Source organism: Antechinus flavipes, chromosome 1 (assembly GCF_016432865.1).
Source record: "Antechinus flavipes isolate AdamAnt ecotype Samford, QLD, Australia chromosome 1, AdamAnt_v2, whole genome shotgun sequence".
Taxonomy (NCBI): Eukaryota; Metazoa; Chordata; class Mammalia; order Dasyuromorphia; family Dasyuridae; genus Antechinus; species Antechinus flavipes.
In genome coordinates this window covers 663450614-663592980 of record NC_067398.1, presented here as the reverse complement: position 1 = coordinate 663592980, position 142367 = coordinate 663450614, and the positions used below count along the sequence as shown (strand labels likewise).

Below are 142367 nucleotides of genomic sequence, written 5' to 3'. Positions count from 1 at the left end.
AAGGAGAGTTATAAGACTCAGGGAGATGGAAGGGTTTTTTAAGGATGGGCATGTTTGTAGACAGCAGGGAAAGATCCAGTAGATAGGGAAGAATTGAAAATTTAAGAGAGAGAGAATGATTATATGTGTCTGTATGGAGGGGCAATCTGCTGGAGAGAACTGGATTAGATATCATGGAGGGCACACAAAGTGGGGTTTGCCTTGGTGAGGAGGAGAGTTACCTCTCTTAGAGATGGAATAAAGGAGCAGAGAATAAGATGAGGCTGAAAGATTAAGAATCTCAATGTGAATGGCTTCTACTATTTTTTATTGAAGCTTTTTATTTATAAAGCATATCATGGATAATTTAAAATTTTCTTTTCTTTTCTTTTTCTTTCTATCTTTCTTTCTTTGCTGAGGTAATTGGGGTTAAGTGACTTGCCCCAGGTCACACAGCTAGGAAGTGTTAAGTGTCTGAGATCACATTTGAACTCAGGTTCTCCTGACTTCAGGGCTGGTGATCCATGCACTGCCACCTAGCGGTGCTTCTACTTTTTTTTTTTTTAAAAACAAATTATTTTTATTATCAATTCTACATTTTCGCCCTCTCTTCACCCTTTCCTCTACACATTGAGAAGGCAAGAAATATGACACCCATTATAAATATGCAGTCATTTAAAGATCTCCATATTAGCCATAAACTGAAAAAAATCAAGAAAAATTAAGGGAAAATACTTCAAGATTGAAGCATATTATTTTTACTTTTTTTCTTTCTCATGATTTTTCCCTTTCGATTTGATTCTTTGTCCATAGCATTACTAATGTTTAATACGCTTGTACATGTATAACCTATATCAGATTGCTTGTCATTTTGAGGCAGGAGGGAGAAAAAATTTTGGAACCAAATTCTTACAAAAATGAATGTTGAAAACTATCTTTGCATGTAATTGGAAAAAATAAAATTTTAAAAATATTTCCATCTGCAACATGAGACCATCAATTTTCTATCTGGAGATGCATAATATTTCAAATCAGGAGTTCTTTCGAGTTGTGGTGGCTCATTTTAATGATTAGAGTTACAAAGTCTTTCACAATTGATCATCTTTACACTTGCTGAAATTATGTAGATTGTTTTGTTGGTTCTACTCAATTTTACATCATTTCATATAGGTCTTCCCCATTTTTCTGAAACCATTCATTTCATTTCTTACAACACAATAGTATTCCATCACATTCATATTTCATGTCTTGTTTAGTGATTCCTCAATTGATGAGAATCCCCTCAGATTCCAATTCTTTGCCAACACAAAAAAGTTGCTATTGTTCACATGGATTTTTTCCCTTTCTTTGATTTCTTGAGGAAAATACCTAGTATGGTATTGCTGAGTTAAAGGATATGCACTGTTTTATAGCCCTTTGGACTTAGTTTCAAACTGTTCTTCAAAATGGTTGGACCAGTTCACTTCTTCGCCAACAGTGTATTTATTAGTGTCTATTTTCTACATTCCCCCCAGCATGTGTCATTTTCCTTTTCTGTCATCTTAATCTGAGGATGAAGTAGTACCTCAGAGATTTTTTAAATTTGCATTTCTCTATTAGTGAGTTAGAAGTATTTTAAAAACATGGATATTTCATATCCTTTGACCAATTACCATTTGGAGAACAGCTCCTATTTTTTTGTAAACATGGATGTTTCCCAGTTTTCTATTTTTATTCTAATTTCAGTTTGTTTTTTATGAAAACTTTTAAGTTTTATATAATCAAAATGATTTATTTTACCTTGTGTGAACCTCTCTCTTTCTTGATCATGAACTCTTTCTCTATCCAAAAATTTGACAGTTTCTTCCATGATCTAATTTGCTTATGATATCAACCTTTATGTTTATGCCTACTTTTGCTAGACTGCTTTCCAGTTTTCCCAGGAATTTTTGTCAAATAGTGAGTCTTTATTTTCTCAGTAAACTATGAAGAGAGGTGCTCAACTGTGAGTAGGAGTGGGAGTATGGGAAGCTTGAGAAAAGAAAAGGTTTAGAACAGCTGTTGAGAGAGCTGGCTAGAAAGTCAATTATGGAAGAGTACAAGGTTTTATTTCTGTATTCTCCATTTACTTCCATTGATCTGCTTCTTTCAGGTATCTTTTAAGCTGTCATTTTAATGAAATAACATGTGGCTAAATGATAGTACATTTTGATGGACTACATCCTAGTTGAATGGATAGACTCAAAGAGTAACCAATAGGCTGATGTGAACTTGTAAGATAGCCTCCAGTAGAGGTACAAGGATCTGTGCCTAATCTTCTGCTTTTCAATGTTTTTGTTTGTTTGTTTGTTTTCCCCCAGTGACTTGGATAAAAGGATAGATGGTGTGGTTATCAGTTCTGCAGATGACACAAAGTGAGAAGGGAGAGCAAACATATTGGACAGCAGAGTCATTTTCCAAAGTGATCTAGGAGGACTAGAAGGACGGACTGAATCTATAACAATCATAGAATTTAGTACCAAAAGGTCCTTTAGAGAAATGAGTAATGGGAATCCCCCAATGCTTTTCAGACAAGAAAATTAAGGTCCCAGAGAGAAGAAAGGACACCTGTAAGATTATACAGGCAATAAGGAGCAAAGCACCACAAATCTGAAAAAATAAAATACTATTTTAAAAGAAATTTTTATGAAAGTTTTGTATATAAGATTTATAAGCAGCCCCCAAATGGAGGTCTTCCAGGGGATGCTAAATATAATATAGGGGATTAGCGGAAATGGCTTTCATGCCCTTATACTTTGAGAGCTTGATCCAGACTGCTTTCTGTAGTGCGCTGACATGGACCCCTCCTGATGCCGAGTTCTGATTGAGCTGGCCCATTCCACTTTGGGACAGTTTTCATCCCTGTTGTTTTTCTTTACTTATAATCCCAAATTTCCCATGCAAATTCTTTCCATCTACTCTTAATTCTGCCCTCCGAAGCCAAACACCAAGTCTAATTCCTTTTCCAGCTGACTTTTTCACAGCTCTCAAGTGTCTCCTACTCCTCACCCCCCATCCTGAGCCTTCTCTTCAGACTAAACTTCTTCAGAAACATGAATAAGTCCTGCCCTGAATAGTCGGTCTTTTCATCTTCTGGATGTTCTCCTTAAAACACGCTTTAGCTGTGCTATTGTTATTTCTAAAAATATGCCGCCCAGACTAGGCGGTACCATGGATAGGGACTCAGAAAAACCTACATTCAAATCCAACCTCGGAGGCTTACTAGCTCTGTGAGCATCGCCAAATCGCTCCGCCTCCCCAAGCCTCAGTGTTCTCATATGTAAAATGGGGATAATAATAACAGCCCCTACCTCACGGAATTGTGAGGATCAAATGGAATTATTTATTATCTTTCCCTGTCATGTTAGCTAAACTGAGGGGTGTGAAGAGGTATCTCCCCTCTTAACCCTAAGCATTTCTTTTGGGTGAGACAGGCCACCCTTGACCAGGGCAGGAATGGATGGTCAGCGCGCATTTATTAAGCACCCACTGGTCAGGTTCTGCGTTAGGGCAAAACTCGGTCCCTGCTCGCAAGGAGCCCCGTTCTAACAGAGAACCAGCTGGGAAACAACTGCGTGAGAACGGGGTGCAGGCAGGATAACGAAGCTGGGCGATCTCTGGGGGAAGGCACTAAGATTAAGGAGACTGGAAAAGAATCGTTTCTTTTGGTAGGAGGTGCGAGTTTAGCTGAGACTCGGAGGAATGCAGGGAGGCACGAGGGACTGCAGGCTTGAGGGAGGACGCCAGCGCTCGGGGGGTGGAGGCTGGTGCAGGAGCACGCAGGAGAACGAGCAAGCGGAGGACACGACAGGAAAGGGAGAGCAGGAGGGGTGGGGCAGGCCGTGAAGGCTTGCAAAGGAGCCACTGGGCATTCAGGGAGCCATTGGGGTGTGGGTGGAGAGAGATCCTGCCCAATCCTGGGCTTCCAAGTAGTGCTCCCCGGAGGGCTTAGGGAAAGCGCCCTTCGCCCAGGTCAGGGTAGGACTGCCCACTGCAGCGGCCGGAGAATGGAGGAGAACCGGAAGGGCCGGGCCTCAGTCTGAGGAGGGGCGAGGCCCGCTCTTCTCCGCCCAGTCCCCAGGTTGCACCAGGAAGCACTTCCCGCCTCGCCGCTCTCGGGTTCCCGCCCCGCCCCGCGCCTGCGCCCTGCGCGCCGCTGGCCTCCGAGTTGGCCCGGACTAGATCTCCACGTGCAGCAGCCGAGAGAGGGGACGCGCTCCTCCCCACGTGATCGCGCACGGCGCTCCCGCCTCTTAGTCCTTTTAAAATTTTAAACACTCTTCCAGCCTCCTCGGCCTGGGTGCTCCGAGAGTAGAAGCGAGAATATCCCCCGGGAGCGGGGGAAGCAGCGGGAAGTGAATAAAGCCACAGCAAGAAGGAGGCAGGGTTCTCTGGGCAAGTCATTCGCCTTCTCTGGGGCTCAGTTTCCCCATCTGTCCAAGGCTGGTGGTTGGAGACTTTTCCCTCCGAGGGGCCCGGGTGGGAAAGGAACATTTACTAGGCACCTACCGTGTGCTTGAAAACATGATTTCCTTTGATCCCTACGTTCCCATTACCCCATTTTACAGATGAGGAAGCTGAGGCCGACCTTGTGACTTGACCCACGTTGCACAGCAGTTGGGCAGCTACTCTTCCCCTTCCCAGCAGGCCATGGCCGCCCCGGTGCCTTTGGTCTGCAGCCAGACGGTGAGCAGGTGAGAGCGGGGGTCCTGGGCCGGGTCGGGATCCCGGGGCCCAGAGCTGACCCCCAAGCGCCACCCCCAGCCCCCCCCCCCACCCCACTTGATGTCTCCGCAGGGTGAGCTCTGTGCTGAACCGGGACGTGAAGCAGTTTGGAAAGAAGCATCTGTTTGACGAGCAGGACGAGACATGTTGGAATTCTGACCAGGTGACGGGGAGGGGCGGGCGGCCATCCCTCCGGGGCCCCAGCGATGGGACCCGTAGAGAACCCCCTTAGAGCCCAGCTGCAAGATTTCAGGGCTGGGTGGCCGATGCTGCCTCGTCTGTACCATGTACACTTGACCCGGACCACCCTCCGACCCAGGGCACTCCCGGCAGGGGGCCTTCCAGCTCGATGGTCCGCTGTAGCCACGGGGTGCAGTGGGGTACTGCACGGGGGGCTGCACAGTTCTCCGGAACCTGGAGGAGGGCTGGCTTTTCACTGAAGACTGAGGCCCAGCCCCTCCCTGTGCCCACTGCCCTCCAGGTAGGTGCTAAGCATTTTCTTTGGCTATCGCACCGCAGGGCGCCTCCCAGTGGGTGATGCTGGAATTCCCCCAGTCCGTTCGCGTGTCTCAAGTGCAGATCCAATTCCAGGGTGGGTTTGCAAGTCGCCAAGGTCGCTTGGAAGGTGAGGAGGGGTGGAGGGAGGACGTGGTCTGGCCTTGGCTCCCTCCTGTAGGACTCTAGTGCAGAATCTGTGCTACTGAGCCCTTCTCTTTTCCCTTCTTTAAAAACAGGTGGCAGGAAGAGTGAGTCTCTGGAGAAGATTGGGGATTTTTACCCCCAGGACAACAACTCCCTGCAAATATCCTCTCTGCTCTGTGGCAGGGGTGGGGCTGGCCCAGCTTGTGGTTAGGTAGGCAGGTAAAAGCGCAGGGAGGTGTTGGAGGCCTCCGGGGCAGTTGGGGAAAAAAGGCGAGTATCAGTATGAGCTGAGGAAGCCCCCTGGCAGTGACCTTGTCATGACAGGGACTCTGGGTGGGGCCCCCAGGTCTGTCCTGTTAACCTTGACAGCTGGTGAATTACAGCTTCCCTGTGGCAGATGTCACACTGGACAAGCTCAAGGTAACTTTTGAAAACAGCACTGACTTTTTTGGCCGGATCATCATCTACCACCTACGGATCCTTGGGGAGAAGCTGTGAGCGGCCCGGCCAGCTTCCTACACCTGCAGGACTCCCTGGAGGAGGCCACTGGAAGGACAGCAGAAGCTACACCTGCCTCTGGACCAGGTGGCCAGCAAGTAGAAAGAGTTATGATTTGGGTGAACCAGCGTGGCCCCTACCCCCTCTTCTCCCTCCAAGAACCTGGGAAGAGAATCCCAGAAAGAAAGAGCCTCAGAGCTTCAATTCCAGGAAGCCAGCCTTGATTGGAAAACAACTGACATGCTAATAGCATTGTAGAAACAGCTTTGAAGGACTTCAGAATTCTGGTCACTGCAGCGTTTGGCTGAGATGCTGAAGTACATGTGAGAAGTTCAGGATGCAAAATAAGCATTCTTTGGACTACAAGTTGTAGGAATTTGTTTTGCCTGATTGTGCACATTTGTTCCAAACATCTTTTTTTCTAAGTGGTAAAAACTTATTCATTTAAAAAGGAAAAGAAAAGCCCCCACACTCCTATCTTGGGATCACCAGGTTGCTTAAATGGCCCCACCTGTCTCACCCTCAGCCCCGTGTCATCTACATGTAATGGGAAGCAGCCTCCCTCATTCTGGAACAAGAGAGTCAGCCCCAGGCCTTCTCGGCGAGGCCCCTCAGATCTAAGAACGGCAGCCATTTCTCCTCTCTTCCAGGCTACGGTTGCCCTATTTCCTTATAGCCAAACTTCCCTGGGTGTCAGCTGTAAGAGATGGGGAGGAACAGCCAGTGTTGACCCTGCTTGTGGGGTAGCAGCTGGTTTTATTGGTTCATGTTCCCATTCCATGGGCTTGGGGAAGCAGGGAGGGACTCCCAAGATGGCTGGTGTTGGGGCAGCAGAGGAGTCGTCATGGCTGGGGAGCTACAGGGTCCTACCAGGACAAGTCATTAGCCAGGAGCATAGTCCCTCCCACGGTCCTGGGAAGGAGAAGAGCTGCCTTGTTTCTGTTGGGGGGTCTGCCTCGTGTTGCACTGGAGTTCTTGGACACGGAGTTCTTGGGTGTGGTTCCCCCTCCCCCCCCCCAGAGATTTGTAGGTGGCTAGGGGAAGATCCATAGCCTTCAGCCATGGGAAGAGGGAGATCTCCTGGACCTGCTCTTCCTGGCCATAGGGATTGAAGAACTGGCTTCTAAGTGAGCTGACCTTCCTGAGCACCAGATGGAAGGCACAGGACCAAAGCCCAGTGGCCTAGACCTCTTTCACTCTGTCTCTGGAAGCAGCTTGTTCTGAAAAAGCTTAAGGATATGGTTCTCCATCACCTGTTGGACTGAAGGCCAGAAAGAAGGGAGTGAGAGAAAATAATTCAGGATCTGTAACCCGCTCTGCCCTACCAGCACAAAGAGGCAATAGTGGGGAATGCCAGGAGCTTGGAATGGCACACCAGACTTTGTGTCCTGGCAGTGACGCAAGCCAGTAGGACACTACCACTCTGAGGTTCAGTTTCTGCATCTGTACAACGAGAATGATAAGTAAATGGTTCGTTGGGTAGGAAGGAGATGGGAACCAGAGTCCTCACGACCCCAGGTTTCCTGGAACCAAAGCTTGGTTTGTTTGAAACAGATCTTTCTGATGGATTTGATGCAGATGGGGAGAAAAGGTTTGTCCCTCCAAGGTGGGGCTGGAACTAGATGAAGCCTTGGTGGGGAGCCTTGGCAGTGGCTAGAACATCTGGGGGAAGTGGGGCAGGGCGGATACTGACAGCTGATAAAAACTTTAGTTTCTTGAGAATTTTAGGGCTTGGGAAGGGCTCTCTTTAGGGCAACCCTGTGGGATTGGGTTAATGCAGGTAACAGGATCCCCATTTTACACAAGTAAAGAAAAAATGAAGTTCAGAATTAGGAAGCAATGCAGAATCGAGGAGAAGGCAGTTGACTTGAGGTCCCAGAGCCTGTAAGGGTAGGACTGGAACCCTATTTATCCTGATTTTGAGGCCAATGTTTTCTCCCCACAGGCATCCTAGTTAGGGCAGGGTCCAGGGTCTGGTATCAGAGATTCATATCAGCATCTAGAGAGACCCAGAGGCTGCTGCTATGTTATGTTCCTTCAAAAAGTGGGCATACTATTCCCATTGCATTGTTATTTCCAGATCCTTTGAAGTTCTTATGTCTAGGGCGTGTGTGTGTGTGTGTGTGTGTGTGTGTGTGTGTGTGTGTGTAGAGTGAGATAGGGGGAAGAAGGGGGAATAAGTATTTTTTGGTGCCTAATATATGCCAGGCATTAATTTTAAAAATATCTCATTTGATCTTCATTAAAACCATGACATAGATTATTATTTCCATTTTACGGTCAAGAAAACTGAGACAAACAGAGGTTAAATTGTTGGAGACAAAGGTCCAGTGGAGTTCAGGTACTTGTGAGGGGCTGCACACTTAGCTTATGTGTGAGGCAGGTCAAAGCCAGGTTATCTTGCCTCCAACCACAACACTACACATTGCCTCTTACTAGCTCTGTGACTGGGGAAGCAGACTGCCCAAATCTCTGTGAAACAGGAACAACACTAGTAGTATTTGTCTCACCGGCTGGTTGTGAGGAAAGCGCTCTGCAGAACTAAAAGTTTTTTGGGGGGAATTTTTATTTTGGGGATTTGGGATTGTTATTCTCTTCTTACCACTGTTCTCCCCAGGCGCTAGAGGCTATATATGGGGGCAGATCAAGATGGGGTTACTGTTCCCAACAAACTTTTGTATATGGTTTGTTTTTACTTCTTTATGTAAGTAAAGTGCTCATACTCAGCAGAATGTGATCTCCTTGAGGGCAGGGGCTTTTGTTTATGTCTCTATCCCTAGCTAGGCACATAGTGGGTACTGAATAAATAAATGCTTGCTGAATTAGAGTCTGTTTGGGGTGGGGTGAACCCCAAATCTAACACCTCTTCTGAAGGTGAAGGCTTCCTCTTACACACTGCATAAGTCCCTTCCTCTGAAATGTACATACCCTTCTTGTGTCCCAAGGCCACAGCGAGGTCCATAGGGGTGTAGCCTGAATCCGCTTCTGTTGTTAGGTCAGCCCCTCTAGCTGAAAACCAAGGCAGAAAAGAGGGGAAAAGCTCAGTTCTTGTTTGATGGGGGATTGAGGGGGACTACAGACATATCCTCCTCTTCCCATTATGGCTTTCCTAGCTTATTAGAATATAAGCTCTTGGAAGGCAGAGACCATCTCTTCTTTCCCCAATGCACAGCTAGCTGTCTGGTACATTCTAAGCACTTAAAAGCTTTTTTGGAATCAATATGGATGTGCCCTGGGATTCTGAAGTCTTTCACAAAGTTCCTGTTAATATGCCCCTGGTTCCTCCCTAGGGATAAGCTTCTCAAAAGCTAAGAGAAGCTGCCCCAAAAATTCATCTAACTGTTATTGTTGGCTAAATTGAAACAGAAACAGCAGCCACTAATTCTATACATAAGGATCCCTACAGGCCACATATTGACTTAAGTTTAAAAATGTAATATCTGTTTTTTATTGTATTTTTGTTGATTTTGTTAAATATTTCCCAATTACATTTTAATCTGGTTTGGACCTCACTTGGGAATGTTACGGGCTGCAAGTCTGACATCTGTTGTGAGCCTAGCAAACATGCCTATGAAGGAAGCCCAGTGGACAATGGAGAATTGATGGGAAGTCTTCTACTAATCCAGTAAGAGGAGAAAAGGGGGAAAGAGTTAAAGTGTGGATTAATAGCCCCTCTCCCCCAAGCCCCATGCCCTGATGGGGGGAGAGAGGGGAAAGGGCCCAACAACCTACCCAGCAGAGCTTCCACACACTTCACGTGGTTACCCCTCACAGCGTAGAGCAGCGGAGTCCCACCATTCTGGAGGATGGAGAGGCAGGGGTGAGGATGGCTATCCTTGGGGAAGGGCCTCCCTTACTGCCTGGCTAGGGCAGGACCCAGTCTGAATATCCTCAGGGGCAGGTAGACACCGGGTGTGCCCTCCCAGAGCCCCTCGGCTTCCTGGACACTTCCTCCTCCTCGGGAGGATCTCAAACCCTGCTGGTGCTGAAATATCACCAAGGCCCGGGACTCTTCCGGCCCCCCTGGCAGGCTGGAGAAGCCTATGAACCCCTCAGAATAAAATGCAGGAGTTATAAAGGAGACATTCTATTGAAATAAAGTTTTCAAGATATAAAAAAAGTTCACACACCCTGGGTTAAGAAGTGAAAGATGCTTCTTCTGTAAAGAAGCCTTTACAAGGACTGCTTGCCATCTGGGGGAGGGGGTGGAGGGAGGGAGGGGAAAAATCGAAACAGAAGTGAGTGCAAGGGATAATGATTCTGTCAATAAAAAGTTAAAAAAAAAAAAAAAAAAGCCTTTACAGATGGAGAAAGTGAGGTTGTAGCGGCAGAGCCAGGATTAGAATCCAGGTCTCCTCCCTCCCAATCTGGCAGCTTGTCCCTACCACACACAGAGCTGAGCTTTGGCCAAAGAAGCCTCCCTGGCTCCCCACGCCAGCCAGGCACTCAGCAGGCCCTGGGGCCTGCAACCTCCCTGGCAAGAAGGGAGGGACAGGCCCAGAGTCACCCCTGCCAGGGGCTGAGGGGGCCCTCACTGGGTCTGTAAGGGACCAAGGACACCCCTGCCAGCACTGAGGGTCAGCCTCCTGAGCGGCCCAGGAGTGATACATGGAAGCCAAGATCGCCTATGGGACCAGAGGGTCGGAAGGGACAGAGACGGGGGTCAGGGACCCGGGGTCACCAAGGTGAGAAACGCCAAAGTCAGGACTCGGACTTGCGGCTCCACAGCCACTCCCACACTGCTGGGTCTCTGGGCTCTGGCGGCGGCCCAGCCTCCTCCGGTCCGTTTCACCCCAGGGACCCGAGGGGGGCTGCAGAGGGTCCTCACCCAGTCATAGCTGTTGATGTCCACATCCCGCTCCAGAAGCATGACCACGATGTCCGTGTAGCCGCCCGTGCTGGCCAGCGACAGGGCGCTCTCCCGTTCCTTGGCCAGGACGTGAGGATCAGCACCCTGTGGGGCCAGAAGGGGTGAGCCCAGCCGGGGCCAGAGAGTGACCGAGACCCGTGCTGCCCAAGCTGGGCCGAGGCCTCTCATCAGAACCCTCTGGAAAAGACTCAGAGTCACTCTCTCACCTCTGAAGGCAAGGGGAGGACCTCCCCTCCCTCTGCAGGACAGGCAAACTCTGAGACAAAGTCCAGACTCCTCAATGTGGCCTCTGTTGGCCCTTAAGTGATGGTTAAGGAATGAGGCTTGTGATGGCCCAGAAGGCAGTGACTGAGCAGAAAAACCGTCAGTTCTGAACTCCTGTCCAATGCAAGGGGACTGGGAATAGGGAGAGGGTGGGCTACAGCTTGGTGCCTATAGGAAGGGGAGGAAGAAGAGATGGAGAGAGAGACACAAAGAGGAAAGAGACATAGAGATAGAGGAGAAACAGAGAGACAGAGACAGGAGAGAAAGGGGAGAAACAGAGAGAGAGAGAGACGGGAGAAACAGAAATATAGGGAGGAGACAGATGGGGGAAGAGACAAAGACAGAGAGAGAGACAGAAACAAAGGGGAGAGAGAGAGAAGAGAAAGAGAGATGATGAGGGAGAGACAAGAAGCAGAAAGGAGAGGAAGAGAGAGAGGAGAGACAGACAGACAGACACACACACACAAAGAGAAGAGAGAGAGGGAGAGAGACAGAGAGAGACAGAGACAGGAGAGAAACAGAGAGAGACAGAGACAGAGACACAGAGAGAGAGACACAGGGGAGAAACAGAGAAATGGGGAGGAGACAGAGATGGGGGAAGAGAGAGACAGAGACAGAGAAAGGAGACAGAGGAAGAGAGACAAAGATGGGGGGAGAGACAAAGACAGAGAGACAGAAACAAAGGAGAGAGAGAGAGGAGAGAAAGAGAGATGAGGGAGAGACAAGAAGCAGAAAGGGGGGAGAGAGGGAGAGAGAGAGAGAGAGAGAGAGGAGGGAGGAGAGACAGACACACACACACACAGACACAGAGAAAAGAGAAAAGAGAGAGGAGAGAGGAGAGAGACAGAGACAGAGAAGAGAAAGAGAAGGTGCTTCTTGTTTGGCAATCATGGCCCAGACTTCCCCAGGTATCAGCTCGTCATAGTATCACAGAACCCTCAGTTATACAAATGTCTAGGGTCCAGAGCAAAGGGAACCACCCAGTGCCCTGTGTCCTGACCAGACCCCATCCGGAAGGTCATTTGCACATCACAAGATTTAGAACTGAAAGTCACTGAATCTAGCATGTCCTCCCAGGCAAGAAGAAATCTTTCTTTGCGGTTCCCCTAACAGATGAACAGCCTATCCTGCTGACCTGCCTCCGGAGAAGGGGTCCTCCACACCTTCTGGAGAGCTAAATTAATTGTTGGGTGAGTCCAAACATTGACTTGGAGGTCTGCTCCATCACTTCTACCCTATTCTCAGCTCTGACCTTGCTCATCCTCCTTCTCTATAACATCCTTTCTAGTGGGTAGAGACCGCAATCATGTCCCTTCTAAGAAATCTTTTCTGCAGAATTAATATTCTCCACATGGTCTGAAGTTCTGTGCCCTCTTCTGAAGGTTCTTTCCACATAATGTAATAACCAAAAAAGATCAGACTGGGGGTTGGGCGACTCCAAATGAATTGAACACAGTATTTCAGAGGAGGTCTGACCAGGCAGGCAATAGTAGGACCATCCCTCCCTCTGGACACCAGGCAGCTATTTTATTTCTGTGTATGTCCTAAGATTACATTAGCTTCTTGTTGCCCAGCCACACAACTGATTTACATCAAGCTTGTCTTCAGCTAAGATCATCCCCACAGGTGGTGTCAAAGTAGATAGAGTTTGGGGGTCAAGAAGACCTGACTTCAAAACCTGCTTCAGATACTTACTAGCTGTGTGACCCTGGGCAAGACAATTAACCTGTCAGCCCCCGTTTCCTCACATAAGCGTGATATAAATCAAATGTACGGCTTGGCAATAATAATAGCAACTACCTCATGGTTTTGTTGTAAGAATTCAATGAGTTAACATACATAAAGGCTTTGGCAAATCTGAAAGCACCATATAAATGATAGCTATTGTTAACGAATTGTTAAATGAATCACATCTTTTCCATCCTCTGCTTGAACAATGGATTTTCCTTAGCTGAGTGGGTGACTGTGAGATAAACTCCTCCCTGCCCCCCAAGACCTTGGTACCCAGTAGCCTCTTACCCACTCTAGCAGGAAGCGCACAGTCTCGATCTCTCCAAAAGCAGATGCCCAGATCAGGGGGGTGAAGCCACGCTCATCGGGCTTGTTCACCAGGTTATCGCCTGGGAGGATGGGAAGAGTTGGCTATGCTTTCAGCTGAGCTAGCCCTGGCCCCTGCCAGCTTTACAGGGTGCAAGTAGGCATAGCATCAACAGGGCAGGGAGGCTGGGGAAATGGGGCACAGGTGTGTTTGTTTGTGTGTGAATCCTGTTCTGAAGGGGGTCTTCATGGTGCTCCAGGTGACTGTCTGGACTCTGAGCTTTGGCCCTGCCTATGAGGACGGGCGGCATAACCAAGACAATAGAGGAATGAGGATGTTACCTGGGGGCCAAGGTGAGGTACAAAAAACAAGTGGCTGGAAACTGGAAGACCTAGATTCTGGACCAAGGGATTCAATCAATTCACTACAGGGCCTCTCTGCACCTTTGCTTCTGGATTTGGAAAATGAGGGGATAGAGGGACTTCTTGGGAGAGGTTTGTGTTCACAGGTCCTGCTGGCTCTGGCCCTCCAGGCTCTCATCAATCAGGGCACAGGAGATGGTCTTCAAACAAAGCCAAGCTACTTGGGCCAGGCCTGAGCCCTTCACTCTCTTCTGCTCCCACTCTGTCCGTTATTGGCCCATTCTGGTCTCTGATAACGTAGGCTGGGCTCGGGACTCTTAGAACCAGGTCCCTGAGGTCTCGGGATGGCAGCCAGGGAGAGGATTGCAAGGGTCAGGCAGGAGCCACATACCTTTCAGAAGGTATTCTTTTAGCTGAGTCAGTTCTCCCTGAGCAGCGAGCTGGTGGATGGACAGAGCTGTTGTTTACAGAGGAGAGACAGAAAGAGGCACGGTTTATAAAGGAGTGGGAAGGAAATATCTTTATGGGGAGGAGGGGGAGGACAACTTTGGAAATTTCAAAGATAATAAAGACAGGAGAAAGTCCCTGAGCCTGGGAGTCAAGATAACGGCTTTCCGCTCTGCTGTGTGACCCTAAATACATCCCCTCCCCTGTCTGGAGCTGTTCTTCATCTTTGGAGTTCAGAGGTTTGACTAGATGGGCTCTAAGGTTTTCCCAGTTTTGACATTCTCTATTCTACATTCTAAGGATCCTTCTGGCTGAGAATTCTAGGGCCGAGTCTGACTCCCAGCAGAAGGGCCTCTCCTTGTCCAAACCTTTGGCCCCCAGGAGGTATACTCACAGTCCAAGGTGGCAGGCAGGGCTGAAATCTCATTTCCCCTCTGCCTGTTGGTCAGGGTGGTAGAGTGCTTCAAGGAGCTGCCAGCTGGGATAGAAAAAGGAGAGGTCAGGAGGGAACTGTTAGCCTTCTCTATCATGGGAGAAGGAAAGAAAATTTAGATGTCTAAAGATTGAGGTAAAGAACACTGGCCCAGCAGACAAATGGCCTCGGTTTGGGTGTCAACTCTGCTTTTTGCTAAGTGGGTCTGTCTATCAACAAGTATTTATTAAGCACTTGTGAGCCAAACATGGGATGCAAAGAAAGGCAAAAACACTCCCAGTTCTCAAGGAGTGTCTGATCTAATGAAGGAGATAACATGTAGATTCTAGGGAAATATAAAAGGGAAAGAGAAAGGTACAATCACTAAATGCCAGTGCTTACCACCACTGGGCTGTATCATCTCTTTGGAGAGCAACCCCAGATGTACACAGAAGGTAATCCAAAGAGGAAAGCATCAGCAGCAAGGGGTTAAGTTCTGTGACTTTGGGCAAGTCGGGGAACTCCAGTGAACCTCAGTTTCCCCATCCATAAAATGGGGACCAATAACAAATGCATCACATTTGTGGCCCCTCGTGTGTGAGTGAAGGGGGCCAGTTTTGGTAAGGGGGTCCTCCTCTCCCAGACCTGATCTCCCTAGAGAGGACTTACTGTGGGGTGCAGCGAGGACACCGTCCAGCTCGGGACTCCCGGAGTCTGGGATACAGGGGTACAGGCGCAGCAGCACGGTGTCAGAACCATCGGAGCTGTCCTGGGTGGGGTCTTCAGGCTGAGAGCCAAAGGCAGGGAGTGTGGGGGCCTCCTGGAGCTGGCCAGGGTCCCCAGGACCTAGGCTGGCCACGGCCCCTTCTGGCTCCATGGAGGGCACTTCTAGGGAGTCCAGATGAAATCAAGCAATTAGGGGGCCCTTACCCCTGTGGCGCCCCTCCCCCTCCTTACCACTTCCTCCTCAAACCGGAGGATGCTCCCAATTCCTAGGCCTCTTTCTTTAAGAAACTTTAGTCCTTTCTAGTCCTGGCTCGATGAGTGACCTTGATTAAGTCCCTTCCCCTCTCTGATCTCAGTTTCCCCTATCTGCCAAATGACGCCCAACGCAGAAAAAATACAGGGTCAAGCAAACCCTTTGAGCCCGGACGGATGCAATGACATGGGCCTGCATTTTGTTCTGGGGGCCTGGGGGAGAGCCCACCTTCTCGGACCCCCGCCTTTCCCCCGGGACTGGACGCCCCCTGCACCCTGGGCCGGCCGAAGACCGCCGCGCCCGGGGACTAGGTGCGCGGTGCTCTGCCCACGAGGCAGCCGGGGCTGACCAGCTTCTCCCCACGTCTCCTGCTTTGGAGCCGGGATCCTCCTCCTCCCGACCCTAGCCCTGGACTTCCCGAGCCCGAACCGAAAGTTAACTTTACCAAACTGCAGCGCTCCGCCCCCTCGCCCCCTTCCCCTAACCCGGCGGGGGGCCTCCCACAATGCACCTGAGAGCAGCGGGGGCGGGGGGCGCCCCTCCCCCGCCTGGGAGCAGCTGCGCAGAGCGCAGGGAAGGGAGAGGAGCGCTGGCCCTTTAAGAACTCAGCTTCGGGCCCCCGGAGACTAACCCGAGCGAGAGGAGGAGGGCCGGGCGGAGCCCGGACGCAAGGAGGCTAGGTCGGAGAGCTTCCAGTGCGCCTGCGCACCACTCGCCCCTCCCGTAGGAACCAATCGACTGGGGGGCTGGGCGGGGCCTCCTAGGCTGCGGGATTTAAAGGGACGGTGAGGGTCATTTCTCATCACCCTCCTGAGGCCCGAGTTTGTCTTGTTTCAGGCTATCGCGGGGACCTGGGGCAGGCCCGTGGGCGTTGGAGTGGGGAACTGGGAGACTGTCCACAAAGTGGGAGGTGGGCTTGTAGAGCCCCTCTCCCTTCCCTCCAGACCAGGAGTCCCCTGTCCCGGTTGTTCCTCTCGGGGAGTGGCCTTCCCCGCTAAGGCTTAGAAGAGAGTCCTTCTAGTCCTTCGCCTAGTCCCGGGCCGAAGTCACAGCCGGGGACTGGTGCTCCCCGCAGCCCAGGATTGGGGCTAGAGGGCAGGGGGAAGGTTGGAGTGTATTAGGGAGCCAGACCGGAAGCGGAACTGGAGCGGCGCGGCTACGAGTTTCGGCCGGGACGGTCGAGGAGCTGCACCTCTCCCCGGCCTCCCGAGACTTCCCGTCGCCACCAACCGCCAATAACTGCCACAAACCGCCGGCTCCGCGGAAGCGCCATGGAGGAGGCGGAGATGCAGCTCAAGGGGAAGAAAGGTGGCGGCGGGGCGGGGACTGGGGGCCGGGGAGGGAGGTGAAAAATCGAAACTGGCTGCAGACGCCGCTGTGTGACCCTGGGCAAGTGTCTCCCCCTCTCTGGGTCGGAGGGTGCCTTAAACGGTCCGGGGTCCTCACCCCGCAGCCGTGAACTTGGATGGGGAAAATACTTATTTTCGCTAAACTTTGACTTTCATATGCATTTTACGCAAGGCGCTTTAAAATGTGTCTCTGAGAAGTCCATGGATTTCCCATGGCCGGCCCCCAAAGGGTTCCAAACACAAGCAAGGTGGGGAACCCCCGCACCCCAAGGTGCTCTTTCTGTTGCCAGATCCTGGAGGCCTCTTGAAACTTCCTGGAGGATCACCTCTTCTTCAGTTGTCCCCCATTTTTCTAGAAGGGATCTTAGCGGTCATCTAGCTCTATGCGCTTATTTTACAAATAAGGAAACTGAGGCCTAGAGAGAAGAGGATCAGTCGACCTAAGTTGTATCAGAGCAAGTGCAATTATAGTTACTCCTCTTATCAATCAGTTGCTCCGAGAAGAAGGTTGAATTAGATAGGAGTTTAAAGTCCCTTTTAGGCACAAAATGTATGATTTTATGACCCTTAGATATTTCCAACCTCAACTCTCCCCCAAACCAGATTTTTCTATCAAAGACTTATTTGCAATGGGAATGGAATAACTATCAAGCTTCTACTGTGTGTCAGGCATTAAAAATAGTAGCTGGCTTGAGCTTCAGAACAACTGTTTGAAGTTGTTGAATGTTGAACATTTTACAGTTCAGGTAACTGAGGCAGACAGATTGATTAGCCCAGAGTCACATAGCTCATGTCCAAATCTGATCTGGGTTCTTCCTGATCCCAAACCCAGCCCACTAGCCACCTCATCACAGGCCTCCAAGACATCTATTCCATTTCTTCCCTAATTTTTCCCCATGGTCTTTCTTTTTTGAGAGCAGTCCCCACTCCCAAGCACACTCATGAACTAAATCTCTCCACAGGCATTTCCCTTCCCCTTCTTCCAGCAAAACCCTAAGGGATTCAGGTCCTAATGTTTATTTAGAAAGATAGGTTTGGTAGGACTTAATAGGAGTAATCAAGTACTTATGTTGTCAGCTTTTCAGATGGGTATATCTTCTCAGAAAAAAATAGCTCCTTTCTGGCTTCCTGAAATCCTGTGGTTTTTTGGGTTGGTATGTTTCGGTTTTTTAGGCTTCAGGAATATAACATGGCCAGAGGCTTTATGTTCAGGACTGGGTTGAGCTGTTCTGGACAATTGTAATAAACATCTGAGTGACCAAGACCAGAAAGTTATATGCCAAGGGATCAATTGAACAAAATATATTTGATCACCAGTTATTTTTAGTCTGTATTGCTGAGGGAAGATTCAGATATTTTCCTCCATTGAGGATGCATAAGTTGCTCCTGTAGCTCTTAACTTTTAGAATTCTGATAGCTTACCTGCTCTAGAGCTGGTCTTGGGTGGGTGGTTGATATATTTGGGAAAGTAGAAGAATTGGTGGGGATAATTTTCATTATTTAGGGATCTTTTGATTGCATCTTAACCATAGTCACTGGTTTTGGGTTCAGTTACAGACAAATTCACAGAGAGTGTTTACGTCCTGGCCAACGAACCATCTGTGGCACTGTATCGACTTCAGGAACATGTGAGGCGCTCCTTGCCGGAGTTAGCCCAACATAAGGTGAGCTTAGAGTGAATGGTTGGTACAGTCCTTGTCCAGAGGAGGAGTTTTTCTTGAGCTTAAGAATCAGTTACGTTTGTCAACTTGGGATCATTGAAAGGACCTAAGGACATTTTAACTTTGAAGAGATTCTGTCACTGTCATCAGAGTATTAAAAGAGCTATGATAGGAAAAGATAATCATTTTATATCACTTCAGAGGATGTAACTAGGATCACGTGAATAGTGTGTACAAGGAGGCAGATTTCAGTTTCAGGAGCAACTTAATAATCAAAAATGTCCCCCAGTGTTATAGGCTGTCCTGGGAAATAGTGAGCACTCCTATCATAAGTTGTTTAAACAAAGAGGAAGGAGATGTTGTAAAGGGGTTCATAGTCCTTTTTTTTTATAATAACTTTTTGTTTTTTAAAATATGTGCAAAGATAGTTTTTAATATTAACCTTTGCAAAACCTTGTGGTCCATGTTTTTCTCCCTCTCCCCCTGTCCCTTCTAGTAAATAATCCAAAATAGGTTAAACATATATATATATATATATGTATGTATAAATAACCTATATAATAGATTAAACAAAAGTATATTTCCGTATTTATCATGCTGCATAAGAAAAATCAGATCAAAAGGGGAAAAGTGAGGGAAAAAAAACAAGCAAGCAACAACAAAAAAGGTGAAAATACTAGTTATGATCCATATTCAGTCCCCATAGTCCTCCCTGTGAATGCAAAGGACTCCCTTCATCATAAATCTATTTGAATTGGCCTGAATCACAGGGCCATGAAAAGAACTGAGTCCATCATAGTTGATCATCACATAATTTTGTTGTTGCTATAATGTTCTATTGGTTCTACTCAATTCATTTAGCATCAGTTCATGTAAGTCTCTCCAGGCCTTTCTGAAATCATTCTTCTGATAATTTCTTATAGAACAATAATATTCCATTACATCCATATATCATAACTTATTGAGCCATTCCCCAACTGATGAGCATCCACTCAAGTTTCTAGTTCCTTGCTACTACGGAAAGGGCTTCCACAAGTATTTTTGCACATGTGAGTCTTTTTCCCTTTTTTATGATCTCTTTGGGATATACACCCAGTAAAGACTTTGCTGGATCAAAAGACATGCAGTTTGATAGCCCTTTGAGAATAGTTCCACATAGTTCTCCAGAATGGTTGGATCAGTTCACAACTCCAACAGTGTGTTAATATCCCAGTTTTCCCATATCCCCTCCAACATTTATCCTATCTTTTCCTGTCAGCCAATCTGAGAGGTGTGAAGTGTTATCTCAGAATTGTCATAATTTACATTTCTCTAGTTAAGAATGATTTAGAACATTTTTTCATATGAGTATAAATGGTTTTAATTTCTTCATCTGAAAATTGTTTGTATCCTTTGATCATTTTTCAATTGAAGAATGACTTGTATTCTTACAAATTTAGAAATGAGGCCTTTATCAGAAATTTTTTCCCAGTTTTCTGCTTCCCTTCTAATCCTCACTACTGCTTTTAAATTTAATATAATCTGTATTATCCATTTTGCATTTCACAATGTTCTCTACTTCTTTGGCTATAAATTCTTCTCTACAGATCTGAGAAGTAAACTGTCCCTTGTTCTCCTAATTTGCTTATAGTATCACCCTTTATTTTTAAACCAAACTCATTTCGACCTTATTTTGGTGTAGGGTATTGGATGTTGGTCAGTGCCTATTTTCTGCCATACTATTTTCTTATTTTGAGAGGTTCGTATTTCAAGTAAGGTGTAGGCTACATGACTGAAATTTTTTAAAAACAAATCATCTTTTGTTTACATTACCTTGGCTTCTCAAAATCTCTCTTTCCCCTCCTCAAACAACCAGCATTTATAATAGGGAAGGTAGTTTAGTCAAAATAAATACTTTAGTTGAGTCTGCCTATATATGCAGTGTTCATACCCATCATCCTTCTCTCTGTGAAGATGATTTCGAAGGTACTCTATAATTCCAAATTTCTGTGCTATCATGATGTAGGGGAAAGAGCAATACATTTGGAAAGTTAAGCTTGAGGCCAGTTTTGAAACCTTCAGCTTCTCAATGGGCAAATCAGTTTATTTTTCTGTAACTCAGTTTCCCTATCTCTAAAAATCAAGATAATCCTTTTCACAAATGCTTTAAAAATTTTGAAAGTGTATATATCAATATTGGTCACTGTTAACTGACTCTTCTGGATTCTGGGACTGATGCAAACCAAGCTAAGACTCTACCTGCCACCTTTATGGAGCTAACACTTGAGTACTGGGTTGCTTTCCTACAAAAATAGCATGTTCACTGTAGCAGATCTAAAATTATATTATAAAGCAGCAGTTACTAAAACCATCTGGTATTGGCTAAGAAATAGACTAGTTGATCAATAGAATAGGTTAGGTTCAAAGGACAAAACAGCCAATAACTTTAATAATATAGTGTTTGACAAACCCAAAGACACCAGTTTCTGGGATAAGAATGCATTATTTGACAAAAATTGCTGGGAAAATTGGAAATCAGTACGGCAGAAACTAGGCATTGACCCACACTTAACACCGTACACCAAGATAAGGTCAAAATGGGTTCATGACCTAGGCATAACGAATGAGATTATAAATAAATTGGAAGAGGATAGGATAGGATAGTTTACTTCGCAGACCTGTGGAAGAGGGAGGAATTTATGACCAAAGAAGAACTAGAGATCACTATTGACCACAAAATAGAAAATTTTGATTATATCAAATTGAAAAGTTTTTGTACAAACAAAACAAATGCAGACAAGATTAGAAGGGAAACAATAAACTGGAAAAACATTTTTACAATCAAAGGTTCTGATAAGGGCCTCATTTCCAAAATATATAGAGAATTGACTCTAATCTATAAGAAATCAAACCATTCTCCAATTGATAAATGGTCAAAGGATATGAACAGACAATTCTCAGACGAAGAAATTGAAACTATTTATAGACATATGAAAATATGCTCCAAATCATTATTAATCAGAGAAATGCAAATTAAGACAACTCTGTGATACCACTACACACCTGTCAGATTGGCTAGAGTGACAGGGAAAGATAATGTGGAATGTTGGAGGGGATATGGGAAAACTGGGACACTGATACATTGTTGGTGGAATTGTGAACACATCCAGCCATTCTGGAGAGCAATTTGGAACTATGCTCAAAAAGTTATCAAACTGTGCATACCCTTTGATCCAGCAGTGTTTCTACTGGGCTTATACCCCAAAGAGATACTAAAGAAGGGAAAGGGACCTGTATGTGCCAAAATGTTTGTGGCAGCCTTGTTTGTAGTGGCTAGAAGCTGGAAAATGAAAGGATGCCCATCAATTGGAGAATGGTTGAGTAAATTGTGGTATATGAACGTTATGGAATATTATTGTTCTGTAAGAAATGACCAGCAGGATGAATACAGAGAGGACTGGCGAGACTTACATGAACTGATGCTAAGTGAAATGAGCAGAACCAGGAGATCAATTATATACCTCAACAACGATACTTGTTTGAGGATGTATTCTGATGGAAGTGGATCTCTTCAATAAAGAGAGCTTTAATTGATCAAAGATGGACAGAAGCAGCTACACCCCAAGAAAGAACACTGGGAAATGAATATAAACTGCTTGCATTTTTGTTTTTCTTCCCGGGTTATTTATACCTTCTGAATTCAATTCTCCCTGTGCAACAAGAAAACTGTTTGGTTCTGCACACATATATTGTATCTAGGATATACTGTAACCTATTCAACATGTAAAGGACTGTTTGCCATCTGGGGGAGGGGGTGGAGGGAGGGAGGGGAAAAATCGGAACAGAAGTGAATGCAAGGGATAATGCTGTAAAAAATTACCCTGGCATGCGTTCTATCAATAAAAAGTTATTTAAAAAAGAAAAATAGCATGTTCCCTTTTACATGATATTTCAAATACAGAAGAGTTACAAAACATGCTGTGAAAATTTTAAGGAGAGAAAAATTGTTTCTGATCAGAGAAGGAAAGCTTCAAGAAAGAGGTAGCATTTGAGCTGAGTTTTATTTGAGGAAGGAAGAATTCCAGGGTGTGGCAGTGTTGGGAGAAGAGGCAGCAAAGTAGTGTGGTTTGTTTCTTAGAGGACAGAGTGGAGAAGAAAAATGAAAGGGCTAGAAAGTTAAGTTATAACCTAAATCTCTGGGGGTGGTGAGTAGGAAAGTTTGCATTTTTTTCCCATAGGTACAGGAAAGAGCCACTTTGGGGCATTGCAAATAGGGGACTGTCATGGTAGAGTAAATTAACTAGACATTGGGTGAAGGATAGATTCAAAGCAGGGAGATTGGTTGCGGCTTGCCAATTATAATGGTTAGTGTAGGAACCTGGGGGCAGAAATTTTGAATGGCCTTGGAAAGACAGATACCTGCTGTTTGGACGTAGTCTTTTGCATGTTGTCTGTCTCATTAGATTACAATCTTCTTAAAGAAAAGGCTCAGTTTTTACCATTTTTGTGTGCTTAGCACATTCCTGGCATACCCTTTAATACTTGTTTTATTGCCTGGCAACAGCTTTAGTGGTAATCAGTAATAGAGCTTCAAGTTACTATTAATAGAAAATTTACCTGCTTCTCCAGATGTGAATATCTGGTTGTCCATACAAATCAGTTTAATAGTAAACCCATAAGACTGGTATGATTGAAATTCTCATGTGTTTCTGTCCCATGGACCAGGACTCAGCTGCTGAGATATCTAACATCTACACAAAACATAATTCTGGAAGAAAATAGTACTCTTGGAAAATGTAAATGTTTTTAAAGTTTTGTCAGCAGGATTGGACTCATGGGGTTTTACAACTAGCATACTAGTTCATTTAAAATTTTACCTTGTTCCTTTCTCTCCTGCTTGAGAATTTATTTCTTGTGTAAACATGAAAGATATTCTATTTTCAAACATGCTTTTTTCCTCATTGCCCCCAAATCTTGAAATCTCTTATTGTTGTTTTTATTCCTCTCTCAAGGGTCCCATTAATAAATACAAATACTAATCTTATAGAATCAAAGCATGTTGGTACTTAAAGAGATCTTAAGATATAGAACACAAAATACCAGCATCGAATTCTGAATAATGAGAAGTGATATTTACATAGCTAGAGCTTTGTATATGCTCTCATGAAAACTCTGTGAAATAGATACCATTTGGTATTGTCACTATTCTTATAAATGAAGGAACTGAAGCATAGAGAATTATTTACCTAAGGTGTCAAAAGTTGGGATTGAAATTTGGTTCTGTGGGGGAAACTAGACCCAGTGTTCTGTTCTCTGTCTACTTCCCTACTTCTCAGGTTCATGAACTCTCCCTGATGGCCCTTCCCTTCCCCTTGTAAAATTTCTCCATAAGTATTTCTAAGTCTCAAGATGACTATTTCAGGTATTCAGGTGATTTATTTCCATGAAAACAATAGACTGCATAATTGAACAGACATCTTAAGTAACCAGAGTCTCTCTGCTCAGCAGAATACTTTAATGCAGATCTTGATACACCAATTCCCTCTTCCTCCCCTCAACTTGTCATTACTGATTTTTGATCAGTGGTTCTGTCAAGGTGCAGAGAGCTTTAGGATAGGGATAGGAATCCCCTGCATGACTAGAAGCAGGCAAGAAAAATTTTAACAGCATGAGTCTTGGGACCTTTGATGACTCTTTAAATACAAATGTTTCTAGTAATTAAAATTAAGGAAAATATGCAGAAGCCTAATATTGGTAAGTAGGGAAGGAGCAGCCAATCTTCAGTCACCAGGTACCACCAAGTACAACCTCAGAAAGTTGGTGTGATAAATAGAAACACTCTGTGTGATAGGTACAGGATGTAGGACAGGATCATAATCTGAGCCTTTTACTGAATATCACCTATATAAAAGAGGCAGTGTAGTACAATGGGCACAATATTACAATTTGCCATAAGAGGACTTAGGCAAATTTTGATTGATTAGTTAGTTTCCTCCTCTCTAAAATGGGATTAGGTTCAGTGCCTTAAAAGATCCAACTAAAATCTCTGATCTTAAGTGACTTGTTAAGGGTTAAATGACTTGCCCAGAGTCACACAGCATGGAAGTGTTAATGTCTGAAACCATATTTGAACTCAGGTCCTCCTGACTTCAGGGCTGGTGTTAGTTATATCCACTGCGCCACCTAACTGCCCCAAATCTCTGATCTTCTAAAAAGAGAAGAAAAGGAGATAAACAGTAACTGTAAACTTAAGATTCAGTAGTAGTAAGTAGGGTCCTAAACCCTGACCCATTATTAGGCCACTTTTCTGATGTTCAGAAAGAAGAGATTATTAATGTCTTGTTGTACCCTGTTTTGGATAGACCATATTTGGACGATAGGAAGTCTGGTGGGGGGGAGACCAACATATGACATCATCCCAGGTGAAAATCTTTTGAAATGGTTAATGCTGAGTAGGAGAAACAGTCAAATTTGACATGGCTTGGGCAGTATCTTGTAGGTAGGCAAGAGTGGGGAGAAACTTGAGGCCAGGATAGGGACTGGGAAGTGGGGTCAGCAAACTTTTTCTGAAAAGAGCCAGATAGATTTAGATTTGGGGGTCAAGAGACAAAATCAAGGATATGATTTAAGTAATAAGAAAAATTATTCAGTGATTAAATACAATGAGTAATCTGTATCTGGTAATCTGGGTCTAATGAAAAGAATGGAATATTTGGGGGGTAAATGTGGGAGAAGTAACTTGCTTCATTTGGGTTCAAAATCAGAGTTCTATATCATCAAAATTATAAATGTTCATCTGTTAATTCTGGTCTATAAATGAGTTTTTACATATTTCGTCTTTGAAAATGCCCTTTCATACAGCTAGTTATTGCCAATATTGATATCAGTTCATGAGCAGGTGATTTTAATTGTGCACATTCATCATTTGGAAAGCATTTCTAGAATTCTATTCGATTCATCTCTAGATGTTTGCCTTTTTAGCAGGTCATTATATTGCAGATCAATCACCACAAATTGAAGGTTAGGTAGAAGCTCCTCTATTGCAGTTAAATGGATTTTGAAATATGGAAATTCTTTTTGTATTTTCATCAAGATCTGAAAAAAATGCTGCTGGAAAATACATTCACTGTCAATTTATGTGGGAATGGATATTTTTCCTTGTTTTAAATGCTGACAGCTCAGGAAATGGGTAAAGCAGCTCGACATAACTTGTGGTTCAATGTTAGTCGTCATAAAATTGACTTTACTGCTGTTTTATTTGCAGAGAAGCTCTGTTTTGCTTTGTAATTTGGGGTTGGATTCATTAAGAAACATAATCAAGTCTGTAGCAAAAGCTGTTACAGGTAGTTAGGCAGTGCAGAGCACCAAGCTTGATGTCAAGAAGACTTATCTTCCTGAGTTCAAATCTGACCTCCAATGTTTACTAACTGTGTGACTTAGGGCAAATCATTTAACCCCGTTTTTCCTCAATTTTCTCATCTGTAAAATGAGCTGGAGAAAGAAATAATGAACCACTCCAGTATATTTGCCAAGAAAACCCCAAAAGGAAGTCACAAAGAATCAGATACGATTGAACAACAACAACAAGAAGTGGTATAACAGAGCCTGAGTTCAAGTGGCCTCAAACATTTACTATTTAACTTGGACAAATCTTAATTCTGCATCAGTTTCTTTATCTGTAAAATGAACTGGAGAAGGAAATGGCTAATCACTCCAGTGTCTTTGCTAAAAAACTCCAAATGGAGGCAGAGTTAATTACTGAAGAGTTAGTCACAACTGAAATCTGAATGAGCACAGCAAAAGCTAATTTCCAAAGCAATTCAATGTTCTGATAGGGATTGAAGGCAGTTTTTTCATACAAAAAATTTTCAATTTTGACTTTGAGCTCAAAAAATCATAATAGGATTTTTTTTCTCTTCCAGTTTTGATGTGATGCATACCTGATACTTTTTTTTTTTTTAATATCCCTTTGACAATACATATGGCATTTGAAATCCTGTTAAGATATAACTATCCCTGCAATGTGGAATGTAGTGATGATGCAAGGAAATGACAGTGATACAAGTAGTCTTTGTTGTGAAAGTTGACACAAATTAACTAGTGTGATTGTGTGCCAAGGAAATTGCATTCATGGATACTGAATTAGAATTTCATATGATTTTCATGTTGCAAAGCATTTTTGATTTTTTTTTTTTTTTTAGCCATTTGAAATTGTAAAGATCTTTATTAACTCACTGGCCATGGGAAAACAGAAATAGAGTTGAATTTGGCCCACTAGATTGTAGAACCCTCAGCAAGGAGAGCAGATAGGCTGTTAAAATAATGGGAAAGTGGAGATAGGGAGAGATAAAAAAGACAGGGAAGATGGAGACAGAAGGAAGACGGGAAACAAGGAATGAGAGAGAGCATGGGTGAAGGAAGAAAAGAAAAAAATAGGGGAGAGAAGGAGAGAGAAAGAGAATGGGTTAGTTTGCCACAGTATTCCCTTCTAACTTAGCTGTTCATTTAATCTTTCTGGTCTTCACTTTACTTATCAAAATAAAAGGGTACAATTCAATAACTTTTAAAGATTCTTTTTAGAAATTAGGATCAGAAGAAAACTGAGTTCAGATCCTGACTCCAAAGACCAGTTCTCTCCCAGCTGTATTATGCTTCAAAGCTAGAGGGACCTTTGAGAATTTAGAACATCAGAACAAACACTCTACCAGATTAACCTTGTTTTCTTTTTACATTGTTTATCAGACCAGTGGGGTTAGGTGATTCTGTAAATGTAGTTAGTTAGATCTGACTTCTAGGCATACTATAATAAAAGGTTGGATGGATTAAATCCCCTAAGAGATGTGGGAACTTCTGGGAGTATAGAGGAGGTATAAATCACTTCTAGTGGAGCAGGTCTAAGAAAACTGGAAAGGGTTCCTATTAGATCTAGTCCAAAATGGTTTTGAAGATAGATAGGCTTTCAGCTCCAGAGGTTTAGAGCATCTTAAAAGTCATGCAGTTCAACATTCTCTAAAAATGTAGTTTAGGAAACTAGGCCCATAGAAGGAAAGTGATTTCTTCAAAGTCATTTAAACAAGTTACTTGTTTGTTTTTGTTTTTATTAACTTGTATTTGTGAGTAAGGTATTTTGTGAGAGATAAGTCAAAGCTCTCTCTCTACACTCATCAGTCTGGTTTCAATTCGAAATTAATATTTCAAAGCCTCTATCTCTAACTTAAAAACTATGATCAGGATTTGCATGGTGGCTGTTCAAGTGTATTGTCAGCCCAGCTGCCCTTGACTGCCCTTGGTAGCTAGAGTTGTTCTGAGGAATTTAACAAGGACTTTTCATTTTATTATTAGTTTACTAATTGTCAATTGTTAGCTTTAGAACATAAGCTGCACCCATTTCCTTCATTCTAAGCTATTCCATCTTGGGAGGACTTCTCATAATTTATGCTTTCCCAACAGCCAGTGACATTCTTGTATCACAATGAATAACAATAACAGACATTTCAAGTATCTTAAGGATTTAAAAAATACCATCTGATTGGATCCTCAAAACTATCCTATGAAGTTGGTATCATAAAATGTATTAGCTCTGGTTATTAAATGAGGAAGATAAAGCTCAGAGATCTTAAGTGACTGGTTCATAATTATATAATATGTATGTGTCCGAGGAGGTATTTGAACCCAAATCTTTTCATATTCCAAGTCTCATTAGAGTAGAAGTTAAGTGGAATTAATTTTTCAGAGGGGTGGGTGGGCTCTTTAAAAAATGAGATGTTTCAGATAAAGCTACTCCTTTCCAATTATTAATGTTGAAAATGTATTTTGAAAAAAAAAGATATTTTATTATTAAAAACCAATTATGTGCCTGAAGGCTTCAAGAAACAGAAAAAGATATTAATGGTATCTAGCAAGGGTATAGATTTATAAATTTGCAAAACAGAAGACACTTAAAAATCATCTCTGGGAAACAACATCTTTGCTTTAATTAGGCAAAAATAAGACCTTTGCTGTGGTATACTTTAGCTTCCCAATTCCTCTCAGGTCATATAGATTCACACAAAACTAGCAAATTTGTACCTCCTGAGTTTGAAATTGATTTAGGGAAGATCAAGGGGCTTCTTATAATAATTTTATCACTAAGATCAAAGGGAGTTGTCTCCAACCATAACAAAGTAATTCAGCACTTCCGTCTATCTTCATTCCATTATTCTTAAGGGGAAGGTCCAAACATTATGTATCTTATAAACCAGTTACATTGGAATGTTGGGGCTGGAAAGGACCACAGAACAGAGATCTCTTATCAAGTCATGCTTAAGGAGTTCAGCAAGAAACTGACAGCTGAGATTAGATCCTTGGTCTTCAGGTTCTCAGGCTACTTTCCACTATAGCATGTTATTATTTTATCCAAAATCTAAATTCTGATCAACTCCTTCCTTTCCCCTGTGTCCCCTTGGAGAAAAAAGAGAAGAAAAAGCTTTCATTGAATAATCTCCAGCATTTCTTTTCAGTCTGACATGCAAAGCTGGGAGGAGCAGAGCCAGGGGGCCATCTATACAGTGGAGTATGCTTGCAGGTAAACCTAATTAAAGCCTAATTTTAACTTTTCTTTCTATAGTTGCAAACAGAATTTGATCACAGCAATGAGGAGAAAAGGATAAATTGTTCCCCCCAGAAGGGATAGCCTTGGAGGTTATTACCCAGGTTACTTTCAGGTACATCCATGTGATGACTCATTCTTTTCCATGTGCAGCTCCATTGGAGATGGAATCTGGCTCTTAATTCTGTTCCATCCCTACCCCAAAATTAGGCTGAACATAATTAGTTCAAAAGGATTATAAAGATTTTAATAGTAACCCATTCCCTTCTCTCAAGGAGCTTATATTCTATTGGGGAGATACATTAACACAGGGGCAAAAGTGAGCCAAATGAAGTGCTCCAGGACAGTACTGGGGGAGGAGGTGTGTGGAGGAAGAGACACAGCTTCAGGTGAAGGGGAAGGTAGAGGAAAGCATTCCAGAAGAAAAAAATCCCAAGTCTTGTACATGTCCCATAGCCCTTGTTCCAGGCATGTAGATGGTTCTTCCCTTAGAGTCCTTTGCCAAGCACTGGCACACTTACCATACCCATCACATTTGTCGAATTTGTGATTGTGGGACAGTCTCTGATAACTGCCTTTCTTGTTCTCCTCTCTTCCCCTCCCTGTATTTCAGTGCTGTGAAGAACTTAATGGATAGCAGTGTTCATTTTCGAAGCATTGAAGGCTTGCTGAAACAGGCCATCAGCATCAAGGACCAGATGAATTCTTCTCAGGGTCGAAGGTAGCTCCTGAGAGCTCCATCATACTGGATTTTCTAAACTACTGGCTCTTATTTAAAGAACCATTGCCCACCAGAGTTATCTTAGGCAAAACTGCATGAACCTATAAACTAGTTGAATTACAGCAGTGCTGCCCTGAGCAATGCAGAGAATTCCCATTGTCTTCATGGGACTTTTATTTCTTGGGCGAGAATACAGGTAGAGTTTTCAGATAGTGAAATGAAAATAACTTATTTTCATATGTCTGGAAGAGTATTTTTGGCTAATAAATAGCCCTCTCCCCTTTTTTTGTTTTTTATCCTGCTAGCTAATTTAAGTAAGTTATTCTTTAAGCCTATAACAGCCTCCATTTTTTTGATACTTCTGAGAACCTTTTCTAGACTGGTGGTTGTAGGAGTCATTGTGAAATACTCCACCACTTACAGCCGCTGCCCCCTACTTGCTGCCTCTTGACGTAGGTTGCTCAAGGACTAAGGCTGCTGCTATTGGTTCCTTTTTGTTCCTTCTGGGAAGGCCAGTTTGAAGGGATCAAATAAAAAATATCTGTTGGCGAAATTCCAAGCCTGGTCTTTATTCAGAGAGCTTCTTGACGCTGTCCTGCCTAGGTTGCTCCAATTTGTTGATTTTTACAGAATTTAGTCTTGAACCCCTAAGAATCCTGATTCCTAAGTTCATTATGGAGGAAAGAACAATGAAAATCAGGAAGACATGGTGCTAGTTCTAGCACTGCTCTAACTTGGCTAGGCCCACAATTTCCCAGGTTCTTGCAGAGAGACAGCGACAGGCACAGAATCACCAAAAGTTCAGTTTAGAGAAAATGTTATACATCATCTCCTCTAACCTTTCATTTTACAAATGGAGAAACAGACTTGGGACAAGTGTCTGGCCCAGAGTTGACCAGCATTTGTGCTTCTGCTGAAGTTACTGATGGGTCACTGATGTTTATGTGCCTCCTGAAGTCTTGGCATATAGGACTCTTGTAGCAGCTTTGACTTTGTACTTGGCCCGTTTTGGGGAGGGGAGGAGAAAAGATTGAATTTGTTGGCTTGTTGTGGGTTTTTTTGGCCTTGGTGATGGTTGTGTTTTGTTTCAGCTCTGCTGACCCGAACATTCCTTCCTTGGCCTGATTTTTGGATGAGGCAAATCTATTTCCACCTTCTGAGGTCAGTGGAGAGAGGGAGGTGATGCATTCTGCTGCTCGGGGGCTAATCTTGCTGCTTTTTGTTTCCAGATGGAAACCTCACTTTTCTAACTTATTCACAAAGCTCTTCACGGGGAAATCAAATCTAGTCATAGGTTCTTAGAATGTAAAGTCAGGGAGGGAGGGCCCATGGGATGTAGTCAGATGCAAAGAACATGGCAAGTCGGACCTAGAGTCTTACATCTGGAATAGGAGAGCTGGAAGGGACCTCTTGAGATCATCAGCTCTGTCACTTTATAGTGGAGGGTCTTGAGGAAGAGGCAGAGCCCAGGATTGAGTTTGGAGTCTGTTTGCCAATGCTCTAGATATGGATGCCTGCTAAACTATGACTTGGAATTGTGGGATTTAGAGTTGGCGAGGACTAGAGATGAGTCTTGATGATCTCCACATTTCTTTTGCACTTTGCTCACAACCAACTCTGTCAGAATTGTCCTTGCTTTATAGATGAAGGGAATTTATTCTGTGAAGCAAAATAACCTGCCTGTGGCCATCCAGGCATTAAGTAACAAATCCTTTGTTCTTTCTACCTCAACCTGTTGCTGCTGCTATCCCCGCTACTACCACCAGTGCTCCTGCTGCTAGCTCTCCAGCTGTTATGTTAGTCTGCAGTTACTTTGCCCTATCTCACCAAGTGACCCATGTGTTCCAGGTAGCAAAGGCCCCCAGAAGACCAGTGAGGCTCAGAAGCCAGAAGCACCAAGGAAGAAAAAATGTCCCATATCTTGCCAGTACTTGTCTCAACTCCCCCTGACTCTGAGACTCCAGAGACCTCAATAGCTGTGTATCAAATTGGCCCCCAATGTAAGCAGAAGACATTTCTGAAAACCCTAAGACTGTGAGCTCTTTGTTTTAGGAGATTCTCCTGATTTTTGTCACTAAATGAAAAGATTGATGTCTTCTTCCTTAGGGACAACTTCTCATCCCAGGACCACCAAGGCTCATCTCTGATGAAGGAGCATGACTAACCAAGTTCCAAAGGCTCATCTGGGAAATGTTGATTACTTATCTGTATAATAGAGAAGGGACCTTTTGAAGGTCATGTAAAAACAAAAAACAGGTCAGGACAAGGAAAGTGACTTAACTTGCCAATGAGTCAGTGGCTGAGCTGGGCCAAGAATCGCAATCTCCTAATCTCTTATATAGAGATGTTTTCACTTCATATCACAGTGGTACAAAGGTTAACTGGTTTGTGAAGGGACTAGTGCAAAGGTATTGAGTTCTAGGCTAGATGGTCAGTGTGTGATCTTGCTATATTTGCTAAATGTATGAGGATCCTAGAGCAAAAAAAGCTTGGGGCAGTGTGCTAGGGAATGCTGCTGGTTAGCCTGTGATTTATGGCTCTGGAAGAACCCCCTTAGATTAGACAGGATGGGGATGGGACCAAAAGTTTGAGAGCTTAATCAAATCTGTCTTGAATGGAAGGGGCCTCAGGTCAATCATGTTGTGTTGTTTCAATCAACTCTTGTGACCCCATAGTTTCTTTGCAAAGATAGTGGAGCGATTTGTCATTTCTTTCTCTTGTGAATTAAGGCAGAGATGCAAGTACCAGAGTCACACGTAAGTAGCTAAAGGCAAATTTGAATTCGAGTCTGACTACATCCATCTGAGCCACCTAGCTCATTTTACATAAGAATTTTCTTTACAGTCTCTCCAAGTGGCTATTAATAACCATCTCTAGGGGTTGCTGACCTATGATCTTGAAGACAACATCTTTGTGTAAGGGAGAGAACACTGGATTAGTCAGAGGCTTGACTCTCACCCTTAGATATTGTCCATGTATCTGGGTGAGGCCCTCCTTGGACTTCAGTTTCTTCTATTTGTAAAGTAAGGGTCTTGTGGCCTAGGAGAATGGCTTGGGGCTTAAAGGGCCTTCTGGTTTTTATCTTGTGATTCAGTCCAGTTCTACCACTTAATGAGGTCACCCATTCTGTTGGGCAGTGTTCAATTCTCTGTGAATACCACTGTTAACTTCAACTCATATACCTCTGGTCCCTGGTATTCCAGCTTTTTAAAACTCAGAAGGTATTTCCAGTATTCAGTCAGCAAAGAGTTAACTACATTCATTCTCAGTATTGGGTCAGCCAATCAAAAGGGTCTTCTTTCAGTTTGGCAAAGGAGCTAGGCCCTTCCGTTTACCATCTTCACATTTGCCAAAGCAGGCTCCCTAGCTGTTTATAGGCTAGAAGCAGATTGAGGTTACAGTATATTCTCTGGCCAGATCCATGTCCAATTGTAATTAACTTAATTTACATAATTATCCTTCCTTTATTCTCTCTGTGAAATGTAAGCTACTTGAGGCACAGATGGTTTTTCATTTTTAGCCTTGTATCCCCAGTACCTAACTAGAGTATGGAATTCCTCAACCAAGAGAACTCCTAAACTTCCCTGCCTCCAACAAGGGACAAGCTAATTGTTTCAAAGAAAAAGGCAGAAAGCTCCTTTAGGATTATATAAGTAAGTGGTTTAATAATCTCATGGGTTACTTGCCTAGGGGCTGTCTGCGGGCAGCTGCCACACTGGATTCATTGGATATCCAGTCACTTCCATGTTATATGAGGCATTGACCAGATTATTTAGTGGATTCCCCCTTAAAGTCGTCCCCAAAATGCCCTGTGGTTATTATCGAATCAGACATAGAGAGGAGCTATATGGCATCATGCATACATTAGTACGGTTTGACTATGTTTTGATATATTGCTTGGGAACTGGCTTTGATTCTCAGGGCTTGGGTGCAAGGCCAATTCAAGTGCTTAATGTTCACACATTGGTTTGAATAAATTTCCCATGCACATAGACAAGGTCATTTAATGTACACACTGTCCTTGTAATGGTTTCCCCTACCCCTCCTGTCATGGCTTTTGCCCCCTTTGGTATAACTTTCCCCCACTAGGGACCCCACATTCCACCCCTGAAGTCCTTGTGTCTTTCACGAATCAGGACCCTATTCTAACAGTGTTGCACATAATCATGTACAAATCTGTCTTAAGACAATAGCTGTGTGATCCTGGCCAAACCATTTGACCTTTCTCTGCTTGTTTCTTCATCTGAAAAATGGGATGACAGCATTGACTGTTGAGGATAAAATGAAATAACATAAAGCATAAATAACAAAAAGAAATAAGTCCCCTATACAAATGTTAACTACTACCACCAGCACCATTACCATCATTACTATTACCTTAGTTGAAAAGAAGCAACTTGTCCTTCAAAGAGACTGGTATACATTTGCTGATTCCCACCTGGTAAGAAGTTAAATCAAAAGAAGAGAAAAATCATGGTGATTAAGAGGCACTAAGGCAGCTATACTAACTTGTATAAGCAGTAGAAAAGTCTACTGTCTGGAGGAGTTTCTCTGCATGTTAAATCCATAACTACTACCCACTTACGGTGACTCCTGTGGTTACACATGACGCTTCCAAAAGGAATCTAGAAAGCATTGCTCAAGACTATGAAGTCTTAGGCCACAAAGTGAAGACTAGAGGGCCACAATGGATGTTTTCATCAGCACAGCCAATGAAGGGCAAGGATTTCAGAACATCCAGGCATATTTGGAAAATGAATACCTTGTAAAGGAAATATGTAAGACAAGATTTGGAATTTGGACCACAACATTTAGAAATAACCTTTTGCATATGGTTGAAGTATATTTAACAAGCACTGCTTAAAATATAATTGGATAAAAATCTTGCAAACCTAGTTGAAAAGATTTTAATAAAAAGGGAGAAAATTGCCTAGCTACCATAGTGATTGGCTGCAGTGGAAGAAAAGCAGTAAAGCTGTTGAGGGATTCACAAAAAGAAGAAATTCTAGTAAAACTAGCAATAAAATAATGTACTCATCTGTACACTGATGCACAAAATGGGGATAAGAAGCAAGGTGATCTGAATGTCAACTTAAGGATGCAAAGTAATTCCATGGTTATGGTGTTAAAATAGCATTTATATGGCACTTTTTAAGGGTTGAAAAGTGCTTTTATTGGTATTTTATTTGATCACTGGTGAAATAATGTCCATTCAAAAGTAACGAGGGGTAAGAGAAGAGAGGAATAACTCTCTTAGGAACATGTATGTACATTTTGTTGTCTTTAGAAGGGGAAAGAAAAAGGTTAACATCCTTGAGGTGATTGGACATTTTATCCAACATGCATAGAAATCAGCTTACTGAGGAGTTAGGATTGCCTCTTATGTTACATTTCCAGTGTGGTACATCACTATTAGCCATCAGTGATTAGCACCACATTTTCTTTCAACCAATTAACCATCAATAAGCTTCCCCCCCTCCCCACTTTGAGGTAACTGGAGTTAAGTGACTTGCCCAGGGTCACACAGGAAGTGTTGTCAAACTAGATTTGAACTAAGGTCCTCCTGACTTCAGGGACATCAATTAGCTTTTACAGAGGATTTTTTTTAATTAAAGCTTTTGATTTTCAAAATATATCCATGGATAATTTTCGACATTCACCCCTACAAAACCCTATGTTTTATTTTTTTTCCTCCACCCCCTCCCCAGTTGGCAAATGACCTAATGTTAAATGTATACAATTCTATACATATTTCTACAAATATGCTGCACAAGAAAGAGCAGGTAAAAAAGGAAAACAAAATGCAAACAAAACAAAAGTGAAAATATGTTGTGATCCACATAAAGTTCCTATTGTCCTCTCTCTGGGTACCAATAGCTTCCTTCACAAGACCATTGGAACTGGTCTGAGTCACCATGGGTATCACTCAGTTTCCAGTTATTTTATAAAAAGAGCTGCCATAAGCATTTTTGCACATGTTGGTCCCTTTCTTTCCCTTAAGATTTACAGAAGATATTTTTTAAAAAGAGCAGTAGTATAAAAATTCCCCTGTTCAAGGGGATACATTCTCCCTAATACTGCCTAAGTCTCAGTTTCTACATGTGGTTCCACCAAGTTTATGTAATACCTTATATATTCTTCAGCTGGGACCTAGTCACAAAGAGGGGCATAAACACTCTTAGCCTTTCGGATTTTATGTGGTCTAAGACATAATCTTTAGCAATGCTTTTTAGATTTCTTTTGGAAGCATCATGTGTAGTCTCTACATCCAAACATCTTAGAGGTAATACTCTGAAGGGAAATAACACATCACTCTAGCTTTTGAACCCCTATCCATTGTTTTCTATCTACACAATCTGAACACAGCTGTTCACAAGACCAATCTTTTAAGTACCTACCATGTACCAGGTTGGGGATAGAAAAAGAGGTAGATAATAGTCCCTGCCCTCAAAAGAGGTCACAATCTACTGGGAGACAAATGTGCACACACACACTTTATACAGGATAAATAGGAAATGATTAACAAAGGTACTAAAGAGCAATTGGGAAAGATTTCCTGTACAAAGGATTTTAGTTGGGATTTGAAAGCCAGAGGGCAGAAATGAGAGGGGAGAGCAAAATGTCTGAAATAAAGAGATGGGGTGTCTGGTTCATGGAACAGCAAGGAGACCAATGTTACTAGATCAGAGTACTTGGAGACTAAAGAGTAGGAAGATTAGAAATGTGGGGGAAGAGGTTATGAAGGGCTTTGACAACAGGATTCTGGATTTGATTCTCAAGGTAATGGGAAGTTCTTGGAACTTATTGAATAGGAACATGATAATAGTCATATCACAAGAAATATCTAATATCAGTCACCCTCTTCCATCAATGCAAGGGAAATTTGTGTGCTTGGGGTACTTTACAACTTTAGCCTGCAGGTGTCAATGGTTTTGATCCATTCGGGAACATCTGTATCACATGAAACTTCCCACTGTTTGACTTGGTCCTCACCACTCTGGAGAAATCTCTACCTGAACAGAACTTTTATAAACTCTTTCAATGAATTATATCCTTCAAAGGGCATGTAGAAAATAACATGTAGTAGCAGTTCTCTCTAAGCTAAAGAACTATAAAGCTTATCTCACTGGTCATCCCTGGGCTATAGAAACCAAATGGCCAGAAAGTCGTGCTGTCCAGTCAATATTGATAGCATGGTGCCAGCTTGCCAAGAACCACCTTCTTCTAGGCTTAGTGTCAAAGAACAATCTTTTATATGAAGTGCTCTGACTCTAGATGTCCTTGAAGAGCAATGGCTTTCAGTGTTGGTTGAAAGAGCATTCAAAGGCTATTGGACCCTACTGAAGAATAGTGGGGATTAAGATTAACAGACCCAACATTGCCGAAGCTTTTGGTCAATGACTTAAATTCTTTCTGACCAAGGAATCATTCACCTGATGCCTTCTTTCAGTTGACTGCTTCTAAATGCCCCAGGTTTCCCCTCTCAAATTGATGTTTTCTTTTTAAATTTCAGCATCACATCTTTGTCTCCAGATATCTATATGATTCATCATTTTCTTAGTTTTAGAGGCCTGGAGTCAGAAAGAACTGAGTTCAAATCTAGCCCCAGACATTTATTAGCTGTGTGACCGGGGCCAAATCACTGGGAAAAATAGCACCTATCTTTCAGGGTTGTTGTATGAATCAAATGAAGCAATATTTGTAAAAAGCTTAGCAAAGCTTTGGTGTGCTAGTGCTCCTCGTTGTCCTTGGATTGTGACACAGGCCTTTGACCCAGAGCTGTGGAATGGGCAGTGCAGCAGTCTCCTGCCCTCTGTAGCAACAAAAGCATTGCTGTAATCTCCATCTGACCAGTTGTCCAGCCCCTTTAACATCTGTGGGCTTGAAAGCTCTGGAAGACATTTCTGCCAGTTCAGTTGCCCTCAAGGCCTGCTGTTGTCTTGGTGGGGACTTACCTGCCCTGGACTGTGCTCCCCTTTCACTTCAGTGCAACAGCACAACAGTGCAACATCTCAGTGCCCATCTTCTAAGTTGTTTTGGGCAGGAAAACTTTCACCCCATCTTTTTCTGAGTTCTGCCTTTCCAGAAGTTGTTAGAATTGTCTGGAGGAGATTTTGGAGAACTCAGACAAGACCTGCCCTTTCTCTACCATCTTAGCTCCTGTGGATTTTCTTGATTTCTTCTCTATACTGGTTTTCCTCCTTACTGTATAACGTCTCAATCCCCTTTATTAGATCTCAGCCAAGTCATGCGCAGTAACTGTGCCTTCAAGGCTTTCTTTTAGCCTCTTTTGTCTCTGTGTTAAAATATTTTAATTTTAATTTCTGAGCTTTAGTCCCACATTACCTATTGGATTGCCTATTGGCAGTCAAAGTGGATGTTCCATAGGTATCTCAAATTAACTATATCCAAAATAATTCATTTTCTTTCCTTTAAAACTCATCTCTTTCCTGAATTTCCCTCTTGCTTTTGAGGGCACTATGATCTTTACAGTCAAATCACCCAGGATCACATCCTTGATTTCTCACTCTTTCATCCCATATGTCTAATCAGTTTCTAAGTCTTGTAATTTCTTGATCTATAATGTCTCTTGCATTTATCTTGTTCCCTACATTCACATCACAATCTAGGTCAAGCCATTTTGATCTTTTGTCTGGGCTGTTTCAATAACCTAATTGGACTCCCTGCCTCAAGCCTATTCCCATTCCAATCTATTCTCTACATAATGACCAAAGTGTTTTTCCTAAAACATGCCTGACCATGTCAAACTCCTTCTGCTTAATAAACTCTTATGACCTCTAGAATTAAATGTAAATTCCCCTTTTTAGCATTTAAAGCTCTTCATGATCTGGTCTCTCTTTTTGACACATGACTACTTTCCATGCACTCTCTGGTCTAATCTTACTTGCTGTTCCTCACATACCACACTCCCATCTTCCATCTCTGTGCTTGGTGCTAGTTGTTGTTGAGGCCCAGAATTCTCTCTCAATCTGCCTCCTGATATTCCTGGTTTCTTCAAGACCCATCTTGCTGTGGGAGGCTTTTTTTAGTTTCTTCCAGTTGCAAGTGCTCTCCCCTTCAAGATTACATTGAATTTGATGTATATGTCTTTTATACAGTATATCTATGTGACAATCATTCAGATAAGGCTTGGGATGGTTCCTTGTCAGGGGACTAAGTTGCTTAAGATTCTGGGAGTTAAAGTTTTCCCATCCTAGAAAAGGAAAAGTCTATCTTGGGCTTGGAACTTCCTGTCTTAATAGTGGTTTAAAAATGCTTTCTGAGAGATGCAGGAAGGGAGAGTCAGCAAGAAGGATAGAGAATGGAGACCTCAAAGGTATTGAGTAGCAGTGACAAAATCAGTCTGCTTTCCAGGAGAACTAACTGTATTCTAACCCTTGTAGAGTCTGGAGCCTTTTCCTTTCTTGGCTCCCTGTTAAGTTTTTTTCCCCCTGAGACAATTGGAGTTAAGTGATTTGCCCAGGGTCACACAGCTAGGAAGTGTTACGTTTCTGAGACCGCTTCTGACTTCATGGCTAGTGCTTTATCCACTGAGCCACCTGGTAGTTGCCCCTTCCTGCTAAGTTTTAAATATAGCAAGAAGTAATTAAACTATTCCTATTTGAACAAACAGAACAATGGTAAATGTACTCCACTTTCTGCTTCTTCCTTCTATTTTATCGGCCCTTCCAAGAAGTGACTGTTAATTAATGGTTCCTTTGTTTTTTAAAATTGGTTTACTTTCTATATTAAAAAAGTTTTTTTAAATAAATTAATCTAATTTCATTGTATCCTATGTTAGTCTTAAAGAAAATGTAATTGGATATACAGAATCTAACTGGCAGGCAAGCCTCATTTCCAGCCTGTCAACCAAAAGATTGTCTAAAGTCTCAGAGATCTTATGAATTTTATTAATATTCTGTATTTTTGAGGGTTTTAAAATTTTGTAGCAATAAGAAGCCACATGAAACTGGGAGCTTTGCATTAGAATAAGATATCATGAGTTGGACTCTTTATCTCCCAGCAGACAGATCACTTTGAACAAGGGACTGTGGGGTTTTCCCCATAGGTGAGAGAAGGAATAAGAATTAGATGTGGGGGAACCTCTGGAGGGAGAGCCTGGAAAAGCCAGGAAGAATCAGTACAACCTAATATGCTCCTCAGTGAAGGGAATGTTCCTCAGCCGGACTCCTATGGTACTCCACAGTGACATTAGATGGTTACACCAAATCTATGTATTTATTTTCTCCATTAGACTATAAGTTCCCTGAGGTCAAGGGCTATTTTTGTTTCTGTCACCATTGTTGGTCCCTTGTTCTCAAAGAGGAGCAATGACATCATGAAAGAGATGTCTTGATTTTCCTATGAATTGGATATAAAGGAGGCAGAGCTTTCAAAAGTCATCAGCCTCACTCTATTCCAGAATCATCAAAGTCCTGTGGCACAACAAAAGTTAAGAAGACTGGCTTGGATCCAGGATATCCTTGGCAAAGGCCCAGGAGAAGTGGATGACCTTGGCCTTTCTAAATTAAGGTCTTTCCCAGGCCTCAGGACGTCTGAAGGTTTCTTCAGAGACTAAGATAACACCAAAGATGGCCTAATTTATCATCACAAAAATATCAACGTGGGAGGGGAAAACCCTCAAAGTTTCTGGTCAGAACAGCAACAACTGCTATTAACACTCATTCTAAGCCATTAAAGCCTCCCCCCCACCCCCAAGGCAATTAGAGTTAAGTTAAGTGACTTGCCCAGGGTCACACAGCTAGGAAGTGTTAAGTGTTTGAGGCAAATTTGAACTCAGGTTCTCCTGACTTTAGGGCTGGTACTCTATCCACTGAGCCACCTAGCTGTCCCAAGCCATTAAAACCTAAACAAGTCACAGAAGCTTGGGCTGGGGGCTAGTATTGGTCATATAATGAAAGCCAGAATAATTTGGGTTTAAAGATATATCATGTAACTCCATTTGAAACAAAAAGGACTGGTCCAGAGAATCACCGGGTTCCTTTAAAACTACTATTTTTTTTAAGAGCCTGTTTTTTCAGAGCTGTATTTCAAGAAATCAGAAGTGAAAACTACATAGGACAAAAAAGTAAATTAGAAAAAAATGTAGTCCTCAACCCCAAAATAGCTTACAAAATATAAGCAACTAAAATTATTTTCCTACAGAGCATCTCCCCCCATGTCAGGATAAGGACTCTTAACTGGAGAAGGAATCACATGTGGTGAGAAGCTGTAGTTGTGTGTGGCTGCAAAGGAGGCAGAACACACACCTCTAATCTCATGTTCCCCCCATGCTTCTCCAAGAAGGACTTTCTTTCCTATCAGATGTCCTTTTTTTTAAAAAGCTAGTTCTGGAAGCCTATAAGTCCTCACATCTTCCAAGGTGGAATGATTCAAGGAGAGGTTTGGTTACTGCTATTCTGACCTGTTCTCTTTGGTCTTTGGGCATTTATAAGTATTCTTCTCTGCCCCTAAGCCTGAACAGGGTCCCTGTACCTCCCATATAAAAAGTGGATAATACTACCTGCCTTCAAGGGTCAACTGAATTAGCAGGGGCAACCAAGTCTGCTGCAATAAATCCCCAGTAATAAGCATGCAGTAGCCATTCAACAAATTATTTTGTTGATTAATTTCTTCCCTCTACTCCTCATTCATTTGCATGGGAGACCAAGCAAGAGGTTTTGGAAAGAGAACCTGCTGAAGAATAGTGCCCAAGTCCTATATAGTTTTGGAATTTCTTTGGAAAAGCCCCCTGAAATGGGTTTTGGGCCCTCAGAAAGGATTAAATAGGAATTAAGGTGTTTTCTAATTCTGAGTCAGATAGAAATTTACAAGAAATTTTAATTCTGCTAATAGGAATGAAGAGTTCAAAAAGACAGACAAAATGCCCTTAGATTCTAATTAGCCAATTTCTTGTTTTGTGTTTCAAAAGAGCTTTGCCACAGGAAGGATCATAGATCTCCTTATCCTTACAAAGAGAGGCCTGGTTATATGAAAGACCTGCCTTTTTCACTGAAAGGGCTGAAACTTTTTATCCCTCACTTAAGAGATATGGTAAACCCCACTACTAATATGGATGAGAGGAAGCTTCTATATGGAGAACCATTTTTTTTTTTTTTTTGGCCAAGGATCACCATTCATAGACCATACAAAATTATCAGCCTAAAAACTCAAGCAGTGGGATGTAGTTGTACCTGGTTTTCAGCTCATCACCACCTTGGTTACCTTGGCAGAACCAGACTGAATAATTTTTTGGGCCTTATGCAGCCCATGAGCTGGACATTCCTCCCCCCAACCCCTCCCCAGCCTTTTCATAAACTGAGGATGATAGCTGAATCTCAGTAAGATTCAGCTGTGAGAAATCCATAGAGAGAAAGGTGTAACACAAAGCCAAGATCAACAGAGATTAATTTGTTGTCCTGGTACCTTCATATGTCTTAAAAAAATAATAGTTTCAGATCAGATCCCAGCTATGACATTCTAAGATCCATTTCCATTATTAATGAGGTTGGGGCAGGTAAGGAATCAAGGGTTTTGAGAGCTGAGAGGGTGTGCTTTTTTTTTTTTAATGTCCGTTAATAATAAAATATTTTTACAGAGACCAAAAAGTCAAAATAGTGCAAAACATCTCAATTTCATGCATCCATGATCGATTTAACATTTTTGTTTCTGGTTCACATATTTACAGAGGAACCCAGGGCATCATTACTGTCCCAGGTGGAAGGTGTTTCTTTTGCAACCACATGCCAGAGAAGTCCTGTAGCAGGAACAAACACTTGTTTGTGGAATTGTTCTTGGGACCGAGGATTGGGGTATGGTGAATCGGTGGGCACACCCTCTCCCCTCCTCCCAATAAAGCCTTCTCTGCTCTACTCAGGGGGCCCAAGTTGTTAGGAAAAGGACTGAAAGGCAATGGGGAAGAAGGGAAGCAGTTCAAAGAGCCCTGGGCTGGGCAACAAAGATCTGGGTTCCAGTCCCAGTTCTGTACCCTGGCTCAAAATGTGATCTTGGACAAGTCCCTTATCCTAGGGCCAAAATTTCCCCTCTCTGTAAAAGGAGGGGTTTGAGCTAGAGCTGAGGTCCTTCCAGCTTTAAGGTCCTGTTACTGAAGGCAGCAAACTAAATGCTTGTCACAGGGGGCAGTGGCTGGAAGTGGGTGGGAATGGGGTTGAAGGAGGGAAAGTTTCCTCATCTGACTCAGTTAAGTGCTCTTCTCTAAAAGGCAAAGATGAATGGAAAACAGGTTCAATGTCCTACAACTTTGGTCCTTGGCAAGTATTAGAAAAAGGAATGGATGTTGAAGAAAAGGGTGGGGTATGATCTTGTGGTAACAGAAAACTGGGGCTTCCCCATATATGTTCCCTTAATGTGTCTGCTTATTCCCCCCTCCCAGCCCTTTGGTCCTTCCAGATCCTCTGCTCTTCACCTCCCACCCCCAGCTCTCCATCTACTGTCTCTTTTTGTGCTGTCTCAGTCTCAAGACTCTGGAGCCCTGGGTTCCACTTAGAAGATCATAGTTTTATTGCTGGAGGGAATCTCATCCCAATCTCACATTTTACCAGATGAGGAAACTGAGACCAATAGATGCTAGATATTCACCAGTAACATAAGCTGTGAGTAGCAGAACAGATTTTGAACCCTCCCACTGCAACAGTCCTCCTCCCTTCTGTCACTGGCTCATTGTATGATTTTAGCCAACTCCTTTCCTGATCTGCCCCTTAGGTTTTCCATCTATGAAATGGGGGGGGGGGGATGGGTTAAGCTAGATGGCTTTGAAAGTGCCTCACAGCTCTAATACTCCTCCCCCCACCTTTTTTTTTTTTTTTTTTTTGCATATTGCATTTTTGAGCCTTGGTCCTGGTGGGAAGAACAGCTGGCCTTAGGAATACCCCCACCTATAAGTTAGGAAGGGATAGAGGAAAGAGAGAACATCTCTCCTAATTTGATTTTTCAGGTTTTGAACCCCTCCGATGAGTAAGAGGAGAATCTAATGTTCTTAATCTGGCTCTTTTCTGCCTGTCATTCTCTCATCTTAGTCTTTCATCTGCCTGCCTATCGGTTCCTGCGACACATATGGCATTCTTTCCTTAGGAAGGCTGAAGGCAGATGGCTTCCAGATTGGGGCCCAGGAGATTGTGAAGGGAGCAGTTTGGGCCCCTTCAGGACATTTGGTCTAGTATCACCCATCAGCAAATATCTTTGGGTAATTGCTTTCCAGTAGGTAGATCCCCATTTGAGCAAACTGGCTAAATGGACATTGGGATTCACTGAAAGGCTTCATTGGAATGAGTTGGAGAAAGTGGAGTATTTTATAAATGAGATCCCCTTCTATGCTGAAGATAGTGTTTGACTCCTTCAGGTACTTCCCATTATATAAATTGAAATCTGCCTTACTCAGGCTTATTATGTCTCAAGTACCTCCCTGATCCCAAGGAGGGCATAGATTGCCTGGAGCCCCCCTCATCCAGGCTTCATGTAATGAAAGATGAGGGAGCCTATACCTTCCCTGAGCTTGGCAGGGCTAATTGGCTATGTGATCTTGGAGGAAATTTTCTTCCCTTTTCTGGGCCTCAGTTACCTCATCTGCAAAATGAGGAGACTGGATTTAAAACAGGCTCTTTTAAACCCTGAATTTTGTATTCTGAGGTCCTTCTATCCCTGCAGTTCTATATTCCAAAAGCTTTCCCAACTCTCATGTTCTGTTATATTCTCTCTTCCCCCTCCTGTTTCTTTCCAGATTATAACTGTGGACCTCCCCTCCTCCCTTATAAAACCATCCTCGGTGTTCTCCCCATTCCCTTTTGTCTTTTTGCTCCATCATTTCCTTCCCCTTCTATAAAAAGATGAATTCTCAATCCTCTGGTCCCTTCCTATTGTCTGGGTTCCTATCTCCTCTCCTTTTCATGGAGGTCCTCCTCTGAGATACAGGCTGGAGAGGCAGGAAGATAGATAGGTGCACAGGTGGGAAATTAAGACAGATGCACACTTGCTCACTCATACAGACAAGCACACACATGCAGATAGGTGTTTAGACACGTGCACACACATGCAAGACAGGCACACAAACATGCATGCACACAGACATGCTCATTCACACAGACAGCCACACACAGATGGGATGTACAGGCACACACACAGAGGCAAACGGGAACAAACACGGTAAAGCACGTAGACAGATACGTACAATCTCCCATACACATGCACAGACAAGTACACACAGATGGGCACCTATGGTAACCAATAGACATGCTCAGAGATGGGTGCCCCTGCACACAGAGGCACACAGCCTCTAGCTTTTTGTTTCAGTGGCCCATATGGAGGACCAACCCTTGGAAGGCAGAGGAGCCTCCAGTTGGAGGGAAAGGAGAAAGAAAAAAGTGGTAAAGTGAATTTAGTGGCTGAGGGCAGTGGGGCCAGGCAGCTTCGCTTCTGACTCTTCATGTGCTGGGAATGGGGAAGGGTGAGGAATATTAACATTTTAGGGCATTCCTAATGGGAAGAGGTACTTGGGAGTTTCTGTTCCCTGGGTAAGTTAAAGGGCTCTTCAGGAACAGAGAGGATTAGATTCTTCCCCTCTTCCCCTGCAAAGCCTTTCCATGTTTCCAAAGCCCCCCTGGCTCAGTGGGTGGTAGAAGAGGAAAGGCTAAGTCGGGTAAGTAGAGGAGAGGATGGAGGAGGCGCCTGGAGAGCTTGTAGACTGGTGCCAAACTCCCCTGTCCTCCAGATGACAGATGAGGCTGAAGGAGGGAGTAGTGAATTCTTCCAAGGTTGGGGGAGAGGGCCCCAGTGGGGACTTGTAGCAGCAGCTGGAAGCAGGGGTCTGAGGTGCAGCCCCTTGGGGCCCCTTTGGGGAATGGTGATGGAAATGGGATGGTTGTAATCACAAGGTTCTGGTTCCTCCCTTCTTCCTGGTTCCCCAGGTAGAGATGGGAAAGAGGCTGGGAACAGAGGCATCCAGGAGGTGATGGAGAAGGGGAAGAGGGCCAACCTCCTGCCCATGAAGCCATTCTGGGCCTGAACCCAGCAGCTCTTGGGAATTAGAAGGGGAGCTATATCGACTTCTATCCAGAACAGGCCATTCAGTGCTCCCCTCCAACCTCCACCAACCCTGGCCCCTGATGCCCTCAGAACCCGGAATGGAGTTGGGTGCCTGAGGGTTTGTGTGCTTTTAAACGTCACTTTTTTTTTTTTTTTGCAAACGCCGAACTTGGGGGTCCCTCCCCAACCCCTCTCCCAGGTTGCCTTTCAAAGGCCCGGTCTCTGAGTCCCCCCCCTTCCCCCATCCCTGAATGGCTGGGGCCTCAAGCCCCTGCCTAGAGTCCTGACTCACTGTCCCCAGCCCCACAAAAGGGCTCTGAGGGCCTCCCTGGGTAATTGCCCTGCTCCCCTTCCCCCACCCACACGCCTGGGGTATGTGTGGTGGTGATAAAAGGGCAGACAACCTGTATGGCTTTTCTGCAGGTGTAGATATGGGTCCCCGGGAGAGAGGAATATCCTAGAACTGCCCCTCCCGTGGCACATCTTTCCCCTACTAATCTGCCCCACAAACCCCACTGGGGCGGGGCTCCGGCCTTCCCAGTCTCAGCAGGTAGGACTCGGAGCCAAGACAGAACCCGGTCTCCCCTCCTCCCTTGGTTCGCAACCCAGCGGGGCAGGATGGATGGAGTATGCCGTGAAACAAAAGCTCTCAGCCCTCTCCCCCCGCCCTAGTTCCCCAGGGTTGGATGGAGCGGGTCGCGCCTCATCGCTTTCAGCCCTCCTAACCCCCTAGTGGGGATGGCAGGAGGCAGAGGGTCCCTCCCTCCCCCTAACTCTCTCTGATGGGCAGGGCTGAGGCCAGTGGGAGGAGGGGCCTCCCAGACTGCCCAGCGCCCCGAGAGAGAGAGAGCGCTTCCCCGAGCCGGACTGGCCAGGCCAGGCCCGGGGCCCCTCCCCGTCAGCCCCGCCCAGCTCCCTAGGACCCAGGCCCCTGCCCAGACCCGGGCCCGGGTCCGGCTCCGCCTTCCTCAGCTGAGCGGGTATCCGATTTGAGCTTGACGAATTCCTTGGCCACCTCGTCGTTGCTGCGCTGGGAGAGGATGCGCAGGACGGTGAGGCCCGTGTCGTCCATGTGGATGCGGCGGCCCAGGGGCAGCCAGCAGGCGCAGCTCCCGCGCTGCAGCAGCTCCTTGAGCTGGAGCACAGCGAGGCCCACGGTGCGGTCCTCGCGGGCGAAGCAGTAGTCCTTGACACAGACCTGCAGCTCGTAGCACTCCGGGCCCGCGTCGGCGCTCAGTGTGCTGGGGGGAAGTGGGAGAGAAGTGAGCCCGGAAGGCGCGGCCCGCCCTCCCGGCCTTGCACGGGGCGCCTTAGGCCATGAGAGCCTCCTCCTAGGGCCCCGTGACTGGACCCGGCTGGACAGCGCCCTCCACCCACCAGCCTGGGATGAATCCTAGAGGATTGCCGTCTTGTCCAGATCCACAGTATTAGTAAATGTCAGAGGCGGATTTAAATCCGGGTCTTCCCGACCCTAAATCCAGCAATCTAGCTGCCATACTGCGCCCGTCCCCTCCCCCTCAGAGGTGCTCATTAATTCAATAAAAATGGGACTTCCATACAGACATTGCTGTGCAGATGCCTAGAGCTGTTCAGTCACCATCCCTGTACTGATGTCATTCTTTTGTAGATATTTACACCTGTACAGGTCTCATACAGATGTTCCTCCTATATAGATGCGTGTGTTTGGGCAGGTGTTACTCCTGTGCAGGTGTTTACATCAGTAGATGTTTCTACAATGTAGTTACTTAGGTCTAGATATGTCAGATGTTGCCCAGATGTTGTGGATCTTGTTTGTACATATGTTAAGCCTGTGTAAATTTTGCACCTGTAAATGGACTTGTGCAGGTGTTAATTTTTGTTCAGAGTCTGCTATAGAACTGCTTCTTTAGAGCAGATGTTTGTAAAGCAGTTACATTTGTGGATATATTGTTACTCCTATTTACTATTTGTCCCATGTAGATGTTAGTAAGTAGAGACACATCTTGTTAAATACCTGTGTGCTTCCTCCCAGTTGTTACGTTTGTGGATATATTGTTACTCTTATTTAACTATTTGTCCCATGTAGATGTTACTAAGTAGAGACATGTCTTGTTAAATATCTGTGTGCTTCCTCCCAGTTATTACATTTGTGGATATATTGTTACTCCTATTTAACTATTTGTCCCATGTAGATGTTACTAAGTAGAGACACGTCTTGTTAAATACCTGTGTGCTTCCTCCCAGTTGTTACATTTGTGGATATATTGTTACTCCTATTTAACTATTTGTCCCATGTAGATGTTACTAAGTAGAGACACGTCTTGTTAAATACACGCCTCAGCCCTACTCACAATTGGAAGGTCTCGTTGTACTTGGGAGCCCAGCTGTTGTTTTTGGACTTGGTGGCAAATTTCCTCTTCTTGTCACTAAGCTGAGGCCCAATGATATTGACCTCGATGAAGGGTCGAAAGATCCCTGACGTCTGCCATTTGAGGTCATTGGCAGCTACAACTGCACCAGAGGAAAAAGAGGGCAAGTGAGGCTCCGGCCAGAAGCGCCAGGTCCCACCCCTGATCTGGCCTCCCAAGTGAACTGGCTGAGTGCTTTCTAGGGAATGGAGGTCAGGAGGCTCAAGCCTACACCCCCTGCCTCACACTTACCTTTCACTGTAACCTTGTGTTCTCCAGTACCTGGGTGAGTGAAGAGCTCCACGTGGACAGAAACCTCACCCACAGGGTCATCCACTCCCGATCCTGATGGTGGTAGGGTAGGAGACAGGAGGTATGAGTTCTGTCCTCCACAAGCAGTGTTCTCCACATACCGCCCCTCCCCGGCTAATACCCATGCTGGCGGCCTCAGGTAACGACACTAATGGGACAGGTCATTCAAGAGGGAGATGAGAAGAGGCAGTGAGATGGGAGCTGGAAGAGTCCTAGACTAGGGACCTTGGATAGAGTGGATGAACAATTTAGAGTCAAGCAGGCAGCTCTAGCTTCAACCCTTTCTTCAAATTTCCCCTCCAACACTTACGAAGCAACCATTAACTATTTACTTAATGTCCCTAAACCTCAGTTTCTCCATCAGCAATTGGAACAATCTTACTGTATCTCACAGTGTTGTTGCAAGGTTTAAATAAGACCACAAAATGTCAGAATTAGGAAGAATGTCTGAGTCCCACTAGCCTGATGATTTTGGGGGATAAAATCCTCCTGACAATTAGTCCAACTAGTAGTCACCCAGTTTCTTCATGAAGGGACATGAGGGGCAACATTGAAAGTCTATGCCTTCTTTTTTAAATGGTTGTCATCCCTTTGCCTATTTTGTTTAGTACAGTTCCATTACCAGGCCATTAGAAGTGTTTGAGAAGGCTGATTCTTTGGGAAAGCCATGCCAGTTCCTCCAATGGAGTGTAAGCTTCTGGATGGCTTGTTGCCTTTGTCCCCTAAGCACCCAGTACAGCTTCTGGACCATAGTAGATTCTCAATAAATGCTTGCTGAATTGAATTATTGAACTGTCTATATTCCTAATAGAGCCCGTTACAGTTTTAGAGAGTTCTAATTATTTTAGCTTTCCTCTTCTGTTCCCTTACATGGATCCTACTTCAGTTTCTTTCCAACACCCACCTGTTGCTCTTAGTTCTGCCCTCTGAGGCCCAGCAAAGGACATTTAATCTCTTTTCCAAAGCTCTTTAAGAACTTGAAGACAACTCCCATGTCCCTCCACGTCTTCTCTTCTTCCAATCTCAACTTTTTTGACTTTTCTTCATGTGGCATCCTTCACCATTTTGCTTTCTCTCCCTTTTCTAAACTGTGGCATCCTGAGCTGAACATGTTACTCCAGATGTGGTCTGACCAAGGCAAAGTGTAAAGGAACTACCACTTCTGACTCCCAGAAGCTGTGAGTCTCTTAAAGCAGAGGAGGATCAAATAAGCCTTATTGGCTGCCATATCCAATGTTGACTCACATGCGCGTTACAGTTGTCTCATATTGATCGTATGGTCCACTAAAGCCCCCAAATCATTTTCAAACAGCTGTTGGAAATAACGTATGCAAAGTGCTTTTATACATCTTAAAGCAGAATATAAACACCAACTGTTCTATCAGTAGTAGTTTGCATTTTTTTATAGTACTTTAAGTTTTGCAAAGATGTTGTAAATATCCTCTCAATGGTCCTGTGAAACCAGTTGTGTATGACTTTTCATGACCCCATTTGGAGTTTTCTTGGCAAAGATACTGGAGCAATTTGCCATTTCCTTCTGCAGTTCATTTTACAGATTAGGAAACTGAGGCAAACAAGGTTAAGTGACTTACCTTGCCCATATATAATTACACAACTAGTAAGTATCTAGATAAAATTTGAACTCAGGAATATGTCTTTCTGATTCCAGGCATGGAATACACTAATTGCCCATTAAATGGGAATAATAATACTTATACTACTTACCACATGGAGTGATTATAAGGAAAGTACTTTGGAAACCTTTCAGTAATAAACATAGAAATGTGTTACTTGTCTTAAATTGTTATGTTAGAATGAACATGGTGGAATAGAGGGAGTTTTATCAGAGAGGAGGTCACATGATAAAATGGAAAGACTCTGGACTGGGAAACAGGGACACGAATCCTAGTTTCTCTGTTGCCACCCATGTTATTCCTTCTCCTGGTCTGTCTTATTTTCACAGTGCTACAAGAAGATTTGACAAGTAATCCCTAAGGTTGCTTCTAGCTTCAGTGCTTTATATTCTCAGGCCCCATTCAGCTCTAACATTCACTGTTCCATGTCAGATAATTGCCCCAAAGCCAGTTTTACCTTGCTGTGATTCTACAGAGCTTGACATTACTGCAAAGGATTAAGGACAAGCTGGATACTGCTTCCCTGAGGGACTGAGAGAAATTACCTTTTCCATTGTAAATTGTGCTCTGTCTTGGGAGGCAAGACAATGAAAAGAACCTGCTTAACTTGCTATTATCAATTACCTGTCAATATTTCACCTTTTTTTCTCAAACTATCCCAAAAACCATCACTCAGCTGTTGAACCTCACTATTTTGCATACTTTTTATTCCCTCCCCCCAACTTTGTATAGTTTAATTGCTGCTTTTAGCATATAATTGGTGCTTAATAAATGATTATTGAATTGATCAGCCTTTGTACCTTTCCCTCCCCCATTATCAAAAGATTATAAATATCTGAGCTACAGTAATAGAAATGATATTGTTAAGCCAGAAAATGCACTTATTGAATCAGTTTTTGGACAGTTGTTTCAAGTTCCTTATAAATCTCACATTTGGTGTTCCAAAGTCCCTTTTTAGCTGTGACATTCTACATTCTAAAGTCCCTTTCAGACTTTTTGCTCTGCTTTAAGATAACTCCCAGGTCTGTGCTTTGTGTTCTATTTTCTAAGATTTCTCATATGCCTGATTTTCTGTGCTCTAAGGTTTTCCTTGCTCTAACATTGTGTTCCATATTCTAGGATCTCTTCTCTTTCTTTTTTCTATGTTCTAAGGTCTGTCTAGCTATAACATTTTTCTAGCTCTGACACTCTAGTTTTAAGCCATGCTGAGAAGGACAGCTGCAGAATAAAAGTGTGGTGTTTTTTTCAGCACTGTCTTGGGCAGAGAGGGGATGAAATTTCCATGAGCTAGGATAAAGCCCAGAAGAATAAAGGCTGGGCCAGGTGAACAGAGCTGATGTCACCCATATCTGTTTCCTCCGCCTTGATCTTCTCCAAACATGTTCTGGCCTGCACTTTGATAAAGCTTTTCCTAATGATAGGAGGATGAAGAATTTGTTTTCTGTCTCCTGTCTCTCTCTCTCTCTCCCCTCCCTCCCTCTCTCTCTCTGTCTCTGTCTTTATCTGTCTCTGTCTCTCTCTGTCTCTCCTGTCTCTCTGTTTATCTCTCTTTGTCTCTTTCTCTCTGTCTCTGTTTCTTTGTCTCTCTCTGTCCCTCTCTCCCTTTCTCTCTCTTCCTCCCTCTCTCTCTGTCTCTGTCTCACTCTCTCTTTTTCTGTCTGTCTCTCTTAATATACTCAAAAGAGCTATTGAGGGAATTTTCTTGATTATACATATTTGTTGCAAGAAATTTGTATTTTTCTCCCTTTTTTCTCAATGAGGGAAGGTGAAAGAATAGTAAAAAAAATTAAGATAGAGATATGGGGGATGATCCAGATATGAAATGCATACTTTTTCAGATGAGACCACTGTATTATTAGTTGTAAGAGACTTCTCACAAAGTGACGTGCAAATATTTGTAATTTAGTGTAAAACTTTTTTTAAAAAGGGAGAATCTGAGGTACCTATTTGCTCTGCCAGGTAGTTGTTCTAGCTCTGTGGTATCTGGTGTTTCAATCATTCTTTTAGTCAACGGACCCTTTAAGTTCTCCTCACCTTTGAGTAAATCATGGAACACTGAGGTTTAATACTGAAAGGCAGGCCCTGGGTCAATGGCCACAGCACTGAGGTGGCCCCTACCCAGAATGCCCTTCTGTCCATCCTAAGCAGCTCTGTGAGGTAAGCCTTAGTTCTTGTATCCTGCCACATTGATGGTTTACATGGCATCTATGATGAACTAACATTCATGAACCATAGAATCCCACAGCTGGAAGGGACCACAGGAGGCAATTCTAACTGTGGCCTAGGTAGGAATATTCTTGATAATGCCCCTGACAAGTGGCATCTAGTCCCTGCTTTACTATCTCCAGTGACAAGGAACTCACTAACTACAAGGCACCCCTCTCTTTCCATTGTAGGTTTCCTCTATTGACTGGGAAATTATCTTTACATTCAATCTGTCTCTCAGTGACTTTCATCTATTGCTTTTTTAGCTCTTCTTGACTTTGAGGGATAGAAAGAAAAAGACAAGTTTCTCCTTACATAACAGAGCTTCATATCCTCGAAGGCAGCTATCATGTTCCATCTAAGTCTTTTTTTCTCTTTTGATGAACATACTCAGTTCTTTCACAAGATCACCCTGATGCGCCAGTTAGATGGCACAGTGGATAGAGCACTGAAGTCAGAAGCATCTGAGTGCCAATCCAGCCTTAGACACTTAACACTTCTTAGCTGTGTGATCCTGGACAAGTCACTTAATCCTAATTGCCTCATCCCCCCAAAAAAGAGTCCTAAAAAAGCAATCCCCTTCTCTCCTTCCTTTGTAATTGCTCCAGCATGTCTATGTCATTCCTAAAAATATGGTTCTCCAAACATAATATTCCAATGTGGTCTTGTCCAGAGGACATATAAAGTGACTGTTAAGTCTCTCAATCTAGATGGTAGTACTGGCTCCAGAGCTGTGTCTCAGGATCTCTCTGCAACCTTTCTTTGCTCAGTGTCAATGGGATCTTGGGAAAGAGGGATCAGGACCTACCTTCAAGTGGGATCAGTGACCGCCCTAAAGTGGGACCTGTTGCCGCCAGCAGTCTGGGCCCCAGTTCATCTCCCACTTTGCCCATCCTCCCCCCACCCCCACCGCACTGCAGGCAGCTCCCCATCCCCCATGAGGGCAGGCTTGCCAGATGGGACATGCAGCAAGTGGATAGGACTGGAGGAGATGGCGGCTGGGAAGGGGATGAGATGGGAATCATTTTTCCCAAGCAGAACCATATCAGGCCAGCTTGGCTGGGGGGCTTAAGAGAAAGAAATCCAGGCTTGGGGGGAATCCATGGATCCCCTGCCCTGGGGGCTCAGATGCTGAGCCCCTCCTCCCACTCCCAACAAGTCACATGCTCAGCTTCCATCTCCCTCCCCTCTGGAATCCGATGCTTTTTGTGCAAGCTCAAACCAGACCCAAGGGAGTTCAGGATAAGGGGTGGAGAAGGTAAGAAAGGAGGATTGGAAGGTGGGTAACATATTGGTCAGGACCAGGCCCCCAAGGCTAGGGAGAGAAAGGGGGAGAAGTGCTGGGCCTCCCACCATGGGATTGGGGGAATCAGAGCCTGAGGCCTGTTTTGCTGGCTCCAAGGGGAAGGGCCTTGCCAAATTTAAGGCCCCCGTATTTAAGGCCCAGTTCAGGGAAATGATGGAAAAAGGCTCTTTTTTTTTTTTCTTTAGAAAGTCTTGGGCCCCACTGGATCTGACCAGTAGAGGTTTGAGTCATGGACCAAATGAGGCAGTGGGTGGTTCTAGGATCAAGACTGAGAGAACTGGGTTATGATATGAAAAAAATAAGATCTATCTCTGCACAAAAAGAATTTAGCTTAGGAGAAAATTGATCTGGTCCAAAGAAGGACAGGACCAGTGAATCAATTCAGGAGAATGAGGACCTAAAATTCAGGTCAAGATTACTGAATCTAGGATGTGCTCTTAAAGACATGGGATTCCTCCCTCTCAACTTCTCCCTTTTCCCCTCCCCTTTCCTACATCTAAGTTTTCTCCTTTTTGAAATGGGAAGATTCAACTAGATAGTCTTTTATGTTCTTCCTAGCTCAGGCATTCTATGATTCTAATTAGGGTTGTTTTAGTCTAGGAAAAATTCTTATGTGTGGTTCTTAGGCCATGGGGATTTCTTCCTAGAAGAAATTATCCCACTGGTGACAAGGTGTTATCTTTTGGCCCAGAGTTCTTCCCTTTCTACCCTCCCCTTTGGAACCAGCAATCTGTTGTGCCCCCTCATTCCCCAACCCTCCTCCTATTTCTCCCTCAGCTCAGATCCTAAATCCCCCATGGTGGAGAGGGAGAAGTTGGGGCTGGGGTGGCCAGGGTACATCCCAGTGGGTATGAGCATAGCAGGCCTGGCTCAGCCACCAGGCCAGCCAGGGAAACAGAGAAAAGGAGCAAGGGATGGGGCCTTTTACTAGCTGGGGCATTGGGAGGGTGCTTCAGGGAGTGAGGGACAGCCACCAGGGCACCGAGAGTGCAGGGAGAGGGTACCAGGGACGGGCAGGCGGGCAAAGAGACGTACCCTTCTCAGGATAAATTTCTTCACTAAGAGTAAACCTAATACCTTTTCCACCATGAACTAGTAAAGGGTGAAAGGAGAGACACAGAGAGGAAAAAGATAAAGAAAGAAATAGGGAGACAGAGACAATGAGGGAGACAAAGAGAGACAGAGAAACAGAGAACAGGAAGACAGACAGAGATGGGGAATCAAGGTAGAGATTGTGAAATAATAGAGAAAAAAACAACAGAGACAGAGATTCACAGAGGAAAGTGAGAAAGTGAATGAGGCCCCCAAAAGGACAGAGAGACAAAGATTGTTAAACAGAAAGAGACCCAAAAGACAGGGAAATAGGAGAGAGAAAAGACAAGAAGAGAGAGAGGGAGAGAACAGTGTTGGAGGCAGGAAGAGTGAGGAGAGGGTTGGAAGTTGAAAGGAAGGAAAGAAAAAACAAGAAAGAGAGAAACATCAGCTCCCGACAGACAGACAGATAGACAGGCGAGACAGACTATGAGGGGCAAGAGTTAGGTCAGAGCATTAGAGCAGTGAGCAGAAGAGGGGGAAGGTCCAGAGCCCCCAGCTTTGCCCCTCTTAGGAGTCTCAGGTTTGGGGGGCAACTTTCTTTGTACTTGTAGATACCCCTTCCCCCAAACCCAAAGCCTGGTGGGGACTTGCAGAGGGCACCTCAATCATTCCTTCCTGGCTTTTGGGTTACAATGAATGGCCTTGGGTAGTCCAGGATTGACTTGTCAAGAAGTCAAGAAAAGTCCATCCTATTTAGCATCTATTCCCCACAACCTAACTTCCAGCCAGACCCAACCTTCTCAAGGGTCTCTCCACAGGAGTGAAGAAGAACCACACAAAGACCACTTTAGAAGACCATTCCAAGATCCCGCCCTATATACCCCCACCCCATCAAAGGTTCTCTTTAAATGGATTTCTGATGTGGACAATGGCACTTGAACAGGGAGACTCCTCTCCCTCCCCAGAGAGTCCTCGATTCAGCTCAGAATAGGACCACAGGGCTGCTCAGGCCTCCACCTACGTGGACCCTCCTCCCACTAGCCCCAGAGTTGGTGATGGGGGTATAGAAACTCTATAAGGCAGCATGGGGCCTCTTCCATGGGCAGTGGCTGACCCAGAAAAGGACCAAGAGAGAAACAAAAATAAGCTAGGAAGTCAAAGACGTTGATCTTCCTTAACCTTCCTTATCCCTAACCCAAGCCTAGGGATGTGGGAATTCCTGCTTCCTGGCAAAAGAGCTTTAGGGCACTGAAGAGATTAATTTGGGGTAGCCTCTCCATCCCCACCCAGCAATGACTGTCCAACTTCCTTTACCCAAAATGTTCAATTTTAAAATTATGTTCCTATGAGTTAATATCCTACAAATCTTGCTCTTTCCCTTAGGGTATCTCAGAAACTCTTACCAAACCCCATCCAATGCTGCTCCTTCCTCCTCCCTCCCCCATTCTATGACCAAGCTTGGAAAAGAAACCTTGAGGGTGAAGAAGACAGCTGCCATTGATTAGAGGAACAGACTGGGCTCTTGGGATGCCTGGCTTTGGGCACTAGGTATGAATTTTCCTCCCCTCCCCCATACTAGATCTAGCTGTGGGCAAGGGAAGGAGGTGGGCAGACCTTACCCTGAGCTGACTGAGTCTGGACAAAAGTTTTGATGAGTAGGTCTGTGGCTTGTGTGTAGAGAGACAGGGCATAGCGGAGGGATTGCAAGTCTGGGCTCTTTTCCAAAAAGGTCTTCTTGAGCCCTACTCCACCGGCATGAAAGTATTGCTGTGAAAGGAGAAGGGAGATCAGGGGTGACTCTCAAAGACTTCCTCACAGTCTAGGAGCATCAAAACCACATTGTCCCATGACATCAAGATTGGGATGGTGAGATAATTCCTGGAAGGAGCATCAGGAGGGCTGGGTTCTATTCTCTGCTCTTGAAATGTGACTGGTGAAATCCTTTCTGATCTCTGAGCTTCAACTACCATATCTGAATTACTATGTCATTTAATCAACAAGCATTTCTTCAGTGCTTAGTATTTTCCCCCTTCCCTTTTTGAATTCTTAGCATTTTATTTCCCCCAATTATACATAAAAACAATATTTAACTTAACTTTGAGTTCCAAATTTTCTCCCCCTTCTTCCTCACCTCCCTTATTGAGGAAGCAAGCAATTTGATATTGGTTATATATGTGTAATAATGCAAATCATATTTTCATATGAGTCATGTTGTGAAAGTAAACAGAGTTCAAAAAGAAAAAACCCTCAAAAAATTTAAAAAGTAAAATAAGTATGTTTTAATCTGTATTGAGACACCATCAGTTCTCTGAGGAAGAATAGTATTTTATATCATAAGTCCTTCAGGTTGTCTTAGAGCATAATATTGCTGGGAATAGATAAGTATTCAGTATTTTCAAGGTACTGTATACAAACTGCAATAGAAAGGAAGGCAAAAAGCATGGTTCCTTCCCTTAAGGAGTTCACATCCCAATGGGTAAGACTCCATTATGCCCAGAAAAGGACACAGTTGGGATGGGAGATCTCCAAGATACTTTCTATCTTAGGTAATCTACATTTTAAATTCAAAACTCTTTTCTAGCTTATAAATACATTTTAATATCCTCTCTAGCTTTAATATTTAATGTTTAAGGTCCATTCCAGCTCTGACATTGTTTGTCCTAAAGCACCCTACAATATCCCCCTTGATTCCAGTGCCTAGCTCTAAGTCTTTCTACTTCAAATCCTGCCCTCACACCAGGGGAGCATCAGTTATACATTGATGTATATTTATGTTATAAACATTATATTATTATGTTATATATTATTTTTAATTTATAAATATAAATATACATGATATTCGACCATTTCTAATATAAATTAATTAAATATATTTTATACTTATATTTCAATATAATATATGATGTTCAAATAATATAATGTATCTTTATGTTATAAAAAATAAAATTATATCTATACTATTATACATATAGTCATTTATTTTATAAATTGTGAAATGATATGTTTGTTATATTGTATGATTATGTTATATTTATATATTATTTAACAATAGATAATTGATTAATTTTTTAAATTTATAAATATAAGTATATATAAAATATGAATTACAAATATTAAATATAAAATATATTCAATTAATTTATATTAGAAATGGTCAAATGATATCATGCATATTTTAACGGTTATTATTATCTGTCTTTGGATTCCCCAGAGCTAAACCTAGTATCTTGCCCATTCTTCTCTGGGCTCTCTTGCCCACCCTTTGGATTCTCTCTACCATCTCAGAGCAGCCTTCTCACATTGAAAATATATCCTGCTCTTGTAGCCCTTTCCTCTGATCAGACAGTTCTTCCTAGAAGTTTGGTTTAAGGAAATCTTCTAGACCTCCATTCAAAATCATGTCTTCATTTCTCTTCTGGCTTCAGTTTCTCTATTGTGCTCTCTTATGAGTACTTCTACTTCTCTCACCCTGTTGTCTTTTAACATCAGAAAATAAGCTCCTTGAGGGCAGACATTTTTTAATGTTTGGGTTTGTATTCTCAGCAGCCAAGCATTGTGTTTGGCATCTAGCAAAAGCTTAATACTTACTTGTTGACTTGATTTGCCTAGGTACTTAATAAATGTTTATTAAATTGAAGTAAATCTGGATGCTGAGTTTGAAGGGCACTCCTAAATTTTGGCATTTGGTGTTCTAAGGGTCCTTCCAGGTCTGACATTCCATGTTCTAAAGGCCTTTTCTGTTCTGACACTATGTCCTTAGGGCTCTCCCAGCTTTGACACTTCACCTTCTAAGGGTCCTCCCAGCTCTGACCTCCTGGGTTCTAAGGGCCCTCCCAGCTCTCATATTCTCTGTTCTAAGGGCCCTCCCAGCTCTGATCTCCTGGGGTTCTAAGAGCCCTCCCAGCTCTGACATCCTGGGTTCTAAGGGCCCTCCCAACTCTAACATCCTGGGTTCTAAGGGCCCTCCCAGCTCTGATACCCTGAGTTCTAAGGGCCCTCCCAGCTTTAATTTTCTGCCCTGGAGCTGGAGGTCCTGGGGTCCTGGTTACTTACCTTGATAGTGTCCAGAGCCAGCTCTACCACAGCACATTGTTTAGGGGTTAAGCTCTTAGCCTCTTCCCGTACCATGTGATCCTAAAAGAACGGAACAAAAAGGGAAGACATTTGAATGACTTTGTCAGCTGACATACTAATTCAGCCCCTTGATGATCTATCTGCCCAGATTTGGCACCCAGGAGCCACTGAACTCTCTGGGGAGGTGGAAGGGAAATGATCAGCTGTTGGGGCCTTTTTAACTCTGGCAGGTTCCAGGGTAAGAGTTCCAAGAATGGAACTCTGTATATCCTCTCATTCCTGACCCTAGGCTCTCTTTGGATGGCCTGAAACCTGAATTGAGGAAGTTGGTATTATGACTCCTATCCCCACCTACCACCACATGGCCTCCCCAAGTCTGCCCCACCAAACCCCAGCTCACCTTGAGCTTTGAGAGTTGTCCCAGCTCCTTGGCAGCATTGAAGATCATTTGAGTCCCCTGCAGAACACATAGAGATACCCAGGGAGGGGGGTAAGGACATGGTTTCAGGATCCCATGTCCTAGGGTCCCCACCCCATCCTCCTATATGGAATATGGCCCCTTCACTGGACCTGGGATGAGCCACCTTGCCCTCAACAGGGCTAATGCATCGAGAACCATAGTGGCAGGGAGGCAAATCCCAGGCCTCCTGGCATTAGGGTAGGATGGAGGCTGGCAAAGATAGCCACCTGAGAAAAGGATAAAGGAAGGTCCATGGCGGGGAATAGAATCTAGGGATTTTGGTTCCATCCCTGCTCAGTCTCAAGATCCCTGGGACTCAGAGGATGCCATGGTGGGCCATTCTAAAGGGATTCCCAGAGCTCTGGGGGGTGCTCACTTTGATGGCTCCCTGACCTGTATTTCCAGCACAATCCAGACTAGAGTGCTTAGTTTGGGGTGGAGCCTTCCTTGGACAGTAGTTCTCAGAAACTGCCCTCATCTATAGAATATGACTTCATCTGGGGAAATCATGTCCCTACCCCCAAAAAAGCAGAGTCCTGAAAAGTTAAGTCCCTCCCCTCAAGAGCCCAAATCACCAGACTCAACAAAGAAGATTAGGGGAGGAAAAAATGAGAGTAGCCTCTAAGCAGAGGTTAAAGGCAAGCTGGTCATTGCACCAGTTCCTTGTCCTGTCTGGAGTCTCAAATACAGGATCTGGGAGGGCCTTCCAGAGAGGGAGGTGGCAGCTGCCATGTGGCCCCTGGACTCTGTTCTCCTGAACAGGAATGCTTTCAGGAGAAGGTGCTGATGACCTTCATGGAAAAGCACTCCTTTACCTTCTTGGTCCCCTCCTTTGCCACCAAATCAACCCTTGGATGTCCCACTAAATAAGGGTGTAGCGCCATCCTTGCCATTCCCTCATTGTGTGGGGTTGGGCAAATCACCTTTACTTTTCCCTAGCCCTAAAATGTAGAGGTTGAACCAGATGGGACTTGACATCTTGATTCTTTAACTAACTGGCTGTGGGATCTCACGCAATGTCCCTTCCTCAACTAGAGCCTCTCTCCAGGTTTTCATCCATCAAATGGTGATGATGATTCCTGCCTGGCCTCCCTCTGGGAAGGTGTTATAAGACTAATATGACAAAGGTTGTGGAAAAGAACCTAGGAAGCCCAGAACCAGTGGATTGTATTCATTCTTTGGGAGGCGTCTGGCCTCCAGTCTCCAGCCCAGTTACTCCTCCTCCCCCCACCAACATGAATAAGCCGGCCAGCCGGACAGACAGAGAAAAGAGAGCGGACAGACAGAGGGACAGCACGGGGGCCCAGCTCTCCCCACTCTGGGGGGGAGAGACTCTGGGGAACACAGGATCACAGAGGCAAGAGGTTTAGGAAGGGGGTGGTGGGGTGCAAGGAGAGGAAGGAGGGGCATATATAGGGGGGAAGCCAGACAGACAGTGAGAGACCAACATCTTACGTCTGAGTGGCTGGGGAGTTTCACCCTGCCCTGTGGAGAGAATAGGAGTTCAGAGGTTTCATTGACTGTTGGGGGTGGGGTAGTCAGTAGGATGTCCCTTTCTGTTCCCCCACCCTCTATCCTCAACCTGAGCACAGCTCAGAAGCTTGCCCAATTCCCCTGCTCACCCCTCTCATTCTCCCACTACCCACCAGCTAGATATAAAATCCCTCTCCCATTCCCCAACCAATCAACCCTCTCATTCCATCCTTGGATGGGGGACTCATCTAGTTCTAGTTCTCCTGGATACCTTGTTGGGCACCCAGTATTGTGGAGGTACCACATTGAAAGGCTCTAAGTCACAAGACCAGAGCCAGCCCCCCACACCAATGATGGGTGCCCCCTTCTCCTGAGTCCTTCTCCGAAAGGAGAGGCAGGGCTAACCAGCTCTCCTCAGCCCAACCCCCAACCCTAGAGCCCACAAAACTTGGCCCTGGACTCCTGGGAAAGGGAGGGACACAATCTCCACATACATAATCCTCACACATAGTCACATACACCATCCCTCACACATAGTCACATACACCTCAGCATACTTATTCCATATACCCCAACACAGAATTTTCTACAAAGAAGACACATAGACACAAACATTTGCATCCATAAAATTACAGAAGCTCAAACTTTGAACAGGACTCTCCCCGCTTAAGAGCCCTGACAAATGGCCATCTGTCTTGTTTGAGGACACCCTGAGTGGGAGGACTGGCTACCTGGGCTGCATCCCCAGAAGGGGAATGGGGGTGATCATTTCAGGAGAAGGTACTGATGACCCTGGAAAAGCACTTCATTTACCTTCTTGGTCCCCATCTCTGCCACCATCCCAATCCTGGATGTCACAGTAAGTGACAGCATGGTAAGGGATGGGGTGGTTCATGGGAGGTAGCTCCTTTCCTGTCTCTAAAGGCTATCTCTTTTCTTGGAGAGATCATTGTGAGAAAATTGTTACACAAAGCAGAATTCTATGTTCCTGTCACTTCCCCCATCCTCACCCCTCCATTGCTTTTCGTTCTTGCCTTTTAGGACCAAGCAGAACAAATCTAATCCCGTTTACAAATGACAGTTCTTAAAATCCTGAAAGACAGTTTTTCTATCCCTCTAAATCTTCCCTTCTCTGAGCTAATCCCACCAATGTCTTTCTACTAATCCTCATCTGACATCCTCTTTAGTCCCCTGACCATTCCTGTTGTTCTCCTCTTGGATGTTGTCAGTGTTCAGGGTGAATTTTGGTGCCATGCCAGATGTTGTTTGACCAGGGCAGAGTGGAGCAGCACTAACACCTTCTCATGGGAGACTGGGGTTTTGTTGGGGTTTTTTAGTGCAATGAGAAACAACCAATAGTATTTATTTGGATGTTTATGCAGTAGTATAAAGCTCCTTGAACTGTGTAACTGAATGTGCAGGTCACATAATTATGATTTATTATCAGTAAAAGTTTGATTGGTATAGCAATTTTATATATCTTATATAAGCAGAGTTGTATAAAAATTTCTCTGACAAAAAGAAGTTGTGGTTGGAAAAAAAATGAAAAATCCTGCATGTAATAGTAATAATTCTTTACTCTGGAGGACTAAAAAACATACAAAGCACCACATCCCCCAAACCCTGAAAAGCAGTTAGAAGGAATGAAAAAAATAATAGGAGACACTGGTATATGTTACCTCATGAATAATACTATATTTCTCCCTATATAGTCCTAGTTAGTTGTTTGTTTTTCTGCCATATTCCCCTGTGTTGACTAATGTTGACTTTTGTGATATATTAAAATCCCCTGGTCTTTTTCATACAGATTACTGTCTAACCATCTCCTTCATCTTGTACTTGATAAGTTGATTTTTAAAACCCAAGAATAAGTCTTTATTATTGCTACTAAGTTTCACTTTTATTTGATTTGACCTAATATTCTAGTCCATCAAGATCTTTTGGGGGATTCTGACTTTTGTTCTTAAAATGTGTGTCATTGGTAAATTTGACAAACATACAATTTATACCTTCATCTAAGTTGTTGAACAAAATAGAGACATAAACTCAGACATAGACACAAACCCACAGATATATGAGCAGACAGAAAAATGTAGGTAACACAAATGTCAATAGATAAATACTTATGTCATACACACAAACATACATGTAAAATTATAAATCATATATGAAACAAACCCAGAAGGTTCTAGACACAGAAACACATTAAATACATACAAATGTACATATATGTTGATGCATACACATATCTCTACATAAAACAAGCATCCCCAGCTTTTAAACAAAATGCATCCCTTCAGTTTACTCCTTAAAGTGCATGGATCATCAGGATGCAGTATCCTGATAGCCCATGCACTATTGTCTCGTTTTAGGGAGACATTAATAAGCATTGGTGAAGGAGTCACTGCTAGAAAGATATCCCCTGCTCGTTAAGCAGCGAGGGAGGAAGGTGATGCTGAAAAGAGGGGGCTGCTGTCCATACACATGAGCCATGTACACACACACACACATACTTTGTCTTCTCCTCTTTAGGTCAAATCCCATCTCAACAAACCATTCCAATGCAAATCAGTGTGTGAGAAATGGCCCTCTGAGCCAGAGGGGACAGTCTGGGGGGCAGAGCATCTCCTGATCCCGGAGCATTTCTGCCCATCCTGGGACCTGTAGCAGCCCTTGGGGATTTGTTGTGAGGGGATGTCAATGGTATTCAGTGTGCAGACACCTGGACAGCTAACACACACACACGCATCCTGCACAGAACTACCTCCCTACAAAGTCAAGCCCTGAGGGGCTCCCTTGTCCATGTCTTCCCAGCCATCTGGACTCTCTCTACCCCATCCCTCCTCAGCCTAACTCCCCACACAAGCACACACACACACAGACACGCCGACACACACAGGCTTAGCATGGGCAGAGCTGAGCGTGGGGCCCGGGCCTCTGGTCAGCTGGGGATCGGCCCTCATTACCTTCTCTAATCCCTTGCCATGTTTTCTCAAGAGCGTTCCCTGTAGAAACAATGTCACAAGTCCATCAACTGTACCAAGTGGTGTTGTATGGGGTCATGAGGCTGTATGTGTTTCTTTGTGTGCTGGAGGCTCCTGGTGTACAATGTGTGTGTGTGGGACCAATCAAGGAAGTTATTTAAATATGTGTGTTTATTAGAATTGTCTGTGTGTGTGTGTGTGTGTGTGTGTGTGTGTGTGTGTGTATGTGTGTGTGTGTGTATGTATGAGAACAGGAATTCAGGAATTATCTTGGGTTTCTTTTGTAGCTCCTACCTTGACTAGGATAGGGTTAAGCACACACTAATTATATTTATGGAACTGTGTGAATCTCTAAATATTTGTATGTGTAGGAAGGTCTGTGTTCCTATTCAAATCTGCGTTTCAATGTGTCAGTGTGTATGTGTGTATACACATGAATGGGGAGCCTGGGGTTAGCCTAGAGGGGACATGGATGATACTGTTATGTTGGGGCCCCTCTCTTTCCCTTCCCCCTCCCACAATGGGAGCTGGTGGGTCTAAGATGGAAAGGGGGTGTGGAGCCTCTTGACTTGGGTCATTTAGTATTCCCTCCCACACTGGTTCAGGAAGTCTGGGGGTCCCCTGTTTCCCAGGGGGCCCAGAGGCCTAGTTTGTAGGTGAATGGGGAGGAGGAGAGGGGGAAAGGGGAACCCTGAGAGGTGAGGAAAGGGAAGAGGGAAGCCTGTGAGGCTGGGAAAGAGGGATAGGAAAGCCCTGAGTGGAGATGGGAGGAGGACAGCTCTTAGAGGAGCAAGGAGAGGGAAGATTTCCTCTAATTCCAAATCCTTGCAGGCCAAGTAAATTTATGTGACTCTCTGGGAAAGGAACCAGGGGTTTTAGAGGAGCTCCAGGTGGGAATGGGGGTGGTGATACTGGTCTGTCCCAACAGTATTCCTTGCCCCACTCTGTTTCTAGGTAATTTCTGGTCAGAGACAGAAGGGGAGAGGAGAAATCAGGAGCAGCAGCTTCTAAAGAGGGATCTCCAGGATTGTAAATAGATATATAGAGAAAGGTTCTGCCCCCAGATTGAGTTATTCAAAGGCAGGGCTGTGGGCACTATCCATGCCATGTGGAGCAGTGGAGTAAGACTGGAAGGGAGAGGGACATCCCTTCCTTCCCTCAGGGGTCCCCTCCTCCCCCAGGACACACATGAGGCAGAATCCTTGAGTGGCAGTGCCCGTGGTGGGTACCCCAACTGGCACCAAGCAGTCCGGCCGGGCAGGGGCTCTCGAGAACAGGGGGACACTGGGGAGTACTGAGGCCAAGGCCGGGCTGGGGTGGTGAGGTGGAGTGCGGCCACACAAGACAGGGGACTGACCAACCAAGTTCGAACAAAGAGCGGACAGACAGACAGAGACGGGCTGCTGTACTTACAATCATCTGCCGCAGGGGGATGGAATAATCAAGAATTAGCAAAAGGTTGCCTCCTAATGTTAAGGGTTGGGGGGCTCAGTCCCTGTCCTTCTAGGCTGGGCCAACCTCTCCTGTGCTTTTAGAGGTTAGTCTAACAGATGGTTGTCGTTCTGGGCTACAGCAGCAGGAAGTTCTGTTCACTCAGCCCTAAGCCTTTGTCCTGGTCTCATCGCTGGCCACCAGATTTGGGGTTTGGTCCCCACTGGCCCTGAGATCTCTTCCACCACTCTCAGCAATTCTTTATTCTCATTTCCATTCAGACTTTTGGCCTAATGACTCGATCCCCCTCCTCCTTTCTATGTTGGGTTTCCAGAAGTCACAGGAATAAACCTTTTCCTTCCCCAAAAGGGTATCTCTCTGGTGGGGGAGTGAGAATTAGAAAATATGGGCTCTTTTGGGGTACGCTCAGACAGCTTGCTAAGCATCCAAGAAAGGGCTATAGAAGGAATGCCATCTTTCCTTTCCCCAAAGCCCTCTCTTCTTACTTTTTCCCTAGGGTCATTGTCCTTCCTTATTGATCCTTTGCTTGCCCTGGGCCCCTGATGGTCTCCTTACAGCTCTAAACTCATTGCTGTTGGAGGGAGATAAAGGCCCAAGTCTCTTAGGCTGGCCACTCCTACCCACTCGTGGTCCTTGGTCCGATCCTAGCGCTCTTGGAGATATCCTTTTGAAGGAATGAGTCTCTTCTTGGAGATGGAAGAAAGAACTAAGGGATTTCAGACCTCTCTTCCTATCTGTGCTCTAGATCATCTCTGACCTCTGTTTTCAGGTCTTTTTATTCCCTAATATTGACTCTTACTTCTCATCCAAACTAATCTCCACTTAGTCTTTTGGCTGCCAGATGCCTCTGTTCTTTGACCTGTCCCATAGGTTCTATTTGTAACTCAGCGGACCCCAACTTTGAGTTCTTGGAGCTCAGAGGTAATATCGGTGATGGAAGCCCCCAGATAAGACTTACCGTCTGGTCTGTGAGGGGAGGCAGGACTATGGTCTTCTCCATTGTGTTCATCACCAGCTTCCAGAGCTCCTTCAGTACACGCTTCAGCACAGTCTTCTCACAGATTTTGGCAAAGAGGGTCAGGCTAAGGGTGGGAAGTGAGTAGAGGGGTTAAGCTGGTATATATGGGTGGACAGGAGCTTCACCCATGTCTCAGACCTTCTATGCTCTCCCACCTTAGAGTGCACAACAGTAAGAGGGGAAAGGAAGGCAGTCCAGGTTCTTCCCCCCCCCCCATTCCCCATGCCTTCTAGCTATGAGGAAGAAGTGCTTACCTTGTCATTGCTCCCAAGTGTCCCCTTTAATTTGCAATCCTGGTTCCATCTTTTCCCTCCCCTAACCCTAAAAAACCATTCCTCTCACTACTGCCAACCTTCCTTTCCTTTCCTTGGTTCCAGTAAACCCCAGGTTCTAAACATAATTCAGTCAATAAGTATCTATTGATTCCTAGGCTGGATAGAGAGATGGAGTTGATGATCTTTAAAATCCTTTTTAGGAAGCTCCAAAATTGCACTCTAGGTTTTTAACAATGTATGAGTTAACTTTTCTAACAATCTAAAATACTATTAATCTAAGATTATAGCAATCTATGAGATAAAGATTCTAGAATTATAAGAGTTAAAAATTCTAGAATTCTATGAATCTTCAATTCTAAAATTCTGTGTGTCTAAGATTCTAGGATTCTATAAATGGTGTTCTGGAAAGAGTACTAAATTCTGAGTGAGAAGTCTTGGGTTCTGATTTTGATCTTGACATTACTATGGGCACATCTCTCTCCTTCTCTCTGGGCTTTGATTTCCTCATCTATAAAACAAGAGAATTGAGCTAGAAGATATATAACATTCCTTATAGCTCTATTGTGCTTAAATGAAAAAAGTCTGCTGAGATATTGGAATTGGGTGAGACCTGGATTTGAATCCTGATAGCCGGCTGATTCTGGGGAAATCATTTTCCCTCTCTCTGAGCCTCTGCTTGATCATTTTTAAAGGGGATAAGTGCACCTTTGCACTACCTCCCTCATATGCAGAAAGTGCTTGGTATGCTTTAAAGCCCTGGGGAAGTGTAAATTGTGAATTTGAATCTAAGAATCCAAAATCATGATTCTGACCTTCTTTGATAGCGTTGTTGCCATTCAGTCATTCCAGTCATAGAATGACTCTTTGTGATCCCATTTGGGGTTTTCTTGGTAAAGATACAAAAGTGGTTTGTTATTTCCTTCTCCAGTTCATTTTACAGATGAGTAGATTGAGGCAAACAGAGTTAAAGACTTGCCAATGGTCACACACTGTTAATAAGTGTCTGAGATTAAATTTGAATTTAGGTTTTCCTAAATCTAGGTTTGGTGCTCTATTCTCTGCACCACCTAGCTGCATAGATGAGGAATCTTCCTTCCCTCCTCCTTCCCAATGGTTTTCCCTCCATGCCCCATTTTCCTGGATCTACACAATCCCCTTCTTTTTTTCCTCCCTCGGGGGCCCTGAGGGTGGGGGCTCACTTGCTGTCCAGCAGGTCCATGATGGGCTGCAGGACGTTGTCAGCATCCTGGGCAACGCTGCTGCAGGCACTGGCTGGCACATTTCCTGTGCCTTTCACTTGACTCAGGATGTCCCCCATCTGCTTGACACATTCTTCTATGTGTGGTTGGAAGCTAGGGGCATAGAGCTAAGCATCAACCTGGGGTTCCCTGAAGGACAGCCCTGATTCTCCAGAACAGGGAGGTTTGGGATGGGAGCAGAGGAAAAGGAAGAGGTTATGTGAAGGGCAGGGGAACAATTGGGTCAGGGAAGCAGAGGGATGCAATGATTTGGGGAATAGAGGAAGGGATGAAGTGCTTAGCTCAGGGAGGCAGAGGGATGCAGTGATTTGGGAACTAGAGAAAAAGGCTGTAGTTTGGGAACTGAAATTCTCACATGCAGACCCTCCTTCCTACCCATGCCCCAATGTATACACACACATACATCCCCCCCAAAGCTGGCCCTATTACTCACGGGCCTCTTCCCAGAGTCCTCTCCTGACTGAAGTTTAGGAGTTTGGAAGCCTAGTTCTCCCCTTCCCTCCCCATGCTTTGCACAGGCATACTACACAAACACTCGCACACCTGGTGGCAAAAAGTCGACTGAGCTCATCCAGTACATTATTGAGTTTCACCTGAAGCTCCTTCAGGATGTCACTGGCTTCGGCATCCAGCTGGGGAGAGGAAAGGGTGAAAATGAGACTGTGGTCAGAGTGGACTCATGCACTCAGAAGGACCAGGGGAGAGTCAAAACAGTTGGAGATTCAGATCTCCTGGCTCAGTAGATACCACCTCCTTCAACTGATTGAAGTGGCCAGACTGACAGTACCTTTGGCCACCTTATTGGAATAGGTATAAAATACTAGACTGTAAAGAGCTTGATGGCTTTAAATCTGACAGCTGAGGTGCTGCCTCTTAACTTTGGATACTCTTTAAATTTGGCAAATCCATCATTAATGGCTTCATCCAGGCAACTCTAATAGGTGATAAGGAAAAGGAAACTTTCCTGTCTAATTATCTTCAAGTTCCTCTTAGTCTTGTGGCCTGTGAATAGCATGGAGCATCTTTATTCCTTCCTTTATCCCCTCCCATGAATCCTCCTGGTCAGTCATTTCTTCATTGAATCAGTTGAGTAAGAATGAAATAAGGGTGGAGGACTAGAAACTTTGGCTCCCACCCATCTACCTCAGGGCCCTTGACTCATAATAAGACTAGGAAAGACTCTTGCTAGAATTTTGCTTCTACTGACCTTGGGCACTTGGTTAAGGAGCCCACTGGACAGCCTAGCTTTGGGTAAGAGGGGATGATAAAAGGGTCACAGATCAGAGAGAACAGATCATGGAGGACCCATAGGATCAGAAGGAGGACATCTGGGGCCCCTGCCCTTTCCATTTCCTCCCAGTCAAGTCTTACCTCCTTTCCACCCATGGCTTCAAACATCTTCTCCAGTTGTACCCGAAGCTGCTGTGTGTTGTTCATGAGGATGCACGGCTGTGGGGTGAGGCAGACAGATAGCAGAGAGTCAGAACCATGTCCTGAAACTTTCTTTGCAGGCACAGGTCACGAGGGACCCCTGATTAGATTTTCCCCTCCCCTGCACTAACAGGAAAGGGGCTAGAATTACTTCAGAGATTTTAGGCAAAAATGGAAATCAAAGACCCAGACAGGAGGCTGGGATTTTGCAGCATGTCTGAAAACTAAAGGTAGACTTGGGATCTTTGGGGTCCCTCAAGAATCAAGTAAGAGATAGAGTAGAAAGTCTAGGAGTTCAATCATACTCCTTTGTAGCAAGGGAGCTTAAGTTATGGCCCTAGGGTGTGGGAAGGACTGAGGACAGAGGTTAAGGGCATCAGGGCCTGAGAGCAAGGAATCAAAAAGGACCATTGGGATGAAAGTAAGAGGTCGATGGAGACAGGAGATAAATGGGGTGACTGGGTGTGAAAGAAAGGGAAGTCATCCACGGACACATATAGTCACATCAGGCACTCAGTTATACATTCTGTACCCATACATCCACTCTCAGATGTAGATATACACTTAGAGACACAGACATAAATACTATCTCCAAGGGGTTAAATTGGTGACAGTGTCTGGTATGATTGAGGTACAAGAAGTGATATGAATCTAAATAAAGGCTATCTCCTCTTCTTCTCCTCCCCAGATTAATGGGTTTTAAGACACTCCCACTCAACAGGATTGAGTCAAAGGATGGTGTTCTGAGCTTTTCTCTAAAAACAAACAAACAAACAAACATATCTTTGCTTGAAAGTTGCTCCCTATCTCTGAATACTTGTCCAGTGAAGGTGGGCTACGTACCCTGTGAAAGACTGAAGTGCATTCTTCAATATCCCATTCTCTGAATACAGCCTACTAGCAACAGTTCTGGGTGCGGCAAGGGAAGGCATGCTCACATATTATTACATACGTACATGAATGCATAATACATACACATACATGTATGTGTATAACTACAAGTTCCCAGATAGATATTTCTATTATCTAGCTCTGTATGGAGCAGATCTGAGGTCAGAAGCAAGAAGGCTTTACATAAAAATTGTGAAAGATTGAAGAAAAGATGTATTCAGGAATCACATTCCAGCTGAACTGATCGATGAATGCACCATATTTGATATAGAGGATCAGTCTTGGAATGAGGAAGACCTGAATTTAAATCCTATCTCCAATATATCCTGGCTATGTGGTCCCAGGCACTAAGTCACTTACTCTCTTAAAACATTAGGCAACTTTTAAGAACATAAGTTACCAAGAAGCAGTTAACTTTCTCTAGGAGAGGGAGTTCCCTTTACCAAGGAAATCACATTTCTAGCCCTTATTCCTAACTTTTAGGTGATCTAAAATTTTAACATTAGGCAATGGTCTTAAACAATATGATTATAGATATATTACATAATAAAATTATATATATTATATATATATAATATGTAATAGGCACTTAAATGCAGACTTGGCTCTCTTCAGATACAAACACAAATGTCTACCCCTTCTGTCTGCTTCTTCTCCTCCTTCCCTATCTTATTCTGGCTCTCTCCTTGTCTGTCTCTATCTGTTTCTTTCACAGACTTACAGAAATTAAAGTTAGAAGGCATCTTAGAGATCATTTAGTCCAACCCTCATTTTATAGATGAAGAAATTAAGACCCGTGGGTGAAAAATGCCTTGCCCAGGGTCACAAGATGGTGTGCTAACAGCAAAGGCTTGAACCTCAGGCTTTTAACTCTCTCACATATCTTCAAGACACCCATAGTCATTCCCTTATGTGAACACATACATACACACACATGCATACACGTGTGATCCAAATTGGGGGGGGGGGCGATGGGATAGGAGCGGGCAAGCAGAGTCCCAGAAGCTAAAAGGGGCGGGGAGCACACATCACCACTTTTTCCTTCTCCTTAGAACAGTAGGTTGTGAAGTCCTTGGAGATGATCTCAGCATACTGCAACAGGACATTGCTAATTGTCTGTGGAAAAAGCACAGAGACAAGACAGCCGATGGAGGATGTGGACCAATTGGCTACAAAATAGGATGCAAGAGCAAGGGGGACAGAGCATGAGCCAACTCCCCATAACAATTATAAGCAACAACAATAATAGTAGTTAGTAGCTAGCATTTCAATTTTTCTTTTAAGGTTTGAAAAATGCTTTTTAAATGTTATCTCATTTGATCTTTACAACAGCACTGCAAGGTAGATGCTATTGTTATTCCTATTTTTCATATTAAGAAACTGAGGAAGAGAACAGTTAAGTAATTTTCCTCATTCACCCTGAAGACTTGGGTTTTGCTGATACTAAGTCCATCACTCTATCCATTGCAGCTATAATTTATGAGCTGAGCTCACTACAGATCATAATGTCTTATAAAATGGAAGAGAGAATTAAATCCCCATTAATGTCCTAAAGAACCGAGATCCACAAAAATATCAGTCATGGAAATTTCTTTTATTGGCTACAAGATAAAGAGATGTATCCTGTTGGTTTATGATTCACTGCTGAGGGATGTGGCAGCTGCTTTATGTTGACCTAATACCACCAACTGGGAGTCTTGTCTTCCTGGGCACAGGAATCCAGGACAAGATAAAAAGCCTCCCAAGATTTGTCAAACTTAACTATCACTATTACCTTCTTGTGACTTATGTGCTGACAGATGATAACACCATAAAGAAATGAGGAATTATCTTTAGAATTATGAAAAGTGGAATGACAAGATTATACGATGGTCAACTTTGATGGACTCTTCAACAATGAAGTGATTCAAGTCAGTTCCAATAGATTTGGGATGGAGAGAGCCATCTGCATCAGAGAGGACTATGGGAACTGAATGTGGATCACAACAAATTTTTTCATCTTTTTTGTTGTTTGCTTGATTTTTTTCTTATTTTTTTCCTTTTTGATCTGCTTTTTTTTTGTGCAGCAGGATATAATGTGGGAATACGTTTAGAAGAACTGTACATGTTTAACATATGTTGGATTGTTGGCTGTCTGGGGGGAGCAGGGTGGGGGAAGGGAGGGAGAACAATTTGAAACACAAGGTTTTATGTGAATGTTGAAAACTATCTTTGCATGTATTTTGAAAAAAAAAATATGAGAAGCTTAGGTACCTAGGTGGTGCTTTTATTCCTGCTGTCTTGTAAAGGGTAGATTTGGGCAGTGAACAGCAGGGCTTGAAGATAATGTCAGAAAATAGGATTTAGATCTCTATATCATATCTTCAGCTATAGAACTGATGAGCTTTTCTTTTCTTTTCTTTATTTTTTTGCTTAGGCAACTGGGGTTAAGTGACTTGCCCAGGGTCATTCAGTTAGGGCGTGTTAAGTATTTGGGACCAGATTTGAACTCAGGTCCTCCTGACTTTCAGGGTTTTCAGGGCACCCACTGCACCATCTAGCTGCCCCAGGAATGCCAAGTTCTTGAACAGGAATGGAATATACATCTGTAATTATGGAACCTTAGAGTTGGGAAGGGCCTCAGAGACCATTGGTCTAATCTATTCTTGAATAGGAATCCAATCCATAGATAGCACTCCTGATTGTTGTTCATCCAGCCCAAGGCCACATAGAAAACTCATAACAGTATTGTGTTTGGAGTAGATGAGGCAAGGACAAAGAGAATATAGAGCTATTCAATTTTGCTTCTGTTTTTCTCTTCCAGGGAAAATGACCCTCAGTTTGAAAGGAACAAAAATAACTAATAGGAAATTGAAACCCAAAGTGAATGAGGAGTTTGAAAGAAATTCAGGACTGGACAGACCACATTTGGGGTACTCAGATATATATTTGTGAGCTTCTTTGGGTGGGCTAATTGAATGGGCTGTATCATAGGAAGAGAGTCAGACAAATACTATACTGACTTCCAAAAGGGGGAAAAACAAAAGTTTTTCAGACTACAGGCTGGTAAACTTGATGTCAATACCTAGCAAAAGACTAGAATAGATTTTTTAAAAAATCAGTCTGTGAGCCCTTACAAAGGGAAATGGCAATCACATATGCTGGTATGGATTTACCAAGAATAAATCTTTCCAGTCTAACAGAATTTTCTTTTTATAGGGTTACTAGATTGGTAGGTCAAGAAAATGCTTTAGTCACAACATAACTGGATTTTATTCAACAAGGAATTCATCAAGTCTATCTCATGGTATCCTTATAGACAAAATTGAAGACATGTTGTCTAGATGGTTATAGCTGATTTCAGAGCTGGATGAATGACTAGACTCATAGAAGTAATTAATAGTTTGATATGAACCTTGTGGGAATTTACTACTGGAGAGAGAAGAGCTCTGTCTCTAATCCTATTTTATTCATTTTTTTCAAAGACTTGGATAAAAGAACAAATGGAATTCTCATTAAATTTACAGATGACACAAGTTGGTAGGGTTAGTAAACATGTTGCAGGTAAAAATTGGGATCCCAAAAGATCTTGAAAGTCTAGAATGTTGAAGCAAATCTAATAAGATGAAATTAAACAAGGGCAAATATAGTCTCTTTCTTGTATTTAGAGAAATCAATGGCACAAGTATAGGATGGAAATATGTACAATTAATGTGAAAAAAGACTCCAAAGTCAATAGTGTGATGAGGAAACCTACAAAAGCTAATGTCATCTTTGGTTGTAGTAACAGAAGCAATCTGCCTTGGACAAGGTAAGATGAAAATCCTTCTGTCCTTTGCTCTGGTCAGGATATATATGTCTTCATTTCTGAGCAGCACATTATAGGAAAGACATTGACAAACTGGAGAGTATCCAGGGGAGGGTGACCAGGGTAGTGAAGGCATTGGAAATTTTGTCATAGAAGAATAAACTGAAAGAACTGGGGGTATTTAGCCTGGAGAAGAGAAGACTTGGGGGGGGGGGAAAGGAAGGGAATAATGGCTCTCTTCAGAGATTGAAGGCTTCTCAAATCTAAGAGAGATCTTAACTCTAGCAATGGCCAACTAGGAGCAATGGGAGAAAGCTGAAGAGTTAGACTGGCTATGAGAAAGATATAACAATTAGAACCATCCAGAAATGAAATGATATGACTTGGGAAGTATAGTGTCACCAGACATTTTCAATTGGAAGCTTGATGATCATTCACCAAATATGTAGTAGGAGAATTCCTGCTTATTCTGGGTTGGATAAGATAACCTTTATAGTCCCTGAGATTCACATTCTGAGGTCCTTTATGATTCCATGATAAAAAGTCACTTAGCTGGATGATCAATCCATTGAGAACTCTGAAAAGCCAGGGAAAGAGATTCAGAAACCACCTTTAAACTAAAGCTCAATAGTTCTCAAAATAATTTCAAAAAGATTCAAGTCAATTAATGATAATCTTTACATTTACACAGCATTATAAGATTCTTCCAAGATGTTTCCCATATGTCATTTCATTTTAGGATTGGAAGATTTAGAGTTGGAAGATGCCATAGAGATCACTTAGTTTCATTCCTTCATATTATAGATGAGGAAAATTATTTTCAGAGAGGAGAAGTTAGTTGTCCATGGTCACACTGATCACAGCTGACCTTGACACTGATAGAAAACAGGGGACATGGTTATAGTTAATTGGTTCTTTCACTGCCAAAGGACTGACATGAAACATGTGGCTCCTTTATCCATTCCAGTAAGATCCTTCTACTTAACTATGTTCTCCCCTCCTACCCTTATCCTTCAAAGCTAAGCAAAGTCCTGCTTCTATACTTTTGCTTAGGGCATTCCTTCCTCCTGGAATCTCTACTTTTCCCTTTCTCTATCAATCCAGTTTCTTGTCGTCCAGAAAATTCCTCATATAGGAATTTCTCTTGGTGCTGGTTTTTCCCCTCTGAAAGATCTCATTTAGATATATTTTCTAATCTCTATGAAAATGTGAGTGCAGGTTGAATATTTCCCTAACTCTTACTTCCAGCAGTTGATCTCCCCCACCCCATCAAACCACAGTACCTTGGCAAATCGGCGCATGTAGTGGCCGACAATCTGGGGGTCAGGACACTCAAGTTTCTTGATGATCTCAAAGCTCTGGTTGAGCTGGGAAAAGACATCCACCACAGAGCAGGAGAACAGAGCATGCTCAGAGGTCTGCTGGAACTGTATAGGGCCAAGGAATGGGAAAGATTACATCATTGGGGCCAGAAGCTACATGGCAAAACTGGACACTGAGGATGTATGAATGGGAAGTGGGGCGAACAAAGGACTGCACTTTCCACATTGTGAGCTGCTCCCCATCCTACTTAGGCTTAAGCCTTAAGGGAATGCAGGGTTATGTCCTTCAGACCAAGGTTGGTATTGAAGGAAGTGTTTGAAGCCCTATTCTAAGTCTGAGAGAATAGATTTGTTTCCCTCCTAAGGGAAATGGAACAAGATCAGAGTTGGATCCTTAGAAAGTGACGTTCCTTAGAGGTCACTAGAATTCTAGAGTCTAACTTTGTCCTGGGTGGAGATATCATCTTTCCATCAAACTCATGTGAGATAAGTGTCTGAATCAAGGCTAATTAGCTCCAAGATTAGTCCAGGATGAGGAGGGAGAAAAGGATTGGGTTAGATATTTGTATGGGTTCTGGAGCGAGTCATGGAGCTTGGGAAGCCATGTCTTCCTCCTCACTCCCCACCTGCCAGGGCTCCCTGCCTTACCCCATCCTTCTTATCACGCTCCAAAGCTCCATGGAGGAAGTCCCGGGACACCTCCTCATTCTCATCCAGCCACTGGATAACAAAGGGCTCAAACCACCTGCAATATGAGATGTAGTCACAGTTAGTCCCCACCTTCCATAACCTCCCCAATGCACTCATCCCAGGACAATCACCCTCTTCCTCCCTGTTAGCTCCTATCCCAGGTTGAGAAAGGGTGGGTGATTCCTTGCCTTCCTTTCTCCCTTTGCCCCACAGACCTCAACTCAGGAGAGGGGAGGGAGGTGACTTACGCTGGATACTCAGGCACACGGTCTTTGAACGAGGGCAGCTCAGTCACATACTCATTGTACAGCCATTTGACTTTAAAGTGCAAGTTCATATAGTCAGCACTCTTGCACAATCGATGTTTGTCGTGCTCTGGGGAGAAGGAGATAAAACAGGGATAAAAAGTGGGTCAGCTCAGAGAAAAGATTTCTCTTCTTTCCATCCCTCTAGGAGTCTCAACTCAATCAGGGCTGTTCTCAAGGGGGCGGATGAAGTCAAAGGACCCGAGTTTGAATCCTCACTGACCAGAGACTCACCTTTACCACTTACTAGCTGTGTGATTTTGGACACAACTTTTTCCTTCTCTGGGCCTACTGTCTTTAATAGTAAAATGGGGATAATAATGGCACTTTCATCACAAGGTTATTGAGAAGATCAAATGAGATAACATGGAAAGTGGAACAAGACAATATACGTAAAGTGCTTTCCCAACCTTAAATCCCTCTATAAATGCTAGCTTTATTACTATTCTTGCAAACATCAAAATCCTATATAAATATTAGCTGTTGTATATTAATAATAGTTATTACAATAATAAATAATTTGTTATCTGTAATTCTAGGGGACGAGATTAGTGAAACTCTAGGTTTTCTGCCCAAACACTCTTATTTTCCTAGGAGTATATACCTTGCTTCAATCAGTGGGTGGAAGAAGGGGCAAAGATGAATGTTGGATGTGGGCATAATTTTGTCAATGAAGCAGGGACTGGGAGCAAGCAGGGCACCAAACCCATTCTTATAGTTCACATGCCTTGTATAAAGGGAATGCTCTTTTATCCCCTGCCAGTCAAAGTGAGGGGGCTTGGTGGTGGCAAATGAGCTGCTCTGCAAATGAGGGATAGGAGACTGTGGAAAAAGATTTCTCACCCTCCATGGCATACTTCATGTCCTGAGCAAACAGGTTCCACATCACCTCTGCGCTGATCTTGCCCACGTTCAGCTCTTGGGGGAACCTTTCAAAAAAGGGCATGAAATGGTGGGAAGGAAGGAGAGAGGGAGGGGATGAAGAAGATAAAGAAAGGCTGAGATGAGGGAGCTGGCCACCAGAGTGTCCTTTTGCTGCCCCTGGCCTTCTCCCTCTTTCCTCCTTTCTCCATCCCCCTCTCCATGGATAGAACACTTGCTCTTCACACACACACACACACACACACAGCCATAAGGGCATACCGAGAGCCCCAGAAATCAGCCCTGTGATTTCTCTAGCTTAGGCTGTCTGATGGGGACCTTGGGTCACTTTTGTAGGAGCATGGGGGGTCACCATTGAAAGAGAATTGAACTTGACATTGGGAGGTATCCTGTCTCTGCCATTTACTGTCTGTGAGATTTTGGGCAAGGTGTTTGATGTTCCTGGGCCTGAGTTCCTTCATGTGTAGAATAAAGGCATTGACTCTGATGGACTCTTAAGATTCTTCCCATCTCGACATCTACAGTGCTGTGATTTAAGGTTCTTCCACAGTGCTCTGACCTCCTTCAGGCTTTAATTATCACCTCTGAGCCCGGAGCCACCCACACCCAATAGGCAGAATAAGAACACAGCTGAAAGACACCACCTGTGTCCTAGAATTGAAGGTCACTCCTGTTCTTTAGTAAGAATCTACACGTAGGATCCTGTTGGTTCCTCAGGGTCCAGCATCCTTACCTCCCCTTCAGTGCCTTTACTGCTTCCCCTTTTCTGTGCCCCCTGCCCAGTATCTGTCAACAATCTCTCCTTTGGGGAAGTCAGGATATGCTCGTTCTCTTTTGCTTTTTTGATTTCCCATTATTGGTCAGCCTGATCCCATTTTTACTCATACTAAATGCTCATTTTCACTGTAAATTTCAGTTTCCTCCTTCAAAGTCCTGGGGATAGGATGGGTCTCATATACAGAACCACGTACACGCTAGTAAGTAAACAGCTACCCACATGTACAATTTCTGATCTTTTCAGTACTTAGTATAGTACTTGGTACATAAAAGTTACTTAATGAAGCTTGTCAATTTGATATACATACAGCTACATGCATGTATATAATTGCACTCCACACACACAAAATATTTATACACACAATTACTCACATATACTTACAACTACAAATAAATACCAATGCACAATTATTTACATATGCAAAATTATGCATATGAGCCATTACTCATAAAGACACAAGCAAACACATACACTATATGTAAATTTATATATACACACAATACATATATATATATTTCTGGATGAGGAAATGACAAATCATTCTAGTATCTTTGCCAAGCAAACCCAAAATGGGATCACAAGTCGGACAAGAGTGAAAACTATAACTGAATATATATGTGTATGTGTATATACACATATAAAACCACATAATTTCTTTTTCTAATCTCTTTTTTTCTTCCTTTCTCCCTTTCTCCCTTCCATCTCTCCTTTTCTATTCCCCCCCATTATATACATTCATACGATGACACACATTCACAAAATTATGCCCCCATTCAACATCCATCTTTTCTCCTTCCTCCACTCACTGATTGAGGCAGGGTGTGTAGGAGTTCTTGTCTTCCTCAATGATAGACACGATGAGTGTGATGAGCTTGGACCAAAAGTCCAGGTTCTTGATGCTGGGTCCCTGCTCCTCTGGAGGCACCTCACCCTTCTTAGCCTGAAAAGATCAATGTTAATGTCTATCATAAGGACCAGTAGGAGAAACCATCTGGATCTGCTATTTTGTGGATTGTTGGGGAAGGTGAAGAAGATCTTGAGAAAATATGGAATTCAGATGGGATGTTTGGGTGGCCCTAGTGGTCACATCCTAATGAATTCTTCATTCCTGAACCCCCTTGCTTGCAACTACAGAGTTCATCCCTCCATCACAATATAGACCCACAAAAACCCATTCATCTTTCTTAAGACTACTTGGGAAGAGGAGTTGGAACAGGAAAGGATGGTGATATCCAAATAATCCTTTATATCTGTGGGATACTTATCTTAAGCCCTCTTCTTTTCTCTCCCTATACCTTCTCTCCTAGTGATCTTATTACCTCTAATGGGCCAAGTTATCATTTTTATGGAGATGACATTCAAATCTGTACATCTAGTCTTGAGTCTCTCTCCTAACTTCCAGTGCCACATCACCAATGTCCCAGAGACATCTCAAACTTAACATATTCAAAATAGAACTCATTATTTTTCACCCTAAACATACTCTGCCTCTAAATGTTTCCATTTTTATTGAGGGCGCTCTCTTGCAGTTACCCAGGTTTGTAACCTAAGGGTTATCCTTGATCTTTTTCCTCCACAAGCCTTTTTATTCCACAATCTAATGTAACTTAACATAACTCTACTCAACCAAAATGGACTCAATTCAATTCATTAATATCAACCCAATAAAATTTAAACTAACTCAACTCAACCCAATCTAGCTCAATTCAACCCAATCCAATACAACTGAACTCAATTTATTTGAATCAAACATAGATCAATTAAACCTAACTCATCTGCACCAAATCCATACAACCTAGACAAATACAATCTCAGATGTCCCAGAACAATTCAATATAACTCAACTCAATTCATAGATGTCCTACCTAATCTAGCCCAATTGCATTTAACATATATAATTTCCAGTCTCTGTTAAAAGTTAATCTTACAAATCCACAATCTAGCCCTAACCATCCTTTCCTATGAAACACGTCCATGTATCACTCCCTTACCGGGTCAGTCTGGTATTCTCGACTATAGAGTTCATGGCAGTTGTTAAAGATGTATTCATAAGTGGAATTGAGGCAGGCCTTCACACAGTCCTTTACCACTTGGCTGGCACGAGGTGGGCTCTGTAGTTCCTGGACCTATGGGAGAGAGAGGTCTAAGTGGGCAAAAGGGTAGGAGGTGAACCTTTTCTCAGAAGCTGAGGTAATACAGTTAGGACATAAAGCTTGACTGGTTCCAGTTTCAAAGGGGTGATGACAGAGGAGAGGATCAGTTGTCTAGTGGAAATCAGGCCATTGGGAAAAGATATACAATTCTGAGTTATAAGCACATTATGATACAGTGTGGTAAGTTCTGGTAATGATAATAGTTTAGGGCAGTGGTTCTCAAAGTATGGTCTAGAGAATCCTGGGGATCTCTGAAACTCTTTTGAGGGTCTACAAATTCAAAAATAGTTTTTATTTCCAATATGGAAAATGTCTATAAATATAACCCAGATAAACAAAAATGCTTTGGAGAGATCCTCAATAATTTTTAATAGGATAAAGATACTGAAAACAAAAGTTTGAGAACCACTGGTTTAGTGGCCAGGAATTCTTGCCCAAGCCAGGCAGGGGCTCTCTGTTACCTTCATCCGGAAGAAGGTAATGCTGGTGAGAAGGTCCACAGTAGACTTGAGATCCTGAAGCCTCTCTGGGCTGCTTGCTGGGAAGTTGTTCTGAAGGGGAAGGGAACAAGAATTACCAGAGATAATCCTTCCCAGCTGCAAGGATTCTCATGAGGTAACTCCAAGGAGTCAAGTATTATAAAACAGGGATTGTGGGAGTCTGGGAAGAGGATAAGAGATGGCAGGGGGAACTTTTTGAGTTTGAGGAAGGGAATATGAGGACATGGGACCTTCATAGCATAGGGACAGAACAGAAAAGAGCCCTGCCAGGAACTAAAGACAAGTCTGGGCCAGGGAAAAAGGTGTGCAGCCATGATACCCACAGCTTTCATCCAGATTGATTTATATACTTGTGTGTGTATGTAAGTTGACCTGTATACCATGGAATGTGCTGCTATACATGTTGTAAATGTTTATTTTCCTGTGTGCTTGTGTGTTAGTGTAGTCTTCCCTGAGTGTGCACATGTGGGCTTATTGGTCCATATACTTGCACCTACATGTCATAGTTTACAAATTTCCCCATGAACATGGGTAAACGTTAGGATATGTATGTGTACATGCATGTCAAAGCATGTTTTCCATATATGTGCATACATGGAATTCTTACCCGGTACATGGACAGGTCAATTCTGAGGGAGTTGTGCAGCTGGTCCAGGAGTTTCACAAAGCGCTCTTTCTGAGGAGGGAGTGGAATGGGGCAGGGAAGAAGGGGAAGATTAGAAATACCAACGAATATCCTAATTACCCATGTGTGGAATGAGAGCATCAGAGATCAGTTTTTACCCTTTGCTCCCTAGCAGAGCAGGACCAACCCCTCCTGAACAATAGCAATTGCCAGATATGAATGGTGGTCTTGCCCTATCTTGACAGAATCCAGACCTGGTAAGATCTAGGGGCACTAAAGACAATCTAGGGACAAGCTGAGAAGCAGAGGACCTAGGACTTCAGGAATAAGCTCTTCCAGAGGGAGCATGTGCCATTCAACAGCTTCCTCTGAGCTGAGGGCATGGTCAGGTGACCTCTGCGTCTGACACTTCATGCCAGAGCCCAGTAAATGTCTTCCTGGGAGTCCTCTGATAGTCAGAAAGTGATTTAGCATCTCTCCCCATAGTCATTAGGGAGTACATGGAGTTTGGTCAGTTCTGTTTCAGTCCTAGAAGGGAGTGCCCATCTGGTTGGATGGAGCAAAGGGCAGAGGTAAGAGGCTCCCTTTAACCAGTCTGGGAGGCTAGGTACTGACCCCAAAGTTGGAGGCAGCAAATCGGTCAGAAGCAGAAACGTTGGTAGAGGCTGTGGTGTGGGCGTAGTAGGCATTAATGTTGGCTAACAGAGTGCTCATGACAGCAGGTACTCCAGGGCACATGTACTTGGAAGAGAGGCAAGCGAAGTGTCTGGAGAAAGGAGGGACAAAGCCAAGGAGTCAATGGGGGACTCTGTAGAAGGGCCATCTTATTCCTCTGGCCAAGGAACTGAACTCTTGTCCTCTGGCCTGGCCTGCCTCAGGAAGACTTGCAATGAGGAGAATCAATCATAGCTTTATGCCCCTTTAAATGGCTCCCTACAAAAGGTTTCTCTGAGGAATATATGTCCCCCATTTCCTCCCTCTCTTCCTTCCTTTTTTTTCTTTCCTTTTTCCTTCCTTCCTTCTTTTCTTTTTTCTTTCTTCCTTCTTTCTCTTTCATCTCTTATTTCCTCCCTTCCTTCCTCTATTCCTTGCCCCTTCTTTCCCTCCCTTCTTTACTTTTCCTATTTCTTTCATTCTTTCCTTCTCCTTCCTTCCTTATTTCCTCCATTCTTTCCTCTCTTTCTCCAAGCTTTCCTGTCTCCCTCCCTTTTATTCCTTAATTCCTTTCTTCCTTCTTTCTTTCCTCTCTCCTTCCCTTTTTCTTTCCTATTTCTTTTCCTTCCTCTTTCCCACTCTGCTTCCTTCCTTCCTCCTTCCTTCCTTTGGCTTTCCTTCCTTCCTTCCTTCTTTTTCCTTCCTTTTTCTTCCTTATTTCCTCCCTTCCTTCTTTTCTTCTTTTCTTCTTTCTTCCTTCTTCTATACCTTCTTCCCTCTCTCCCTCCTTATTTTCTTTCTTTCTTCCTTCTTCCTCCCTACTTTTCCCTTCTTTTCTTCTTTCCTTCTTTCAACCCTTCTTCCCTCCCTCTTCCTCCCTACTTTCCTTCCTTCCTTTCTGTCTTCCTTTTTTTCTTCTCTCTTTCCTTCTTTCCCTCTCTGTTTCCCATCTCAGACTGTCAATTTGTTTTGTGTCTTTCTCTCTATGTCCTTTCTGTTAATATCACATTGTCTGTTTCTTTCTCTTTATCATGGTCCTTGTATAGTTCTCCTCCTCTCTTGAATTTAGGTCCCATTTATATCTGAGTATTAAGGATACTTTTCTCAAATGCAATATGGCCATTGAAAGAATTTGTTTTTCTGACTTTACATATTTGTTATAAGAGTTTAAAGAAATTGTTCGGTGGGAGAGTAGGAGAGACAATGAATGCCTGTTAGAAAAACAATACAATAAAAAGGAATGAAAGGTGTCAAAATATAAAAACTAATCATCTTGAAACATCTTGAAAATTATATGAATTATGATTTTTAAAAGCCTTCCACTGAACAGTTTAAAAAAAAAAAAAGAGAGCCTATCTCTCTCCTCAGTTTCTATCTCTTTGTTGCTCAACTTGTCTGTCTCTATCTCTCTGTCCTTTTTCTCACTGTCTCCTTATTTGTTCCTTCTTCCTCTTTGTCTTTCTCTGTCCATCTCTCTATGTTCATCTTCTTGCCCACTGACATTCTTTTGCCAAATCCCAACCTTGAAATTTCCTCCCTTCTCCACTTCCCAATATAATATTCTCCTGATTGTTTTCCCTTCCTATGGTCACACCCTTGTCTTCTCAAGTTCTTCTCAACTACATTCTGACAGACTTCTACCTTTAACTCAACTGGTAACTCCCCACTTTCCTAGTGCCACTTTAAATTTAAGAATGACCAATGGAGATTTAATTGCTTCACTTCCATAATACCCCATGTCCCAGCTGATATTCTCTGACATCACTTTGATCCCATTATCCTGCCTAACATCATTTTTCTCCTCCCTGTTGAATCCATCTCACCCCCACCTACTCCTACACAATGGGGCTATTGCCCATCCTACTGTTAGAGTAGCCCACTCTTCTACCCCCTCGCTGATCTCACGTCATGGCTTGATAGATGGATTCGACGCCATAGCGCATGGCAAATTCATCCACAATTTCCTGGGCAGTCTCATCATAATAGACTTTCCAAGCATCATCACCCTTTGCGTCTGGGATCCTGACAGCACCACTGTTCTGCACGTCTGTTACAAAGTGGAACAGGTTCTGGAGAGGAAGAGAGGGAACAGATCAGACCAGCGGCAAGAGGGGACAGGACCAAGACCAAGACCAGGAAGGGGTACAGGGATTAGAGAGAGGGGCAAGAATTAGAGGGTGGAGCGCAGAATGGGGGACACTGAGATGGTCTCACCTCATGCAGACATGTGTACTGGACATGGTATGGGGCCACCTTCTCCTCACCCTTGATTTCTACACTGATATGTAATCGGATGGCTCCAGACACGGCTGACTTGTCTGTCCGCTTGTCTGGGAACGAGAGAAAGAAGAGACAGAGGTCAGAAAGGATCCCCAAAGTGATCTGGATCAGTGAAGAGAGACCTTGGAGGTTTTCATCACGAGACAGACAATCTAATCTCATGTATGACTTAGGGACAGATCACCTAGAAACAGGAGATAGTACCAGAGGATTACTAGAGTCTAATGGTATTTTCATCTTTCCAATCAGATTAAAGACCCAAGGGTAAAGACTCTATATTATTTTCTAATCTCTTTCCTAGCATTGTGATCTATCCAAATGTTTTCTCCTCAGATTGGAGACTTCCTGAAGGCTAAAGTCTAGTCTCTGAGATTCCCTCAGCACAACATTGTGCTTCTCCCTGTGTCCAAACCTGCCAGGAGCAGCTCAGGGGGCACTCACCTAAATTGTACCAGACATCCATCTCTCCGCTCAGTGTTCGTACTTCAATGATGGTCTGGCCCAGAAAGTCATCTGACTCTCGCTTGAACCTCTGTTTCACTCGAGATTTGATGTCATCATCCTCATCCCAGACACGCACCTTGATGCGGTCTGAAGAGTTATGGCACTCACTGTGGGATAGATGGAGGGAAGGGGAAACTGTTCATGCTTCAGGCATCTGTGCCAAGGGGAAGCTGGGAGGAGGAGGGGAAGGAGGAGAAGAAGGAGGGTTGAACCTCCTTGGCAGAAGGGATATGAGGGCTAGGTGGGTCCTCCCTGAGCAGTGGGAGACACCCCCAGGTGAGGGCACTTACAAATGGAAGTTCTCTTCCCACACAGGGTTGAGATTCCCATAGATGGTTTTAGTCCGTTTCTTCGTCTTGCCGACCTGGACAGTAACATAGGGGTCACTGGAGCCGGTTTTATCCTTTGCCTGAAGGCCCTGGGCACAGACCACTGGAACACACACATGCATGTACAAACACATGTGTGAGCACATGCAAATGTACATATCAAATCACATTATACATGCACGTACAAATGTAGGCATACATGTGCACAATTCAGGGGCATGAATTCTAGCACACTTGCATAATAACATACATACATGCATATGGACATCAGAACCTCGTGTATACATATCACATGGTCAGACACAGACACAAACACACATATAAGAATCTTGCACACACATCATCCATATGGATATATACCCATACGTACTTGTAAGCCCTTACAGTAGACTGAACTAAGCAAGGCAACTCTAGGGAGTCTTGGAGACAGGACACCCAAAATTCTACTGATGATATATTGGGAAAGCAATATGGCCCTAAGTAATATCAAGAACATAAGATGGTACTAAGGGGATGCTGGGACACAGGGTGAAATGGACATTTCCTAGGTCATTCAAAGGAGTAAGTCAAGAATAAATTAAGAGTTTATTAAATATCTTCTATCTGCTAGACATTATCCTAAGTACTGAGTAAGTTGTCTCTAGCCCTTAACTTAGACAAGAAAACACTAAGAGTTGAGTGCTGAGGACAGCTCTAGAGGGCCAAGAAGATATTCCCAGAAGCTCTAAAAATTCTTTTTTTTTCCTGACAAGTGGCTTGGAGCCTGGTGATTACAGAGGCAATCTGGGGCAGGCATAGCAAGGGATTAAGCCATTTGAGAAGAAATGCCAGAAAAGGGCATAGAGGCCACTGCTAATTACTGTACACCATAAATTGGACCTAGCCTTAGGCACCCAACCCACTGCCAGGCCTCTGGGGTCACACATCCCATCACCCAGGTGGACCTCACCAGTGATACTGATCTTAGCCGACCACTTGGATGTCCCATCCAGGACGCTCTGTTTCACAGCCTTCATCTGTTGTGTATGTGTTGTCTTGGAGACTGCAAAGATCTCCTGGATCAGCTCAAAGATCTCAGGCTTATTCCGCTCCCGGATCTTCATGCGGTCCTTAAGCACCATAATGATGTTCTGTGTGCGGTCCTCAGCCCCATGCTTGGAGCTTTTCTCTGCAGCTCCTGGAGTATTAGCAGAAGAACTCTTGGACATTAGGCTATTAAAGCCTCACTGAGCATCCATCTCTTTCACTGATCCTCCAATTTCCTTACTAAATTCCAATTCCCTCCCCAATCACCTGTCACTGTTTTCCCATGTTCCTCCAGATGCCCCTTTTCCTTTCATACATAGATAAAATTAAGAACTAGAAGGGCCCTCGGGGTCCATCTAGGTCCATTCTCCCATTTTGCAGATGAGAAAATTGAGGCTTGATTAAGTTCAGACAGGGAGTCAAAGACAAGCCAGGGTTTGAACCCAAATTGAAGTCTGATTCCAAATTCAGTACTCTCATTGTATCATAATATTCCTGCAGCTTCCATTCCCTCAGTGATTATCACTTATCCCTTATCTTGCTTACTAAATTCCCATTCCCCTCAGAGCTTTTCATTCTCTATACTGAGTCCCTATTCTCTTCACTGAGCTCCCAGTGCCATGACTGAGCCTCCATCACCTTGCATATAGCTAGTAGTCACTTCCATACCTACTCCATTTTTTGCTGAGTCCTGGTTATTGACATCCCTGCTTTCTACTACTCTGCCCTAGGATACCCAGCTCCCCATAGCCCTTGAAATCCCCAGAATATAAGCTGGGTGGTGGACTTGAATATGGGTCTGTTATGCCATATGCTAGGGCAATAGCTGAGACACTTATGTATTTGGGCTCAGAATCCTTTGTAGGATCTGGGGAGCTGGTGCTGAAATCCAGAAAAAGAAAAATAAATATAATAAGGAAAGCTGGCACTGTTAGTGTCTTAGTTGACCTGAATCATCTTAGGGAAGGACTATGAAAAAGGCAGAGAAATGGCATCTCTGACCATTTGTGCCCTAGAGAGGAGGGGAGAGAAGGTCTAGGGAGATTGCACTCATGACGAGATCGGGTCTGTCCTTACGCTGCAGGCAGTCAGCATTGAGTAAGTCCTGGCACTTCTCATGACACTTGACCCCACACTCGGTACATCTCATGCCCTGCCGAGCAATGCCCCACAGAAGCCCCTCACACTCATAGCAGTAGGTGGGTGTGGTGGCCGTCCACACCTCGAAGTTGTGGGGGGTTGTGCAGGAGATGGGGTAGATTAAGGCTTGAAGCGTCTTCTTGTAAACATGGTTTTTCTGGAGAGAGACAGAGAGAAGGGAATCTGATGGCAGGGGCCCCAGCCAACAAGGACATCCCTTTCAGCAACATCCCTCCCCTAATACTGACACAGAATCACAACCTGAATACTAGAAAGGACCTTGGAAGTCATCCAACTCAACTCCAGCTTAACCAGGAGTTCATGTCAGGTTATTCCTCATAATGTTCACCCATCCTTCACTTGAAGACTTTCAGTGACAGTAAATTCATTATCCCCCATTCCACTTTTGGATGGCTCTAATTGTTGAATTCTTCCTACTACTGCCAGAAATCTGCCTTTCTGCAACTTCCCTCCTGTGTGCCCCCATTACTTGTAATCCTGACCTCTGGGGCCAAGCAGAACATGACTAATCCCTCTTCTTTTTTAAATACTTGGACACCCGCTGGTTATCCTTGAAAAGAGAGAGCATGTCCCCTGTCATTCTCCCTCTGCCTCCCTCCCCCAACAATTCTTATTCTCCAAGCTAAATATCCTCGCTTCCTTTAGCTAAACCTCATAATGACATGGTTTCCAGTCCCTTCATCATCCTGATCCCCTTCTAACACCTTCTTTAACTTCTAACAAGCACCTTGACCCTTCTTTCTCTGGGCCATTTCTTATTCTCCTTTCAAGGCCCAGATAGATTCCTATTTCTTCCAGGGAGCTCTCCCACCTATCCCAGTCCACAAGGATCCCCTTCTAAATATTCCAGTCTGGGGGTCTGTTTGGCACATGGGAATCTTTGTTCCTTGTCTTTTTGCTGGTCTGTGTCTTATTTTCTACCCAGCCTTTGGAGCTCCCTGAGGACAGCAAAGCACAGAGTTGGGCACATCGGGGGACTGAGGAGAGAGACATGTTGATTAAATTTCCCAGTCTATTCCCCCTACCATGTCAATGCTGTGACTTTCCCTCAGTTTATCACCAATCTGTCCTACATATAACCTTGCTTGTACATAGTTATATACATGTTGTCTCCCCATTAAAATGTAAGCTTCTAGGGAGAAATAACTGCTTTTTGCCCTTCTTTGTGTCTTTGGCAGTTAACACAGTGTATAGCACATAATAGGCACTTAAAAATGCTTTTTGACTGACTGTAGCACCTCTCTCCTTCTCCTATTTTTCCTAGAAGACTGATAAAAGGTAGGGAACTTTTGAAATGTAGAAAAAAAGCCAGGGAGGCCAACCCTCAGGAGTCTACACCTGCCTGCAGTCTGTACCTTCCATAACTGCAAGAAAACTCTGATCCTTCGGAAGGAGACAACATTGAAAAATAGGTGCTGTCAGGGGAGTTGTCAGAAAGGATTGTTGAATAGGATGCCTGATAAATATTAAATGTAATACTGAACTCAACCAAAACTGATCTTACTATCCCCCACCAAATCCTCTAATTTTCCTCTTGAGAAGATGACTACCCCCCCCCCCCAATCATCCTTGCTTCCAACCTGTTCTCCTTTATTCCTTTATTCTTTTACCCCTGCCCCATTCCTATATCCAATCAGTTGCCAAGTTCTACCTTCATAGAATCTCTCCAAATATACACCCTCTGACTGCTATCAGTGCCCTGAGGGTGAAAATCTTCATCACCTTACACCTGGATTTTTGTAGCCTTGTGATTGTTCTGCTTGATTCCAGTCTCTCCCTCTTGTCTCCTATCTTTCTATTAAATATCAAAGAGATCTTCCTAAAACATAGGTCTGACTATGTCACATCACCCTCCACCTGCCTCCAAATCTTATTTGGAAAATTGCAATGACTCCCTAGTACCCGCTTGGATCAAATATATATATATATATATATATATATATATATATATATATATATATATATATATATATATAGGTTATTAAATCTCTTTACAAGCTGTCTCCTTCTAATTCAGTGACATTGGCCTCTTTGCTGTTTCTTGCACAAACCTTCAATCTTTGGACTCCAGCAATTTTTTATTGCGTATTGCCCTGCCAAAAACTCTTTCAACTTCTCATCATAGTCCCTTGGTTTTCCTGACATCTGGCTAAAATTCAAACTTCGGCAGGAAGCCCCTCCTGATTCCCTTTAAAGCTAGTGATTTCCCTCCTAGAATTTCTCCAGTTTATTCTATATTTATCCTGTTTACACACAATTGTTTACATGGTTGCTTCCCTCATTAATGAGTTCATTAAGAAAACGGAATGTCTTTTGCCATTCTCTATATCCTCAGAACTTACTAGCACAGTGCCTGACACATAGTAGGTGCTTATAAGTGCTTGTTGATTTGAGAATTATTCTCTATTTTGCTTTTCCCATCCTCAAGGCCAAAGCACCAGCTGGAAAATCCCAGATTCACAGGTTCTTAATGGGGACCCCTCATCCTACACCATCCCATCATCCATGCCCACTTACTAGCTCTTCATTGTTTAAGGTGCTGGAGGCCAGTGCAGAGGTGATTCCAGCCTTCCGGGACTGGACCAGGGACTATAAGAGGAAAGCCAAAGGTGAAAGGAATTAGCTATGAATCAGAACCCCTAATCAAGGTGATTGTTAGCCTAACCAGTCATGGAATGAAATCATCAATCACAGAATCAGAATCATCAATCTTCACTTGAAATCACTAATCACACATTGGGACCATGGACTCTGGTAAAGATCTCCTATACCTCCCCCATTTATCGGCTGATAGTTGTGGCAGGGACCCTCTATTATCCCACCCTCATAGGCAAGTCAGTTACCCTGGATAATAGTGGGGCACATGCTTTTGGGGATATTGAAATGTCCTAGGGAAACTGGGCAGGAGGTAGGAGAGGCAGGGAGAACTGTTGAAAGTGTTTGAGGGTAGGATCATTGGGAAGGAAACTCTGGAGGTCACTTACCATTGCCTGAATAGCCAAGGCAGCAGGGGAAAAGGAAACAAATGGTGTTAGCTTCAGAGAGCCCTTCCTCAACTCCATCATTCCCTTACATGCACACACTCACATATACTACGCCATTTAGAATCTGCCCTGGTCCGTGAAAGCCCTGCTCTGAAATGCTTTCTTTGGAAATGCTGTGGGAGAAAGACCAACATTTGGCTGATGAGGAACGGCCCAGTCACCAAAAACATACCCCTCCCTGGGTTACAACAGCAGGATATGGCTCTCACCAGTCACAAGCACTAAAATGGTACCCAGGTGATGAGGGATGCAGGGTGTTAGGATCAGGATGGGAGGGAGCTCTGGGAAGTTAGTACCCAGTTGAGAAAAGAAAGGAAAGGAATGAGGTCTTGACAGGGTCAGATGGGAGAATGCCTGATTCTACCCTTTTGTTCCTCCCAGTCCAATAATAGTCCTGACTGTATGATGTGGTCTGGAGATAGGGAATAAGGATCCTCTCCAGACTTCATCCTCCTCCTCTGTAAAATGAGGAAGAATTCTAACACTCTTTTCCAGTGTGACCTTTCCTTATTCTACAGTAAGGGGGAGGCCCTGACTGTATGATGTGGTCTGGAGATAGGGAATAAGGATCCTCTCCAGACTTCATCCTCCTCCTCTGTAAAATGAGGAAGAATTCTAACACTCCTTTCCAGTGTGACCTTTCCTTATTCTACAGTAAGGGGGAAGGAACTCTCCACGGGCGGAAAGGTAGGAAGGACATTGACATTATTTCAAAATTTTAATGTGAGTAATATATACTGTTAATTTTAGGGGGAAAGCAGTAACCAAGGATAGGGATAAGAAGCTAGTCATATTATGAAAGAGACCTTTGAAAGCAGAAAATCCAAGTCCTACATTTGATACTGGAGGAAACTGAGGCCCACAGAGGTGTCATGGCTTGCCCAAAGTTGCACAGATAGCCAGTAATGCAGATAAGATCTGAACTCTAGTCTAGCACTTTCTATCATTCCATGTAGCCTCTGGCACTTATACTGGAAATTTACAGGAAGCAAAAAAGGCAGAATTTCTGGATGTGTTCCTGGGCGGGGTTGGGAAGGGTTTAGAAAAGGCAGAACAGGAAGCCTCAGCTCACCACGATCCTGCTTCCATTGCACAGATGTATATGCTATGAGTTATAATGGTTACTCCTCCTTTCCCAAAGCCAGAATTCCCCCCAGGGCTTTCTGGGAATGTACTGAATGGGAAATAAGCTCTAGTTGGCCAAGTCATGGGGCTGGATGCTCAGATATGCAACTCAGGGAAGCATCTAGGGGAGGGAAGGGGACAGGAAGAGAAATCCAAGAACTAGATTCAGAGTGAATGGAGAAGGAAAGAGGGAGCTTCCTGATGGAAAGAACCCATGCTCATTCCCAAATAGTTGTTTGCATGTTGTTCCTCCCTCCTCCCTCATTAGATTGTGAGCTCTTTGTGAGCAGAGGTTGCTGCCCCTTTGTATCTGCAATACTTACCAGAGTGTCTAGAACACATAAGTGCTCACTAAATGCTTGTCGCCTTTAGCTAAAGATATCTCCTCCTTGGTTAGTCAAGTTGACAAGCATTTAGTAAGCACCTACTTTGTGCTATGTGCTCAATCTGAACAAATCTAATTCTCCTGCCAAGGGTCAGCCTTTCAAATGTTTGAATGAAACTATCATGCTCACATTCCCAGAACCTTCAACTGATTTTCAGAAGTTATGATCTTGAAGCCCTTTCTATCACCAGTGGCCCTTTTGGGGGATATACTCTCCAGATTGTCCGTGTTCTTTGACCCCGATAGAAATCATGGCTCTTGGGGTCCTCAATATGGAAATAAAATGAGGATACTAGTAGCTAGCATTTATATAGCACTTTAAAGTTAGCAAAGCAACACAATAACTCTGGGAAGCAGTTATTGTTATTATGTATATTTTGCATTTGAGTCCAGTAAAGTGACTTTCTCAAAGTCACATAGATAGTAAGTGTCAGTAACTTGATATTATTGTTGTTGTTGTTAATGTTAATCTTACTAATGTTATACATAGGGTTGGAGGGGAAAAAAAGACAAGAGAGAGAGAGAGAGAGAGAGAGAGAGAGAGAGAGAGAGAGAGAGAGAGAGAGAGAGAGAGAGAGAGAAAGAGAGGATACATTAGGAATTAAGTGTGATGTAGAATCAGTCTCCAGGGAAAGAAAAGGAGACAGAACTAGTGGATCTCTAGGACCAGCCCCAGAGACAGATCAGGACTTGGGGAGAAGAGAATGCTCTTTACTCACCAAGTCGCTCACAAGGGGAATCGGTTTTCTTTTGCGAATGTCCGGCATGCTGTCTATGATGATGAGACCACCGCCAGGCCTGGAGATGAGAAAATAAACAATTCCCCTGAGCACTGCTCATGTCTGTGGGTCTCCTTGGCTTATCTTGGGACCTCCAAATGCCAAGGAAGGAGGGTATGATGCTTCAGGGATCTCTAAACACCCAACGACCTGACCTGAGTCCTTGCTCTGCCCTCCCAAAGTAGGAAGCTCATCCTCGATGGTGTGGTGGGGGGGAGGGGGAAGGGAAAGGGAGCAATTTGGACTTGAAGGGGCTGTGTTGAACTACTTACCCGCCTTTGAACCAAAGTGAGTTAGACATGTCTCCTTCTCCTCGGGCCTGAGGGATAATCACAACACTGTGACATTCTGTCCAAAGGGAAGACACTATTCCTTCTACCCCCCTCCTCCAACTCACAAATGGATATCAGATTATTCTGAGCCTCTAGTACCTGGTTCTTGTCCCAGTCTGGGCTTCCTTAGGGGAGCAAAGCCCCCAGGGTCCCTCCCGGACCCTGGAGCTCAGCCCCCTCTTACAGCTCCATAGCCTGAGATTTGAGAGAAATATCACTGCTGTCCTGTTCTCTTCCTCTCAGGGCTTTCTGGCCATCAATCCAATCTTTCTTAGCTTTCATCTGTCCAGTCTGACCTCTAATCAGTGAACCTTAATCTATTGAGATTGAGAGTTCCTGGGATGGGGTCAATGTATTAGTGAGTGTTAATGGAATTAATGCTGCAGGAAGCTTTGAACCACCCCAAGATCCATCCTATTCCTGAGAGATCAAGTGAGTTATAAGCAGGAGAACTTCCATTCTGACTCAGTCATTATCTCTCAATCTGACTTTGGACAAGTCCTTCATTTGTCCCTTCTCAACTGTATAATGAAGGTGATACTTGCATACTGGTTTACTTTGGGAAAATGCTATAGAAATGATTAAAGATAATTGTTATTCTAGAGGTTTTAATCAGAGTAAGTTTCCTTACCCACTGTGCCTAGATGAGAGTAGAAGGATCTCAGTGTCTGATGTATCTTGACAGAACATTAATTTGTCTCCCCTACATCCCTGAACCAAAACAGCCTGTTGTGGAGCCTAGCAAGCTATGCCAGGTAAGAAAAAGTGCTGAGGGCAGAGGAGAGAGATCAGCTGCCTTCCTGGGATCCCTGCCCATCTCCTAGACCTTGTCTTCTTCCCCCTCCTGTTGCTCTGGTGTCCATCAGGGACCCTGAGGGTGGGCACACACCTACCTGTGCCAATGGTGCTCACAGGGCATGAGGGCAGTGATGGTGATGAGCAACTGAAAAGCATGAAAGGACCCGAAGGGCAGGCAAAGGCAAACAAAAAAAGAAATGATGGTGGATAGGGGTGAAGAGGGGTGGCTAGAGCCAGACAATGGGAGGACAGGAAATTCAGTGGAGATCATTGAGGAAGCAAAGGGGCAATGGAGGCACATTCCCAACCCAATGCAGCCCAGCTCCTTCCTCCCCTCTGACTCCCATCCCAGAACTCAGTCCTACCTACCCATTTATTCCTAACTCCCATGCTCAACTTGCTCACCCATAGTTCTTTATATTAACATTAGTCTTGACTATAGATGACCTTCACCTTAATCCTGATTGTGCTAAATGTAATACATTTAACTCAGTCTTGGCCCTGACACGAATTCTATCCTAATTCTAGATCTAACCCCAATCCTAATGCAAATTTTAGCCATATTCTTATTGTTTAGTCAGATTCAACTCTTCACGACCTCATTTAGGGTTTTCTTGGCAAAGATCTTGGTTTGCCATTTCCTTCTCCAGCTCATTTTACAGATGAGGAAACTGAGACAGTAATTTGCCCAGGGTCACATAGCTAGTAAGTATCTGAGATTGGTTTTGAACTCACGAAGATAAATCTTCCTGACTTCAGGTCTGGCACTCTACTCACTGTACCGCCTTGTTGCCTGCTAACCTCAATCCTGATCATGAACCCAACCCAATTCTTGGTACTAACCTTAAAACAAGTCTACCTTAAACTCTAAATCTGAGCATAACTTGATTTGCAAAGCCAAATCATGATCTCAATCCTCACTCCAAATCTAATCTTGTATTAATCTTCACCTCCACCCTAACCCCAAATCTCAAATCACTATTATCTAGCCCTGCAAACTTGGAAACTTCCCAAGCCAATCTAGACCCATTGCAGGCTTGCAACACTAGTGCTCTTGGTCTCTGCCTAGCTGGGCTGGTCCCCTCACAGGGAATACTCACCTCCTGAAGCTGCATTCGGACTTTGTTGAATACTCGTAGCCAGTTAGCCTTGGCTCTGGACATGGAGTCTTGTCCTTCTTCATTTTCCCGAGCCCTGTAACAGATTGGCCCCACCCCAAGGCCAGCATTTAAGTTTCCCTCTGGGTCTCCAGTGTCTGCAGCTCTAGTATCTCCTATGCATCAGTATAACTGTCTGTTTGGGGAGAGGCTTGGGGTTCCCTGGTGAGATGGGGGCCAGACCTCAAGCTCCCAGCTGGAGAAAAATTGGCAAACAGTAGAGAATCCAAGCACCTTGGGCCTCCCTGGTAGTTTCCTGGGTCTATAGCTATATCACCTAGTACTCTGTATAGCCCAGAGCCCGGGACTGGACTCTGAGCCCACTTGGCTCTTGTTCCTTTTCCCCTACTCCCTGCATTTAGGCATCTTGCTTCCTTTACCTCTCTTCCAGCTTTGGAGGTTCCGGCTCAGGTGCTCGCTCTGCCCCAGGGGCCTCCTCTGCTCCTGCTGGCTCTGGCGGCATCTTGGCCACTTCTGGGACTTCAGTAGATACTGGAGAGGGTTTTTCCTCTCTTTCTGAGGTGGTGGGTGCAGCTGGTGGGTAGCTCTCCTCCTTAGAATATTCTTCTTCATTCTCACTATAGCCTTCCTGCCTCAGCTCTTCATCCTCCAGATCTTCCAAGTCTTCTTCTAGGTCTTCCTCTTCCAAGTCTTCTTCCTCCTCCTCTTCCAAGTCCTCTTCCTCCTCCTCTTCATTCTGATCCCAATGCGGGGAGTCTTTGTGATAGCTCACCGAGCTGTGGCAGGAGTGGTAAGAGTCTCGGTCTCTCTCTTCCTCTATCTCAGAGCCCTGCAAGCTCTGGTCATCCGGATCAAAGTCCTCGCTCAGCTGGGAGCTGCCCTGGCTCAGTTCCCCCGAGGAGGCATAGCGGCTGCTACCAGTTGGGCTGTGTGGGTGGAAGGGTTGGGAGTGGAAAGAGAGGAGATACAGATAATGTTAAAAGTACAGTTGCCTCTAAATCAGAAGTCCCTGTGCCCTTTCCTTCTAGTCTTGAGCACTGGGTAGACTTCAGTGGGAAGGGTTATTCATCTTCACAGTGAGCACTCATCTAACCCAAAGTCAGAATAGCTTGGAACTCTAGCAGGTAGTAGAAAAGTATCAGATCTGAAAGTCCAGAGCCCTTTGTTAAGGCCCTGGCTCTGGTACTGGCCAGCTGTGGGACAAAGAGTAAGGCTTCTCCTCTCTGAATATATATACCCAGAAGAATAATCCCTGCTCTGTCTATCCTATGAGGCTTTGGGGGGAAACTATATAGTAAAATACCCTTTTCCACACGGAAGTATAAAAGCCCAATACAAATAACGTAAGCTCTGTTACCTACATTTCATTTCCTTCTCTCTCATCAGAGCAAAAATGTCCTGGATGCCAATACTATAGCTCAAAGAGTTCAAATCCAGGTCATAAGGAGTTGCTGGCATCTGTCCCTAGGCCTTATTTTTCAGCCAGATGACTAAGAACATACTATTTTAAAGTAATAGAACACTTTCTTTAAAATCTGGCTAAGTATGTAGAAAGTATTAAAGTGAGCAATGTTGACTCCCCGTGGAGTGTAGATGGGCATGGCGCTATCCTTCATCCATCATTTTCTATCATTTTGCCCCCAAATTTATTTCTATATCTTTGTTCCCCAGAATTCCTTTGCTTTCCTCCATTCCTAGAGGTCTCAAAGATCAATGGCCAACCAGATTAAGAATATGTCCTTTTATTCTTCTATCCACCTTATATTCCCCCCCATCTTCCCTTCTTCCTCCCTTACCCTCACAGCAAACAAATCCAAAACAGAGACAAGTGAACAAATCCAAAGGACAAGAAGAAGAGGCCCCCAAAGGGGACAGAGAAGCGCACCATGCAGACAAGGACAGGGACAGTGTGGGGGAGGCCGATACCACATCCATTGATACTTTGGGCTGGTGTAGAAAGCTCTCAAGAGCCACTTCTGTATCAGACATTCTGCCCCCCCCATGATTCCCAAGGCTCTGAGCCAGAAGCTGGAATACCTGCATTCTAGTCCTAACTCTATAACTGAATGAAGGTATAATCTTGACTAATTAAGACGTGTCTTGTCTCTGAGCTTGGGTTGTCTCCATCTGAGAAAGAGGAGAATAATATATAACTTGCCCCCCTTCCTAGGGCTGTATGTAGCTCCAAAGTGAGACAACATTGAAAATGACCTTGATGTAGATTAGGGTCATCATTATCATCACATATAAGTGGGAAGAAGTGACCACATTTCTCTGGGAATGAGGCACTAGCTTTCCTTTTCTCCCCAACTACAGCCACCACTTTAGGTATGTGACTGTCCAAACCACTGAAACTCTCTGGTCTCATAAGTTCAGAACTACTTCACCTTCCTTAAGGTTTGGGATTGGAACTCATTACCTCCTTTTCCATTGTGGGAGATGCAACTCTATGAGACTTATTTTTTTCCTGAAAAGGGAAGAAGGGGACCAGAAGGGTCCCATGAACTCAGGAGAGAGGGTCTTATGTGAAGAGTACATGGAAGCAAGACCTGCTTTAAATGGCATTTATTCTGCTGATATCTGGAGAATGGTCCCTCCCACTCACCAAAGAGAGAGAGTTATATGGACTAGAAGTGATTGGCCAGCGGTATCGGCCTGCCCCAGCCCACAAGGACCAAACCACAGCACTGAACGGGGCATGAAGCTCACAACAGGGAAAGGACCCACCTATCTGACAGGTCTAGGGATGGCCTGTTCTCAAAGGAATAGTGGTGGCGGGTTGGCCAGCCCCGGCCAGCCTCCGAGTCGCTGTGGCCCCGAGTGGTTGGATCGACGCTACTGAAGCGTCTGCCAGGGAGTGGGGAAAGGGGAGGAGGAACATGGTCAGCAGGTAGGGGAGGGGTATTTAACTAAGTCTCCCCCTGGGGAGAGGAGGGCGAGTATAGATGGGTGGAATCATTCTGGTATCAGCTCAGTTGGTACTCTGTGGCAAGAGGGTAAGATCTACCCCACTGCCTGCACTGAATGTCCCAAAAGACCAACCCATTTTCAGGGCCTCACACATTTGAGTTATTTATTCGGGTTTCAGCATCATTTCTGGGCCAACCAAGAATAGTCCCTTTATCTTGCCTGATCCTGATGACAACTTAATTCAATTCAGAAAATACAGCCGGCATTGGATTAAACACCAACTCTGTGCAAGACACTATGTTCCTTGCAATAGTCCTGCACTTTTCTTCTCTCACCTATGGATGAGGTGACTCCCTCTTTCTAGAGTAGTTGGTAGCCCTTAATCTAGGGGCCATGAACTTTTTTGTCATATTTATTTTTCACTAATTTCTATTTGTAACCTCTTATTTAATTTAATGCATTTTAGAACATCGTTCTGATTAAATCCATGGCTTCCAAAGGGATCCATGATTAAAAAAAAAAAAAGTTAGGAACTTCTGGACTAGAGTCTTCCAGAAGATCAAAACTCTTAGACCCTACCTAGAAGCAGGGTCCATTTCCTCCGCAGACTCCAAGCTCCATCCACCTCCTCTTTCTCCCCTTCCCCTTCTCCCTCTTACTCTTCCGTTCAACAATATACAAGGAGACAGACTCATCTCACAGCGAATGCTGGCTTACAAGTCAGACCTGGGTTTTACTTCTAATATTATTGGGGTGATCTTAGGGAAGTATATTACCCCTTATGGAGTCTGAGTTTCCTTATCTATAAAGGAAGAACTGGACTACACAATCTCTTTCCTTCCATTCCTAACTCCCCTTCTTTGTGCCATCCCAGGATTCTTGTTCCTCCCCTTCTCTTCTACTCTCCCCTGACCCAGGTACCTGACTGGAGGTGCTTCTGAGTAGTCTTCATAGCTCCTCATAGAGTCACTGTAAGAATCCCGGGAGTCTCGGGAGCCCAGTGGAGGAGGTCGAACTGAATATTGGTGGACAGAGGCATTTGGCTGGGATGTGGTGTAGTAGGGCGGTGGGATGCTGTTACTGGTCTCGCTGCGGTAATCACTGTCCCGATCATCCACAGCGCTGTCTGGGTCTTCATCTGGAAAAATTCCCAAATGAGGAGGGAGGGATATAGAAAGGAAAAAGTCTGGGAGGTGAGATGGAAGGTTGTCCCCACTAAGAGACACAACCTCCTCCCCTTTAGGGACCATGGGTGGTACCAAATGCCTTAGATTCCAAAAAGTGATTGTGAATTTAGGGGTATTTTCTCCAAGACCTGGGTTGTCCCCAATGTCAGCTGCTTCCCATCCCCTCCATCTCTATACTAGGTAAGGTTAATTATCTCCTACAAATCAAAGAAGGATGTTTTTAACATGGGATGTGACATGTGACTCCCTAGATGGGTAGATTATAAACGGAAGCTTGAAGGGAGGAAGAAATGTTCAACTGGACTATTGCAATGCTTGGGGAATGGAGCCATATGGGCTTTGAATAAAACAAGGGTACAAAGAAAAAGGAATAAAAGAGAGGTGATAGGGAAGTTCATGATGGCAGATGGGAAGTGTAAAGGTTTTGAACACAGTCTATAGAAAATGGATAGCCCAAGCTGGAGAGAGGAAAGGAGAAAAGGACATAGGATACTAGGGCACTATATGGGAGACCAGTGGCCAATAGAAATATAACCAGGGCTTAAGGAGGTCTGGAGAAGGAAGTAAGGAGGGTCTTCCAAGTGAAACTTGAGGGAATATGAGTGGCATGGTGCCAGCTCCACCTGCTTTACTCTTTTCCAGAACCAGCTATCTCCCATGGTATTGAGGTGTTCACGCCTAAAAAGCTGCAAGCCAATCCCAATCCATGATGCAGTGTCAAAGTTGCCTCCTTAGCTCTGGGCTCACCTATCACTTTGGTGATACTTCTTCAGAGGTATAACAATACTGACCCATTGGCTAGGATATTTTGCTGGAAGGAGGAGGAAGAGATATAGAAAATTGGGGGAAGGGGTTTGAGTGCACAGAATGGGCATAGCAGAAGTTCAGGGTAAATATAGCTGGAATAATGTCCATCTAAATGCCCATCCATCCTTCCAGAAGTGAGAGGTAACTGAGGTTCCCTGATATCCATCCCACAGACCTGTCACCATCTTTAGCTTCACATCTGGACACTTTTTACAAAATGTTATTATGGTAGAGCTAGGAAAGAATTTAGGGATCATGTAGTTCAACTTTTTCATTTTTCACATAGGGAAATGGAGGCCCAGAGAGGAGTCTTGTCCAGAGTAACATTCATCCCCCTCCCCCACAAGAGGAAGGGGAAGGGAAGGAGGGAGGAGGAAAGAATCAACAATAGAGTGGGTGACAGGTAGGGGAAGAGATATGGGATTGGACATGGGGGCAAGAGGGTAGGGAGAGAGACTTGGGGAGAGGTGAAGTCCTGAAGGTCCCTAAGGGAGTGCTTGTGGGCATCTGGTCCCATCCAGTCCCAAATTGTAACCCTCATTCTCAGCTTGAAGCCTTAGAATGGCTCCAAGATTATCCCCCAATTCCCATATTCTTCTCTGCTCATCAGGTGACATAGGGACACCCCTCCTTTCACCAGCAGGGGAGAACAACCAGAGACTGGAAGATGAGGGGGCAAAGGGACAGAGGAAAGGCAAGGATATGCCAGATAGACTGCCCCAGATTTCCCAGGTAAAACTCCCCATATTTCTCTCCATTGGAAAGGGAGGGGAAGGGAGAGGAAATATCCTTAGGGGAGCCATATGCCCCCATTCCGCCCCCTCACACTGGACAGATCGCCGGCTGAGTACTTACTCTGCTGCTCCCCCCAGCCAAAATAACTCCAGTTGCCTACAAAAAAAAGGGGCAGAGAGAATAAAGATGGGCAGAACTTGTGGCAGGGGGCATGGGAGAGGGCATAGGACAGGGAGCAGGAGCTGAATTGGGAGCATTCTCAGGCCACCTGCTCTCTTCCTCCCGCAATGTTCCCAGTCCACCTCCCTCTCTCCATCACTGCCCCATGTCCCTCAACCCAAAGCATTGTAGAATTGACAGTCAAAAGCAAACTTGGAAATTTCCCCCCATACCCACACACACTGGAAAAGAATGGGACCAAGTAGATCTGCTCAGAGGGAAGTTGGGAGGGTGGGAAGCTGGGAAGGAGGTGGTGGGGTCAGAAGAGGTAAGGGAGGAATCAGAGAAAAGTTGGAGGTATTGTGAGCATCTGTGACCAAAGTCCTGGGCTAAGTTACGAGGGAAGGGGACACTGCTTAGGAGGAGCCACATTCAATTGTAAACTCTTTGAAAGCAGAAACCATTTGCATTCCCAGTGCTAAGGACATAGTGGCTTTTTTTCACTCATCCAGCTTCATAGGCAAAGAATTTAGGAGTGAGAAGTGGGGATTTATACATTGGGTAAGGATTTCCTCTGATTTCACTGGAGAGAATCCTCTTCCTGACTCCTCTTCCACCTTTATTTATTTATTTATTTGTTTTGGTGTGGGCCAGGGAGTATTGCTAGGATCAATAATAATAACAATATGTTATATTTATATATCTCTTTAAGGTTTTCATACATTAATTCATTCGAGTCTCCCAGTAATCCCAAAAGGAAGATGCTATTTTACTTCCCATTTTACAGATGAGGAAACTGAGTATGGGAGAAGTTACCTTGTTCACGTGACAGACTTTGATCCCTGCTCTTTCTGATTTCAGTTCCATAGGATGTGCTGAGCTGCTTCAGGTCACACAGGATATCACTAGGGCTAGGGAATATGTGTATCCATTAAGGATACAGCATTGGAGGTTCTCAATTACTTCATACCTCCTGGGAGGATTCTCACAGCAGCATAAGTATTATGTTCTTCATTGAAAGAGTTTTCTCCCTCCTTTTCTTGGAAGGGAGCAGGATGGGGAGAAGAGTCTTTACCTAAAAGGAGGAAGTGGTCCATCTGCCTATATCCCTTGGATGGAAGGAATTCAAATACTAAGAGTAAAATTGTATACATCCTTGGATAATAGAGCTAAAGCTCAAAGAGGCTTACAGGTCCAATCATCTCATACCACAGATGAGGAAACTGAGGCAAACAGGCTTGCTCAAGATCCCACAGCTAGATAAGAGTCTGAGACACATTTGAACTCAGAGCTTCCTGATACCAAGTTCTGTTCTCTGTTCATTGGAATACCTAGCTAGCATTTGACAATTTACAAAGTGTTTTACATTCATTATCTCATTTGACCTTCATGGCTTCCTCATAAGGGAAAGATTATTATGCCCATATTAGAGATAGGAAAGAGAACATAGCATGTTAATGGTCAAACCAGGATTTTCTCCTGCACCTCATATGGCATAGGTATCCAAAAAAGTCCCAAGCCCTGGGATACTAAGCTAAGAGGTCATATAATTATTGATTTAGAGCTAGAAGGGAACTTAGAAACCAAGTTCAACATCTTCATTGAATAGATGCATAAAAATGGACATAAACAACTTGACCATTTCACACAGTTAGTAGGTGTCTGAAGTGGAGGGCACTTAGGTCTTCCTTGACTCCAAATCCAGCCTCTTGCCATGATGACATCTCAATTTAGAACAGGAAGATAATTTAAAGTTTATGTGGTAGAACCCTTTTACAGGTAAGGAAACTGAGGCAAGGAGAAGTTAAAGGATAAAGCTAATAAGTAGCAGAGTCAAATTTGAACTAAGTTCCTTTACCTGAGGAATTTCCCCTATGACATGTTGCTTCTCCTATTGACTAACTCTGGGCCTGATCGCATCACCCTGTCAATGGGGAAACTCCCGTGGTTCCCACAAGTTTAAAAAAAAAACTTGCTACCCCTGTTGCCAGGCATGAGGTCAGAACACCCGCTGCCAATTTTATCTCCCTTGCCTGTCCACTCTTTCTGGATTCAATCCAGAACTTGGACAGAAAATCTTCGGCCTTGAGTTTTCAGGGAAAGAGTCTCACTGGCTGAGCTTTTACATGTGAGAAGCTTTCTTGGTCCAGGTGTTGTTCTTCCTCTCAACAATCCACTGCCCTTGGATTGTTGTGTATCCAGATGGATGGATAAGTAGGGCAGAGATGACCCTCCCTAGCTTGGAGAATCATCCTGGCATCTACATCAGAGCAGAGATCTCAATTGTTAGGGAAATATATCTATCCCCAATCCATCATATTTCTTGCCCAGTTAGCCAGCTGCTGGAAGGAATTAGCCCCAGCAAGTTCATCCAGATTGATTCCTTACTAGGATGAGAGGGGTCCAAAGACAACTGAATCTGATAGTGGGATCTGTGGGGTTGTTCTCTTGGTGAGCTTTCTTAGTTCCCAGAGTTCTCTTTATACCAACTGTCTACCTGAGCATTTGATCAAGTAGGCAGCTGAGGAGGAAGGAGGAAAACAAAGGTATTTACCTGAAAGGATCTCTTCCATACTTTCTTGGAGCTTCACATCCTTACCTAATTCCCAACCTAATTCCAAAAGGGTAAACACGCTCTCCTTTCATGCTCCCAACATTCTCTATCCCAACTTCTCCATTTCCCTCATGTATGGAGAATGCTTTCTATTCTCCAAAGAACTTTAAAGCCATCATTTCATTCCCACCATAACTTGGAAGTTAACAGAGATTTTTCTGTTCATTTGACATTTGAGGCAACTAGAGAAGAGACTGAGTGTCTTGCCCAAGGATGTACAGTGAGTCAGTGGTAGAACTAGGTCTAATAAAAATTAAAAAAAAAACTGCTCCCACATTATTATAGTACATTATGGTTTATTAGATTCTTCTGGAATCCAGATCTCCTTGCTCTTAGTCCTATCTCTTTCCACTAGATAGTTATTTTATCATCTGATTTACTGGCCATTCTTCCTTCCAACTCTTTCCCTCGATCCATCCCAGGCACATGTGAAGTGGGGATGGAGTAGTAGGGATGACAAATGACAGGGAGATATATGAAGGTGGGAAGAAGGGTAGGAGAAGTACAGAAGGGAAGAGGAGCCAAGGAGAGAGGGGCCGTGGGAAAATAAGGCAGGGGCAGGGCTCTGGAATAGGTTAGGGGGTTGCTAGAAATGAAGGATAACCCTACTGGCAAAATGCTTCCCCCAAACAGAATTTGAATCTGGTAGTAGTTAAATTCAAAATTGGGTGAGTTGAAGTTCAAAGGTGGAAGTCACTAGTGTTTTACTGGATTCTTTTATTATTTTATTTTATTTTTTATCTCAGAGAAGTGAATCCCATAGGATCTGCAAGGGGAATCAGACCTGAGTAAGCCTAGCTCCTTGTATTGTGAAGAGACAACACATCAAGGGATGCCAGGAGGGATCAAAGCCAAAAAACTATATCTCAGAAGACATCAAAAACCCAAACTCCAGATGGCACCAAACCCAGGCAGGAGGATGGGCAATAAGGCAGTCAGAGGATATGCTTCCCTCAATTGTTCTCTCTGCCTCAGGGAAGGCTCACACTGTTTAGGGCCAGGAAAGGAAGAGAGCAGTACTTACAACACTGGGAGCTGGGGACTGGAAGAGGCTTGTCCTGTTCTTCTTGGAATGAATACTTAAGAAAGAAGAGAGAATGGGGGAAGGGAACTCAGGGGAGAGCAGAGGATTTTATGCAGCCCTAAGTCAGAAATGTAAAACCCAAATTTACCACTACCTCCCCAGCTTAAAGGAAGAATGCTCTAGCTCACTCAACAACAGGTCTGTCTTACCCCACTCTCCCCCATCAAGAAAAAGAATCTGGGCACCCAATGGATTTGAGATAGCCATGTGTTGGGGCAAGCAGAATCTGGGCATCATGCTAATGACTACTCACATCATCCTGGTCCCTCATAGCATTTAACTGTTCCAGCTTCTTTGCCCAATACCGAGCCTCTTCCTCAGGGATGTCTGAAAATCAAAATCACATCTGTCAGCCCAGCAGGAAGTCCCAAGTCCCTAAACCTCCCACTGGCTTTGACTCCATGGGACATGGATTGAAATATGGGAGAGAAAAACAAGTTGTTCCAAAACAAAGGTTGATGGAGAAGGATGCAAGGAGAGAAGGGAGAAACATGGGGAGAAAGGAAAAGAGGAGGGAGGAGAGGAAGAAAAAAGTGAGAGAGAGAAAGCATCTTCTCCTACAGGTATTCTTAGTGATGGATGGCCAAGGGAAGAAGCAATTCATCATTAGGAGCAGCTCATCATTGGCATTAATTAGGCAGCAGCATGGCAGCAAATTTAGTTCCTGGAAGGAATGAGCAGGAGAAGATTGAAGCATCCTGCAGGTCTTCTTCCTTCTCTTCTGTCTCCCTTCCTCTCCTCTCCTCTTCTCTTCTCTCCTCTCCTCCTCTCTCTTTTTCTCTCCTCTCCTTTACTCTCCTCTTCTTTTCTCCTCTCTCTTCAACTCCCCATTTCTGCTTCTTCTACCTTCAAAGTAGGTCCTCTACAAAAGTCTCCATCTTCAGTCATTATGGTATAGAGGTGAGCCAGAGGATTTTGCCAGAAAATTATAAACTTTGACAGTTCCTACTAAACAGAAAAGACTTTGGGGAATGGTCCTAGCAATAAGACAATCCAATCCAAGAACTGGCCCAAATTAGTACAAATATTCACATTATCAATACATTGGTTATTAGATGATGAATTCTTTGAATCTGGTAATACATTAGAACAGATAAAAATATAAAATGGCCTTTGATTCTCCTTCAGTAATAACTAGAGTAGAATGGGGCAGCTAGGTGGAGCAGTGAATACAGCACCAGTCCTAAAGTCAGGAGGACCTGAATTCAAATCTGGCCTCAAACATTTAACACGTCCTAGCTGTGTGACCCTGGGCAAGTCACTTAACCCCAATTGCCTCAGCAAAATAAATAAACAAATAATAACTAGGATGAAGTGATTGAAAAGAAAGTAGAGGGTATTGAGAATCTTATCATTTTTAAGTTGTTTATAACCATTTTAAACACTGATACTCTAAATGTAAGATCTTTGTCAAATGACCCATGAGTTGATCCATTCCTGGAGTAATTGAACCATATCCACATTTAGATTGTTTATATATTAAATGACATCCAAAAGTTGCAGATTAATGGAAATCTGGCTTTTAAGTTTCCCTCAGAAAGGCAAATAAAATTGCTAGTGGAGTTGGTTTCATAATACATTCAAGGACAAGAAAGATTATTTCATGTTATAGTTGTTCATTTCAAGTTGCAATTTTTTGACGAGCATAGGCAGGGAGGTTAATGTGAAGATAGTTGTAGTAATTATAACCATTCCAACTCACCTATTAAGATAAACTATTGTCTCTAAGTCCTCTTCCAATAATAGATAGCTATAACCATATGTTCTTATAATCTTCCCAAAATGAAAAAATAAAGATATTGGATCATTATTTCTATAGAATTCTATATCATTATTTCTTAGAAAAGTTTAAGAAATATAAGTCACAATAACTAGGAGACCAAAAGAACCCAAAAAGCAATTCAGCTAGCAAGCACTGATTCCTGCCAACCAAAGAGGTATTAAAAGAAAGGCCACACCATTTTAGAGTACAACAATTGCTCATTTGCAAAACATCATGGAAAAAAGGAGGATGGAAGATTTTTCACAGTATTGCTTTAGGGAAGAGTGAAAAGTAGTGAATGGGAAAACAAAGCTCCAAATAATTGGTGTAGGATCCAACAAAGCCCCATAATCTTGAAAATATTTATAGCTGAAATGGGAAAGTCAACAATAGATATGAAATATAACACTTGCCAGCATTTCTATATAATTTATTTGCATTACAAATAACAGTAGAATCACCATATATAGACTCTGCCACATCAGCACTCAAAGTGGAAGCAGAACTGGCACTTGAGAAGTGAGAACAGCTTTACCTAACCAAATGCACAAGAAGTCCATATGGAGGTGATATTTTTAAAGCATGAAAGAATCAATTTTAAAGATATTGCAAAGGTGAGGAATTTCCAAAAGAAATGGCTTTTCCAAAAGAATGAGGAAAAAAGCATTGTTGATTGAAAAGATACTAGAAACCATTAATCAATACTTTTCTTTCCCATCTACATTAAAAACTTTGTAAGAATGGCCTCCATAGATGTTGAGAGTATCCTGGGTGAGAATATAAGAAAGAAATAATAGATTTCTACAACCAAATTTCCATATTATACCACATCTTCATAGCCACACATGAAAGATATTTTTGTTATTGTTGTTCAGTCATATCTGACTCTTAAAGACCCCATTTAGGATTTTCTTGACAAAGATACTGGAATGGTTAGATATTTCCTTCTTCAGATTACTTCATGGATAAAAGAACTGAGATAAACAGAATTAAGTGATTTGCCAAGCATCACACAGCTATTTAAGTGTCTGAGGATGGATCTGAACTCAGGAAGCTGAGTGTTCTTAACTCCAAATCCAGAACTTTATCTACTGTACCATATAACTGCCCCCAAAATGTGTAGAAAATACAAAATCCCATTTTGTTTACTGTTTGTTGATTACTGCCCCCAAAATAAATTAATAAAAGCATTTTACTGGATAGAACAAAAATTATCCCTTAAGGTTCTCTTCAACAAAATATTTCCCATGTATAGGTTAAGATTATTCAAGAGTTATCATCACGGAAATAATTTTATTTAATGATTCTCTGAATATCAGTAAGTCCTTAATAAGTGTTTATTGGATTATAATAATTCACATTTATATACCACTATTAAGGTTTTTAAAGGGTCTTTCCCATAAGCCTTTAGGTTTTTAAAGAATAATTATTCCTGTTTTATAGATGAGGAAACAGCAGATACAGAAAATAGGTATCTAAAATGGAATTTAAACCAAGGTATCTTGGTTTCCAATATAGAATTATTTCTATTATGACATGTGCCCTGGAATTAAATTGTTAAGCAAGTTAGGTATAAAACAGAGAAAAATATACTTGACAAATGTGTTTGCTGATGTCCTCTGAAGGTTAAATGGAAGAAGGACTCCCAATTGATTGCAAGGATTTCCAGGTATTCCTATTTTACATGGTGCTAATGGAATCAATCCCAGATATTAAAGGACCTCCTAAAGTGATTGCCATGGGCCATCAGAAGAGAAAAGACTAACTTGTCTACACACAAAAAGCTAAGTGGATAAAGAATTCAAGTTATCCAGATGACAAGAAGCATTTGGATGGGTAGCCCATTGAGTTAGTTCATTTGTGTATAAACCTGGGATAAACATGGCAAATGGACAATAAATTTGACTAAAGATCAGAGTAGACTGGGCAGCATTTTTGAAGTTGTTCATTGCATTCAGTGATCCCAGGCTGAAAACATCCATCTTTTTAAACATTGACAGTTTAACCACAGTGCTATATGACTTCAAGTATCACGATCTAAAAATTGCCAGTAACCCAAAGGAAAATAGAACATTGCAAAGTATACATATACTTTGCAGAAAGCAGAGCAGGATTATGTTTTGAAATGCATAAAATAAAATACACAGAATTACAAAATGATCCAATTATGTTGAAATATAATTACTCATTTTTTTACTCCATGGCCCCCAGGTTAGATACCCCTGCAAGTAGGAAAATCAGTAAGGGGCATGAAGAGGAATGCTTTTTTTGATGTTCTAAATATTTAGGAAAAATATTTAGTTGCTAGGGACCAACTTGCAGAACTTTATCAGAACTCAGAATTTCTTGGTTCTATTTCAAGGTAAAAAGACAAAGGAACATGGCTTGGCATAGGAGAAGGACTCCCAAAACAGAGATTCTTACAGAATCTTAGCATCTAAGAGAGAGACAGAACTTTAGAGGTCATACAGACTAATCCATAGCTGAATGGCAATCATTATGATCACATTCTTAAAAACTAGTTATTTACCTTCTACTTGAAATCCTTGAATAAAAGGAAACTCACTACCTCTAAAAGGATCCCATTCTTCATTTAATCAGCTCTAATTGTTAAGCAGTTTTTTCCCCTTATACTGAGTTTGATGCTTATATATATATATGTACCAATTGCTTGTTCCTCATTCTATACTTTGGCAGGTTCAAAGTTAACAAGTCCTGACACATGACAGTCCTTTAAATACTTGAAGACAGTAATCATGTCCCTCCAAATCTTTCCTTCATTCCCTATTCCTTCATGTTCATATTTCAGCGTTTCCATTTCCTTTCCTATCTTGGACACATTCTAGCTCATCAATAATTTTCCTAAAATGTGCTACTCAGAATAGCACACAATTTCCATATATGCTATGATTAGAACAGAGCACAATGGGTGTCTTCCCTGCCTCCATTCTAGACACCATGTATTTTTAATGGCAAAGTAGAAATACAGTGGGCAGCTAGTTAGTGCAGTGGGTAAAGTGCTGGCCCTGGGATCAAGAGGACCTGAGTTCAAACCCAGCTGGGAGACCCTGAGCTAGTCACTTAATCCTGTTTGCCTATAAAATGTGCTGGATAAGGAAATGATAAATCTCTCCAGTATCTTTGCCAAGAAAACCTCAGATGGGCTCATGGAGAGTTAGGAACAACTTAAATGACTCAACAACAACAAAGGATAACATTAACTGTTTTGACCCCCTTATTATGTTGTTGAGGCATGTTAAGCTTAGACTCTATTTGAAGGACCATGTTATTTTCCTTAGCATTCAACACCTGTCTTAGCTCATTCTGGGATTTAGTGTGGCTAACACTATCCTTAAAGAACCATGATATAGTTTATACTCATTCTCTATCATTTGCCCTGGATCTCTTCTTCAGGTGTCTTTAAATCTGACTTGGAGAATGGCCTTTCAGTGGTCTCAAGGCAATTCACTCTTTTATTTCATATGAAGATCATTTTGCTTTATGTGGTCAGAATTTCTTTCTTCAAAATATCTTATCCCTCTTGAGCTAACTTCCCCTGAAGAATCTTATAATCCTACCTATCCTTTCTTTGAATTCTGAATTCCATTATCCCATACATAAGAAACCTACCAGACAATGCTTTGTTTCACCTATTACAAATTTTAACATTCTCCCAAGGTCAACTTTGGTTTCCAAATGCTCCTGATTGGTCAAAATTAGGTTCACATGCCTGTTTTCAACTATTTAGCTTTCAGCAAAGAACTTTAGCTATAGCTGAAGTCACTCAACACAATTATATAATTCCTCCTTATGGTCTGCTTATAGAAATCATCTTCCATTTCTTCCTTCTGGCCAAGCAATCTATAATATGCTCTTATCATAATATCATGTCTGTTCTCTTTTCATTGAACCTCAACCAAATGCCCTACATTGTATTCTTTATGAATGTCCACATGGAATATAGTTTCCTTCATATAAAATGTTAGACATGAGTCAGATCCTTGAAAGTCTCAGTGGAGGGAAAGGGGACAGAGTTTGGCTTGAGGAAAACTCTGGGGACTCTCCTTTGACTAGTAGGTTCTAAGTTCTGCTACCAGCACTTACCCAAGGGCAGTTCAAAGCGGGTATCCAGGAGAATTCGATGGAAGGTGGGGTCCTTAGTACCACAGATTTCATTGTCTGTCATGATGACTTGAGAGTCTAGGGTGAGCCATTCACCAGGGCCCTCCTGATAAAGGAAACCCCCATCAAATCCAGAAGTGGTCAGAGGAAGAAGAGGGTTGCGGGAAAAGAGAACATCAAAACATTAAAACTAGTATTAAGGTAAAATGTTGCTGCAGGTGGGTAGGACCACCATGTGGCAGATACCCTTGCCCTCCTTCCTTAATTAATGCTCATTGTAACTTTTTTGGTATCCTTCTACTGTGCACTATCTCAGCCAGTCCCCATCACTAGACATTAAAATACAATATTATTTTAAGAAAACTACTGCATCCATTTGGGGGGGGGGGCAGGCAAAGGGGAATCACAGCAGCATTAGGGCTCTGGGTAGGAATGATGCAATTAGGTTTGTGGCCAGGAAGAAGAATAAAGAACAAAAAATTACACTACCACTTTCTTTATGGTCTATTTTGGGGAAAGAAGAGAATTCTATAAGAAAGATCAGGCAGGAACTATCCCCGGCTCTGGAATACCTCCTTCAGGAAGCCTGGCTGGTAAGCCCTGGTCTTGCTTCCAAATCTGTAAGCACCACCTTTGACCATTCCCTCCTGCTACTATCCTGCCTCCTTCCCCATCCTGAACATTTATTCAATAAATAGTTCATTGCTGCTGTCCATCCCCCATCCCTTGTGCTCACCTCATTAGACTGTCGAATGGTCCGGAGGGGAATCCATACAGTGCCCACCATGGTGTCCCATATGAGCCCTTTATTCCAAACTTCCACTGTCAAGCCAAGGTCCAGGCGATTAATTTCACTGTCAGAAGAGGCAGAAGGAAAGCGGGAGAGCAATCATTCATAGACCCATAGCCAGAAATGAGAATATAAGGTAGTTATGAAATACAGTAAATAAAATACCAGGGTGGGAATCCACCTGACTTGAGTTTACATCCAGGTTCAGACACCAGCTATGTGCTGCTCAGCAGGTCATTTATATTCTAACAATTAATAGCACCTACCATAGGCAACTGTGCCTAGAGTCATCAAGTCCTCAGTATACTCAAGTCATTTAACTCTGTGTGTGAGTAAGTATATAAAATTTTGAAACTCTTAAAATGTCAAATCAATCTCAAATATTCTTATTTAGAGCTGGAGAGGACATTAGAGGTCATTTAGCTATACAGCTATCTTTTTACTCTCCTCTTCCCAACCCAAGCCATCCATAATCTAGCAGGATACTAGGGAGCAAGTTTGGCAAGAGCAATTGCTTTGGAGTATCCTCCTCCTCTAACAATTTTGCCCCTTCCCTAATCCTGGATGAAGGATCCAGAAGCAACCAGGAGATACAATGAATAGAATGTTGGACTTGAAGTCAGAAAGAACTGAGTTTGGATCCAGCCTCAGACACTAACTAGCCTTGTCATCCTAGGCAAGTTACTTACTCTCTCAGTCTCAGTTTTGTCATCTGTATAATGGGGACATCACCTACTTTAAAGGGCTATTATTTGCATGAGCTTACATGTAAAGTGCTTTGCAAATTGTAAAATGTTATAAATGACAGTAATGATAATTGTTTGGTTGGTTGTTGTTCTTTGTTCTTGAAGAAGACCAAAATGATATCACTATGTTAGAGTTGAGTTATGGTGTGTCCAACTGTGGCTGATCAGGGAATGCTCTGGGATGTCTACTCCAACTTTGCACCGCTGAATGATAATAATAATTATTGTTGTTAAGTTGACACTTCTTATCCCCACCACTGGAGAAGGGAACTAAAAATCCCCCCTCCCAATAGTGGGAGATGAGGTCCTTCCCGATAAGATGGACAACCTCTAGATTTTATCTCTTTCCCATCAGCTGCTTCCCAAGGACTTTCAGCCCTTCCCATTTGTCCTGAAGCTGAAGTCTCTTATATCTGTTGTCTCCTCTCCACCCTCACTCTCTCAATTAGAATATGAGGTCCTTGGGAGCAAGGACTGATTCTATGTCTATTTATATCCTTGGTACTTGGCACATAGTAAGCACTATATAAATGCTTTCTTATTGAGTCATTCATTCATTTGATAAATGCTTATTGAATTGAATGGAACTGGATTTGCTTATTCTGTTTCCTATTCCTGAAATCTCAGTCAGTCTCTCTCTCTCTCTCTCTCTCTCTCTCTCTCTCTCTCTCTCTCTTTCTCTCTCTCTTCTCTCTCTCTCTCTCTTCTCTCTCTCTCTCTCTCTCTCTCTCTCTCTCTCTCTCTCCTCTCTCCTTTTTCCCTCTCTCCTTTCTCTCCTTTCTCTCTTCTCTCTCTCTCTCCTTTCTCTCTTCTCTCTCCTCTCTCTCTCTTCTCTCTCTCTCTCTCTGTCTCTCTCTCTCCTTTTTCTCTCTCTCTCTCTCTCTCTCTCTCTCTCTCTCTCTCTCTCTCTCTCTCTCTCTCTCTCTTCCTTCTTCTCTCCCTCCCTCCCTCCCTCTCTCTGTCTCTCTGTTTCTCTCTCTCCTTTTTCTCTCCTTTCTCTCTTTCTGTCTCTCCCTCCCTCCCTTTCTTTATCTTTCTCTATCTTTCTGTGTTTCTCTTTTTTTGTCTCTGTCCCTCTCTTTTTCTGAATCTCTTTCTGTCCTTCTTTCTCTCTCTCTCTCTGTCTCTCTCATTTCTTCCTTCCCTCCTTCTCTCCTTCCTTCTCTTCCCCTCTTTTCTCTCACATTATTGAACTCCTGCCCATCCTTTAAAGACAAACTCAAATACTATTTCCTCCAATAAGAAAAAGAAAATGATGTTCCCCATAGTCTTTTGTCTGTACCTTTCTACTGTATCATATCATAGTTCACTCATCATCTATGTTTGCTTTTTCATACTCTACCAGGTTGTATATTCCACAAAAGTTACATTTTAGCCTTAACAAAATCTCAAATTTTCCCCAGGCCTGAGAAGAGGAGGGTTCTCTGTATATAGTAGGTTTCAAATAAATATTTGTGAATTTGTTGTTGTTCATTCTGTTCTATCCCCCAAGACTATAGATAGTTAGAGGTTTCCCAGTCACCACTTTCCCTTTTCCCCACACACTTTCCTGTGTCATAAGGGTCTATACTTAGTCTCTTCCACTCCTCAGATCCTGGGCCCTGGACTCAAGCCAGCTCTTCCCAGCATCCACACAGCAACAAAGGCTCCCCATGAGAGGGTCATGGCATGTTGAAAAGAGTTCTAGGCTAGGAGCCAAAATACCTAGGTTTGAGTTCTAATTAATGCTTCCTAGACTGGCAATCTTGGTCAGGTCACTTCTACTCCCAGAGCCTCAGTTTCATGCTCTGTAAAATGGGATTGGTGACTTTTACACCACTCATTTCACACAGAACAATAAGGAGAGTTTTGTAAACTGTAGGGGATAAAAATTAGGGCCATGGTAGTAATCTCAGATCTGTGACTGACTTGTTTTATAGTGGCTAACATTCATGTAGCACTGTAAGATTGGCAAAGCACTTTTACAAATATCACTTCATCTGATCCTCTCAATCACTCTGGGAGGTAGAGGCTATTATTGTTCCCATTTTACAGATGAGGAAACTGAGCTAGACAGATATTAAGGATCACACAAGTGTTTGAGGCCAAATTTGAATTCAGGTTTCCCTGATTACAAGTCTAGTGCTCTATTACTTGCCCCACAAGGCTGCCAAGTTGTATAATTTTGATCAAGTAAGCTTTCTGCTTGAGCCTCAGTTACCTTCTGTAAATTATAGGTGATTTCTAGCAACCTTTCCAGTTCCAAATCCCATGAATTTATAAATGTAGCTATATGATCTTGAGTAAGTCAATTATGAAACCTCATTTTCCTCATATATAAAATGGGAACAATAATACTTAAATTCCCTTCCTTCCTTGCCAAGTTGTAAAGAAAACACTTGCCGTAACTTAATCTACTATAGAAATGCAAGTTATTACTATTACTATTATTATTATGTCAGCGTATCTCCTGGAAAGAGGATGTGCATTATTACAGACATGTGACTCAACTGATTCATCAACTTGAAGCCCCAGGAAAATAGATGGGACTAAAAGTCAATGATAAATGCCACACCCAATGCCAGAGATGAAAATGGAAGAAGATTATACCCAGGTACCTCTGTGAATCACCTGAGGGAACTTAAACAGAAGGAAAGCTAATGAGCCTTATTGCATTAGGAAAATGTAGGGCTAAGATTTTCATGTTCCAAGACTGTAAGCTTTGACTTAACCAGTTTTGAACTTTGGATTTATTTGCTAACCTTTTAATGGCTGGTAAAATAAGAGAATTGGGAACTGGAAAGGGCCTTATACTCAATGTAGTCCAATTCCTTCTCCAGTTAATAGATAAGGAAACTAGGACTTAGAGAAAGAAAATGACTTGAACAAAGACACTTTAGTGAGTCAGGAAAAGGGTTCCTGTGTGTGTGGGAAAAGTCCATCCAACTCTCATCTTACATGAAGTGAGGTGGAGAAAGAAAGAAAATTGTCCATCCCAAGGCCAGAGATCTGGAGAAATCTGGTACCTTAATAGCAAGGTAGGACAGATGGCCATAGGAGGTGGGAACAAGAATAATCCTAGCATCTCTGAGAAGCTATCTGGCTTTGGGGGGGGCGGAGGAGGGGTGTAGAACCTACATAATTGAATCTGGTGAATGCTGGTCCAGCTTCTCATTTGGCAGATTTCTTTAAAGACTGAAAAATAGAGGCCTAAGTAACTGAATAAGGTAGTGCAGTGAAAAGAGCATTAGACCTGAAGTCAGAGGACTCAAGTGTGAGTCCCATTCTACCAATGAGTTCCTTGGTAGACTCTTAGCTTGCCCACCTATGGAATGGGCATAAGGATCCCCACTCTACTAACTTCGCAGGGGTTATTTGAGGACCAAATGAGAAGATGAATAAGGGAAATCTTTGTAAACTGAAAATTGATCTGTAAAGTGCTATGATTATTTGAGTAATTATTATTATCATTCAGTCCTGTGCTCTGAGTCAGCTTCCACAGCCCTTCATAATTGTTATTATTCATAACTGAATAAATAGATAAGGGTGGCTACTGAAGTGCCCTAGATACTCACAACATGAAATCCTGCTCCCAGCATGGCAGGTTCCCCCGCACCGCGATGGTGGTGCTCTTAACATTCTGCACCTTCAGGGTCACGTAGGTATTGAATTTTTCTGGGGGAAGAGATAGCAGGCAGAGTGAAAAGGTTTTTAGGGTTGGACCCACTAGGTCTCTGATTCTCTCAGTGGCTCCAATTAAAACCTCCCTAAATCCATTACCCAGAACAACCCCAAACAGACTTTGGATATGTAGAAAGCATTAGAAATACAGGCAATCTACATGCTCATATACGCAAACACCTATAAACCATCTCAGCTCAATTAATAAAAGTAGAGCTTATTGCCCAAGAGTCTGGTTCCTTGTAGAATCATAATCTTAAAGTTGGGGACCTGGTCCTTTTTGAATCTGAATAAGAATCCCATCTACAAAATGCCAGAAGAGTAGTCAACCTCAACTTTAAGTTCTCCAGTGGCAGGAAATTCATTACAAATCAAGGTAGACAATTTTAAATAGGTCTTTGTTAGGAAATTTTCTTTCACATTGAATCAAAATCAGTACCTCTGTAACTTTCTTCCACTGATCCTAGATCTACCCTCAACCACTATTTTATTACAAAGGATTTGGGAAGGGTTAGAAAAGAGATGAGCTGTCTCTCTCCTTTTACTCTACGTCCTATCCCTAAATATTACCCTTCCAAATGAGTGGTCATTCATACATATTCTCATCCTGATTTATCAAAACAAAAATAAAAAACAAGGTGGGGGTCACTTACCTTGAGCACCATCAAACTTGGCTTTTTTGACTGTAGAAAGAGACAGAAAAGGAGAGGCAAAAAGAGGGAGAAATGGGGAGAGGGAAAAATATGGAGATGAAGTGACAGTAAGATAAATGGAAATTAAAAGACAGAAGAAAAAATGAGGTGAAGAGGTGAGAAGAAAAAGAGATAGGAGAGATGAGAAGAAATGAAAAAAGAGATGGGTACCGAGAAATGGGTAGAAGAGGAGAGAGAAGAGGGTATGATGAGAAGAGATGGAAGGAGATATGAAACAACATGGAAACAAGAGTATGGGAAAGAAAAATATGTGAGAAGAGAGCATGAGAAGGAGAGAGGGGAGAGGGAAAGGGAGAAAAAGTGACAGTGTTATTGAAAAGACAGATAAACATAAGCTGAAAGCAGAAGAGATAAGGAAAAAGTATTCCCTTAACCCTTGGTACCAGATGTCCCCCTCCCATCATCTCTAATACCCCACCCTTCACTTTCCCTCTTATGAAAAACCTGCCCAGCCATTTCTTTTCTGAGATCTGATTAAACTTTAAAAAGAATAAAACAAGAAAGAATTAATACAGAGACAACCTCTGAGCTCTAAGCCTGAGAGAATAGGATATGCAAAAAATACATGATGAATTGTAGAGGGTGCTGGTAAAAATGTCAATAACCTAAGGGGACAAGGAAGATTTGACCCATTTTCTACCTTGTCTTCAGTGGAGCTTCCTGCCAATGAAATTTATCAAAGCACTGTCACTGACAGAAACATCAGTATTTATCTTTTTTTATCAGGGTGGTAGATTATCTTGGGGAGAGGTAAAAGGAGAGTCACTGGTATTCTTGTCCTCCTCAGAACTCTATGTTCTGGATCTTAGCTTTAGTAACTTGACTAGAGGCTTCTTTTGGATTTGTGATACCTTGACAAACGTACTCCCTCACCTTATTTCTTACTTCTATTCCTCAGGTCTTTCCCATCAGTGGCAGGAGAATGGGGTTTAATAGGGGGCCTGACTGGGCTGATACAATCATTCCTGGAAAGTGTCCAGACTTTCCTAAGGGCTTCCTTTTCATTGCCAGGAACAGTGTTACAGAGAAGAAAACGGATGTATTTCTAAAGACATTAAAAGCTAGGAAACTATGAAGAGAGGTGATGAGCAAAGAGAAAAGGTTGGGTATGGAAAGAAAGTGTCTAGATCTTCCTAGGAGCTCCTTTTTCACTGCCAGGAACAGTGTTACAGAGGGGGAAATGGATGTATTTTTGAAGATATTGAAGCTAGGAAGTTATGAAGAGAGGTTGTGAGCAAAGAGAAAAAGTTGGGAGGTGGAAGGAAGAGAGCAGATAGACATCATGAACTCAGCCTTCTAGGGTTAGACGTTGTTAAAGTGAGACAGATTTTAGCTAGGTCAGCTCTTTGTCCCAGGGGAGATATGACTTAACTTATCTCTCACATCAGGGGAAGAGAGTGTAGAGAGAGAGAGGGATCTTTTCTAGTCTTCCAACTTCTCATGGAAGTAAAGATGAAAGTAGTTTACAAAGTAGAGAGAGTAGGAAACAGGAAATGGAAGAAACAAAATTAAATATGAGTTGAATAGATAAATAGAAACAGAATCACAGAGCAAAGATGAATAGAGGAAGACAGGAAGTACAACAGGTGGCTGGAGAGTGAGATGAACAGATGCAAGTTGGAGTCGTAAAGACTGAAGAAGGAAATGGGTGGGTGGTGGTAAGAAGAGGGAGAGAAGTGTGAGGAAAGAAAAATGAAGGGGAGAGAGGAAAAAAACTAGGAGCATCAAAAAGAGGCAGTCACCTAAGCCAAAGCAAACTGCCTTCAGCACTGCACGAGGGACAGCTCCTTGACCTTGCTGCTCCCAACCAGTAAGGCAATGGGAGGGAGCTGGAAAGGAATCCAAAACTTAATTTAATAAAAGGGATCCAGTCTCCCCGTTTCCCCTTTCTAAGAAGCCAGAAAGAACTCAATAATGGGGCACAAGCTGCTTCCTAGCACTTCCTATTCTGTCTTCTTTTCATTTTTCTTTAAAAATGGAATTTACTATGTGACAACTAGATGGAGCAATGGATAGAGTGCTGGTCCTGGAGTTGGGAAGATCTGATTCAAATCCAGCCTCAGACATTAGCTAAGTAATTCTGGGCAAGTTTTCCTCAATTGTAAAAATAGAGGTAGTAATATTATCTACTCTGAGAGTTGTTCTAGGGATCAATAAGATAATATTTGTGAAGTGCTTACAACAATAGCTGTTACATAGTAGGTGTTTAATAAATGATCATTTTCTTCTCTTTTCATACTGGATGACTTTCTAAGAACAGGAAGAGAAGGGATACTGGGGGTAATTCTGGTGATATTACAAAAGATATCAATAAAAATTTATTCTAAAATGTGTGCTATGAAGGCAAGAACGTGTTGTCTTCTAGCATCATCGATTATACAACAAATTCAATGGAGCAAACATTTATTAAGTGTCTAGTATATTCAAGATGCTTTGTTAAATGCTAAAACAAAATCAAAGTAGACCCCTTCCTCAAGAGACTAATTAGAACTGTTTCATTTCCAACAAATTAGGGATGACTTTCCCATCCTATCTACAAGCTTTGCTCAGGAGATGACAACCCCAAACTAAGAAATAGATAAAAGAAAGATTAGAAAGGAAACAGAATCATTGATAGGGATGATGACTTTGAGGAATAAATATTCAGTGAAAGGACTGGGGTCTCAACTGGAGGGACAAGGAATGGGGGAAGATCGAAACATAGAAAGCGCATAGGGGCTCAATGAGCAGAAGGAAGAATTCCTATCTCATATGTTGGATAGGGATGAGCAGGTAATTGTTTAACAACTATATGTCCAACATATTTTTAAAGTTCAATCTGTATTAACATCTTCCCCATTACTTTTTTAAGTCTAGACAATCCACAAAAGAATAAATAACTGAAAAATAATCTTTACCTATTCTTCCAGGATTTAAAAGAAAAACAAATAAACAAATGACATCTAAGATCCAATGTCCCAGAACTGTCTAAAACAATTTCCCACACAGCGACCTAGGTTCCATGCTTATTGCTTCCCTGCTCTTTTATAGTCAGTGACCCAGTCTCCTTCTATTTACCCTTCCCCTAGCTTTCCACAGGCCTGGAAAAACAGCCATGGGGCACTGTGGGCAGCCACATTCATCACTAATAAGTTTGCTGCCCCTGGCCTAGGATCATAGGGCTAGCTAGAATGGGTAAGGCCAGGAGAGAAGCTCAGAGCCCTGCCCTGGCAGGACTATTGCCAGATTCAGTGGCCCCTCCCCACTGCCGCTCCCAGTCACACGCTCCAGGGCTATTTATAAAACTGAGCTGCCGCCAGAGGAGGATGTGGGTGATGCGGCCAGCCGCTGGGAGGAGGTCTGAGTCTAGAAAAGTGGAGGATGGGCTGGAAAAGAGGAGGGAGAAAGGAATGGGGGGGACCCAGGGAAGCCAGAAGACAAGGCCCGCCTGCTGATAATGAGCAGCCTGGAGACACCTTATTATTAAATCTCATTGTAATTAGTATGGCTGTGATCCACCAGCATCCGACACCCATTTACTAATGATCAGAGACAGTGTGGTGCCTCTGAGAGAGCCCTATACTGGGTAATCAGGAGACCTGGCTTCTGGTGCTGGCTGTCACTAAATTTACTGTGTGACCTTGGATAACTGCTTCCCCAAGCTGAGTCTCAGTCTCCCCATCTGCAGAATGAGGATTTGAAGCTTCATGTTCAATAAGAGCCAACAGTCACTCCCTTCTGCAACTCACCATCTCCACAGCTGCCAAATTGATATTCCTAAAGAACAACTTTAACTTTGTCACTCCTCTACTCAAGAAGTTCTAGGGGATCACTCTTACCTCTAGAATAAAATACAAATTTCTTTTTATGGCATTAAAGTCCTTCGGTTGGTCAGTCAGTCACTTAGTATTTATATAACACCTACTAGGTGCCTTCCAAGTTTAGTTCTAACATTTTTCTAGGCTGATTTCACATTACTTCTCATATGTTCTTAATTCCAGCCAAACTGACCTTCTTGCACTTCTGTTACACACAATTGCATTTTCCATCTTTGTGCCTTTCCATGGGCTGTCCTTCTTTTCCCTCTCTTCTTGGAATCCCTAGATTTAATTAAAGATCAGTTTAATTGCAGCTTCCTTCATGTGGCCTTTCCTGAGACTGTTCTCCCTCTCCTGACAATACATTTGCATATTTCAGTATTTCTGCATGTCCATATTGTTTCTCTAAAGCACAATGTTAAGCCCCTGATGAAAGAAATGTTTCATTTTGGTCCCTGCATCCCATCATTGAGCAAGTACTTACTTGCTTTAATGACTATAAAGTTCTATTGACTTGAACAGTAAGATACAGTAGGTAACATCCCTAACCAAACATATGATGTAAGAGAAAGGAATGAAGGACACAAACCAACAGTCTGTCTTTCATTCTAATCAGATCACCCTGAACTATCTTGTTTGATTCTAGACAGATGTAGATAGATATCCTGGGAAAGGTGACCAAGATTGTAAGGAGACTGGAAACTATATTCTGTGGTGATTAGTTAAAGGATATGGGAATATTAATATTAGGAAAGAAAGGATTTAGAGGGTACATGATGACTGAAATCATATTTGAATAGGGAGATCAATGAAGTTTTTTATGCAGGGCTGAAAGGGCAAGAAGTAGAAATGATGGAAGGAAGCTGAAAAGAGTCGAATTTCAGCTCCATTTAAAGAAAAGCTTCCTAATAATTAGAGATATCCAGAAGTGGAAGGAGCTGCTTCAAAACATTAACAAATCACTGGAGTGGTTCGCTGAAGTGAAGGTTGCACAACCTCTTGTCAGGAATTGTGTGAAAGGTATGACTGCTTTGGTATGGGTTAGACTAGATGGACTTCTGACGGTCCCTCTTAACACGAACATTCTGGAGTTCTAGAATGTTGTTTGCCCAAATCTTCTGGATAGTTGGTCCTATTTTATTGTCTACTCTGTCCTACCTCCTTACCCCATAACCTGGGAACCACCCAAGGCAGAGGAATTGCCATGAGTGTCTGCCTGTGGCTATTTCTAAGATGGAGTTCAGTCGAGTCTGGATAGTGGGATCCTAGCTTCTAGTGGGCCCTATGAAGAAACCACTCCAGAGAGGGGATCATAGGAACTGGAGTGGGCTGGCTCTCTATATTTATAGGTTTGTTGACAATCGAATTCAACAAGCATTTATTTAGCACTTAACATGTTTGAAGAGCAGCTGGGTGGTACAGAAGATCGAGCTCTAGACTTTGAAGCAGACAGACCTGAGTTCTTACTAGCTGTTTGACTCTAGGCAAGTAACTTAGCCTCTGTTTAATTCACTGGAAAAAGAAATTGCAAACCACTCCAGAATCTTTGCCAAGAAGACCCCATGAACTGTATGGTCTACAGGGTCATGACTGAATCAACTGAGCAACAACAAAAATGTTTGATGTACTATGCTAAGTACTGGAGATACAGAGAAAAAGATAAAATGATTTTTGTCACTGGAGTGGTTTGCTGAAGTGAAGGTTGCACAACCTCTTGTCGGGAATTGTGTGAAAGGTATGATTGCTTTGGTATGGGTTAGACTAGATGGACTTCTGACGGTCCCTCTTAACACTAACATTCTGGAGTTCTAGAATGTTGTTTGCCCAAATCTTAACCTACTGAGAGAATTCAACATATACATTGACAAGTAAATATAAAGATTAGAGAAAGGAGAGAGAAACTGAGAATGACAAGAAGCTGGAAAAGGAAGCTAATACACAGGTTTTTGACCTAAAAAGATTAACAGGTAGGACCAATGGAAGTGATAAGCACTGAACCTGTGGGAACTTTCAGGTAAAGAAATGCTCTCTACCGTTGAAGGTTGCCACTTTCTCTGAAACTTAAAAGAGCTGTTTAGATCTGTGGTGTCAAGCTCAAATAAAAATCAGGACCAAGAATCCCTGCAACAATATAATTACTTAGCTTCAAAATGTTAGTGCTATCTATCCTGTATTGTATTTTTTCCTGTTTTGTTAAATATTTCTCAATTATATTTTAATCTGTTTCCTGCCATATTGGGTAGTATTGCTGGTTTCTTATAGCCCTCGCATGTTTGACACCTCTGGCCTAGACTACTGACTAATGAGTTAAAAACGAGAAAAAATGTAATCAAGATAAATGCACAGTTCTATACACAGGTTCAAAAAATCAACTGGCCAAATAAATGATTTGACAATGTTAAGTGGCAACCACAAATGGCAAGATCTTAGAAGAATAAATAAAACAATATCAGAAGCAGTGTCCAAAAGGAAAGTTGTATTTCAGCTGTAGTCTGCCCTAGAATATTATGCTCAATTGTAGGTACCACAGTTATAATGAACCGGTCTCTGGAGGGCAACCAAAATGATGAGTAGCCTCAGGCTGTTTAAGGATCATTTGAAGGAACCAGGGGGGCTCTTATTCCAGAAAAGAGAAGACTTAGGTGGGGAATATGGTAACTGTCTTTAAATATTTTAAGATATTGTTTGGAAGAAGAATTAGACTTTTTGATGGAAAAAGCAGAAACAGGACCTTAGAAAAAGGTAAATGTAGACTTGAAATAAGGAAAATCTTCCCAGTGAAGCTCCATACACCTTCATTCTCTTTTGGCTCCAAGGCAGCTTTGGCCAATCCCAGAGTCAGATGACTGTGAAGAATCAGGTTCCAACTAAATTGAGGCAGGGAAGGTGGGGAGAGAAAGGGTATACCCTTTTTGGATTATGGTAATTTTGTATTCATGTTAATACCATTATTCATTTAGAAAGGCATTTAGGAGTAATGTTTGAGATTTGGAATGGGCAAAGACCTGGTCTTGAATACTGCCCCTAGCATTTAGTCCATGACACTTACAGGTGGTATGACCACAATCAAGTCCTTTCACTTCTCTCAGCATCAATTTTTTCCTTTTAAATATGGGAATAATAGTACATTCTTTAGAGACTAATTGTGAGGAAATCAATTGGATAACCTTAAATTGCTATATAAATAGGAGTTATTAGTATTCCTTCCTCTATTACCCAACCCATCATCACCATCTTTGAGTGAGGAAACTAGCAATAGCAGGCTCATGCAGGACTACATGGAACATACCAAGCCTCAGTTAGGACACTTGGAACAGGCTAGGATTGTGGCTCAATTTTTAAAAATAAAGTACTCACCCCAGGATGCTAAGTGTGCATTGAATCCCCCAAAGACAAGGTGATTTTCAGAAAAATTTTGGGGGTATTTTTAAAACAGTTTATTTTTATAGCGATAATAGAATAGTAGATTGAAAAGAACCATTAATATCACCTGGTCCATAAAACATCCTCCACAACAGGTCATCCAAAATGAACCTGAATATCTCTAACAATGGAAAACTGGCCACCTATTATGACAGCTCAATTCTTTTGGATACTAAAGTCTGTCTAACTGCAAGCCTCTCCCGTTAGTCCTAGTTTCATCTTCTGGGACTTAGCCAAACAAATTTAATTCTTCTCATGAGAGCCCTTCAGCACTTGATGATCACCATTAGAGCTGGCAGGGAACTTAGGGCCCATCTAGCCAACCCCCAAAGCCACAAGGCTTGTAGGTAACAAAACTGATTCTTGAATGCAGGCCTCTTGTCTTCAAGTTCAATGTTTTCCCTACTATACAGTGCCTCTCCTATCTCCACTGAAAGTCTTCTCTTCTCTAGGTCAGACATCCCCATTTTCTTCAGGTGACCTTCATATGACATGTTCTCCAATATCCTTATAACTCTGTTACCATCTTTAGGACATGATCCTACTTATTAGTGAATTCCCCAAAATATAGTACCCAAAAATGAGCTCAGTGATCTAGACTGGAAAGAGAGATCTGCCTAGAGCAGAAGTAGAAATGAACACTTCTGTCCCTCCGAACATTCTGCTTTTTTTAATGTAGCCTAATATTGCATTGGGTGTTGGGTAGGAGGGGAATTGGGAGAGGAGGGAATTCTTATCTCATATGTTGGATAGGGATGAGCAGGTAATTGTTTAACAACTATATGTCCAACATATTTTTAAAGTTCAATCTGTATTAACATCTTCCCCATTACTTTTTTAAGTCTAGACAATCCACAAAAGAATAAATCAAGTCCTCATTTGTAATCTCTGCTGATTCCTGGGATGAAAATACTTAGACTAAAAAAATCTAACAATTAGTTTTCCTCTACCATTTGAGCTTTCTCCAGCAAACCCCTGCAGTTGACACATCGAACTTGGTGTCTAACTCACTCTGATCTTTTTCATATAAATTACTGAATAACTACTTGCCAGTGTGTGTGTTGTGGATTTTCAGACAGCAAACAAAAACACTCCCAAAACATGTGGGAGGTATTTAGGGAGGCATGGGCAGTAGCCCTATGGGTCTCTTCTGAGCCCTGTTAGGTTGGCCTATTCTCCAAAGTCTTTTACTCTGATTGCCAGTTTTCTAAGAAATAAAGGGGAATTTTTCTGGCTTGACTATCAGGAGGCAGAGCTACAGAATTAAATGAAAAGTGTATTTGAGTCTTCCACCTGACTCTCTTTTCTAATTACTAGTCTCCTTGAGATTCTGTGATGTGTCAAGAAAACTAGAAATGGAACCCTTTCCTTCCTCATCATCCTATCAAATTAACAGATTGGTTGAGCATCACAAAATGACAAATCACATAATTTTAAGGATAGAAGAGACCTGTAAGTTTACCTGACCTAAGCCATCTCTGAACAGAAATGGCTGCTAACGCCCCTGACAAGTAACCACCTTCTGAATACCTCAGGTGAAGGAAAACCTATTGAATACTCAGGGAATCCATTCAATCCTTGAATAGTACTTGCACTTAGTTTTTCCCAATCTCAAACTTAAATCTGCCTCTTCGCAGCTTCTATCCACCACTCTTAGTTTTTAATTTTGAGTCCAAGATTTCTTTTCCATGTGACTACCCTTCAGCTTTTTTTGTGAGGCAATTGGGGTTAAGTGACTTGTCCAGGGTCACACAACTAGTAAATGCTAAATGTCTGAGGTTGGATTTGAACTCAGATATTACTGATTTCAGGGCAGTACTCTATCCACTGTGCTCCTTACCCTTAAGTTTTTAGAGACAGCCAGCATGCCTTCTCCTTTTTTCTAGGATAAACATCACCAGCTCTTTCAATATCTCCTCCTGTTATGTGGTTTACAGATCTCTCACTCTCCGGGGTATGCTAGAGCTAGTTCAAGCCTAATGTTAAAATTTCAATATAAGCATTTATACCTTAAAAATCAGAAAAACACAACAAAGCAGAACTTTATTGACTGTTTTGTTGATTTCCAGACTTAATAAAGTAATGGATAAAATATTAATCATGAAAATTAAACTTTAAAGTGTGTTGTATTTTTTATAGAGATCCAGTTGTTAAACATTTACTAGTATATCCCTGCATCCTGGTTATGTTCCCTTGGATATGCCAGCATGTTCATTCTCTTCTAAAATGTAGTTCCTAGAATTGAGCATAAAATTCCACATGACTTCTGATTAACTCTTCATTTATTAATAAGCCCTTGTGAAAATAGAGATTCTAATTCCAGAAAGGCATGGAAAGGAGGTGGCAAAGGGAAAGGAAATGATGTTTGGTAAAAGGGAACAAGATACTGAGGACAAATGCAAGAGAACCTACCATGAGGGACCTCTGACTGGAATGCTATATGCTGAAATATTTAAGATAGAATTGGGCTTGAGGAGCAAAGGTCCTTCCTCCATGCACTCTTTATTCCAGCCAAACATCCATCATGAGCTCTCATTTCCCTGTCTTTTCTCAGAGGCCTTTTCCTTTGTGCCTAGATTATCTCCAAAGCTCCACTCATTAAAGTCTTACTCATCCTTTAAGACTAAACTAAAATGCTTGCTTCTTCCATGAAGCTCTCCTTCATTTCCCTGAACCCTTGGAATGTTGTCAACCTGGGTCTTTATCTCCACAAAGTCACTAGAAGTACTACAAGGACTTCAGGGATACGAAGAATTGTCACTGGATGATCATATTTACTTCCTACCCAGAATTATATAGCTTTTCCAAAAGGACATATTAAGGATTTTGTATATATTCTGTATATATTTTCTTGTTGCCTCTCCTCCCTTAGAATATAAAGTCCTTGAAGACAGGAACTGACTTGTTTTTATATCCTTTTACTTAGTACAATGGCACATAGTAGTGCTTAATAAGTGCTTTCTGATTGATAGATTGGCTCAAAAAGATGTTAGATTTAGAATTGAAACTTTATCAATCACATAGTCCAGTATTGAACTGAAAAAGAAACATGATTACAAGAATCCTTGCAGGCTGCATACTAAGAAAATCACATGTTAACATATCTATGTTTTGTTGTGCTTTTGCTTATTTTATATTTTAAACTAGTTCCAGTGGCACACCAGAATATTGCGCCAACATTTGATGCCAATCCCCTTGTTTTATAAATAAGTAAACCAATATTCCCCCAAAGATAGTTACTTGTCCATAATCACACTGTGTTTGGGGTTTTTTTTTTACATTTTTTTATTTTTATTTTTAATAGTATTTTATTTTTCCAAATATAGGCAGATAGTTTTCAACATCCACCTTTGCAAAACTTTGTATTCCAAATTTTTCTCCCTATTTCCCCACTTCCATTTTTCCCAAGATAGCAAGCAATCCAATATAGGTTAAACATGTGCAATTCCAGAACTTAATTTTAAAATTGGATCCTTCAACTGAAAATCCAGTGCCTTTTTCCTGTACTGGGGCATCTCAACCAGCCTCAAAACCCATACAGATATCCTTCTTATAGAATCTCTATAAACATCATTGAATTCTCTGCCTAGCATTCAAAGACCTCCACTAAAAGCTGGCTTTGAATCATGGTTCTAATGCTTATTAGCTATGTGGTCTGAAGCTAGCCACTTAATTTCAGTTTCTCCATCTTTAAAATGAAAGGGTGATATTCAATAACTTCTAAAGCCCCTTCCACCTATAAATATATGATCCTACTAAACTGGAAACTTTTTGAAGGTAAGGACCATATCTTAGCCAAACTTTTTCCTCTTTCTGGCACTGTGCATAACCATGCATGCAGTAAAGTACTTAATAAATATTTGTCGTATTGCTCAGTTTCCAGCAACAGGGAGTTCATTAGAGAACTAGAGACTTTAGAGAACTAGAGACTTTTCAAGTAAGGAGTTGATGTAAGGGTCTCTTTGCCCTTTCAGATGACCGGAGCATGTTTATAAGGGAAAAGGATGGGTGCCTATAGCTCTATAAAATGTAAACCAACAGAAGAAAATAGCTGACTTTTTGAAGACAAAGATGACTGAGGAAAAGAAGCCGGTTGTGATTGTTACACAGGAATTTGGGAGATTACAAGAATTGAGGCATGTATTCTAGACATGAGGGAAAGCCAGGGCAAAGGCATAGAGATGAGAAATGGAGGGTCATGTGTGAGGAACGACTGTTTGACTGTTTTCAGTTTAACTGAAATGTATAGTTCATGAAAGGAAATAATAATGATAGAAGAAAAGAGAAAAGGATTTTAAATGCCAATCAAGAAGTCTGTAGTTGCTCCTAGAGGTATTAAGGAGTTTTCTGTCCATAGAATATCTCTTTTTGGAAACTATTTGAGACAGGCTAATTTATTGATGGGCAGCTCCAGTATCATGAAGAAGTTCTTATTGAGACAAAATCTGTTACTCACTCCAGTCTTCCCAGCTATTTACAGTTCTTTTCTCTAGGACCAAGCAAAGTAAGTTTAATCCCTTTTCCACACAACTCTTCAGGTACTTAAAGATAACTATCATTTCCCCTCTAAATTGGTTCTTCTCCAGGTCTTCTTCATTCTTCTTTTTCTAGCTCCTTCATCTGATTCTTAAATATCAGGAGAATCAGTGCGATATACATGGTAAGTAGGCAAGAGCTGGAGTCTCAAGAGATTTGGGTTCAAATTCAGCTACTGCTCAGTGTGAATTGTGCGACCCTGGACAAGGAACTTAATTTCTCTTAAATTTAGAATCTAACTCAGCTTCTAAAACTGTTAGTCTCAATCCCATTTATGACTTATTATCAGTAAATGTTTGGTTTATATATCTATTTTATAAATCTATGTGCCCAGGGTCACATAAAAATTTCTTGGGTGAAAAGGGATCATGGATAGAAAAAGTTTAAGAAATCTATATCTATATGACATATGCCTATAGCACCTCTTTCCACAGCTGTAGTGATGATTACATGAGATAATATATATTGTGTTTTTGTAACTGTCTGCCATGATTTCAACTTCAGAAACTGACTGCTTGCCATCTTTGGGGGGGGGAGGAGGGAGGGAGGGGAAAAAATGAAACATAAGTGATTGCAAGGGATAATGCTGTGTAAAAATTATCCTGGCATGGATTCTGTCAATACAAAGTTATTATTAAATAAAATTAAATTAAAAAAAAACTTCAGAAACTTCTAGTATCTGGTTATCTTCCTCTGGAAGAGCAATGTTCCTCTTAAAATGTGAAACTCATTACAAAATTGAAGGCTTTATGAATATGACTTAGGTCAAAGATAATTGCACTATGAACTCCTTCATTCTCTTTATCAGTTTTGAAGGTTTGTCCAAAATCCTACTTTCTCAGGGAAGATTTTTCACGGAGAATGGACACATTTTCCCTCTTGCTAGAAATTCACAATAATGTCGTTTGTTTGGTGCAAGAACTTGGGCAAGTCAGTTCCTCTCTTCAGGTCTCAGTTTACTTGTTTATAAAAAATGAAACATCTAGAGCAAATTATCTGTAAGGGCCTTTCCAGTCCTAATATTCTATGAGGTTGGAACTTCCATGTCAGACTAATTTTCCCACTTCCTTCTCAGGGCTTCTGAGAAAAGAATACTCTAATTAAAGAGTTTCTGGGGTTCCAATGGGAGTGGAAACTGCACAATAGGCTGGAATACTTTTCAGGGGACAGATCACATTGGGAGAGGGTAGACATATGGATGTCAAGCAATTTTGTTATGATCCCAGTCCCACCAAGTCTAACAGCTGAATGGAACAAATGAGAAAGGTCATAGTTCAGCTTTACCCAGGTCGGACTCTCATCTGGACTTCAGTTCAGTCTTGGGTATCACATTTGAGAAAAAACATTGGCTCTCCTAGAGAAGATTGACCAGAATAGGTCTTGAAAACCATAATACTGCAATCATAATATATTTAAATGGTATACAAAGCACTTAACATATTATCTCACTTAAATATACAACTGTAGGTATTATTTCCATTTTGTAAATAAAGATACTGAGGCTATGAGAAATTAAGACACAAGTATTTGCTTATGTGTACTCATGTTTCTATGTATGCATGCCTGCTTATATGTATGCATATATTTATGTCTGTACCCATTGCACAGATGTCGGTGAAGGAGTGCATATGTATGTGTAATAACTCATGTCTTATAGAGCTTTAAAGTTTGTAAAGCACTTTTGTAACAACAATTATATGAGGTAGGTGGCACAAATATTTTCTCAATTTTATAGATGAGGAAACTTGGCCTTGGAAAGGTGAAATGAATTGCCTGTGGACACACAACTAGTGAGTTGGGGTTGGAACCCAATGCTCTTTCTGGTACACTACAATGTGACTTGGTGTATGTATGTATCTCTGTACAAATGTTTTTTTGAATACATATGTGTCTGCACATATATGTACAAGCATGTGGTAGTGGGTATATGTGTGCTCATATATTTTTACGCTTCTGGATGTGTGTTTGTCTGGATAGCTATCTGATACTAGCCCAGCTTTACCCAGAAACAGCAATTTTTAAATACCCAAAGCTGCGTCCTTTCCCAGTGAACAGCCTTTCTTCCAGGCTATGCTCCAGTGCCGGTGTGGGAAGATACTCAGGCTGGGGCCACTGCTTCCTGAGTTCTCTGCATTGGGTTTTTGATGCCAATCAGGACAGCTCAGAGCTCCCTGACTAGCCCTACTGCCAGCTTTCCCCAGATCCTGAACCCAAGGTCTGTAATCATGCTTCTTGATTCAGAGTGGGAGCAAAGGCTCCGGACCTCCTGGTTCCATCACTAGAGGCTCAGTGCCCTGGCCCCTCCTTCTCCACCCCCCAAACACTTGCGTCAGAGTTTATGGTAAAATTCCTCCCCCTTTTCCTTCCCTCTCCTCTTCCCCAAGGCGAATCTTCCAGACATATTTTCTCTTTTTTTTTTTTCCCCTTTTGGGTGGAGGGAACAGGCCTGAGGCACAAGAAAGGGTTCCTCAGATGAGGGAACTGGGAGGGGAGGATTGAGGACCAGATGGACCAGGGGTAACCAAGAGCCTCCCAGTTCCTTCTTCCCACACTCCACACCCCCACCCCACCCCAGTGCCAGCTGGAAGTTAGAATCTTTTATGCCTTCCTGTGTGGAAGGTGGTTCCAACAGCAGAAGGCTCTGGGTCTCACCCCCTACACACACACCCCTTATTCTCACCCCCATTTAGGGGGTGAGAATGATCTTTGACTTTCAGACCAGGGATAGGATTAGAGAGAGGGTATGATTCATCCCACTTCAAATAGTCTTCCCCAAGAAGACTTTTCCTATCCCCCAATCGTCTAAGAAACAGAGCCCTGGACTCCAGGACCCGTGACTGCTTGAGACTTTCTTCTCTTTCCCCGTACCCCATCCACGAACCTTACAGGCGAAAGAGACAGGTTTCCAAGTGCCCCTGTCCCTTTAAGTGAGCGTGCCAACTACGCCAGTCGGGGGCGATTTGCATAAGGGATGGGGGGAGACACCCTGAGGGGCGGTGCCCGCGGCGGGAGAGGGTTTGTGAATGAAGCTTCGGAAGTGGGAGAGGGGCACGTTTGCAGTGGCAATGAAGAGGGGGTGCTGGCAGCCTTCTAAAGCTTAAGCCCGACTAGAGATTCGAAGAACCAGTCCCTCCTTCCAAAGGTCTCCTCCAACAGGAGTACCTAGCGATAACTGAACCCGATCGGCTGCTCTTATGCCTGGACCCCTGTGAACTCACCAGTTATCCAGCTTTGGGGCCCTGGCACAAAAATCCCTTTCCCCCTATCCAGAGCAGTCTTCTGCCCCACCCCATCTTCAGCCCCCAACACACACCCAGTCTCAGCCCCAGGCCCAGCTTCCGGAGAGGGCGCAGAGCGTGGGCAGCTCACAGAAAGAACAAAAATAGCTCCCCCCCACAAACACACACCACCCGGGGGGGGACCCTAAATTTGTAACGGGGACGAGAAACGGAGAGAATCCAATGCTGGAGACTCTCCAAGCGTAGAGTAGAGAGCTATAACTAGGCGGGGTAGGGGGGAGGGAGGAAAGGGAGTGGACCCCCCGCCCGGGCCGGGAACCCAGCCTTTTCCAGAGAGAATATGGGACAGGAATAAACCGCAGGTGGGTAGGTGTAGAAGCGGGGGAATCTAATCAAGGCACTCTTCTACCCAGATCCGGGTTCCCCCATCCCCCACTCCCACCCACCCTGAGCATGCGAACCCTGGCGGGAAGTCCAGAGGAGGAAGAAGAGGAGCGTTAGGGACCCTCACATTCCTTCCTATCCAGGTCTCGCTCAACCTTCACCCCCCAGGAGTATGAACCTAGGTGAACAGCTTGGAGATGGTCGGATGGGGAGCTCTGGTGACCCCAGCGTTCCTCCCCCACCCAGTCCCACCCTTTCCACACCCCAACTCTAGAGCATAAGAACCCCAGAAGCGAGGGGGGTTCAGGGGATGGAGGGTGTGGATCTGCATCCCTACACCAGTTCAGCTCACCTCCAACGCAGAGCAGAGACATGGTCCTGGGGGCCGGGCCCGGGGCTGGGGGTGGAGGGTGGGGGGACCCGGAGCTCAGCAGGGAGGCTGCCTATGCGCCGACGCCCGTCCGCGGGGCTGTGGCATCCCAGCCCAGCCCTCCCCGGTCTGTTCACTGGTTCTTTATGCTTGCTGGTTCCCTGGCTCCCGAGCTCTCTGGGCTCGGCTCTCCGCTCACGCCGGGTCCCTGCCTCCACCGCCACCAGCCATTTTGTTTCAGCACCGGGGGCCGCGGACAGCTCCTGACGTCAGGGGGTGGGGGGCAGGAGGAGGGGCCTGGGAACGCCTGATCTGGGGGCAGGGGAAGGGGGAGAGTCGGAGACGAGAGTGGGGGGGAGGAGAGAACAGTACGGGGCGGGGCTTTTAAAGGCACCCTACAATTCCTGTGCTTGAGCTTGGTGTTTGGGAAGGATGAGGGTGGGTGACAGATTCTGGAAAAAATTGTATCCTCTGAATAATCCCCAGAATGTAATTACCCAGTAATATACTTAGCGGTCTCTCAATAGGGCCTCCGTCTCATCTGTCATTTCTCTCTCGCTCTCTTTCTTTGACTGCATTTCTCCTCTATCTTTGTGTTCCTCTTCTACTGTTTCTTTACTTTCATGGCCCAATCTTCCCCCTCCCCTTCCCTGGGTAACGTTATCGTTCCAATCAGCTTAACCAGATGGTTAACCAGATTTGCCACCTCTGCTTACAAAAGTACCTTCACTCATTCAAAAGTTATTTATTAAACCTGCGTCTTTTCCCCATCTTTAATGACTTCTTCCCTTAATCATTGCTTCCGGTCCTTGGCTCACTACTCTTTCTCTCACCTGTCTTTGTTCTTTCGTCTCTTCGTCTCCGAATAAGAATCTCAGAGTTGGAAAAATCATAGTTAACCTATCTCTCAACGAAAATCCCCTCTAAACCAGACCCAACAAGTGGGTATCTTTGCTTAAAGACCACTTTTGGAGACTCTCCCCCACACCACCCCCATTCCATTTCACTTTGGGATAGTTCTCACTGTTAGGAAGTTTGTTTTTGCATCAAGCCAAAATCTGTTTATTTGCAAATTCTCCCTTGTTATTTCCCTTTCTGTCTTCTGGGCCCAGGCCAAATAAACTGATCTTTGTTTCAAATGACAGTCTTTCAATTATTATTGAAGTACAGTAGAACTCTCTCTCTCTTTCTTTCTTTCTCTCTCTCTTAATCTGTCTCTCTCTCTCTCTCTTTCTTTCTCTCTCTCTCTCTCCCCCCCCTCTCTCTCTCCCCCTCCTCCCTCCTTCCCTCTCTTTCTCTCTCTGCCTCTGTCTCTTTCTCCCTCCGTGTGTGTGTCTCTCTCTCCCTCATCCCTTTTCCCTTTCTTTCCTCCTCCCTGCTCTTTTTTTTTTTTTCTTACTTACTGTGTGAGTATCATTTTGTGTCTCCCTGACTCAGAGAAATTCTATTCAGAAAAAAATCTCGGTAGTGTAAGTGGGAGGCTGAGGATAAGTGGTTAGGAGGACTTTTTCTAAAAGGCAAGACCAGGTAGCAAGAGTCTCTTTCTCCCTCATGATGCCCCACTTCTCAGGGGCTGGACAGAGGGAGTGAGAATAAAATGCTCAGGGTCCCTTTAACTTACCAAAACTCCTTGTTTACTGGATTCAACCAACACATTAAAAGCCTACTGGTTTGATGATACTGCTGTGCTTGATGCTGAAGATACAAAGATGAAAAAGGACAGTTGTTATACATAAAAGGATTTTTAAAATATGAATCTAATATGAAATGCTCTGGAGAACTGCAATTTAAGTGAGGCTTTTTGTAAAGTGAATAATTCTTCTGTTAAGCAAATCATCTCTTAATTAATCTGCTGGACAGAGATTTCACAGAGTAGACACTCAAACACTGAGTGAGGACTGAATAAGGAATCTGACACTTGCTTACATCAAATTCTTTCCAGAAGTTGAAGGGAGGGCAGAAAGAGAGAGGATATTCAGATTTCCATTTTAAGAAAGGGGCCAGATCAGCTTTGTTCTTTCACTGTTACTACCATGCTCCAACTACCTTCTTCCTAAAGAAAAAAAAAAACTATTTTAAGGAAAGACCCAAGCAGTCACACTTTATTTTCCAGATTTGCCAACTATGCCTAAACAGGTACCCCCCCAACACACACCACATATCCTTTTCAGTTCCCTTTTATGTTTTTGTCTTCATCCATTAGAATTTAAGCTCTTTGAGGATAGGAACTGTCTTTCTTTTTGCTTGCTTTTGTATTCCCAGGGTTTATTATTCCAGGAACCAGCATAGACCCTGGAGCATTGTAAGAATTTAATAAATACTCCTTACCTTGACTGGTAGAAGTTAAGAAGAGAGGAAGTGGGTCCCTGTAAGCTCATTCTTGTGAAGAATTTACTTCCAGAGATAGAGATTTATTTTACTATTTATGTGACAATAGGTCACATTATCTTTCTGAGTCTTAGTTTCCTCATTTGTAAAATAAGGATACTAATAGTTGTAACAACTTCCTAACAGGATTGTGGTGAGATTCAAATACATATTAAGGGAAAAGAGGAAAGAAGCATTTGTTTCAAGCATGGAATACATCCAGTGCACACAGATGGAAAGAATAGAGTTTACTGTATGTTCGGAACAGAGAGAAGAATAATTAGCTGGATTGCAAAGTGTGAGAAGAGGAATAATAGGCAATAAGGTTAGAAAAGTAAGTTGGAACCAGGATGGGTAGAACTTTATAAATACTATGAAGAAGTTTACATTCTGTTGTAGAAAAAATCAAAAGCTATTGGGATTGAGTAGAAGAGTCAGATCTATGCTGAGAAAAATTTCTTTGGCAGCAGTTTATAGGCTGGAATAGAATGAGAAGAGATTGGAGGTTAGTGATCAAGGAGGAAATTGTACTGATCTAGGAGAGGGGAAATAAGAGCCTGGTTTATGGTGGTGGCTGTATAAATGGAGAGAAAAGGTCAGTTGTATGATATGTTGGAAACATGAGTTAAAGGAATATGGGGAATCCAGGATAATGCTATAATTATGAACCCAGAAGACTGGGTACCTTTGGCAGAAATAGGAAATTTAGGAAGAGGTGAGGGTTTGGGGGGAGGATTATGAATTCAGTTTTGGACATGATGGCTGAGAATCATCTGCAGAGACATAATATTAAATCTCTGGAAAGCTTCTAAAGTTATGGAAAGAGAGAAGAGGGCATAGGATAAAACCTTAGGAAACATTCATGATCAGGAATCAAGATATAGATGAAGAACCAGTCAAAGAGAGTAAGAAGGAGCAGTCATACAGCTAAGAGGAGAACAAAGAAAGAGCAATGACACAAAAACTTAGAGAGAAGAGAGTATTGGGGCTGGGGTGGGGAAAGATCACCAATGTCATATGCTGTAGGTAGGTCAAGAAGAAGGACAGCTGAGGAAATGACCACTATGTTGGTAATTAAGATATTAATGGCCATTTTGGAAGGCAGTTAAATTGGTTGATAAGGTCAGAAAAAAAAAGACTGCAAAGAGTTGAGTGAGAGGAGGGGAAGTAGAGGCAGCAAAGTATGAGTAACTTTTTTCTACAAGTTTGACTCAGAAAGAGAGCAGAGCTCGATTGAGGTGATTGTAAAATCTAGTGAATGTTTTTTAGGGGTGATGGAAATGGGTGTGTTTGAAGACATGAAGGGAAGGAGCCTGTAGACTGGAAGATGTTGACGATTAGAGAAAGAAGGGGAGGGGAATTAATGATGAAATCCTTTGGATAAGATGGGAGAAGATTAGATCAAAAGCACATTTATAAGTGTTATCTTAGCCTAGAAAAGGGCTATCTTTTGTTAGAGGAAAAGAAGGGAAAATGAGAAATGATATCAAGGAGTTTTGAAATGAAGGAATGGAAAAAGAAGTAAAACATATTAAGTGGTCTCAGTTTTTTTAGTAAAGTAAGAGATGAGGTCCTGGACTGAAAGGGGCCAAAAGAAGATGTATGAGGCTTGAGGAGGAAAGAGGTTTGGAATAGTTTCTCTGGGAAGTGAAATAGGAAATCAATCAGAGAAGAATAAAAAGACTTCCTACAGTAAGGGATGAGTTGCAGTTGAATAACATGAATTTGTAATATACCTAGTCAGCACAGTTTTGAGACTTCTGCCAGCTGTTTTCAATTACTTATGAATAGGAGCAGAAGCCAATGTGAGAGTAAACCATGGATGAAATTTGGTAAGAGATAAACAAAAAAGCAAGGGATTCAAGATAAGAGAATGATGTAGAATTTGAAATAGACAATTGTTGGGTTGAGATTGTAGGGGAAGCAAAGTGAACCAAGAGCAAGGATTGGCTAAGAAAATACTAAGAATTGGAGGGTTTGGAGGTCTTGATGAGGATGAAGAACAGATTTAGAAGTGGTTAGACCTTTCCCTAAGGAGAGGTAGAATGATTAAAAAGTTGTGTTTAGATAAAGGAATGTCAGATACTAATTAGGGAAGTAGAACACTTGTGAGTAATGGCCAGGTCTAATATATAACCATCTATATGTGTGGCTGAGGTGGAGTGAAGGAATAGATCATAAGATTTGTGGAAGCTGAAGAATTGGAAGGTTAGGGAATTTGAAAGAATATTGCTGTGGTTATTAAAGTCTTATAATTAAAGGACAGGAATTGAGGAAAAGAAGATTCTCCAACAAGGAAGATCCTTGAGAAAAGAGGAAGAATAACCTGGAAGTTATTGTATTACATCCATCATAATTATGACTATGTGGAAAATGCTGATTTTCTCATAAAAGGAAAAGTTGCTGAATAAAGGAAGTAAAGAGAGAGTGTGGACGTAAAAGTGAATACCAAGACTATTCTCACTGCTCCTCCAAGACCTTGGGAGAGGGAATTGTGGGAGAAAGTACATTGAAATACATGTAAGCTAATTAGGATACCTCTATTACAGTCTAAGCTCCTGGAGGAAAATGGTTTTTGGTTTTTTGTTGTATTCACTTTGTATTTGGCACATAGTAATGTGCTTAAAAAATACTTGGTAGAAAGAATTAATAAGTGCTCCATAGTTAATGTGCTTTTCAATAGAATCGTGTACCTTGATATCATCCATGTCTAGATCACCTTATTTAGTTTTATTTTGCAGAATTGTAATAGGTATAAATGGCCTCCATGAAAAATAACATGTTTTATATTAATTCTCACTATGAATATGTTCATGGCATGTTTTATGTAGAGAACAGTTTTTCCATGTAGATAACAAATATTCTCACATTTTCACTATACATTACTCTATTTTACATTTCAGTATTGTACGTGAATAAGCCATGAATGTGGAACTGAGTATTGCAATAACCAAGGCTTTCTCAGTAATTACCAGATAGGTAACAGTCAGTCAATAAATGTTTATTAAGCACCCACTATGTGCCAGACCCTATACTAAGCTCTGGAGATGCAAATTAGGGGGGGAAACAGTTTCTGATCACAAGGAGTTTACAATCTAAGGAGGAAAGAATTATATATAAAAGGAAGCATAATAAGGAGCTCTTTATAACCTTATTTTCGGTACATCCTTTCTCTTCTTCATCCATTCTATTGTTTTCTTGTGTTTATAATTTTTGTGATACGTACTGAATGTATAAAGTATAATATATAAAGTACATCAACACTTAATTATCCAGAATTTGAAGGAATATCTTGTATTCTCATCTTCTGGTGTAAATGAAGGATTCCTTCTGTTAAAAAAAAACGACAACAACAAAAAAACTGGATCAGACATACATTTGGGAAGAAGATAATAAAGTGTTTTACAAATAACTTATGGCACAGTATGAAACATTTTATAGAGTTTTTGGTTACCTCTCTGTGTAATTATTCTTTTATTCACTTCATGAATTGTATGGAAGCTTTGTTTCTCATTTCATTTCGCTTGTGTATTCATTACGTTCAAATTCTTTGATCATAGAGAAGACCAAAACTTTTCCATATTTCCCCTTCTCTAGAAGTTCTTTCTCTCTTCTGATTTTCAAACCTCTGTAGTAAACTCTTTTGTTTTAATATTATTTATTCTATTCTTTGCACTGCTCAAACTCTTCATACCACATTTTTGTCTACATTTCATCATTTGTAAAATGGGGATAATAATAATAGTATCCTGCTCAGGATTGTTAGGAGAATAAAATGAGATCATTTTGTAAATCTTAAAATACTATATGAATATTAGCTATTATTATCCAGTGCTTAGCACAGTACAGGAATATAGGAACTTAATAAATATTTATTGACTGACTTTTGCTTTAATTGCCAATTCAGACAATCTAGAATTTCACATATACTTGTGTTTTCCAGATTCCATTCTGAAATGATTCTTTTTAGTTTTCTATAATTGGACAATATAGTGTTCAGTGAAGAGGAAGGCAATATAGCTTTTTTGGAATGATCTAGCACTACCTATCAAAGTAATAAAATCTTCTAATGATTTTGTATAGCTCTCCCAAATTGTTTCTGCCATTATATTATTTAAACACTAGTCTTTTGGAGTATTCCTTCCTGTGGGTCTTACCCAGGCAACAACCAACACATACTGTTGTGTGCAGATGCTGAAATATTTTTATATTATTTGCCAGTGTTATAGGAGAGATTATATTCGTTCATGATGCTTCTGGCAAATACCAACTTTTCCAAATTGCTTTATTGTATTATTTTTGGCTATATTTTGGTCTGTTAGATGGATAGTTTGTCAAGTTTTTCAAAATTCCCATTTAAGTATGTCCATCTCTTTTTCAAAGTCATTTGAAACTTGGTTTTTGGTGATACATTTTGTTATGTGTAATTTCTGTAGTTTGAGTTAAGGAAAGATTTCCAATGATCTTAAATTCTTCAAATTTGAATCACTCTTCAATTCCTCTCTTACTTAGTCTAATTTGGGTTTAGAAATGAAGATTAATATGAAATCTTTCTTTTATTTTTTATTCTCTTGGTGAGACAATTGGACTTAAGCAATTTACCCAAGATCACACAACTAATACGTTTTAAGTGTCTGAGACCAAATTTGAATTCAGGTCCTCCTGACTTCAAGGCCAGTGGTCTATTCACTGCTCCATCTAGCTGCCCCCTGAAATCCTTTCCTTTAACTGGAAAGATTTGCTTCTAGTTTTGTCAGGATATAATACTATCACATAATGTAAATATTTATTTATCAATATATTTGATGCTCACTCATGGTTTGCCCCTTTATTGGTCAAAGATTTATAGGCCTTAGGTTTAGACATAACCTCAGAGGCCTTTGAGGTCAACTCTTCCAAGCACAGCAAGGTTAAGTGACTAGGTCTGAGGTGAAATTTGAATAAAAGTGTTTCTGACTCAAGTCTTTTGCTCTGTCAACTTCAACAAAAGTATCATCACCACTAACACTGAATCATTTCTAATCAGATAGTCAATATTTATTCATTTTTATTTAGTATTTTATTAAGTATTTATTAAACTCTCTGTATTGGATACTTTACTAGGGATTTTAAAAAGGGCAAAAACCAGGACCCTACTCCTCAATAAGCTTATATTCTAATGAGGGAGACAACATTCAAGTAATTTTCTACATTCATACTGGAGATACATACATATGTATATATACACACATGTATGTAAACACACATGTGTGCATTGTGCACACACATGTATGTTTGTGTACGTATATGTATGTGTATATATCTGTATCTATATATATAAAGCAGAGAGAAAGGGAAAAAGAAAGAGGGAGAGAAAAAGGTTGGGAGAGAAGGAAGCTGTAAGATAATATTGGGAAGAAGGTACTTGGAGGAAGGAGTGGAAGTTAGGTCTTCTGCAGAAGAAAGAATTTGAACTGAATCTTGGAGGAAACCAGGGAAGCCAGCAGGCAGAGGTGATTTGTTCTTAAAAAGCATACCTTCTTGTTGTGCCAGAACATGAAAGAGAGTTACTTATTCCACTCTCCTCCATTTCAAGATGTTTTGAGTAGGGCCAATGTACAACCTTGTGGCACTCTATCTGCTTCTATGACTTAGAAGCAGTTGCATCACACTGACCAGGATGCCAACCCAATCAGTGGTATACTGCCAGATCCCAATTTACCAGTGTTTCGGGGTTTTGCCAAGTATTCACAGTTACCACAATCAACTTAGGGCACACAAAGTTCCCATTGTGCAAAGCTTTGGCAGGAATTCCCCTATTTTCCTGTTGCCACCCCCCCCACCACACACACACAGCACAGCATGGACAATAGATTGGAATTTGAGGGTGCTGATTATTATCATTCTTATTAATGATAATATTAATGTACTATGCAGCATTAATGCAGGACTTTGTTCTGAAGGTTAGAGTCTGTGCTCCTTAATTGACTCTATTATGGCTCTCTGCTCCTCGTCTCCATTTTCCCCTCCCTAGATTTGGGTTCATTCAAGCCAGATTAGGAAACAAGTAGTAAACCCTCCTTCCTGTGTATCTAGCCCTGATATAGATAAACCTTGTGAGGAGACAAAGGGAGTCGATGTGGAAAAGTTCCTAACAAGGCTAAAGAAACAGAAATGGAGAGACAGAGAGGGGGAGAGAGAGAGAGGAGGGGAGAGGGGCAAAGAGAGGGAGGGAAGAAAGAGGAGGGAGGGAGGAAGAGAGGGAGGGAGAGAGAGATAGAGATACACAGAGAGAAACAGAGAGGGAAAGAGAGACAGAAACAGAGAGGCAAATGCAGACAAATAAAAACAGAGAAAGACAGAGAGTGAAGAGAGAAGAAGAGACAAAGAAATAGAGAAATAGACAAAGAGAAAGAAACAGAGATAGAGACAAAGATATACAGATTCCAATTCTTTTTATTTACTTTCCAAAGCATCCTTTCCGCAGCCCTGTGAGACAGCAATACAGGTATTATCATCACTTATGGCAGAAGAAGCTTACCGAGGGTCACACAGCCAGGAAATGTCAGGGCCACAAGTCTACCCTCAGTTTTCTTCTCACTACAGGATACTGCAGAGAGAATAAATCAATGGTTAATAATTCTGAAATTGGCTACCAAGGGGGCTGCTAATCTAATTTCATTAAAGGTCCCTGGGAGCTTTATGGTCAGACATCAGATGCAAAGCATTGCCCTTCTTTTCCTCCCTTTATTTCTCACCCTTCCCTTCCCAAATCATAGAATCTTAGAACTGGAAAAGGCGAGACCAACAATTGTCCCTGAAATATACCCCATTTCATGGTTATCCAATCTTCCCTTGAAGATATTCCCTACCCCTCTTTCCTTCCCTCTGTATCTCTGGGGTTATTCATTCCCCTTCTGCCTTTCCTTCCATCTTTTCCACAAACTGGTTTTTTTGGGCTATCCCTGTCCTGGTGATGGGGGTCCCTTCCCTAATTTAGGATTCTTCAGCACTAAAATCTGTCCAGAAGGCATCAAGACTCTCATTAACCCTTTGTTCCTCTTGCCCAGGGAAGGATTCATTAATTACTTCGCACAGAAAACTGGTTGCAGAGATACCAGAATGAAAATGCTTTGGTAGCATCTGGAAAAAGCAGGAAATCCCATATCTGACTGCCCTTCACAATTGGAAGGAGGAGGGAAGATCCCTTAATGAGAAGGGAGAAAGAAGTGATTGAAAAAACAAAGGCTGCCCACCCTTGAAAACCTGTCTCGTGTACTTTCCTCTCCTTTCCTCCTTCAAGATACGAATACAGATCTCCATATGAGGCTGGGAATCCTCAACTGCTGGGTGATATGAAGGAAGAATTCAAATAACAGAGACACTGAAAGAGTATATGACTCAGTTATCAAGACACGTAGATAGCAGTCTTTTCTTTGGACTTAGTCCCTTTGCCCCCTGGACCTCAATGTGACGAGGGCCAAACGAGGATGGTATCTAAGGCCCAATTATCGGGGTCGGGAAATGGGAGTAGTTTCCTGGCTTTTTCTCAGAGATGTTTCCAAAATCTCCTTTGCTGCTTCCTGTGTGGGCATATATGTATGTGTGTCTTTGAGAACCAGAGAAAGGGAAGGGTAGGGAAGATGCTCTGAGCCAAATTGGGGGAGGCATATTATCATATCATATCAACAAGCAGCTCAGCTAACTTCCAGTCTAAATCCCAACTTCCCAATTCAGAGCCCCCTCCCTCTTTCCACCCCCTGCCGTTCATTCTTTTGGCAAGCAGTGCCCTCTGCTGCCTAAAGAGAGAACAGAAATGAATTCCAGTAGGGGACAGGGTGGGGCTGAGGAAATGGGCACGGGGGTCCAGCTGATTATCATTTTTTTTTTTTTATCTATACAAAAAAGAGAGAAGAATTAATCAGGATTTTTTAACCTGGGTTCCATGAACTTATTTTTTAAATATATTTTTTCTCAAAAAAAAAAAAGAGAAGCAAAAATATATGTATTTTGATAACTGCATTTTGGTATAATTGACTATGTGTTTTATTTTATGCATTTAAAAACATGATTCTGAGACGAGATCCATGGGCTTCATAAGACTGACTGATAAAGGGATATGGGGCAGGAAAAAAGGTTAAGAATTCCTGAGTTAGCTGGCTTTTAAGGTCCTTCCTGATTCCACTCTTCTATGTCCTATATTTAAGGTCTCTTCCAGCCTTGACACGTTTGTGTTCCTTAAGAGATTGGCAAAGTAACAGCATCTCTTTCCCAGTCACCCTGGCTGGGGGCAGAGAACATGAAAAAAATAGGTGGGTAGGTGAGAGCACCAGGAATTTTTTATACCAAAGATATTTTGAGGGGAGCTAGGGGAAAAGTTTGACTCATCTAAATCCCTCTGGGTCAACGGTTCTCTGAATCTCTGTAAGGAGAAGTGGAGAGACAGGGTTAGAAAGAAAGGACAATGACCATTCTCCACCGAGATACTGTCTCCTTCTCCCAGGGCTGGCTTATATAGCCTGGATAGCCAAGCAGGCAATCATGCTGAGTTGAGCTGAACAAGCTAAGACACCCCTAGATCTGCCTTAGCTCTGAGCAATTTAAAACTGATAACCACAGATCAGCACACCCACCCACCCC

At 42.8% G+C, this 142367-nt stretch overlaps 4 protein-coding genes across 9 annotated transcripts in view; 2 read left to right on the top strand and 2 right to left on the bottom strand.

The window, feature by feature from the left end:
* Positions 1–6297, top strand: part of NR2C2AP (nuclear receptor 2C2 associated protein) — a 6347-nt gene extending 50 nt beyond the window's left edge. Inside the window, exons 1-6 of the mRNA XM_051971993.1 lie at positions 1–4392; positions 4566–4691; positions 4795–4885; positions 5242–5347; positions 5457–5525; positions 5747–6297. The exon at positions 1–4392 is cut by the window's left edge and continues 50 nt beyond it. Coding sequence (XP_051827953.1) covers positions 4648–4691; positions 4795–4885; positions 5242–5347; positions 5457–5525; positions 5747–5862 — 426 coding nt within the window. The 5' untranslated portion in view covers positions 1–4392; positions 4566–4647 and the 3' untranslated portion in view covers positions 5863–6297. The remainder of the gene's footprint in view (positions 4393–4565; positions 4692–4794; positions 4886–5241; positions 5348–5456; positions 5526–5746) is intronic.
* Positions 6298–6598: 301 nt separating this feature from the next.
* RFXANK (regulatory factor X associated ankyrin containing protein) lies at positions 6599–16126 on the bottom strand. 5 transcript variants are annotated; one of them, XM_051971988.1, is made up of 9 exons: positions 15866–16126; positions 14925–15143; positions 14238–14321; positions 13788–13853; positions 13016–13116; positions 10691–10816; positions 9595–9661; positions 8791–8871; positions 6599–7305 (listed from the first exon to the last, which is right to left on the bottom strand). In XM_051971988.1, exons 1-9 carry the CDS (start codon positions 16035–16037, stop codon positions 7184–7186), a joined length of 1038 nt encoding a protein of 345 aa, XP_051827948.1. In that variant the 5' UTR covers positions 16038–16126; the 3' UTR covers positions 6599–7183. The 5 variants fall into 5 exon arrangements, with proteins under 5 accessions (XP_051827948.1, XP_051827949.1, XP_051827951.1 ...); XM_051971989.1 differs by having other exon boundaries at positions 6599–7123; XM_051971991.1 differs by lacking the exon at positions 15866–16126 and adding an exon at positions 15680–15859.
* A 61-nt stretch (positions 16127–16187) lies between these two features.
* Positions 16188–39304, top strand: BORCS8 (BLOC-1 related complex subunit 8). 2 transcript variants are annotated; one of them, XM_051971994.1, is made up of 6 exons: positions 16188–16542; positions 18135–18247; positions 28723–28787; positions 29425–29532; positions 30624–30693; positions 31381–39304. In XM_051971994.1, the coding sequence occupies exons 1-5, from the start codon at positions 16506–16508 to the stop codon at positions 30655–30657; spliced, it is 357 nt and encodes a 118-aa protein (XP_051827954.1). In that variant the 5' UTR covers positions 16188–16505; the 3' UTR covers positions 30658–30693; positions 31381–39304. The 2 variants fall into 2 exon arrangements, with proteins under 2 accessions (XP_051827954.1, XP_051827955.1); XM_051971995.1 differs by lacking the exons at positions 30624–30693; positions 31381–39304 and having other exon boundaries at positions 16451–16542; positions 29425–30085.
* A 3016-nt stretch (positions 39305–42320) lies between these two features.
* UNC13A (unc-13 homolog A) lies at positions 42321–131632 on the bottom strand. Its single transcript, XM_051971987.1, has 46 exons — positions 131364–131632; positions 115573–115602; positions 114814–114913; positions 110460–110577; positions 109706–109829; positions 104093–104166; positions 103780–103834; positions 100103–100138; positions 98175–98391; positions 97071–97190; positions 94763–95269; positions 94326–94419; positions 92368–92414; positions 92036–92114; positions 89747–89752; positions 89280–89351; positions 86679–86898; positions 85525–85752; positions 84537–84678; positions 84184–84353; positions 83677–83792; positions 83368–83531; positions 81424–81574; positions 80791–80859; positions 80145–80234; positions 79522–79656; positions 78337–78470; positions 76714–76799; positions 75814–75940; positions 75524–75620; positions 74837–74980; positions 70799–70882; positions 68816–68893; positions 67988–68076; positions 67385–67537; positions 65851–65974; positions 64854–64859; positions 63423–63461; positions 60439–60468; positions 58924–58980; positions 58503–58583; positions 56069–56216; positions 54450–54506; positions 48210–48302; positions 47901–48060; positions 42321–46811 (listed from the first exon to the last, which is right to left on the bottom strand). Exons 1-46 carry the CDS (start codon positions 131383–131385, stop codon positions 46487–46489), a joined length of 5298 nt encoding a protein of 1765 aa, XP_051827947.1. The 5' UTR covers positions 131386–131632; the 3' UTR covers positions 42321–46486.
* Positions 131633–142367: the final 10735 nt, after the last annotated feature.

What these genes read in the sequence shown, in the direction of transcription:
- RFXANK (XM_051971988.1), bottom strand. Translation starts at nt 16,037, where the DNA reads ATGAGAAATGACCCTCACCGTCCCTTTAAATCCCGCAGCCTAGGAGGC. An exon ending in TGTCCTCGCTGCACCCCACA is followed by an intron (nt 14,322 to 14,924) that starts GTAAGTCCTCTC and finishes TTTCTATCCCAG; the next exon opens with CTGGCAGCTCCTTGAAGCAC. An exon ending in CCTGCCTGCCACCTTGGACT is followed by an intron (nt 13,854 to 14,237) that starts GTGAGTATACCT and finishes TGTAAACAACAG; the next exon opens with CTCTGTCCATCCACCAGCTC.
- UNC13A (XM_051971987.1), bottom strand. Translation starts at nt 131,385, where the DNA reads ATGTCTCTGCTCTGCGTTGGAG. An exon ending in TGGGAGCAGGATTTCATGTT is followed by an intron (nt 110,578 to 114,813) that starts GTGAGTATCTAG and finishes CTCTTCTGACAG; the next exon opens with TGAAATTAATCGCCTGGACC. An exon ending in GGATGTCTGGTACAATTTAG is followed by an intron (nt 83,793 to 84,183) that starts GTGAGTGCCCCC and finishes TCTCGTTCCCAG; the next exon opens with ACAAGCGGACAGACAAGTCA.
- BORCS8 (XM_051971994.1), top strand. Translation starts at nt 16,506, where the DNA reads ATGGAGGAGGCGGAGATGCAGCTCAAGGGGAAGAAAG. An exon ending in ACAGTGGAGTATGCTTGCAG is followed by an intron (nt 28,788 to 29,424) that starts GTAAACCTAATT and finishes CCTGTATTTCAG; the next exon opens with TGCTGTGAAGAACTTAATGG. An exon ending in AATTCTTCTCAGGGTCGAAG is followed by an intron (nt 29,533 to 30,623) that starts GTAGCTCCTGAG and finishes GTTTTGTTTCAG; the next exon opens with CTCTGCTGACCCGAACATTC.